The following is a 108,142-nucleotide window of genomic DNA, read 5'->3' on the forward strand; positions in this document are numbered from 1 at the left end:
CGGCTGGCTGCTTATTTCATTGTCTTCAACAAAACAAAATAAAGGTTAGAAAAATTCATGGTGAAGAGGCCTGTCAATAGTGCTGGCCTTGATGGTTAAGCATAGAACCTCCATGTTCAGAGATCAGATATTGCCCATGTCAGATGCCAGGAAAAAATCTCCAGCAATATTATCCATACTTGTTATGTTACATACAGAAGCTGACTATGATTTCATATTGATAAAGGAAACATACTTGGAGGCTGCCCATCCTCAGTACTTCATCTTGATAACACTTGGGTTGGATCTCACGCCCCGCTGCACTCCTGGAGCAGATTCTATTTCCAAATTATAATGCATTCGGTTCTGACGCAGCCTGGAGCCCAGAGTCATGCAGCTTTGCATCTCAATAGAACACTGTTCTCCTCCAACTCTCAATAATCCACTTCGTTTCATGTAGCTTGAGGAAATATAATGACACAGACCAGATGCACATGGGAGAACAGCTAGGAATCAGAATTGGAAGCCTTTAAAGAATTTTAGCAAAAGGAGTTAAAAAAAAATAAACCACACATTGGAGGGGAAAAGACAGGTAAGGCTAAACCAATTAAAATGGGCACAAAATTCCAAGCTCATGAAGATCAGATGCAGAGTCTTGTCTATGCATGCGATTAGGTGGCAAGAGACATAGGCGAGAGCCTCTTCCAGTGTAGCATTAACTCTAGAATATTGTTTCTCAAACTGTGGGTCAGGACTTACTAGGTGGGTTGTGAGTCAATTTCAAGTGGATCCCCAATCATTTCAATATTTTATTTTTAGTATATTAGACTTTATGCCAACTGGGTATGTGACTGCATTTGGGGAGATCTGCACTTTTAACAGGCTACAATGTTTCCCTGCTTGATGATGTCACTTCCAGCCATGACATCACTTCCAGGTTAATGACATCACTTCCAGCAGGTCCCGACAGATTATCATTCAAAATATTGGGGCCTGGGCTAAAAAGTTTGAGACCCACTGCGCTCTCTCTCTCTTCTAAATTTAGAAGCCCTCCTGAGTAAGGAACCAAAGGAGATGAGATGGAGAACGTACATTACATCTATAGTTTTGAACTTCATGTTTGTAGTAAAAAAAAAAGCAGCTGCAGGGGGACCAATCTGGATAAGGACCTTGGCATGGGAAAGGGGGAATTTGCTATGTCATTTTTTCAGCACTGCTATCTGCTCTTGAGGGGAAAATGTTCAGGTGCTCATGCTTTCCCCCCAGGGTAAACAGCAGCTGGACGGGGGGGGGGATTTTAACTGGAAAAGTGGTCTGGGTGCAAAGGTTAAACGCCATGTGATCCCCACTCCATGTGATCCCCAACTGAGATTAGGGCCTCCTGAACCTTCTATGTTATAAAAATGATTAGAAATGCAATGAGACATTTCTGGTTCATCTAGTTTGAAGCTCTCTGCCTGCTTCTGTGGTTGGAGCCAGGTACTATTTGTTTACCCCATTGTGGAAAGCAGTTTTGAAGACACTGCTCACAGTGTATATATGTGATTCACTTTTGCAAGTCAGAAACAAGCTGGGCAGAGTTTTGCACCATTTCAAAAATCTGCAAAACTTGCTTGATCAGAGGCAACACTGGGACAAGAGAACGAAGGCCATAAACGATGGGAATGACTCAAACCACTTCAAGAACCTCAGAGAAAAGCAAAGACTTTCTTCTTGAGGCTGGTTTCTGGGCTGTGAACTGTTGCTGCTTTGTATACTCTGTTGCCAAACATTTTCCTTCTGCTTTTAATGCTGCTGTGTCTTATCTAATAAGTTGGATCATATGTTGTCTTCAATGGCTCACTGGAAACGGTGGCAGATACCTGTTAAAGCCAAAATCAATGTGGTTTTATTGTAGGACTTAATACTGTGAAAGAGGAAACGCACACGTCTGCATAGGCTGGGTCAAGTAATTAAGAATAGAAATCCAAGGACCAATTCTTGTCAGTGTAAGACTATGTGCAACCTATTCACCAGCTGCCTTTGCTCTCATTGGCTTCTGGGTAAAAGCAGCAGCAGCCAAGTGAGAAAGAGATGGCTGGAGATAGATCTGAGCACCCGCTACCCTGGAAGTAAACAAGCGCTGCTGCCATGGGTAGTGGAAGAAATAACAGTCTAAATTTCATCATTTGCCTGGATAGGCAGCGGTGGAGAACTGGTCTGGTCCTTGTCTTCCTTGCATGGAAGAATGCAGGTTGACACAGCCTCTCACAGATTTGGTAGATACTGTTACAGCTGGAGTACTGCATATCTGTTTGATATCAATTTACTTGTGTTGGCTTCCCCCAAGGAATTGTGATACATGAGGATGCAGAGAAGTCTGTTACTGATCTTGACCCTCTTTCTGTACAGAACTACAGTTCCCAGAGGACCCTAATAACTAAGAACAGTTTAAAGTCTACAGTACAGATAGAGCTGTAAAATAAGAGCTCAAATGCCAGAAATCATGCAATAAGGATCATACATCAACTTTTTTTAGGATTAGTCAGTTAGAAAGCCTCTGAAAAATGGGGATTTGTCAACAGGCATCACCTTAGCAGCACTAAATTTCTATGTAATTGCAAATCACGTTGGAAAACCGAATGCCAGTGCAAGGAGCAGTCATTTCTTTGAATCATAATTGTGCTTAAACTGGCAAAGATGGGAAGTGTGAAAATCTGACCTGTAAAAGTCAGCCAGAAGATTGAGTAAACTTTACTCTGTTTACCCTTTAATTCCATTTTCAACCAAAGAAACAACGGTGAGTATAGCAGCATTGTGAGGGATGTTTGTGGATGGCAGTTGGCAGAGCACATTCAAAAGGAAGACAGAACATGAGTGGCAACCAAACATTATAGATCAAGTATACTGAAATTGAACCAGAAATAGCCAGTTTATTTTTTGTGGCATAAACCGAACTCTTCCTGGTGGTGACTTGTGATTTGTGCTAGTCTAATTCAAGGTTACAGTGTTCTGTGCACTTAGGCATCTAGTCATGTTGGCCACATGACCACGGAAAGTATCTACAGACAAACACTGGCTCTTCAGATTAGAAATGGAGATGAGCACTGCTCCCAGAGTCTGACATGGCTAGGCTTAATGCGGGGGGGGGGGGGGAACAACTTTCACCTTTACTAATCCAAGGGTATGATGTTGAGACGAGTAGATGAGTCTCTGATAGAAGTAACTAGTTTTCGCCTTTGCTCAGAAGAGACAGTTAACCACATCAGGGCTGCCTAGTGCTCTAATGCAGGAGCCACCAAAACCCAGCCCACGGACCAGATTAGGCACTCTAAGAAAAGCCTTCCAGGTGTGGTGGCGGAAAAGCCTTACCATTTCACATTGCACCCTCCTATCTTCACAGTCAAACTTTGCAGAGTCACGCAGTGCAGCCACTTCTGTCACACATCACCCAAGAAGGCTCTGCACCCCAATTTCCAGCAGGGGAGGGGCGGCAGCTGCAGCATATGACTCTTTGCAAAGATCAGCTCTTTGCAAAGAAAGATAGGAAGCTGCAATGTGGAATGGTAAGGCCTTGCCACCGCAGTGCATGGAAAGCTTTTCTTGGAGAGGAGCGGTTCACAATTTGGAGACCACTGCTCTAATGCCAGTACACCTGCAAGAGCAGACCTTCTTCCAGAATGAATGTGTTCATCTCCTTCAGGAACAGTGCAAAATAGCCAAGGATTACTCCATAAAAAGTAGAGACGAAGGCTGCAATCGTAACCACACTTTTCTGAGAGTAAGCCCCATTGAACAAAATAGGACTTACTTCTGAGTAGACTTGGTTAGGATTGTTCCCTAAATTGTTGGGCGGAAGTATTCCACCATGTAGCCTGGGCAAGGTCTACCCAAGAATAAAATTTTGGTAACAGAAGTAGAACAACAAAGGCAAGAGAAGAAAAGAGACAATTTGTGTTCCGTTCTGTTGCCATGATCTTGTGTGCGAGATATAGATATGAGAGCTGGTTCTCACAGGTGCATGTGCTTCTCTATACTTAAAATGGCAGCTCAGTATAGACCAATCCAAAGTGTTGGTACTAAGTTTTACAACCCCAAATGGTTTGCAGTATATGCCAACCCAGGCACTGAAGACTTCAGGGTAGGTCCTGACCTGTGTTCTAACAGAGAGGAGGGGAGGGGGCATTTCAGAAAAGGCCTTCTCAATAATGGCATTAGGGCCACAGAACAACTTGCTCTGGGAAATCTAGTTGCTCCTCCTCTTCTCTCCCTCCTTAATATAGAACATGGAACAAAATGTCCTTCCAACAGGTTTGGCTTGAGATATGGCTTTTAGTTTTTTGTTGCTCCTGGGGTTCTCTTTGAGTCTCTGTCTTGTTTAGCTAACCTTAGATTGTTTCTGTTGTGCTTGAGGCTGGCTATTCTAGAGATTCCATTCCTGTGACAGTAAGACAAGATACACCTTTTTATATGACTAGTGGACAGACCACCTTGGAAAAAGCATCATGTCTGAGGCAATGAAAAGGTTTTCTCTGGGGTGCTTGATCTACTGTACAATTGCTTAATTAATACCCTCATGAACTAGCCTTCCATGATTATGCTATGATGGGAAAAAACTAGGGAACAGGGTATTTCTAAACCAGTCTCTTCCCCACCTCATTGCGATTTGTCCAGTTGGTTTCTCCAATAGCCCTGTATTGTTCTTCATGCATCTGTACTACTTAAACATTTTCTCAGCACATCTATTCACTCCATGATATTAGGGTGTTGCCAAGATTGTCTTGGAGCTGCTGTGTGTATGAAGTCAGTTGCTTCCAGATAGCACAGATAAGTGCACAGAATTCCATGGTGTACTGATTCTGTAAGGAATGACTGTGAAGCATATGCTAAGATTTAAAGTTTGTACCATTTTTCCCCTCCCCCTTCCCCTCAGTTGCATTTTGCAATGCTGGAGTTTCTATATTGAACTGCTACTTTTAAAAAAAACAGGCATCTAGCTCTACGGAATGGAGAGAACAACAAAAGAGCAATGCATTTGAATAATACACTGACCAGAGAGCAAAATTAGCAGCTTTTCAACCACTCCATCCACCCCTTGCCCCATCTCTTAATTTTATTATTAGGTTAAGTTGCTTGATGGAAATTTGAGGTAGGTAAATTTAAGGCTCCTCAGCTCCAATCCAATACACACTTAGAATGGGTTGGTTAGCTGAAACCCTTGTCTGGTAAGAGAAACCAAGAAGTTTGATTTTTTTAAAAAATTATAACACTGAGCATTTATATGGCACTTTAGATTATTCAAAGTGCTTCATATATCATGTAATCCTTACATCATCTCTATAAGGCAAGAAAGCAGTAGCCTTCCCATACTGCAAATGGGGGGGTGAAAGAGAGAGGGCACAGTGAGCAAGTGAGTCCATGGCCACGGTGAGATTTTAAATGGGAAGTTCTCAACTCATACCATTAGTCACTACATCACACCATTTTGTCTCAACCTGCGACCTTCTGACTCTGAGCCCCAAGTCCCTTGCATGGGTCCAACAGCTGACTGTCTAAGCCATGGAAAGCACTGACACACAAGACACCATGCAGTTTGGCTCCCCACCCCCAATATTTATAAATTCAGCATTGCCACCACTTGTACACAGCATATTGGGCAGCAGCATTAGCATTTCAGATCCTGCATTAACCTCTTCCTATAATGGGCCAAGACACTAGGTCTCTGTTTTACTCTGTCTTATCTATGATGTAGGGCTTGTCATTTCTTGCGAAGCCAGGCAGAATCACAGCCTTCCTCTTCTTCCGGTGAAGACTAGGACCTCAGAGTAGTTCACACTACTATCAAGACAGTGAGTGCCTGGGTATAGGATGGTGTTTCTCAGGTCACCCCACTGGGGAGGGCAAACCCAGTCAAGGTCTAAAATGTGTAAGACAGGAATGCTTCTTGGTGGCTGTAGCTGAGTAGAGAAAATGGCTTAAGATAGGGCAGCCAGTTCAGCCCTTAGGCCAGGCACTCAAAATGGCTAGAGAGACTGAGCCTTGAAGAGTCCTTGCTTTGTTTGCCTTTAGTCCTATGGTACATGAAGCATATGCTGACCATACACCAGTTAGTCCTGAGGTTCTTTGTACGTTTCTTTTGATGCTATTAATACAAGTCATATATTACAGCAGTACGTGGACATCAGCTGTAGCTTCCAGCAGTGATTACAACAACATGCCTGGTTTCCCTTCTCCATGGAGTTTGCCATTCAATTCTGCCTGCATGCTGCCTTTAGGTCAAGATCTTGGCAAAGTTACAGTAAGCAGAGCCCTCCTAGTGCCAGGCAGCTACAGAAATCCCTTGCAGTGAAGCAGTGCCCCTTTCCAGAAAAGGCTGAAGACATTCATGCACAGTGAGGGAGATGGTAGATGACGTCTGCAAGGCAGGGGGTGGCTGGGAGGGGCACAGGAGATCAGATTATCCATGGGAGGAGAAAATTGGCCGGCTGATGTTGCTGTTTGTCGTCATTGCGGCAAGCTCCCATCTGCAAAGACAATGGATTAGGCTGAAGCACAGGTATAACAAAACTGTAGCCAAGATTGTCTAGTTGCAAACTTCAACTGACAGTTTTCAACTCTGAAGGAGGACAGGAAAAGGCCATAACTCAGTGGCACTTAACAATTTGGTCTGGGAACATGCCATTGCTCCTCACTGTGACTTCTACTGTGTAGATGTACCTACAATGTTGGGTTTCCAAAAGAAATTTGCAAGTAAGTCTACCATACTGGTAAGCCTGCCCTACGCATACAATCTGTACAAATATGTATAGATGTGCAAAATTAAGATGTTTCAAAGTGCTTCCTTTTGTTGGAAGCTCAGCGGTCACAGACATGGAGTGTCTGCGTACGGACAAAAAGCTTACCTGATGTCATGAGGGAGGACTGACTGGTCCAGATTGTACTGGATCACTGCCAGTTTACACAGTGTTTTTAAGCTGGGGCCTGAAGAAAGAGAAGCATACAATCCAATAAGACAACTTTTCTGGGAAGAAATCCACAAGAAGCTATAAAAGGCAAACTGACTGCATTGCAATTGATAGTTTCTACAGAGGTCCAAGGAGTCCAGAAGGCTACAGCCATTTCAAACACATTTTAACAAAGAATGGACTGTATCCAAAGTAAGCCATGCCTAACTTGTCCCATTAATGTCAATGTGCCTTATTCATGACTAACTTCCTTTGGATCTAAAGTAGCCAAAATAGGAGAGTCAATCGAGAAGGCACTACTGAGAAATGACAACATAAGAAAATGTTCACCTACTGAAGTCCAAGATGTATAGGTCTGAATGATCCATCAGGTCGAATTCATCTCCCATACCTTCCTCTGGGGATGGGCTGTGGAAACCAAGGAGAAAGCCATTAGTCACAGAAATCTGTCTCAAATTTCAGATTCTGAGCAAACTTTGACCTTTATATGCCACTTTCCTGGATTCAATATTGCCCAACAGCATGTGGTTGCTAATAACAGTGGACTCCCTTTTGCTCTGCTGTTACTGCCAGCCATCCCAGAATTGCTCATTTGCTGTTCCTATCCCTATACACTCAAGGAGTCCTGCCTTGATTCATGTTCAGCATTAACACATATTCCTTTAAACTGCTGGATCATTTCTTGGAAATATCATTTGAAATGTCCATTCTATTTTCCGCAATGCTCCCTATAAAAATTACTAGGTGGAGTCCGGTGTGGGGGGCAGGTCTGGAGCGCTCAGTAATGACATCATCATCTTTGAGCTGTGGAGTGCTGTGAAGGAAGTTGTGCAGGGCTCTGATTCTAGCTGTGCAGCCACACAACTTAGAAGAGAGTCAAATTGGAAGGTGAAGTTCTTGTGCAACTTCCTTCTGTACAACCATCCAGATAAAATGAAATAAAATATATTCAGAAACAATCTCCTTGTAAGAGTTGTGGGAACAAAATAACTTTCTAGTTTGGAAAAAAAAATTATGAGGGATTTTGCACAAGTGTCTTTTTCTGCAGCTTCAGCTATGGCCCTTAGGGCCAAGACAAGTTCTTTCCCGTAGCCTACAATGCCATCTTAGGGTGGGTGGGGTTTTTTGCCCCAATTCATCTGGGACAGAAGTGACTGTCAGGGAAGGTATACAGAAAAGCATGCTCAGTTTAGTTTTTTCATAGTGAATGGGTAGGCTGTGCTCATACTTACAGTTGGACTGATCATCATGTTTGGGGTTGGGAAGAGACCTGCCTGCTTCCCACCCACTCCCACTGGGAAAGGACAGCATACAGTAGTTATGGTTTGCAAGTAATGTTCCTGGGAACTCTGCTGTGTCCAGTAGCTCATTGGGGTTCCTCAGGAATGGCAAATTTATCTGAAGCTGAAAGACAGCTTGTCCAACACTACCCACTTTTGGTTGCCTTTTGCAGGTTGAACTAGGAAACATGGGATGGAAATTATTAGAATGAACAAACAAACAAGCCCTCTCCTGCAATAAAGAACTAAATGTATTCTAAGATGCACTCTCAGTTGACAAAGCATGACCGTGAAGCCCAAGAGGCTTGACCAGTGCCCCTTTGTGAACCTCCTGGAACATACCTCAGAATCCTCTCTAATGCACAAGGATTCCATGGCAGATGTTCCAGTGCAGAAAGGGTTCCTTGTAGATAGAAAGCTTCAGAGTCACTGACAGCCCAATCCTAACCAAATTCCCAGCACCAATTCAGCTGTGGCAATGGGGTGCATGCTGTATCCAGTTGTGGCAGGGCAGTCATGAAGGCCTCCTCAAGGTAAGGGAACATTTGTTCACCTTATGCTGCATCAGTCCTGGAAAGTTGGTTAGGAATGAACTGTGAGTTGCATCAGTTTACCCTCAGATTCTCTAGCAGCCAAGTCTTCTTTCCAGTGCTTCCAACCTCTACCATCCTGCATTGGACATCCAAACTATAAAATTGGACTGGATAGTCCACACAACTGCCTAATATTGAACTGCCACCTCTGTTTCTGCTCTCAGAATACATGCTTTGTTGACATCAACTGTATACTAGCCTTGTAATTCCCTGCAGCCCAATATGTGCTCTGTTCAAAGACAGGCATACTTGACTTTGTCTCTCCTCATATTCCCCCCTTCATCAACGTTGCCATTCAGAGCCCGACCATCAAGGCAAAAAGACTTGCCTTAAGTCAGGGGTCTCCAAACTTTTTGGCCAGAGGGCCGCGTGAAATATCTGGCGCAGTGCTGAGGGCAGGAAAAAAATTTAAATATAAAATTTAAATAGAGATGGAACTTAGATGCATGAATAAATGAATGAGTGGGCTCATTCACTCAGCCTCTCCGGCACTCAGAACGCCCTCCAGATGCAATCAGAACTCAGCTCTGATCATGTTCAGTCGAGTGGGCCAGAGGCTTTCAGGGGACAAGAGGCTTGCTGTGGGTCGCATCTGGGGTTTGGAGACCCCTGCCTTAAGTCATCTCTTCTGTACCAGGCTTAACTCTTGAACAGGTGTGTTGCATTTCTAAGTGGAAGCAAAGTAATGCCAAGAATAGGCAAGGGTAAGGAGATCTTTCAGCCACAGACTGAGAAAGGAGAAACCTGAGCTTGTAAGCAAAAGGATACTTTGGTGTTAGCCCAGAACTGTTTGTACAAGCATCTGCCTAGTTGCTCGGTTTTCTCCAGCCTCTCTCCTTTGCTAGCAAACAAACAAGGCTCCTTGTGCTGCCCCACAACAGGCAGGGCCGGATGTTCTGGCACCATCTGGAGATTTCATTATCACAGAAGGTCACTGAGACCCTAGCAGGCAGCCAACTTTGGAGCAAGGGATGGGGGCAGAATCGGATTTAAGCCTGGTATCAGATCACTCTACAACATCAATGATGTTGGAGCTCTCCTCGGAAGTTCAAAGGGTTCCTTCTTGTTAGTGAAATTGGTCTATATAAAAAAAAGAAACACCCAAATCAAGTTTAGAAACAAAGACAGGAATTGTGTAAGGCAGATTCTTTAAACAGATGCATTTTAAAGAGTTAAGCAATTGAGAGAAACACCATTTCATTCAAGGAATCAACGCTTTTCCTGTTGGGCCATAGCAAATTAAAACCCATAGCAAAGTTGGGCCATAGCAAAGAAAAACCCATGATGAGTTATATTTATGGCTTGTCAATCCATGTGGCTTTAGAAAAAGCACATTACTGATTCTAAGTAGCTATGTGAGTATCTGCCCTGTGAAAGTCTCACTATTACCTCTAATATTTGGAGATAGTACAGGAAACTGAAGTGATTTTTTTAAATTAAAAATCAAATTTTTTTTTCATTAAAATATAGCTTTGACTATTCCCCTTGTCTATTCCCATTCCCCTCTGGAATGCCAGAGTCCCAGGTTTCAGGCATCTTTTGCTGCACACAGTTGCATGTTTTACAAAAAAGCACTCCCATAGATTCTGAGTTTGTTACCATGGTGCGAGTGTCTTCACACTTCTCTGGTTTTTAAAGTAATGCCATGGATATGCCCCCAATATATAACATTTGCTGCTATTTAAAAAATATTTTTGACTTGCCTTTCTGCAGTTTGTGTTCAATGTGGTTTATGGGACACATTTTTAAAGTATACCCTTTTTTAATAATTACACAATTGATGAAATTAGCAATCCATGTGCCTGGCTGCTAGATGGTGCCAACTTTATTATGGTCCTGGCTTTTCAGGAGGGGACAGTTTGTGCACCTCTGGCCCCAGCATCACTTATTCAGAATAAAGGGGAATAAAGCTCCTGGGAATATAAAATTCTGCTGGTGATCTCTGGTTTACTGTTTCTAGATAATTATTCTATCCAACACTGGGTCAACTAAGGGGCCTTGAGAGTATGTCACTATAGCTGTTGACAAGACAAACAGTGCACTGTTCAATTTTACTCTTTAGCTCCTGTCTTTCTGGCAGATTTTGAATGCAAAACATCGCTCTGGTGTCCAATTCATTATTACCTTGGCATCTTCAGCAACCAGCAGATGTGTTAGCCTTATTTATATATGCCTTAATTGATACATTCAGTAAATCCAATAAAGTTAGAAAGGGGATTCACGTTATCCTGGACCCTCAGGAATCAGTCTCCAAAGAATGAGGTCTTACCGCCCCTTCAATCAACAGCCATTAACTAAATCAAGGAAGGGTATAAGGTGGAAAGGAACATTATTACATGCATGAACAAGATGATGGCCGCAAGATAATATGATGGAGAAACTAAGCACTGGGGCAGGTTTAAATAATAAGCAAATTGGACGGAAAAAAGGAGAACGGGTAAAAAAAATCAGCAAGAATATAAAAACAAAGCTCATAGCACTTGAGAAATAGAACTTGAACTAAATTAGAGTGGTTCAGTACATGACGGACTCTAAGGGTGCCAACCTGCTCCTTGCTTGTTCATATGACAGCGTTCAAGTGCATGGCCAGCCTGCCTATTTGGATAGCCTGCCCTGGCTATCATCAAACACACAAACCCTTACTATAGTGGAGACTCCTGAAGTAAGTCAAAGGGCAGATGTGCACTCCAGGATCAAAAGCCTACATTCAGACTTAGGGTGGGTGCATACGGACGTTTTCCTACTGCACTATTCCTGCAGCTCCACCCTGGCAGAGACAGCACCTGTTGATGAGGGGTGCTGTCTATCTGCACTTGAGAGAACACTTTCAAACACCACCTCAATGGTACAGTTTCCCAGCCAGGATAATCTAATCGTATTTTACATCCAAGTGGCAGGAAGCCTTAATGCATTCCTTATCTGGGGAAGGGAGGCCATGTCTACAGCATTACAGACAAGTCTTAAGGGCTATGAGACATTAAGAGTTCAAGGCCAACAAGGCCAGACATCAGGGTGAATGGCTCTCATGAAGGGATATCTTGGGGCACCTCTGCTGTTATCAACCAGGCACTGGGCCAGCCAAGCTGGTGGGGACAGCTGACTACTCCACGTTGTCTGATCTAAGTGGCAGTTTATGCTGCCTATAAGGTTATCTATACATTTTGCTCAACTGAAATTTGGTGGTAGTGGACACAACAGCTAGAGAAGGCAGCTGCAAGGCAGCAAAATCTCTCAGGAATCTCCAGACAGCAAGAGCCAAATCAGTTCAATTAATCTGAATCCAAACCAAAATTTATTTGCAAGCTATCACTGCATATTCTAGGCAAAAACAGCAACAACAACAAAACATGCCACAATGCATTCCGAGGCCCCTGAAAGCCAGGAAATAGAGGGCTTAAGGCCATTCAATCACATTCACAACTCCTGTGGGAAGGATCAAATAGACAATAATACAGTTCTTCTAGCAGCCTGCATCCGTCAACACCACACAGTACATGTGCATTACAAGCCTATTTTGCTGAAGTACTACTAAGCTCTATTTAATATTACATATGATGCATCATGGCTACCTTGGGACTGAGCTTCTTTTGTATACATCTTATTTGGCTGCTTATGACATAAATGTAATGCTTACACAGGATCAATTCTAACAAAAGTACTTCAACTCATTTCAAAATCTGATATGCAATTGCAGCTAGCTTCAAAAACACAAGCAGTAAAAACCAAACATAAGCAGTATGAGATTGGGCTGCTTTCTCAGGAGAGCGAAGAGTGGCAGAGGATCAGCTCCTTCAGAATAGGAACTATTTTGGGACTTCTTTAGGCAGCAACTTGACGGAGGCAAAGCTTTCGATTGGAAGCCCTATCTACACAAGTATAATTCTATATGAAACCGGCATAGAGACTGACAAGGCACATGGAAGAAGCATTTATGGAGTCTGCAGTGCACCAAGGGCTCAGATTTGGGGTCCAAGGAAAAACTGTGGGAATGCCCTTGTGCCCACTGGACTGTGTGCTGTGCTTTGACAGGACGCACAGCTGAATCAATGCCATGGAGCTATAAAGACAAGAACTGGGGTTTTCCCCCCTACAGAGCCGAAGGTGGTATGGTTGAAAAATAGTTTCCCACTATGCATACATCCATTCATTATCAGGACAGATAAGAATGTTTTGCAGGCTTTTGGAATATTCTAGAATAGAACAAAAGAAAATGGGTGGTTATATCATGGGGAACGTTGTCTCTACCATACCACTTTCATCTCTCTTAAAAACTAAAGTCTGTTTGGTCACAAACTGCAGACTAAAATATATGCGAAATCAGGGTGGTAAGGGCTCCTGTGGGTCTGAGTAACAGACAGATGAGATTTGGCTCTCCCGATTGTAGCCTCCTGCTCTACTTTTACAGTGGATTCAGAGGCTGGCTGGCTGGTATTCTCCCATGAACATTCTCTCTAATCCCCTGCCCTGTGCTGAAATTTTATCTCCCACACCCCACCCCCTCGCCACTTCCTGGTGACCTGTCACCTTCGGGACAATACAAGTTGCAGGAACCTCTTCATTTATAATGACTTCCTGGAAAAATGTCTTATCAAGCCAGCCAACTCCAAAGCATACCTGATAACTCCTCAGAGGAAGTGAACCAAGCTGCTACCCCTATCCCCTTCTCCCCCCACTGCTGGCTCTTTTAGCCTCCTCCTCCCCACCCTGGTCCCAGCAAAAGATGTGGAAAAGCTGTAGGGTGCAATGAAAGTGGTCTCAAAAAAATCACACACAATAACAGGCACTTCTAGAACTACAATCCAAAACTCTAAATCTAATTGTAGAACACCCCCCCCCCCCAAAGCAGATCTGAATGTCACAATATTCCATCCCATGAAGATAGCAAAGCATTTTTAAGATACAGAGACTTAATTTAACTATCCCCTACACTGGATTACTTTTGTGCTATAAGAAGGTACATATCAATGAGGGGAAGGACAGACACTTAATGAACTCACTCCAACACAACTAGAGGGATGGTGTGTGGGATAAATCTGCTGCTCAGCAGAACTTTGTTTGGGAAGAGGTTGTGGTTGGGTTTTGCTTTGTGAATTTCTCAGGGTGTGACAATCTGCAATTTACCTAACCGACTGGCATGCTTCTTGCGGCCTGTTGGATTACATGAGGCAGCAAGCAAGCAAGAGTGCATGAATGGCATGGTGGACAGAAGTAGCATGTGAAAGGCTGTTGTTCAGGAGAGGTGTTTGACGATGACCTTCTTGTTCTTTCCAGTCCTAAGAGTTCAACAAGCTGATACAAGCTCAGATCGTCAACCTAGATATTCTGTCTCCAAATGTGGACTTTGTAATAGTGCTACAGAGGGAGGAATCAACCAATCGAGGGGAATGATAGCAGTCTGCTCTGCAGGCATGTGAGGCAGCAACCTTGCTAAAAGCTAAGGCAAGACTGAGTCTGGCCAGCACCTGGATAGGGAACCACCTGGGAACCCCGTGTATACCACACCTTGATTCAATATGTCAGGCAGGCAGGATAGCCCAAACACAGAATCTTTCCTATTGGCTGCTGCTAATGTTCTTCTGCATCTTTTTACGTTGTAAGCCCCTTTGGGATAGAGAGCCATTTAATTATTTGATTTTGTCTGTAAACCACTTTATGAACTTTTGTTGAAAAGTTGTGTATATAAATAATAATAATTTACATTAAATGTATTTATTAGATTTGTATTACGCCTTTCTCCCTGAAGGGCACCCAAGGCAGCTAACAATCAAATTTAAAATACGAACAAAGTAAAATACAAATAAACATTAAAAATAAAAAACAAAGCAAGATAGAATACATATCAGCAGCAGATTAAAAGCATGCAGTAAAAGACGTAATTTATAAAAGCAGCCCTTATAAGGCCTCAAAGTCTTTCCTGAATAAAAAAGTCTTCAAGCCCCACTGGAAAGTTAATAATGAGGAAGTTGCCCTCAATTTCAAGGGGAGGGAATTCCATAGTGCAGGTGCCACCACCGAAAAGGCCCTGTTTCTGGCCGCCATCCCCTTCACCACTTTCAATGATGGCAAAACCAACAGGGCCCCTTCTGATGACCTCAGAGAACGGACCAGACTATATAGAAGAAAGCGGTCTCTTAAAAACGCTGGTCCAAAGCCATTTAGGGCTTTAAAGGTCATAACCAGCACCTAGAATTCAGCCTGGAAATGAATGGACAGCCAATGCAGTCGCCGGAGCAGCGGCGTGACAGAGTCAAACCATCGACCTCCAGCAACTACATGAGCCGCCGCATTCTGCACTAGTTGTAGCTTCCGGACAGTCTTCAGGGGCAGCCCCACGTAGAGCACGTTACAATAATCTAATCTTGATGTCACCATGGCATGGACCACCGTGGCCAGATCCATCCAAGACAGGTATGGCTGCAGCTGGTGCACCAGCTGAAGCTGGGCAAAGGCATTCCTGGCCACAGCTGACACCTGGACACCCAGCAGGAGATGTGAGTCCAGGAGAACCCCCAAGCTGCAAACCTGCTCTTTCAGGGGAAGTGCAACCCCATTCAGAGCAAGGCGATAGTCTAACACCTGCATCATGGATTTCTGCACCAGGAGGACCTCTGTCTTGTCTGGATTTAATATCAGCTTGTTTGCCCTCATCCAGATTCCAGTTGCCTCCAGGCAACGCTCCAGAACAGAGACAGCCACCCTGGAGTCAGGTGGAAAGGAGAGATACAGCTGAGTGTCATCTGCATACTGATGACACACAATTCCAAATCCCCAGATGACCTCTCCCAGCAGTTTCATGTAGATATTAAACAACATGGGGGAGAATATAGAACCCTGCGGCACCGCACACCTCAAGGGCCAGGGTGCTGAACAGGAGTCCCTCATAACCACCATTTGGGATCTGTCGGCCAAGAAGGACCAGAACCACTGTAAAACAGTGCCCCAAATCCCCACCTTGGCCAACCATCCCAGAAGGACACCATGGTCAATGGTGTCAAAAGCTGCTGAGAGGTCCAAAAGGACTAGCAAGGATGAACTCTCTCCATCCAGCCCTCGGCGAAGGTCATCCACCAAGGTGACCAAGGCCGCCTCTGTCCCACAGTCAGGCCTGAAGCCAGATTGAAAGGGATCTAGATAATCCACCTCATCCAGGATCTTCTGGAGCTGAGACACCACCACCCGCTTGATCACTTTGCCCAGAAATGGGAGGTTCAAGACTGGCCGATAATTATCCAATATAGAGGGGTCCAGAGAGGGCTTTTTCAGGAGAGGGTGAACCACTGCTTGCTTTAATGCCAGAGCCAACACCCCTCACTCAAAGATGAATTTACTACCCTCTCTGTCCATTCGGCCAGTCCCTCCCAGGCAGATCTAATCAGCCATGTTGGGCACGGATCCAGCAGGCAGACGGACAGCCTCACACTCCAAAGGATCCTGTCTACATCCTCAGGTTCTACAAGCTGAAAAGAATCCCACAAAACAGAACTGACAGGTGCCACGGGGACATCACTAGACATTGTTAACATGGAGTCCAAGTCATGGCAAATCTGAGCAATTTTATTCCCAAAATGCCTGGCAAACATGTCATAGCGGACTTCCGTGTGTTCCTGCTGATTAGTTGGCGGGGTCTGATGGAGAAGACCCTGTACAACACGGAACAGTCCCGCAGGTTGGCTCTGTGCAGATGCGATGGTGGCAGAGAAGAAGGAATGCTTCGCTGCCATCATCGCCACACAGTAGGCCCTATAGTGGGCCCTAGCCTGTGTTCAGTCGAAATTGTCACAAGTCTTTCTCCCCTGTCGCTCAAGACTTCTATCCTGCCGCTTCATCATCCACATGGTAAATGGTAACATAGTTTGGCCATCAACCCCATGGACTTTCAGGTCTTAAGACACCTCATCTACTTAATGATTACTTACAGCTAAGACAGACAATTGTTTATAGTAAACTGATGTCTGTTGGGGGGTGAGATTCTTTTGGCACTTTTTGGATATTTGTTCATCAAGCTCATGAATGGCGTCATCGAATCTCTGCATTCTCTATGAATCTCTATGTATAGAATGAGTCACAGTGGGTATGCTAACAAATTTTGCAAAGTTTTTGCAAGTTGCTTCACAAGCTTTGAAACTTCAGCTTGAAGCAAACATTAATGCAGGCAAACAATCTAGTACTTAGACCAGTGGTTCACAAACTTCTTAGCACCAGGACCCACTTTTTAAAATGACACACTATTGGGACCCACCTAGCATTACGAGACTTTAAAGTTTCACAAGCTGCTCAAGCCTCTGGAGAAAGCCATTCTCCTTTTAGCAATGGTAGTGGGCGAAGTCTTCTGGAGCATTTGTTGAGCTCCATGTTCATTGGACTGGAACTATTCTGGTAGCCTTGCGTCCCTTTTTGCCTGGCCTTGGATAGGAGCTGGGGCACATCTGCATACTCGAGTAAGTGTACACATGTGGCTCAGTTTCGCTTTCCATAAGGCTCAATACATTTTCCTTGTCAGCTTGGAGGGGGACGACTTCCTTCTCAAGTGTTTTTTTGGGTCTGTGTTCATTGGATAGGGACCATTTTGGTGGTGTTGCATTCCTCTCAGTTACCCTTTGAAGTGAATTGAGACATGGTTGCCTACTTGTGAGTAAACATGCACATGGGGCTCAGTTTCACTTTCTATAGGGCTCAATGCATTTTTCTTGTCAGTTTCATGACCCACCAACAATCAGGTTGTGACTCACTGGTAGGTTGCAACTCACAGTTGGGGGAAACACTGGCTTAGCCCATTAACAAAACAAACACAGGTTTTGTACTAATACACTCAGAGAGTCATGTTTGGATCCATTGAGTTTATGCTGAATGACAAATCTGAATTTGATATGACGCAACATGTGGAATGGTCCCAAACTAACCACTGTGAATGACCACATGGAGTTTCACAAGGTACTATCATAAAAACTGAAGTATAAACAGGTAAGAAAATAATTTCAAAGATCGGTTTTTAAGCAGTCTATATTCTTCATTCATAGATTTGCATGGGTCACATATGGTCATCATCATCATCAACTTTTGTTCCAGAAAAACCTCCAAACAGCAAAAGTTTGTTACTTTTGGGCACTTCCTTGCTTTTTGCAGCTGGTAAGTATCTGGACCACTTCCTTCTGACCTGCATCCTGCTGGGGTCAGCACTTGTGTCTGACAAGTCAGTCCCTAACTTGAGGACCTCTCTAAGTCAGTATACACTTCAGCCAAATGCTTTTATGAAGATTACAGAGGTAATTCTGTCTTTTCTCTAGCTAAGCAGTCGATTCTATCGCTGTCAGGAGCAACAGTCTGCTTCCTGCTTCTGTCTACCTTTCTGAACAACCCAGTTATGGTCCTACCAATGTACATTTGTTTCTTCATTTACAGCCACAATACGTGATTCTAGGGGAAATACCATTCCCCTGCACTGTAATCCCAATTCCTGCGATCTGGAACAAGGGCAGCAACAAGGTCAGCAACTGTGCCACTATTTTTCTTTTATATATATTCTACAGCAGGAAAGTAGACAAGAGAACTATGGTCATGATTCTGCTTCAGTCAGATGAACTGCCACCATTCACAATAGGAGGATATCCCCTGCCACACATCGCAGGGTACATCTAACCATGAAGTAAAAGTGAGAATGTCACTCTCTCTCTCTCTCTCTTCTCCCCCACCTCTGGTCTGAGGGAATGTTCTTTGAAGGAGCTCACCAGAAGAAAGAGGTGAATGTCAACACAGGAAGCAGACATTGCCCCATGGAAGAGATACAGATGTCCAGTGTTTATGAGATAAAAAGACCCTTAGTCTTTGTTTTCTGCAAGGAAACGCTGCCATTCTTTCCACAACCTTTATTTTCATGGCATATTCGTGTTTTGCAATTGTGCTGCAAGACCATATTTTTTTTCCAGGTATTATCTTAGAATTTGTCTGGATTTGAATGATGTATGTAAGAGGTAAGTTTCAAAGTCAAATGAATAAGTGTTTAAAATCCCAATTGTGATTGCCCTGTTAAACCTCACAGCATCTTCCTAAAAGTCACAACTTAAGAAAAAAGAACTTTCTTGCCTCTCTGAGATATGATGAATTTTGCTTCTGTGGAATTTAAGGATTAGGAGATCAACTGAAGATAACATCCACAAGGTCGCCAGTTCGAGGCCATCGGCACCGTGCGACCTTGAAGCAGCTAACAAGCTGAAGCCGAGCTATTCCATCTGCTCTGAGCGTGGAAGGATGGAGGCCAGAATGTGAAGCCAGATCGGAATGAAACACCTTGAATGTAGTGATTCTTGAAAGAAAGAATCTTCTTTCAAATTGTAAAAATCCCTATTTAATAAGGGATTTAAATAAAGCCTGCCTATGTAAACCGCCTTGAATAAAGTCTTGAATAAAGACCAAGCAAGGCGGTATATAAATACCTGTTGTTAACTGACCAATCCATGAGGACATACACACAATAACCTCTCAAAGTGCATAGCTGCTAAAATGTTCTCATTTTATTTATATTCCACCTGTCCCATTATGGAAATCAAGGCACTTCACATGGGGTTCTGAGGCAGTACTCATCCAGGTACTGAACAGATCCAGACCTGCTTAGCTTCAGCAAGGTGGTTGTATCATGTGTTATGGGACCATTCTCATTTTATCATTTCTATATATCTTCATTGTACATAGGATCCAAGAATTAGGTATTCATTTCACAGAAGAATCCACAGCTCTAAATTTTGAAAACAGGTACTGAGAATTCAGTAGATCAGAAAAACACACCAGTATTGACCTAGAACTATTGTTTCTGGAGAGCTAAGAAAGTTTAATGAAATCCACATGCAAGACAAGTTTTGTTTTTAAAGGGCAATAGGAACATACGACACTGCCTTATTCAGAGTCAGACCACAGGTTCAGCTAGCACAGTTTTGTCTACGCTGACTCGTAGTGGCTCTCTGGAGTTTCAGACTGGGAGATGCCAGGACTAAACCTGTGATCTTCTGCATACAAAGCATATAATCTACCACTCAGTGTAGCCTTGATCAATGAATAGTTTAGGTGGAAGAAAATAATGATGGTCTCATTGACCACAGAAGGTTACAAATGTCAAATTCAACTGAACGACATTTTTAAAAAAGCTAACCAGAATTGGACAGACAATCTGGAAGAAACAGTTCCTGTACACTGGGACACAGCTCAGGAGGCCCTACAATTCTGGGCACTGACTTCTGCTAAAGTGAGAGCCTTCCCATATAATTTTAAAAGCTATAGTCTTAAAACACTAATGTTAGTCTGATTTGATAGCAGTAGGGCAAGATCCAGTCCTGAAGTTATAGCTTGGTTTTGCTCTAGGGCACAGTTGCACCCATATACACCACTTTCTCCCAACCTCCCACACACACGCACAAACTGGGGCAACACATAGGAAAGGAGATGCACTCTGTACATTGATTTCTAAGAACTTAAGCAGCATAGGAAGAGACTGCACATGTCCCTATAGAATAAAATGAAACATTCACAATGTTCACAAAATGGCACGATCACCAGGGGATGAAGTATGTGTATGTTCTGATGCTCATTGCCTGTGACATTTAGGAATTATCCAATAGGTTATCAGTGACACTTGTACACCCACCTTCCCTACAGCATTACTCACCATAATTGATATGCTTAGCAACTCCTGCAACATTAGAGAAGAGACTAGGGTAATGAAGCCGAACAGCAGTCCAGGAGATTGGCTTACAGGAAAGATCCAAGGACTGAAAACCAATCCCACACACCAGAGAGAAACATGCTGAACACAGTCAATAGAATGGTCTAGGGGTGGGTGGGCCTGTGGGTTGGGCTTGCTTCTGATGCCGAAAAGAACCTTCAGTGTGGCTTAAGAATTATCACACATCTAAGACGTTAATTTGCAAATCCACAGGAGTAGGAAGACCATCATCACTATGAGACGCCACTCACCTGGTGCCTCCAAAGAGAATGATCTTGTCTCCTACGCTACAGCAGCACTGCCTGCGACGAGGACATGGCCCTTTCCCTTTGGGATCGATTTTCTTCCATGTAAAAGAAACTGAAAAGGTATATACCATTAAAGCTACATATTTCAAAAGGTTCCTGGTACAAACGAATAATGCCCCATGGACAAGTTGTAGGGAGTTTATAAAAGCTATGCTCCTGAAGGAATGCAGGTGGCCAGACCTTCTGTATCTTCCTTCTTTTATAGCACAGTTATGTCATACTAAGTATGTCTACTCAAAATAAGTCTTGTTATTGTCATAGGACTTACTCCTAGGAAAGTGTATACAGGCCTGCAGACTTATTTATTCTCTTCTCAACCAGATAAAAGCATGGCCCTTACTCAGTCAGGATGCCATGTGAGCTAGTATTTTATAACGCAGGGGAACTATTTTACAGGAAGCTGGATTTCACACTCTTATAGGAACAGAACTTAGCACATGGATGTTCAGTACAGACGTGTGAGGATTTGTGCTTTCTACTGAGAGAGATGTTTGCAGCTTCAAATATCATGATCTCTTAAAAACAGAAATTCTTGTTTGCACTTTAGAGCAGTGATTTTCAACCTTTTTCGTCTCATGGCACACTGTCAAGGTACTAAAATTGTCAAGGCATACCAGCAGTTTTTGACAATTGACAAGGCACACCATGCTGTTGGTGGAGGGCTCATATCCCCCAATGGTCCTATTAATAAATGACCCTCCACCAAACTCCTGTGGCACACCTGGGGACCATTCATGGCACACCAGTGTGCCACGGCACAGTGGTTGAAAATGGCTGCTCTAGAGGTTTTATCCCCAATGGAGCAAAAACATCCTTGACAGACACAAAAACCTGCAAACAGCTCACTGGAACACCTGCTAGGAGTGTAAAAGTTCTCACACACACACAGTATAGATGCAAAACTCATATCCAACCCTATAGGGGGTTAAAAGCCAATCTCCTGTCCAGCACCTAAGAAGACAATGACCGATTTCACACCTTCAAGTCTCAGAAGAAGATGAGAAGCAATAGGATGCTATTTTACATCAAGGCATAGGCTCCTCAAACAAAGGGAGCCTTCAACAGAATAAAGATATCACAATTCAAAATTTCCAACTGATTTAGTTCTAACTTCATTACAAAATGAATCTTTGTTGCACAGGGAAAACATGGAAGAGCAATTGCTTTGAAGGGCAAATGAAGGGAAGAATATGACTAGAGAACTCAGAATAAGAAGCCACACAGCATCCTTTTTGAAGTCATTCTTCAGAAATGCACTAAACTTGCTCTTTTAAAAAGTGTACGGTGGATATGGATGCACTGCCATCTGTTGGTAATTAGATGAAGTGCAAAAGCGTATTCTGCCACCCATCCCTTTGGAGAGTTGAGACGTGCAAATTAGTTACATTACTGTAACACAGGCAGGAGAAAAGAGTTCCACTTCCTGGAGTATACCACGACAAACCTCCCCTAGAAATTTCATATTATGATCCGAAGGATGGCAACCTTATCGGGAACCAGCCAGTGTCAGGGGCACTAGTATAACCTAAGCAATTGTGTTCAGAAAACAAAACAAAAACAAAAAACAGTGAAATCAAAATACTGAAAACTGTAGCATTAGCAGTTACCATATTTGTTCTTGCCATATCTTTGGGAGAGTACAGTTTTCTGCAGCTGGCAAAGTGCAGTAATGTGCACTGCCTCCTTGAGCCCAGCCAACCTGTAGCAGGTGGGCAGAGGGGAAAGAATGCAGATACTGTATCTGGTAGAGTTCATCTCTCTCCTTTCTGTTGCTGTTTTCTCAGAGTGCTGTTCCAATGTGGTAATGGAGCCCTCTAGAAAAAGCAGAATGGGGGCTCTACGTATGTACAGAGCACAAGGGTGCTTTGAAATTCTCTCTCATTCATTATTTAAACTCAGCCCAGTGGGACTGAAAGGCAACCTTGAGAGGTGTTTTATTCCAACTGCACCATAGGCAGATGCTGCTGAAGCACAGTCTTTGTTTAGTGAGTCTCTGACTAAGCAGAGTTGGAGCTATATCTCCAAGGACCATCCAATACTTAAATCCACTAAATCTCATTGAAGGGCCAAGTGCTTCTTTCAATATTAAAGGGGAGGATAAAAAAGAGGCATCTGTTTTTATCACAGAGGCCTCTGGCACATCCTCTCCTTTTACACTTGGAGGATTCTTCACTCTGAGTGGCAAGACCTTCTCTGACCAACATGCACAGGAAGGTGGTCAAGGCTGGAGGGGGAGGTAGTGTAACCCAGGCAATTTGGCAAGAGGTGATCCAGTCTCTCCAGGCTGAAGCAGCTAGCCATTCCTGCATTAACCACTGAAATATTATCTAATTAACACAAAAGCTATAAACAGATCTCCTGAATAAGGCCAGAATTCTCTGTACCTCTCTTCCAAGCAGTTTTAGGTGACAACCGTGTTGCACAACCACACTATCCAAATGGAACAACAACAAAAAATGCACTATGTATGTAAGTCTCTGTATGAATAGACTTCATATGCGAGGAGGGCACAACCCACAAAGCAACTGCATAGTGTTGCACTGTCACCTTCTGGCCTCCACAATTCTGACAACACAAGAACATAAGAACATAAGAACAGCCCCACTGGATCAGGCCATAGGCCCATCTAGTCCAGCTTCCTGTATCTCACAGCGGCCCACCAAATGCCCCAGGGAGCACACCAGACAACAAGAGACCTCATCCTGGCGCCCTCCCTTGCATCTGGCATTCTGACATAACCCATTTCTAAAATCAGGAGGTTGCGCATACACATCATGGCTTGTAACCCATAATGGATTTTTCCTCCAGAAACTTGTCCAATCTCCTTTTAAAGGCGTCTAGGCTAGACGCCAGCACCACATCCTGTGGCAAGGAGTTCCACAGACCGACCACACGCTTAGTAAAGAAATATTTTCTTTTGTCTGTCCTAACCCGCCCAACACTCAATTTTAGTGGATGTCCCCTGGGGCTGGTATTACGTGAGAGTGTAAAGAGCATCTCCCTATCCACTCTGTCCATCCCCTGCATAATTTTGTATGTCTCAATCATGTCCCCCCTCAGGTGTCTCTTTTCTAGGCTGAAGAGGCCCAAACGCCGTAGCCTTTCCTCATAAGGAAGGTGCCCCAGCCCCGTAATCATCTTAGTCGCTCTCTTTTGCACCTTCTCCATTTCCACTATGTCTTTTTTGAGATGTGGCGACCAGAACTGGACACAATACTCCAGGTGTGGCCTTACCATAGATTTATACAACGGCATTATAATACTAGCCGTTTTGTTCTCAATACCCTTCCTAATGATCCCAAGCATAGAATTGGCCTTCTTCACTGCCGCCGCACATTGGGTCGACACTTTCATTGAGCTGTCCACCACCACCCAAGATCTCTCTCCTGATCTGTCACAGACAGCTCAGAACCCATCAGCCTATATCTAAAGTTTTGATTTTTTGCCCCAATGTGCATGACTTTACACTTACTGACATTGAAGCGCATCTGCCATTTTGCTGCCCATTCTGCCAGTCTGGAGAGATCCTTCTGGAGCTCCTCACAATCACTTCTGGTCTTCACCACTCGGAAAAGTTTGGTGTCGTCTGCAAACTTAGCCACTTCACTGCTCAACTCTGTCTCCAGGTAATTTATGAAGAGGTTGAAAAGCACCGGTCCCAGGACAGATCCTTGGGGCACACCGCTTTTCACCTCTCTCCATTGTGAAAATTGCCCATTGACACCCACTCTCTGCTTCCTGGCCTCCAACCAGTTCTCAATCCATGAAAGGACCTGTCCTCTAATTCCCTGACTGTGGAGTTTTTTCAGCAGCCTTTGGTGAGGGACCGTGTCAAATGCCTTCTGAAAGTCCAGATATATAATGTCCACGGGTTCTCCCACATCCACATGCCTGTTGACCTTTTCAAAGAATTCTATAAGGTTCGTGAGGAAAGACTTACCCTTACAGAAGCCATGCTGACTCTCCCTCAGCAAGGCCTGTTCATCTATGTGTTTTGAGATCCTATCTTTGATGAGGCATTCCACCATCTTAGGCTGACCGGCCTATAGTTTCCCGGGTCTCCCCTCTTTCCCTTTTTAAAGATAGGCGTGACATTTGCTATCCTCCAATCTTCTGGCACCGTGGCCACTTTGAGGGACAAGTTGCACATCTTAGTCAAGAGATCAGCAACTTCATTCTTCAATTCCTTAATAACTCTTGGGTGGATGCCATCAGGGCCTGGTGACTTATTGATCTTTAATTTATCAATGAGGTCTGAAACATCTTCTCTTTTAACCTCTATCTGACTTAATTCAGGTGTCAGAGAGTTGCTTCACCTACCCCTGCCTCTCCTCCACCCCCACAATCAGCAGCACCACAAGGGAGAGCACTTGCTTCCTTGCCTGCCTGCCTGGATGGACACTATGCTGGGAGAGTGCGGGAGAGGACTTATTCGAGTGGGTGCAAAACAAGGAATGAGGATGCAAGCTGTGGGGTGGCTGTTTCACCCAGTCAGGGCCCGGTGACTTATCAGGGCCCGGTGACTTATTGATCTTTAATTTATCAATGAGGTCTGAAACATCTTCTCTTTTAACCTCTATCTGACTTAACTCCTCGGTCAGGAGGGGCCGTTCGGGCAGCGGTATCTGCCCGAGGTCTTCTGCCGTGAAGACAGATGCAAAGAACTCATTTAATTTCTCTGCCATCTCTAAGTCTCCTTTTACCTCCCCTTTCCCTCCCTCACCATCCAGAGGGCCAACCACTTCTCTGGCGGGTTTCCTGCTTCTAACACATATGATGAAGCTTTTATTATTCCCCTTAATGTTGCTGGCCATGTGTTCCTCATAATCTCGCTTGGCCTCCCGTATCACCTTCTTACATTTCTTTTGCCACAGTTTATGTTCCTTTTTATTCTCCTCATTAGGGCAAGACTTCCATTTACGGAAGGAAGCTTCCTTGCCCTTCACAGCCTCTCTAACTTGGCTGGTTAGCCATGCGGGCACCCTCCTGGATTTAGTGGAACCCTTCTTTCTTTGCGGTATACACCTCTGCTGGGCCTCTATTACTGTTGTTTTAAGCAGCGTCCATGCACTCTGGAGAGATTGGACTCTTTTTACCCTCCCTTTCAACCTCCTTCTAACCAGCCTCCTCATTTGGGGGAAGTCTGCCCGTCGGAAGTCAAGGGTTTTGTTAGAGATTTGCCTGGTATTCTTCCCCCAACGTGCACGTCAAAACGGATCGCAGCATGATCACTGTTCCCCAATGGCTCAGTAACGTTTACATCTCTAACCAGGTCCTGCATATCGCACAATATTAAATCTAGAGTCACCTGTCCTCTGGTGGGCTCCGTGACTAGCTGCTCTAAGCCACAGTCATTTAGCACGTCAAGAAATCCGGTTTCCTTATCGTGACCAGAACACAAATTGACCCAGTCAATATGAGGATCATTGAAGTCCTCCATGATTACAACCCTGTCCCTCCTTGTCACCTCCCTGATCTGTTTCCTCATTTCAAGGTCCCCATCCGATTTCTGGTCTGGAGGACGATAGCACGCCCCCAGTATTACATCGCTGCACAAGCCTGGTAATTTAACCCAGAGATTCTAAGGTGGAGTCAGACCCACCTTCAATCTCTACTTTGCTGGATTCTATCCCTTCCTTAACATAAACGGCCACCCCACCTCCAACACGCCCCTGCCTGTCCCTCCTGTAGAGTTTATAGCCTGGGATTGCAGTATCCCACTGATTCTCCGCATTCCACCAGGTTTCCGTTATGCCCACTATGTCAATGTTTTCCCTTGTCACCAGACATTCTAGTTCTCCCACCTTTGCTCGTAGACTTCGGGCATTCGCATAAAAGCATTTGTACATGGAATGCCCTAGGATGGGCTGCTTATTCGCTCCTTTGTCCCCGCATCCTCTCATTGTGCCAAACCGTCTTTCACATCCCATCACGCTACCTTTCCCAGTTTCTTCTCCTACTCTGCCTTTGTCTTGTTGTTCTCTAACCTCCCCATCCTCATCCCATAGGGATGAGGAGTCCCGAACCGGATGCCCCTCGGCTCCTGTCGGCCTTCCCCCAGGGAACAGTTTAAAAGCTGCTCTGCCACCTTTTCAATGTTATGCACCAGCAGTCTGGTTCCATTCTGGTTCAAGTGGAGCCCGTCCCTCTTGTACAGGCCCCACTTGTCCCAAAATGTTCCCCAGTGCCTAACGAATCTAAACCCCTCCTCCCTATACCACCGTCTCATCCACGCATTGAGACCCCTGATCTCCGCCTGCCTAGCTGGCCCTGCGCGTGGAACAGGTAGCACTTCAGAGAACGCTACCTTTGAGGTCCTGGCTTTCAGCTTCCTGCCTAAAAGCCTAAATTTGGCCTCCAGGACCTCCCAGCTACACTTGCCCACGTCGTTGGTGCCGACATGCACCACAGCCGCTACCTCTCCCCCACCACTGTCTACTAGCCTGTCTAGACAAGAAGTGATGTCCGCAACCTTCGCACCAGGCAGGCAAGTCACAACCCTCAGGCACAGATGACAGAACCCCCCCACAGGTTGGGCAATCTAACACTGCTGTTGCTAGTGCAGAATCCACAAGAACCCCCAACCAGAAGCCATCAGCTCAGGGTGCCCTGCTAGATTTTCATCTATTTTGGACCTGTCTAATCCCTGACCTCCCCCCTTCAGAGGCTTGGAATGTCTCTGCATCCTGAGGAGAACTGCTGAAAAACCTGAGTATAAATGGTCACTATTCTTTCTTCGGCATACATTTTCCCCCCAAGGGCATATCCTACTTCTGGTACTCAAAGAAATCTGACCCTGAATCAGCTTGTTGTATCTGAAGATTGTCAGACTCCGAGCAGGAAATTCAAACACAGAAAGTGGTCCCAAATGACCAATCCCTTAGAGAAAACTGGGTTTATACCAACTCGCTATAAAAATCCAAAAACCCCTGAGGGAAATTGGATGCTCAGCATGGGTTTTGCCCGTTCCCTCAGTTGCTGTGGGGTAGCTGGACCAGAAGTCTCAATCACATGAGTAAACTGAATTAGCAGCCATATCCAGCTTAGTTGTGTGAGGGTTAATTTATTTTCAGTTTGCTTTGTGATCTCCTTGCTGTTAAATCTTTGCACACATCTACACTTTCATTTTGCAAAGAGATCTTTTCTTCCTGCTCTCCTGCAATTTCAAAGCTTTGTAACCCCTTTCAATAACCTCCTTATATTTTTACTGATTCTTCTCCTTGGTTCAGTCAGGAGAGACTGGAATTGCCAGGTCTCTCCAAAAACCCATGTTCCACTGTTTACTGTCAGGTTGTAAAGGAAATCCTTAGTATTTGAGACTCCTTGTCCACCTGGGAGAGGGGTTTTCCAAGACAGTTTCCCTCTGTCCGGAATCTCTTGTTTTGGATTTTAGAAGAAACTTTATTTTCTCCCCAGTTTACCCAGTAAAGGGAGACTGCAATCTAGATACTAACCTCCTGGTTTTCCTTACATAGGTCCTGGTCAATCTCAAGCACCCTGGAATTGTTGCACAATCTGTATGTCACATGGTGCCTCAAAGGCCAAGATATGCTCATGCCTGTCTGCAGATTGTGCTGGCATTTTCACCATCAGTAGAAGCAACCAATATGGTGGTGTGGATCAAGGATCAAATATTAATCAGTATGATGTTAATGTGACTGACTTTACTGGTATTACTGATGGAATCTCTGTACACATTTTATAAAAGCATGTGTCTGGGCACCTGTGCATCACACAGACAAAACATGAAGGAACTTTTGGGGGATAGAAGAAAAGTTCTCACTGCATAATCATTGCTCTGATCACAACTGGGATTCTTAAAGGTTCCTGCAATACCAATAATAGGAAGGAAGTTTTAGTCACATTACCTGGATCAAATTTCCAAAGATCATGAAAATGTCTGTTCAAGCGAGCATTGTAGCCACCAAATATATACAACTCCCCATTGTAGCCGACTGTAAAGGACAGAGCAGAGATTTGTCGGGACATTCAAAATGTAACTCAATTCATATCAATTTCCCCATAGTAGCAGGTACAACTAAAATGGTCTCGTATCATTCCCCTTCTCATGTCACAATTAGAACTAAAGTCGCCCATTTGATTCAGATTAGAAACCATTTCAGATACAGAAGAAAAGGGAGCAGGAATCATAACCTTGTCTTTATCTCTTGCCTATAATTGATCTTGGGCATCTCTCCATGTGGTAGACTGATTTCAGATAAGATATGGTATGCAAGCCAATTTAACACTTCCCGATTCTCATAATCAACATGGGACTTTCTCCCAAAGCACACACCAGTGTGTGCCTTTTGAAGACTTTTGCCTGGCCTGCTCGAAAGAACATTCTCCCTCTTCTATGGAGTGTTATGGTGACTTACATGCTGAATGGCTCCTCCTGCCTTGGGGGAGGAGTGGGGTGGGGGGAGAGTCCAGCCAAGAGTTAGTGTCTGTGTCAAATACTTTAATTCGGTTACAGTAGATCTCATTGTTGGAGTGGAATGGCCCAAAGCGATCTGCTCTTCCCCCAAACACATACATCTTTGTCCCAATTATTGTGGCTGAGTGAAAGTCTCTCCAACGAGCTGGTGTGCCCTGAAATAAGAGACTCCTGTTAACTATGTCAAAATGAAATGGAAGTTACTTTAGAGGTGAGAGATGAGGAAGGGAATGTGGTTTGGGAGGTCACAATTTTGTTGGCCTTAACTAAGGAAGGCAAAAGTCAAAGAAGGGTCATGCATAGGCCACAACACTCTTACTGACCTTAGTAGAGATCAGACTCCACATCATGCTGCTAGTATCCAGTTTGTGGATGTCATTTGAAAAACAATCAGCCTGAAAGACAGAACAGTTGTGAAACTACTGGGCATGCCAGAACTCAAACTGAACCTTGGATTCCTCATTCTTCAGAGATGAAAACTCTGCAATATTTAATTCTTCAGGATTTCCCTGTGGAGTTCAAAAATATTCAAGGAACTGAAAATGGTGGCTCAGAAAGCAAAGCAGCTGTTCAGTAGTACTTACGTCGATGCACACCATCCAAATCCCACACTGAATACAGAATTATGGGTCTCAAGGGTTTTTCTACAGTACCTGCCATCATAAAACATCTCCACTTTACAGAGCCGGAAAGGAAGTAACAAGATTAAAAGTCATCATTTGCAGTAATAGCTGCTGGTTCTGACTACCTGGCTGGAGATGGCAAGGATTGGCCTTTTCCCCCTCCCTTTTTAGAGAAGGAAGTGTTGAACATAAATAGCTCTCGTTAGCTTCAGCTGGAGTTGTTAAACAGTCATGAAGGAAGGCAAGAAGAGCCTCAAGCTAAATATTCTAAGTGGAATGCATATTTATTAGCAGCCTAGGAGAGATCCATTTTTGGCTGGCCTTGCCAAAGGTATGTAATCCTCGAACAACTTCTAAGTTGCTGACAAGTGTCAAGGTAACTTCAGTGTCTCGTGTCACTGACTCCAATTAATGCTGCAAGGGGAGGGGGCTGCAGATTCACTGAAAACCATCTTATTCATCACTTGACCCAATTACTGGAAAAAAAAAGTGAGTTCCAACCAACAGTGTGCTGGACAAGTGTTCAAATTAGCTGTAGACTCACTAGATGCCTTTTGGTCACTATCTGTTCCAAGTGCCTCAGTTCCACAGCTGGAAAATACCAATGATGATCTACTTTAGAGTCACTGTAAGAATGAGCAAGGATGGAAAGTATTTTGCACCTCTTTACATATAATGCTATGATTGCCTTGAGTAGCTGTGAAATAGCTCTCTCTCCCCCAATCTGTTTTTAAAGACAACACTGTACAGATAACTAGCAGGGCCAGGGTTGAATTAATCCGCTTCCACTGTAAATTAACATTTATTTGCCCTCCTGATTCAACCTAGATCTTAAGGCAGCTTTGGCATTATGCTGTGTGCTCACAGAGTCCATGACATCTATAGTGTCTAGCAGAGGAGGAGGAGAAAGTGGCTTCAAAGGACAGTGCTTGCCAGAAAGCTTGACAATAAAGGCAATGATGCCTGAAATGTCAATAGACAAACACAAGAGGATTTTTTTAGCTTACAAATAAAAGGCACAACAATTTGCTCCATGGGGGGGGGGGGGAGGCCAGATGCACCCAGACATATTAGTTATATGTCTGAAATATGCCTTCCTGTATCTTAGCTCTGCATTATTAAATGAAAATATGCCAGCCTCTTTTCCTTCCAAGGTAATTTAATAGTGCAGAGGAAGGAAGCAGTCTAAGGACTGCCAACTTGACAGCATGTGCCACAACTGGAAATGCACACCATCACTAAAGTTACATTAACAAACAAGTTTGGCCAACCATGAAAATTCTTGCAGCTGCTGTACTCAAATGTAAAGGATTTTCACAAGATTGTTTCAGAGGAACATTTTGGCTAAGACTATCCATTTGCCCAGCCTGGATATCCTACTTGAAACAGGCCACAATTCGAAGACCAGTGTGACCAGAGCTGCACACCAAGAGTGCTTCTGACTTGTGTTTTTCAAAACAGGAACCTCCCACAGCTGAAGGTCAAACGATCTTAAAACCCAGAAGAGTTTCAACAGCAGTCTACAACATAGCACAAGGGTTTGCTGATCCTTGTCAAAAGTGCAAACGTTCCATCGGACATGACTGAAGTAGCTTGCTGGATTGTGCCTACATTGCTTTCCTTTTAATAAAGGAGTAGGCTTATTGTCTTCTTAAACTCCTTTTTCTTCATTCCAAGCCTGACTCTCAGGAAGATGAAAAGTGTTAGAAGCAAGTTAGAGGCTTAGGCTGAGGTATACACTGACAGTACGATCTTATGCACTTGAGACTAAGCCTATTCAATTTGGTGAGGCTTACCTCTGAGTACATGCATTAAAGAAAGCTGCATAGCTAGAGCACTACAACCAGTGTTAAAAGTCTGGCACTATATTGGGGTGCAAAAACATTCAACAACAGAACAGCTTCAGTAAACTTAGCAGATCAATATACATAACTTTGCAACTGGGGAACCACAGCCACACAGTAATTTCTTAGAACAAGTTCACTCCAAGCAGCATTGCCAAGCACATTCACACAAAGATAGAAGAGATCTTAAGATAACTTACCAGTTGCTCATACCCTCCAAAGATATACATGCTCCTTCCCAAGACACAGGCCGAATGTCCATCCCTTGCTCCTGGAACCATTCCAGAAACTTTTGGTGTGAACCATTTGTGTGTACCTAATATTTAAAAGATGGTCAAGAAGAAGAGATGACTCATTACTAACAGAGAGTGGCATGCTCAGGAATGAGTGACAAAAGGCACTTATGCCCTCCTTTTTCCCTTGGGGGGGTAATCATTCTATAAATATACAACGCATACCATTCCTTGTCAGGAAGCAATTACCTCCTGATGCTGTTCCATACAAGATACAAGGAAGAGCAGATGCCTGGAAGTTCCCTCACAGCTTCTAAAAGCTCTCCAAAGCCACCTGTTGCATCCTCACAAGGAGGACCTATGTTCTTTCACTATGTCCCCACTGTGTATTGTTACTGCACAGCTATGCTGGAAGAAGTGCTTACTACCTTTCAGAAATGGACTGAACAGCAGGAAATTGCCACACTCCGTGAAGAGCGCTCTTCGTGTGGAACATTCATCCAGCAATGAAAAGCACTGCAAAGCTTAAGCCTACACCTGTCCTGGAAGCCCAAAGGGGAGAACAAGAGAAACACAGATTAGCCTTGGTACAGCAGGAGATCCTTTAAGCACACTTGGCAATCAGCTGTAGCGCTTATTCCAGGAAACAAACATAGAGCAGCCTTTTCAAAATCATCGCCGCACCACCGGCCTCTCATAACCTGGCTTCCATCCATAGCCATCCACCCAGACTCTAACTGGAGCTGTAACTTCAGCCCACTGCAAGGTCAATATAAGCTCTGCTGAGATGATTAGCACAGAGAGAGAGAGAGCCTTGCTCCTAATGGGATGCTTGCCATTCTCAGATTCCTAAATCCAGTCGAGTGTTATCCCTAAAGACCTTGGCCAAGAGCAACACATGAAACGAGAGACTAAAGCAGGCTGTGACACCTAATCTAGAGGACACTTGCCAGCCAGCAAAAGGACAATGCCATGTGGAACAGCCTCAGGGCTTTGTCTAGCCTGAAGTGACTCATGCAAGAGGGCTTCCACCTTTTCCCTTGAGAGAGGGAGGATTAGCAATGCTTGCTTTCCAGGGACAGTGGGGAACAACACAGGCAAGTGCGTGCAAGGATTCTGGAGAGCCCACAGTGCCTGAGCAACTCACTCCTCCCTTAAACAGGCAGAAAAATGAAATCAGATGGGCAGCTGTGAGATGCAAAAATAGACCTGAGAATTCTATAGATATCTCATTTTGCTGCTTACAACAAACTCCAAGTCACTGGGAGAGCAAGTGTCTGCTAAAGAAACAAACCACAAGACCCAAGAGGCTTATTCCATCTTCCAGGGCATGTGTAGTCTTACCAAATACTGATTCTCTCACCCTTTTCCTTGTTATGACTAGTTTACAAAGACTGTTTTCGCTGAAGTCCCATGCATAAAACTGAAACATGGCAAAGGTCTTCACATACTCCTTACCAGTGGCGTCACTGGGATTCGCGTCACCCGGTGCAGGAGGCCTGCATGTCACCCCATGCAGTGGGCGGGGCAACGCCCCAGGTGGTGGGCGTGGTGATGTACCATCACCCCACCCCCACTGGTTTTTTGGCTGTACCTTTTGTTAGAACACAGATATTTCAATGTGGTTTGTTTCATTACATTCTGCATGAAATTACGCATTGATTGATATAACATGATGGTGTTATTCCTCCAAACTCTGATTTTAGTGATTTTGAAAACTTGTAGAGTCTCACACACACACACCCCCATGTCAACTTACTAACATCTTGTTGTAGCAGTTCTCAAACTTTTAGCATTGGGACCCACTTTTTAGAATGACAATCTGTCCAGGACCCATTGGAAGTGATGTCATGGCAAGCAAATTAAAATAAATAATTATAAATAAATTAAAATAAAAGAAATAATTAAATAAGGGGGAGCCAGTCCTGTTCCACCAAGTCAATCTACTCTGAAGTAAGTCCCACAGTGGTCAATGGGGCTTACTCTCAGGAAAGTGTGGGTAGGATTGCAGCCTGTGAGCCCAAGCCTATGCATGTCTACTCTGAAGTAAGTCCCATAGTGGTCAGTGGAGCTTACTCTGTAGTCTGCCTGCAATAACAACCCCCCAAAAAGAATCAGTGAGATTTCCAGCCCACCCCAGTGCCCAGTTTAAAGTTCTTCTATTTCAGGAACATCAAGATAAAGACACTCTTGGCTTTGCAAGTGCAAAATAGAAAACATGCCCCATGCCAGTTCAAACCTCTTTTTTTGTCCTTTTTAGTGGGGGGGGGGGGGGAAGGCTGCCTTCTGGAGCATTTGTTGCACTCCAGCTCCATTGGATCGGGACCATTCTGGTGTTCTCGCATTCCCCTTTGCCTGGTCTGACCACCAACCAAGGCACGCCTGCCTATTCGCAAGTAAACGCAACCATGAGGCTGCTTCGCTTTCCATAGGGCTCAATAGACTGCAGCTGGGAGGGAGGGACCTCCTTCTCCCTTTTGTGTTTTTGGGGGCTGCATTCATTGGATCAGGACCATTGGAGTCCTTTCAGCCTGTCCTTTCCCTAAGGCAAGTTTGCCTACTCGTGAGTAGACGCGGCCATGTGGTTTCACTGCAGGCTCAATAGACTCGCAGCTGGGAAGGAGGGACCTTCTCGGGTGTTTTTGGGGGGCTGCATTCATTGGATCAGGACCATTCAGGTGTCATTGGATTCCTCTCAGCCTGCCCTTTCCGACGGACTATGGCAAGTATGCCTACCCGAGAGTAAACGTGCGATACGGCTCACTTTCACTTTCCAGAGGGCTCCATGCATCTTTTCTATCCTTTTTTTGGCCATAACATTTGAAGGAAAGGAGATATTTCAATTCTGTTTTTTGCATTGCATTCCGCTGGACATTCCGCATCCAACAGTGTATGGCATGACAGTGTAGCTCCTAACGCCACAATTTTAGCACGTCACCCCCCCCGGCGCGTCACCCGGTGTGGCCCGCACCCTCCAGCGACGCCACTGCTCCTTAGTAAAATGAAACGGACATATTGACCCATGTGGTGTTCTTATAAGCAGATACATACAATAAACCCTTGCCTTATTATGACCAGATATGGCCCTGACTTGAAAAATACAGCATTTAGTATAGACACAAGCCATGCATTTTTAAATATACAATTTATGCAACAGCACTCTCCTGAAGTCATTCTCACCATCGGATTGCTTGACATTAACTTCCAATATTACTTTTCAAGTGCCTGGACTCATTCTGGGAAACACAACCGTTTTCCAGGGAAGATGCACATTTTCTGGTTTCTAAGATGTTGCCAAACACGCAGGTTCCCCACCCAGCCTATGTTGCACGCACATTTTTGTCTTCAAAAAACTATGTCACCTTGTGATAGAAAAACCTATTCAGTTGGTGGCAGACAACATAGCCAAACCGGAAGCTTTTCTCACCCTTCTAACCCTGGTATCCACTCTCCTGTCATATGTCAGTAACAACGAACAGAATGCTGCCAGTCCCACTCAAATACTACAATAATGTTTTACACTATTTAAGCTTTGAGTCAATTCTTGAAGCCTTTGCATATTACTGAGAATTTGCCCCACATGTTTCATAATTTCATTATTTTCTTTTTCCCTAGTAATCATACAACTATCTTTAATAAACAGATATATTTCCATGGCTTGATGGAATACAGACATTGCAAAATATAGGTTGCTTGGAAAAAAATAATGACTTTATGCCTGAAGTATAAAATATAACGTTGTGCATCGTTTTCTTCTGTCTCTCTAGTCTTATTTCAACTCACTTCTCTTGGCAATCCATACCCTCTTCCCAATAGTACGGCAAGGCTGTCCTGTGCACAGTCCATAGTACAAGTACATGGACTCCTTAAAACACCAGTCATGACTGGTTGTGCAATATTTATTTTAAAATCATTTCTATTTTGCCTGGCTTGTCTATCAAGGCACCTCCAGACAGTTAACAGGAAAAAACAAAACAAAAACAACTGAAACAAAAACAAATTTAAAAGGAAGTACAGTAAGCCCTTGGTATCCACAATGAATTTGTTCCAGGATACCCCTCCCCAGTGGATTCCAAATTGTGTGGATAACGGAATCAGTGGGGGGGGGGGCGGCAGGCAGAAAAACCAGAAATGCATTTCAGAAGCCTCCTGGAAGCACTCTGAAGCATGGGGAGGCCACATGCTATATCCATGCCTCAGAAGGCCTCCTGGACAAAACTGGAAGGAACTTCCAGTTGCACCTGGGAGATCTGCAAGGCCCTCCAGCCATGGGCTTAGCACCAGTGCTGAATCAAATCCATGGAAGCCAAACCCATTGATGAGGAGGACCCACAGTATAAGACAAAACCAAAACACCACAACTGAAAAGTTACTTCAATCACCACTGCCACAATTACGCCCCTCCAAAAGCTGAACAGAAAAGACCGGTCTTAATATGCCTCCTTACAGAGCATAGGGTGAGAAGGCAACTAAGCCTTCAGAGGGGGGGGAGGCATTGCACAAGGCCAGTGCCACCACCAAGAAGGCCTTGATCCCAGGGGATGCCTCCTATGCCTCTGAAGGCAAGGGTACCCAGAGAAAGGCTTTATATGATGGTCCATGTGTATGACAAAGTGTGGAAGGAAATGTCTTTAAGGTATTCAAGTCCCAAACTGTTTAAGGTCTAAATAATTTGGGACTTGGGTATCAAGGATACCTTGTCCTTTAAACTTTAGAACTGTAAAGGACACAATGAACCCTTTCAATTAAGCCAGGAAACAAAGTCCCATATAAATACTCATCTGTCTTAAAAATAATAATTTTAGTGAATAATCAAACCTCATCATCGAGGTTATAACCCTCTGGAGTAGGCATATCACAGCTGCTGTTTCCAGTTTAGACACAGATGCAGACTCCAATTTTTGTTTAGAATACGCAGAAGTATGCAACAGCAAGAATTGCAGGGCAGAAAATTAACACTTACTGACGTCAAAGGCATATAATACATTGCAGGCTCCCTCGGTGTCATTGCGACCTCCCCAGATGTAGATGGTGTCATCAATGACAACTGCAGAGTGCCCATATCTCATATAGGGAACTTCCCTCACATGGTCCCTGTTGTTTGTCCACACTGGCGGCAGCTTGGTCCACCGCAGAGACACTAGAAGAAAACAGTACCGAGAACTACTTGAATGCTGTGCTTATGAAGCAGGGAGAAACTAATTGACACAACCATGTCAGCTGCTCTGATCAACAAGCCATAGAAGTTTTTTAATTCTCTTATATAAAATCTCTATCTGTATACTGGTAGCAAATAAACAAATGAAAAACATACCAAACTCAGAAAAAAAATGCACGACCTAAATACGAGATACAGAAGCAGAACAATGAAAAGGAGTTTAAAAAATGTCACTGGATCACTGAGAAAATGTACAAGATGCTTGCTGAGATCCATTTGCATTTAGCAAAAATGTACAGGCATCTCTCGATGTGTGGGTTAAGTTCTTGGAAGTCAGCATATATATTAAAAATGCATAAAATAACCCATTTCTTCCCAAGGTGAAAAAATTAGCACACAGTGGCTTTCCTTTGATATTTGTAACAGGGAGGAAACTATGCGATTTAAACCTTTCCTGAAAACTTTAACTTCATCAGAACACCTGGAACAAAATGTTGCATGTACGCAACCATGGGCAAAGAAGGGGTTGTAAAAGAAGGGGCTACTTTCCAAGGGCGGAAATAATGTGCAAGCCTTTGGTTTTCAGTACATTTCTTTGTTAGGGGACATGAACTGAGCTTCCTATGCCTACAGAAAAGATTTGGCAGCATCAGGAACATCTGGAACAAAATGTAGCATTTCTAAAATCAAAGGGTGAATAGGTAGCCAAAACAGAGGGTTCTACAACTAGAAGCATAGGGTACAAATTGTTATTTAATAAACACTTTATTATTAATGAAGTAACTTATTTCGTTTGTAACAGATAACAATACCCATCGGGCAACCCTTCAGTTCTCAGCATGTGAACCTCTATCGCTTTTGACAGACATAACTTTATTACTGTGAATGAAACTCTTCAAAGCAGTTAGGATGCAAATGTAGATTGCATTTTTTACAAAGATAAACAGTTTGTGATTTGCAATGTCTGCATCTTCTCTCATTGTTTCCTCTTCTTCTGATTAGATAGCCCTGATCATCAAAGCAAATGCTAGCTGACAGAGATTCTCTGTGAGGAGGCCTCCCCTTTGACACAGAGGCAGTGGGTCACTCTTCTATATTGTTGACCTCCAAATCCTTCAGCATTAATGCCATGGAAACCTCAGACTTGTAATCTAACTGTGATATGTTGGACTTGGTTACCATGCGGAAGATTTTCCAGAAATTTACCAGTGTGCTTTCCAGTTTGTTTATAAATAATGGCCACCATGACTTTTTTCCTTGTACGCCTATGTGGTAATTTGCGACAGCACTATCTTGAAGGTCCACCTCACACCTGCGTTGATTGTAGTGCTGTATCACACATGGCTGGGGCAGCATGTCATATGTTTTTTTTCTTTCAGTTGTACTGCTTGGGATGTCCTTTTGGTTCAAGTCCAATAAAGTTCAAGATCACTGTGATCACTGCGCTATCTTTCCATCTAACAATGTAAATGTCTCTGTTGGTGTCAAAGGTGTAGTCTGATTCTTCTTTTGCAGATTTTTTCATTTGTTTAGCTTTCTGCAGTACACTGCAGTCCATGAGGCAACTGTCTCTAGTGGTTCCTGGGGTGTAAAACTTCTTAGACAACTGAGCCATGAGACTGTAACTAGAGAAGAAGTTGTCAAAACCAATTTCATGATTTTTCAGTTCTGCAGATTGCTTTATTTCTGTCTGCAAGGTGCATTAAGAGTTTCAACTGCAGGACATATCACTTTTTAAAAACAGATAATATAAGTCTCTCAGACTCCCAAAAAATCAGAAAAATTTATTCCAATAAAGAGGCCATGAGAATAGTATATAAACACAACTATGCAACCATACTAAAGTGCAAGCTGTTCAATGGCGTTCTACTCAAACACTCATCTTACCAGCATTAAATACGTGAACGTCGATCTGTCGCATAGTCTCATAGTCTTCACCCGAGCAGTAGCCACCAAAAGAGTAGACTTTGTGTCCAACAGCCACAGCAGCGTGGTTTACTCTCCGGGGCCCACCTTCTAAGTGCACTGTCCACCGTAACATTCCCTTTTATGAGTGTTTAGTCCCCTCCAAACTGGGGGGTGGGAGCACTAGAGCCTCATGCCGACAGGGCTACCAACCATGTTGGTTTGTAGCCACGGAGTTCTGCAACAGACAAAAATACAAGAGTTCAAAAAACATCCTGTGAGGCCTTGTGCACAAGGACTCTTGGTCTTCCCCTATTCAACAGTACTCCCAGAATGGAAGAAGATTTAACAGTCAAATTCCTCCCCTTGGAACTAAGAATGGCTCCCTCCTTGGAGACCTCTCAGCGGGGCCTCAATACATTTTTATTCAGGATGGTGTTTGATAGCTGACATGATGTACTGGTGCTTTAATCAAATTAACTAACTGTTTGTGATTCACTGGGGCTTGTCATGTTTTATTATTATTGTTTTTAATTCTGCAAAACTCCTTGATTGCCCATCAAGAAAGGCAGGGCATTAATTATTTAAAATAAATAAATAATTTCCTTATTCTCTTAAAATCCAGAGTTCTGATGTCAGGTTCTTTTTGAAACACAAGTAAGAGAAAAGCAGGTTGGCTGTGAAAGGTTTTTCAAAAGTCAGTCCCTGGGAGAAAATCAGTGGTTAGAGATTTAAACCCACACACATCTCTCCAGTTGCATGTCCAAAATAGAAAGAAACCTGTCTTCAGCTTCGTGATGACTGGAGTGGGAGTTCTCCAAGCCCTGTCTGAAGGCTTAGTGTCAAGTTGGAATCTTTAAGCATTTAAAGATAACTTTCTCCCTGGGTATTTGAGCTATGTAGGTATCTAAGAGACAATGAACAGAATATTGATTCTGTTCACAGTCTGCTTAAATGTTCTGTTTCTGCCCCAAAGAACAAACTCAGTACTAGTCCAGTCAGTTATTAAATCCCCACTGGATAAATGTTTAGCATTTTGAAAGAAAAATGAAACTTTTTCCTGTAAGAACATTGGCTTTTTTCCACAGGGCAAGAGAAATCCATTTTTCCTTTCCTCATGACATCAGCCAACAATAGTTTAAGGACCCAATGCTATCCAACTTTCCATTACTGATGGAGACGTACCAACAGGAGATGTACTGCATCCTGTGGTGGTGGGGAGGGCCTCTGTTCCTCCTTAGGGAATGTTTGTTCCCTTACCTTGGTGCTGCATTGTGGCTGCACTGGTGCTAGAAAGTTGGATAGGTCTGGGCCCTAAGTTAGCCAGGTTTTGAGAATCAACCACGAGAAGATAGTAAAACCTTCTGCTTGAAAACATGTCTCTAAAATTCTCACTTAATACACAGATCAGATGTTAAAATCCAAATGCTTTCTCTGTAGTTGACAAACTACAATACAGTATATGTACCCATAAACGTTAACACAAGAAAACCCAGGTTTCAAATATACAGTATATTGGAAACATATAAGAGATCTATAGATGCTGAAAGTATACCAAAATCCTGACAAAATCTATTAGAAAGAAAACAAAATAGCACAAAGGATAAAATGTCTACAAATACATATAATTTTTTTAGAGAGAGAATGATATTTGCTCAAAGTATAAAGTTGCGGTACAGTATCGGAGGCCACGGGGAAAAGCTTGTTCCAGAGACCTGCATGCACAAGCCACTTCCAAACAATGAAAAAAAACATTTACTCCCTAAGCATTCTATAAATGTCACAACATAGGAAATAATGAGGAAGATTTCAATTTCCTATGAGCCGCCTGTATATAAACAGAGGCTGAATGTGGAGTTTCATAAAGGAGCTGGCTAAAAAGAAGTTCAAGTTAAAAAGCATATATCCTTCAGTAATGTTGTCCTTTAAAGTGGCTGAAGCATGCATACGAATAACTCACAGAGTACTTTTTAAAGTCATCCGACTAGACACAGTTGGGTATTTCTGTATGGAGAGATATCAGAAACACTCTTCAAAAATGTTAGATGCTTGTGAAAGGGGTGCATGCTGTGGCCAGACACCTTTAGAATTACAGAGGATGACGCTACTGCAACTCAAGAATCAGACTGAACATACAAGGCCAGTCTAGAGATTGTTAGTCCTATACCACGTATCACTCAGTTATGCGTAAATGCAGACATTTACTAATGATCTCCCTGTGATGGGCCTACAACATACGGGGCTGGCAAACCCACGCGATTTTACCCCACATTTGCACCAAACCAAGGAAACCAGAATTCTTCTTATTTTATGGGTGAATGCTACAGGTGACTAGTTCCCCACATGGCCAGATGGCCTTGTTATTAAGTTACTACTTAGCAAAGGTTTTTTGTTTTTTTAATCCATACTGACTTGTAGTTTCAAAAAGATTCATTTTACAGCTTGGCAGTGATTGATTCAATTGCAATTATATTTTGACCTATTTTGCACTGTTACATTCAACAGTGTGGCAACACTGAGTCAGTAGCTAAACAACTCCTAGTTCCTAACTTTTCCTCATAGTTAGGCCTGCTGACATCAACCACTGCTCCTTTGCTTTCTTTTCTTTCCAACAAATTCACATCCAGAAAGGCTAGGAACCAAACACAAAATTACATAAGTGGGCCTACAGACAACTTAAAACTACCATTTAGGCCACACTGTTAAAGCGACTATGAGCATTTAATACTGTATTTACTTAACATCAGCAATATGCTTCATGCAGAGTTCCAAGTTGTCACAGCAACTCTGCCAACAGCGAATAGAATGACCCTACCTTTTCGAAAGTTTAACTTTAAACACACCCAATCTTCAAGGGTCTCGTAGGATAGTAACATAGATCTACCTCATTAAAAAGCAATAAAACCAGGTAAAAATCTGTATTGAAATCATACCTTTTCCTTTCAACATAACAAAAAAAAGACTTAAAATGCTTCTAAAAGATACCTCTGAAGATTATCTGGATTCATTTCAATCCATGCCTCAAGTCTGGGTTTAGCAGTGAAGCTGGTTTGGTTACCCTGATAGCTGACCTATGCCAGGAGAAAGGAAGGGAAGTATGACCCTGCCAGTTGATTCTCCTGAACCTTTCAGTTGCTTTCAACATCACTGATCACGGATGGCAACCTCTAAATAGGCTGCTGGGGTTGGGAATGGGGGGAGGGGTTTTCTATATTTCTATGCTTCCTTGCCTTTCTTAACAGTTCTAGAAGTTGTTGCTGTAAACCAGGGGTGTCCAAACATTTTGGCAGGAGGGCCACATCATCTCTCTCTGACTCTGTGTCAGGGGCCGGGGAAAAAATGAATTAAATTACATTTCAAATTTGAATAAATTTACATAAATGAATTTTATTAGAGATGGAACTTATATGAATGAATGAAGGTCTTGCAGTAGCTCAAGGCCTATAAAAGGCCTTGCATAAAGCAAAGTTAGCCTTTCCTTCGCTGCCACTGCAGCATCACAGATGTGAAACAGCAAGTAGTGGAGGGGGCCCTCATCCCACAGCTCAGGCGAGAGGTTGAACAGTTGTCCTCATGCTGAGAGCAGTTGAGTTGGGCCAGCACGGGCTCCAGCAAGTCTCCGGAGGGCCAGATTGGGAGCCCCTGAGGGCAGCAAGTGGCCCCCAGGCCAGGGTTTGGGCACCCCTGCAGTGTAAACTATTGCTCTTCGGCTCTATCCCACAGCAATTATTCCACAGTGTACCATAAGGTTTGATTCCCCCTCTGCTGTTGAACATCTACATAAAACTGCGGAATGAAGTTGCCTGAAGATTAGGAGAGGTTTGTCAGCAATATGCAGACAACACTACACTCTAGTTCTTCTTTGCAACAGTTTCTGGTGTGGCTATGGGAGTTCTACACTGATGAGGGCAAATAAACGGAAACTCAATCCAGACAAGACAGCTGATGGGTGGCTTTCCAGACTTGGAAGGTGATGTTCAGCTGCTTTTGAATAGGGAGTGTGCTCCCCCTTAAAGATCAGGTTCATAGCCTGGGAGTGCTGTTAGACCTAACTCTATCTGTGGAAGCCCAGATGACTTTTGTAACTCAAAGCACCTTTCACCAGTTATAGCTGGTGTACTATTAAACCTGGTAATGATTATCCTGGTCACAATTATCCATAATCTAGTAACATCCCATTTGGATTGCGGCAACATGTATATGGGACTGCCCTTGAAGACAAATCTGACATTTTAGAGTTCTCTAGCTGCCAAATTCTGTACTAACTGAAGTTGGTCAAATGGTCTGGCTGATCTTGTGACAACTGCACGAACTGCTAGTCTGTTTCTAGTCACAATGCAAATTGCTGGTTCTTATCTTTAAATCTGTAGATGGTTTTGGACCTGGGTATCTGAAGGACTGCTTTGTTCCACATGAACCTGCCTGGGCTTTATGATAATCCTCAGAGGCCCCTCTACAAGCTCCCCCAGCTTCTGAAGTGAGGCTGATGATGAGGGCGAAGGGGCCTTCGCTAATGTGGCACCTGGTTGTGCAGTGCTTTTCAGGAAGGTTTCTCTAGTGCCAACTGAGATGCCCTTTCAGTATCAGGTAAAACTTTTTAAATTCACCTGGGTCTTTTAAGGTTAATGTTTTAGAACTGCTTTATGTTTTATCTGCTTTAAAGTGTGCTAATGCTGCTCTCTCCTTTTTGCTGGTTATGTTATTTATCTTTTTAATCTGAGAGCCAGAATTTTAGGACTGAAGAGTACTACATTTCTGTGCATTCCTTTAATAAATAAAAAAGGTCCTCAATGGTAGTCATCCACAATTTGTTTTTACCTTTACTTGACCTATACCTTTACTTGCTCTCAGGTTTAATTGATCTTAACCAGAAAGCAGCATTATGTGTTTTTATTTCATTATCACTAAAAAACCCACCTGCACCCACAATCTATAATAATATCAAGCATATTTAGGTTCAATTTCACCAGAACTCGATTATCATCAAGATCCATTAGGCTTGCCTGCCACCTCCTGCTGGACAGCGAAGTCCCTTGTTAGTTCAAGTAGACAAAGGAAATGCCAAGAAGAGAACAAGAATCTGAACGGCAAGGAGTCCATAAAGGTGGGCTAGCATCATTCTTCAAAGGAGCACAACATGTTCATAGCCCATGAAGACACTACCACATATTGCTAATTAGAAGGGAATCACTTTAGGAGTTCATAGCACACAAGAATTCAAAATATTGTCTTGAATCACTGGGTGGTTTCCTCAGAAATCTAACCAGTAAAAGGGGGGGGGAGCCCTCACCATCACAAACATACCCACCATTCACATTAATCGGCACCCCGTGATCAGGTTGAAAGGGTGGGGCACAAATATTTTAAATAAATAAATAATCTGCAACACTTAAAAGATATTTTAGAGCAGACATTCAGCAATTTTACCAACACGTATAAAAATAACAGAAGTTATAGCTTTAAAATGGACAGCAAATGCAGCCCAAGAAGATCAATCAAAATAATGAGCAGAACTAACATAAAATGTGATTAAAGACATTTCAGATGAACCTTCAGCCTTTGAGATAAGATAGAAAAGAAATCTAAGTAACAGTAATGACTATCTGAATGAGGAAGTGTTCAACCTTATATCCATTCCATGTCAGAATTGACCTTATAGTCAGTTAATTTAGCTCTATTCTTGAAGTAGCAGCACAAAGTTCTGAATTCCAACAAGAATATGATTGCATGAGTCAAATTCTTTTCACACATCACAGAAGAGCCCAGGAAGAACCAACATGATCCTCATACCCTTATTAACCCATAGCAGGAGCTCTGCTTTATTTATCTATCAAAGCTCTATTTCCCTAAACAGTAGAACAATCTTGCATCTCTACCACTTCTGAAGTATATGCAAAAGACACAAATCCCTACCATGCTGCTGTCTCAGTCCTTCAGGGTACAGAGGCTGTGGTTACAGCCACAAGGTTTAGCAACACTTAAAAATAGCTCCAGCCAGTGTAAAACAGTCCATATAGACTGTTCTATTTCAGGCACATCTCAACTCACTGTTACATCCAGCAGAACAACAATCCAGCTCCTTGTTTGACTCCTGACACTTACTCATTCCTTTGACTATTTATTGCAAGGTAGCAGGAAATGAGAGTTGGTGTCCGGCAGAACGTAGTGCAGCTATGCTATGACCTGAGTCACACCGCTGCTAAAGTAAGGCCACAAACTTGGGAAATCTTTAAGATCTGCAAGACACACAACTTGAAGAGCCAGAAATTCAAGGTCTATTCTCACACTGTCATGTCCATATTCAAAAGGATTCCTGAAGGTCACTTCCATAACTCCACATGTGCGTAAATCCACTGAGTAAGAACAGTACTTGTAACTTGCCTTTCCTCTAATCCAGGGGTCTTCAAACCCCAGCCCGGGGGCCAGATGTGGCCTGCGGCAAGCCTCTATCCAGCCCCAGCCAGACTCTTGTCCCCTGAAAGCCTCTGGTCCACTCAACTGAACATGACCAGAGCTGTGCTCTGGTTGTGTCTGGAGGGTGTTCTGAGGGGCAGAGAAGTTCAATGAATGAATTATTCACTCATCTAAGTTCCATCTCTTATTTATTTATTTAAATTTTATATTTAAATTTTTTCCCGGCCCTCAACACCACGCTAGATATTTGATGCGGCCCTCTGGCCAAAGGTTTGGAGACCCCTGCTCTAATCCAAATTCCAAAAAACATATCCGTTCACAAAAAATCCTTCAGTACTTTAAAAATACAAAAAATGCTACAGAAATATGTAATTTCAGTGGCAAGTATGCTGTAGAAGAGCACCTGTGGAATTCTGGACAAAATCCCATGGATCAAGCTCAGGGGAAAGTGTTCTGGTGCGGGACAGAAGCTGAACTTGCACATGGTGTGTGTACAAGTCACATCCCCCCTATATGCAAGGATATGCATAACTCTTAAGACTGGTTCATTCTTGCATCAATCATGAGCCACTGCTTCTCATTTTTAAAGAATAAAAAAAAGCTTTTTAAAAATAATGCACAGAAACAAGATGCATTTACAGGTTTGCCACTAACATTTAATACATTCAGGACAGACTTAAGAGAAGATTACTGAAAAACTGTACTACTGATTAACCCTGGGAGTTCTGATCTCCAAGAGACAGGTTCTCCTAAGACTGAATATGCTAATCAAAGTAACTCCAAGTTCCCAGAAGAAAAACATTATCCCCCACTCTTAAACTGGAAGTCCACAAGGTTGACTGTAATCAGAGAGAACTTGCAGTGGAAATAAGAAAAGTATCTTATAAGAACAGCAGGTAATGATGCATCATGGTGGTTCAACTGCAGTCCCATGAATCCTGCAGTCAGAAACCATTGCATCCACATTACATGGCTTAAACTTCCCACTTTCTGCTATTGACCACTGTGCAAGAGGCCAAAGTAGTTATGTAACATCTTTAGCTACCTATTCTCCTACCCATTCACTTCTCCTTTGCCACTGGTTAGGACAGGAGAAGCTTTTCCGATATCGAGCAACACACCTCAAATGTTCTTGAATTAATCCTTTCTAATTCGATGTCACCTCTTTAGCAAGATGAATGACTGAAGTAACATTACAGCAACGAATGGAGATTGTATGCACCTACTAATAGGAAACCCAGCTGTAAAGAGACAGTCTAGAGAAAAGGTCACACATTTCATCACTTATGTAAGTCAACAAGCTACTCTGCTAAAATCAGAAGAAACCAACTTCCACATTAAGCTACATTTACATACCACGCTTCTAGATCCAGACCTATCTGCTGCCCACCTCTCAAAATTAATTTTGCTCATTAGCTGTCAGACCAGTGCCCATTCTCCCCAACCACTTGACACATCAAGATTTTATCTCTTTTTGGCCTCTGCTTCATTCTTCTCTACACTATGTGGGAGCCATTCTGACATCAGAGGGAAGCAAACCAATCGGTTCAGAATTCCAAAGACAAAGAAGTGATCCAGATAACACTGATAATAGATTAACTTTTTATTAGAGAATTACTACTGTGTGTGGTAAGCAAACTCTTTGGAAACTTCAGCTGCCTCAGAATATGGTGGAAAGATTACTGACTAGAACCGGCTACTAAGAACATATCCAAGTATTAAGACACAGTGACTGGCTTCCAATTAATTTCTGGGTACAATTCAAGATGATGGTTTCAACTTTTAAAGGAAGGAGGAAGTGCCTCTCTGCTATAAGACTCAAGATCTGCATTGGCATGTCCCCCTTGGGCTCTGCAAGGTGGGGTAGGCTCCTCAGGGATCATAAACAGCCTGTTCACTACTGCCATAGTTAATGAGGCAGCAACTGGGAGGCACAGGTGGATAGCATGAGGACAAAAGCTCAAGGACAATGAGCAGCATGTACCAGCAATGATGCAAACAGGCATGGGATGCGAGTGTGGCTAGATGGGTGGGCTGGTGTAAGACAACCTGTGTCACATGCAAGCCAAATTACTGCCCCATGTGGAGCTCTCTCTGACTGATTCTTGGGCTACAGCAGGGCTGTCCAAACATTTTTGCATGAGGGCCACATTATCCCTCTGACACTGTGCTGGGGGCCGGGGGGGAAGAATTAATTTACATTTAAAATTTGTACAAATTTACATAAATGAATTTGTTAGAGATGGAACTTATATGAATGAATGAAGGTCTTGCAGTAGCTCAAGGCCTATAAAAGACCTTGCATAAAGCAAGGCCAGCCTTTCCTTTGCTGCCACTGCTGCATCACAGATGTGAAACAGCAAGTAGTGGAGGGAGCCCTCATCCCACAGCTCAGGTGAGAGGTCAAACAGTCATCCTCATGCTGAGAGCAGTTGCGTTGGGCCAGCACGGGCTCCAGCAAGTCTCCAGAGGGCCAGCTCATTGGAGACTGGGGGCTCTCCGAGGGCCGGATTGGGAGCCCCCAAGGGCCACAAGTGGCCCCCGGGCCGGGGTTTGGGCACCCCTGGTCTACAGTATAACCACCAGGTGTGCCTGTTTGTGACTTCTACAATCCCATTTTAGCAAGAAAGTAGGGTTCAGGTTTGAGCACATTACCTCCCCTGCATAAGACCTGTATTCTTCTACCATGTTAGCCCTTCGCTGGCAGGCTCCTGGTATATATGACTGGCTGACTGGGTAGTGCTGAGGATGCTAAAACCCCCATGATGAGCTATTTGTATGTCTTCCACTGTGGTTAGAGAGCTGTCCTATAGACTTGTCAGTGAGGTTTCAAGACCTGCATCTTCTCTCTTTATCTCTTCTCTCTTTTAGCTATGGGTAGGATATCCATGTAAAAAATTATCTTGGCTTTGGTTATAGTACTCCTGCTGGCTAGGTTTGAATTCGGCTTGCCTAGTTCCCAGTCTGAGTGTAGTAAGCTACCAACCTTCCTCTTTGCATGAATGCAGTTGGGGTTTCACTTGTGGCTTGTCCCAGTTCTTCCCCTGGCAAAAATGTTATTACCAGCAGATGAATTCCCCCCACATGGGAACTTGAATCTTTGCCCTGGGAGGTTTGTGAATTTGTTCTGGGCCTGTCTTCTCCCAAGGGAGCTATCTTCCTTCCCTTTGGTCTGCTGCAATTGAAAAGGTATTTCTTGGCAGTGCACCTCCATACAAGTGTCATAAGAGGATTTGAGTTCTGAATGCTGGGATTCCTGGTTGCTCTGTTTTTGTCCCCTTGTGACTAGTGTCACAGAAGCTCCTGCAATAGGGCATGCTGGTGACATCCTTGTGTCAGGTTATATGTAGTGTATGCTGATGTCATGGGGTTGGATCTCTGTTGCTATGCATTGACTGGCTCCTTCCACATGAAGATGTCAACGTGTCACCCCATGATTCAAACATCCTAAAGCGTTGCCTTAAGTGCTGCAGGAGCAGCTGACAGGTCTCCTGGGAGTTCTGAAGCTCTTTGCTCTTCCCCTTTTGTGCTGGACTAGCATATGATATACTTAAGCCAGTATAGCTAGACAGGTGTTTTAACAAGTACAGCATAAGACTGCACTGGTAGATCTGTATACAGGACACTTATTTAGTCATTTAATTACTTCTCCTAGAAGCTGCTACAGAGAACATTATCTGCTGTACAAATCGGATGAAAATATTTTCTTTCCACCCAATAACATTCTGCTGCAGCATAGATCCTTTCTATTGACTATTTAACTAGAAGACCCAAATGCCATGATTCCATCTAAAAGCCCCAACCAGTTCTATGAAGTCACCTCCAAATAAGATCCCAGAAATCTGAGGAATGTGCATTAGATACATGTCTCGAACCAAACTTACTATAAACAGAAGTCACAAAGTGAGCCAAAAATTTCATGACTTCCACAGTCATCTGAACAGCAAAGAGAGGAAACTGCTACACTCAAATAGTAAGGGCAGCTCTCACTTCTGATAAACACCTGTTCCACCTCAATACACCTTTCACCTTCAAAAACATTCACAAATCTTGAACTCACTACTACTCTCAAAACAGTTCCACAGAAAAACTGAACCAGATAATGGTGCTGTATGAGCTTCACACGACAGCCTCAGGAACAAGATCTAGCGGAAGGATGTAGAGTCTTGACCCAGAAAGAAAGTTTGAATATTTAGGGTTGTTCTGAAGGGATTCTCCCTGAACTATACTGGTGGAAACTCTAGCCTAGTCATCTACAAAGAGGTCCAAACTAAGTAACTGACACATATCATTTAAAGCTCTTACACTAAAATATAACAAATATATTTAAAATATATTTCAATAGAAGGCTATAAGTTTAAAGTTATATATTTTAGGCCAGAGAAGGCCAGTTGTAGAGAGAGCTCCAAGGTTGCTTGACTCAAGAGCAAGCAGGAACAAATGGAAGGAAATCATGAATTCATAAGCAGAAGAAAATGTCAACTATGATTGCCTTTCCAAAAATGCAAATAACTAGCTTATTGTTACACTATTTTAATTCTTAGGGCAGTTTTGTCTGTGATTCCAGTATGATCAATGCACTCTATTCTGAATTATCAATATCAAACATGCTTAATATTAAGATTGTAGGGTACTTTTTTCCTCCGTCAAAAACTGATCATGTAAATTCACTCTGCACAATGTGCAGGACAAAAACGCCTTTCAGAAGGCGTTTGACACAGTCCCTCACCAAAGGCTACTGAAAAAACTCCACAATCAGGGAATTAGAGGACAGGTCCTCTCGTGGATTGAGAACTGGTTGGAGGCCAGGAAGCAGAGAGTGGGTGTCAATGGGCAATTTTCACAATGGAGAGAGGTGAAAAGCGGTGTGCCCCAAGGATCTGTCCTGGGACCGGTGCTATTCAACCTCTTCATAAATGACCTGGAGACAGGGTTGAGCAGTGAAGTGGCTAAGTTTGCAGACGACACCAAACTTTTCCGAGTGGTAAAGACCAGAAGTGATTGTGAGGAGCTCCAGAAGGATCTCTCCAGACTGGCAGAATGGGCAGCAAAATGGCAGATGCGCTTCAATGTCAGTAAGTGTAAAGTCATGCACATTGGGGCAAAAAATCAAAACTTTAGATATAGGCTGATGGGTTCTGAGCTGTCTGTGACAGATCAGGAGAGAGATCTTGGGGTGGTGGTGGACAGGTCGATGAAAGTGTCGACCCAATGTGCGGCGGCAGTGAAGAAGGCCAATTCTATGCTTGGGATCATTAGGAAGGGTATTGAGAACAAAACGGCTAGTATTATAATGCCATTGTACAAATCTATGGTAAGGCCACACCTGGAGTATTGTGTCCAGTTCTGGTCGCCGCATCTCAAAAAAGACATAGTGGAAATGGAAAAGGTGCAAAAGAGAGCGACTAAGATGATTACGGGGCTGGGGCACCTTCCTTATGAGGAAAGGCTACGGCGTTTGGGCCTCTTCAGCCTAGAAAAGAGACGCTTGAGGGGGGACATGATTGAGACATACAAAATTATGCAGGGGATGGACAGAGTGGATAGGGAGATGCTCTTTACACTCTCACATAATACCAGAACCAGGGGACATGCACTAAAATTGAGTGTTGGGCGGGTTAGGACAGACAAAAGAAAATATTTCTTTACTCAGCGTGTGGTCGGTCTGTGGAACTCCTTGCCACAGGATGTGGTGCTGGCGTCTGGCCTAGACACCTTTAAAAGGGGATTGGACAAGTTTCTGGAGGAAAAATCCATTATGGGGTACAAGCCATGATGTGTATGCGCAACCTCCTGATTTTAGGAATGGGTTAAGTCAGAATGCCAGATGTAGGGGAGGGCACCAGGATGAGGTCTCTTGTATCTGGTGTGCTCCCTGGGGCATTTGGTGGGCCGCTGTGAGATACAGGAAGCTGGACTAGATGGGCCCTTGGCCTGATCCAGTGGGGCTGTTCTTTTGTTCTTATGTTCTTATGCACAAACCAGATATACATGTGCCATAACCAACAGCCATACCAAACAGAAGCAAACTAAGTAGAATATATGAAAACAGCATGAAAGGTGAGTTAAAGTGCTCATATTTCAATATTCCACCAACAGTCCTTTTTCATGAAGAAAACTACTTTCCTCCCACTGACAGAGCAAGTTTGATAGAATGGTTAAAGTGTAATTCATGAGAACAGTCTAACCTTGTGTCTGATGACTGAAAAGCAGATGACTGAATTCAGGGACTGAATTCAGTTGGGACTTGCACCCAAATAAGTACAATTAGTATTGAAGCTTGACAGCATAATCCTATGTACAGTGTTCCTATGTACAATGGGCCTTACTCCCTGAGAAGTATGTTTAGGATTGCAGCCTAACATGGCAGAATTATTCTGTTCTAGGTTATTCTGTCTATGAGGACAAAAAAGAATAGGGGCACAATCCTAACCCACCGACATAAGGGCAATGCAGCTCCAAGTTAAGGGAACAAGCATTCCCTTACTTTGAGGAGGTCTCCGTGAATGATATCCAGCTGCAGGGTGCAGCACACATCCCATTGGCACCACTATGCCAGTTGTGGAAAATTGGTTAGGATTTGTGCCCAAATGTGTTAGTGTCTAACATCCCATTGGCACCGCTATGCCAGTTGTGGAAAATTGGTTAGGATTTGTGCCCAAATGTGTTAGCGTCTACATAATCCACATTAGCATCACCTTGAGTATGAGCCACAACAATTCACACTGGGAAGGGCAACAACTAGAAAAAGGAGCTCAGTGTTATGTGCATGTGTGGCAGTGCAGCTTAAGGGTTAATGTTAGATGTGATTATATTTACAAAGGGATGCGCATTCTTAAAAGGGCTTGAAATCATTATTCTCAAGCTTCATTTCCCCAGCAATAACACCTGTGTTTAAGTGGACCAGACATTTTCTTCTGTGGCATATTTGAAAAAAGTATATGGTACCATTTGGGGACATACAGCATTGATTCACACGTGCATATACACCACTTGATTTTTCTGAATTTGGTGACTGGTGGCTGAATGTGTAACTCCATTGTTTTGACATGGTGTGAAAACATCTATCTGTGTGGTATGTAATGGCCCATTCACCCTAGCTTGTAGTTCCTGGGGTAAAGGCACATAGCAAACTTGCAAGTTGATGGACCTTAAATTTCAGTTGCCATCACTGGGATCTGTTCTCAGTTTTGTCTTCTTCAATATACACATAAATATTCTTGCAAACACAAAAATGATCATTTCCCCTATCTTTTCAGGAAAGTTATAGTGTAGGATGAAGTGGCAATTCCAATCCATACCAGCAATTTAGAGTCAGAATCAATTAGAACCGAGAACAGAACTGTGTTCTTATACCCATGACAAACATATACACCAACTGGATAAAAGAGAGATTTGTAAAAGATAAAAACATACAAAGAGGATCCACTGATCCTCTCCCTTATCCCCATGGTCTATTCTAGATTGGAAATAAGATTCTTTTGCCTATATAAAATTCTATAAAATGCTATATGTGGTTACTAATAATTTGGGGCAAAGGGATGCAACTTCTGCGCACCGTGACAGAAACTCACAAAAGCAAGACCCTTAGAGAGAGAAATTGATCACATGATTTTTTTCTCACAAATATCCTAACACATTTTGCCAAAAGGCTTTCAAAGGGACTGCCACTCAGTGTTAAAATCCAGTTTCCTAAATTACGCAAAAAAAAAAGACATTATATGCTGAACTGAGAGAGGGAAGATTGTCCATTTGGGATTATGACAGACATACAAAAATAAGGAAATTGCATCAACTCATCACAGTTTCGGACCCCTCTGCACAGGTTTAAGGCAGGGAAGAAAAAAATCCCAGCCCCCTCGAAGCCCCCTAGCTCGGGACCCCGACTCTCCCATGTGAAACTACCAGGTCACACCCTCCATGGGTGTGTGAGCCATACCATGTGAGCCACACAATGGGGTACGAACCCTCACCAAGTGAACCACACCATATGAACCACACTATGGGGTGTGAACCCTCCCATGTGAACCTACCTGGTCACATCCTCCATAGGATGGTGAACAACAGCACAGGGTGTGAACGCTCATGTGAACCACACCATGGGGTGTAAACCCTCATGATGTGAGCCACACTATATGGACCACATTGTGGGGTGCGATGCCTTCCATGTCAAGCTACCAGGTTACACCCTCCATGGGTGTGCGAACCACACCACAGGGTGCAACCCCTCACTATGTGAACCACACCATGGGATACGAACCCTCATCAAGTGAACCACACCATGGGGTGTGAACCCTCCCATGTGAACCTACCTGGTCACATCCTCCATGGGATGGTGAACCACACCATAGGTGTGAACGCTCATCATGTGAGCCACACCATGGGGTGTAAACCCTCACGATGTGAACCACACCATATGAACCACACTATGGGGTGTGACCCCTCCTGGTCACACCCTCCATGGGGGCGCCTCCCCCCCCAGCCTCCACCCCACAGGAGCTATAACCGGGCCCGGTGGAAGAAGCATCCTCACAGCCCTCGAGCGACACCTCCTGCAACGGGCATCGCCTGGCGCCTCCAGCGCGGTCCTGGTCCTGCCCCCGCCCCGCAGCACAGCCCCAGCCGCCCCCGTCCGCAGGATCCCTTCAGAAGTGGCCAGACCTCGCTCAGCCCCTCTAGCGGCGTTACCTGCCCGGGCCCGGGGAAGCGGGGCTGGCCCGCGGCCCCGCAGGGTCACACCTGCCTTCAGCGCTAACGGCCCAGTCCGGCCCCAGCCGTCTCCCCGGCACCTGTCTCTCCCCTCCCACCCAGCCTCGACGCACAAGCGCCAACAAGACCCCGAGGGAGCTTGGGAGCTGTAGTCTTTACAGACGCCACAGCAATTGGCGCGCTTACCTAGAGGCTCTTCAGAAGAAGCCTCTCTGCGGGTGGCCAGGTGCGGTGGAGGGCGCAGTGCTTGTACCTTTAAGTACTGTATAGAAGAGGGAACTGGGGCAGGGGCAGCTCAGCATGGAAGGGTTTTTAAAAGCTGCCCCTGCCCCAATTCCCTCTTTTATACAGTGCTTAAAGGTATGGGCACCCTGTCCTGAAGTCCTTGAAGGCTGGATATAAATGCAGTACATAAACAGGAAAAAAACAGTACACTGGTCATTGGTGAACCTCTGAACATGTGCAAAGTTCCTTTCCTTCAGCAATGCTCCAAGCGAAGATGGTGGGGAGGGATTTACTTGTATGGGTGGTTCTCAGCTGGTACCGCCTAAGTTTCCCAAAGCAAAACAGAGCACCAGTGTTTTGCAGGGCCGTGCAGTGGGTGGGGAGGCAGGTGAGGCAGAGGCTCCCCACCAGAGTCCTTTGAAAAGCACCGCCGCCGTGTGAGGTGCCCAAGCTCTCACAACCAATGTGCAGTGCACTGAATATTCCTCTGAATACCAGTTAACATAAAAACATACGAAGAGCCCCGCTGGATCAGGTCAAAGGCCCGTCTAGTCCAGCTTCCTGTCTCTCACAATGGCCCACCAAATGCTTCACAGAGCACACAATACAACAATACAACAAGACACAACCTGCATCCTGATGCCCTCCCCTGCATCTGGCATTCTGAGGTAGCCTACTTCTAAAATCAGGAGCTTGCACATATCTATCATGACTTGTAACCAGTGATGGACTTTTTCTTCAGAAATTTATCCAAACCCCTCTTAAAGGTGTCTAGGTGAGATGCTATGACCACTTCCTGTGGCAAGGAGTTCCACAGACAAATTAAACGCTGGGTAAAGAAATATTTTCTTTTGTCTGTCCAAACTCTCCCAACACTCAGTTTTAGTGAATATCCCCTGGTTCTGGTGTTATGTGAGAGGGAAAAGAGCGTCTCTCTGTCCATTCTATCTATTCCCTGCATAATTTGTTATGTCTCAATCATGTTCCCCATCAGGTGCCTCTTTCCTAGACGGAAGAGCCCCAAACGCTGTAGGCTTTCCTCATAAGGAAGGTGCCCCAGCCCAGTAATCATCTTAGGGTGCAATCCTAACCCCTTACGTCAGTGCTGGAAAGCACTGCAATGCAGCTCTGAGACAAGGAAATAAACATTCCCTTACTTTGAGGAGGCCTCCTCCGCGAGTGACACCCAACTGCAGGATGCAGCACAAGTCCCAGTGCTGGATTGCACCCTTAGTCGCTCTCTTTTGCACCTTTTCCATTTCCACTATGTCCTTTTTGAGATGTGGTGACCAGAACTGGAGGCAATACTCTAGCTGTGGCCTTAGCATTGATTTGTACAACAGCATTATAATATTACCTGTCTTATTTCAATACCTTTTCTAATGATACCAAGCATAGAATTGGCCTTCTTCACTGCCGCTGCACATTGGGTCAACACTTTCATGGAGCTCTCCACCAGCACCCCAAGATCTCTCCCCTGATCTGCCACAGACAGCTCAGAACCCTTTAGCCCAGGGGTGTCAAACTAATTTCATAGGGAGGGCCAACTAGCATTCATGATTCCTGCTGAGAGCTGAAACTGATGTCATTAGGCAGGAAGTGATGACATTAAACAGGTCATAACCAAAAATAAGCACTTTTTCTCAGTTAGGAACCCATTAGTGCAAATGACAGAAGAGAAAATATGCAAGTCTTGATCATATTTCAAGATATGGGAGAGCCCAATTTTCATGTGGGCTGCTGTTTCAGCAGTAGCACTGCTCAGCAGCTGAGGGCTGGATGAAAAGCTTCTGCTGCTTTTCTGCTGGTTGTAAAGTGGGCTGCTTCTGGTTCCTAGGCCTTATGTTTGACACCACTGCTTTAGCCTATATTTTAATTCTTTGATTCTTTGTAAAGTTTTGATTCTTTTTCTTTGCCCTAATGTGCATGACTTCACATTTATGTACATTGAGATCCACCTGCCATTTTGCTGCCATTCTCCCCGCTGCAGTGGAGCAACACTGGCAGGAGAGAGGTATGCCTTTTCCTCCAGTTCCGGGCTTCCCAGAATCAGCTAATGGGTCAACAACAGCCCTCAGGTAGTTTTACAGCACAGTTCTATGCATGTCTACTTAGAAGTAAGGCTACAACCCTCTGCATGCTTTCCTGGGAGTCAGCCCCACTGAACTTAATCAGACTTACTTCTGAGTAAACACGCATAGGATTGGGCTGTAAGTCCCCATTGATTTCAATCAATGGCATTTACTCCCAGGTACGTGTGTATAGAATTGCAGCCTTATGCCATCATCCTATGCACAGACACTGATGTAGGAGTAAGTCCCATTAAACACAGTAGGACTTACTTGTGAGTAAACAAATAGATCTGCGCTTATCATATGCGTTTTGAGCATGAACTTTCACGCCTCCTTCCCATGCAAGGTAAATAGGAGTGGTGCTTTTCAATGTCATCTCATGGATCAAATGCGTGGGGGGGGGGGAAGATTATATAAACTCTATTTGGTGATCATTGTATAAAGTGAGAGATTCATTAATGAAAGATCGACAGCCCAAGCCTATGCCTGTCCACTCACAAGTCAGTCCCACTAGAGTCAGTGGGGCTTACTCCCAGGAAAGCGTGGCTAGGATTGGGCTGCGAGACGCTGATATTGAGAGGCCGGGGGGGGCGGGGGGGCGAGAAAGCGACGGGGAGAGGCAGCTGGGGGTTGTCATAGCTACGGGTCTTCCCGGCGCGTTCGGTTATGACGACATCACCGGGGGACACGGACGTCAGCTGCTTCCGGTGGGGAAGCGAGAGGGAGGGAGGCTTCTCCAGGTCTCTGAGCAGGAGAGTGAGTCGACCTCGGGGGGGGGGGGGGGCGGTGGCTGCTGGCGTTTGCCTTGGGGGGGGGAAGGCCACGCAGGTCTTGTTGCGGATGCCTGGCGTCCTGTCGCGTCTTCCAGGCGTCGTCCTTCTAAGAGCCCCGTCAAGCGGTGCGGTGTTGCTGAGGCAGTCGGGGCAGACACATATCATTGGTCTGCGGAACTCCCTGCCACAGGATGTGGTGGCGGCGCCTGCCTGGATGCCTTTTAGAGGGGACAGGACAGATTTTTGGAGGAGAGTCCATCGTGGGCTGCAGGCCGTGAGGGGCAGGGCAACCTCCTAACTTTAGAAGGGGGCCACGTCAGAATGCCTGATGCAGGGAGGGCGCCAGGATGCAGGTTTCTTGTCCTGTGTGCTCCTAGAGGCATCTGGTGGCCGCTGTGAGAGGCAGGAGGCTGGATGAGATGGGCCTTGGCCTGACCCATTTGGGCTTTTCTTATGTTGTCCCTGCATGATAGGAGGAGCAGCTGGCACTGAGGGTGGCTTCCAAAGGCCGCCTGTTGAGTCCATAACAGAGATGAGAGCTGAACCCCAGAACCTCCCCATGCAGGCTGCATTTCTAAACCAGGGAGAAAGCCCCACTGAGTAAAGTGCATTCATTTATGTGTAAACCATTGCTTCCCAAACATTTAGCACCAGGACCCACTTTCTAAAATGACACTCTAACTAGGACCCACCTAGCTTTACTAGACTTTTTAAAAAAGGGAATGTATAAAGATCCATCTTGTCCAGCTTCCTGTATCCCAGTGGCCCACCAGATGCCTCAGGGAGCACATAAGACCACAATTCTGGCTCAGACGCAGTAGCTCTGTTTGGTATTGGCAAAGGGAGGAAGTAGAAATGTAAGTTGTGGACAGGGCTGGCCTATTCACAAGGCCAACTGATGCAGCTGCTTCAGGCAACTGGATTGGTGGGGGAGGCTCATCTTTGTCTGCCTGCTGGCCTCTTCTGCTCCTCTCTCATCTTCCACTGCCTGGATTGGAAAAAGGAAGAAGAGGAAATGTTGAGAGGAGGAGTGTTCTGAAGTAGAGGAGAGTGGAAGGAGCAGAGGCTGGCACATCACAAAATAAGGGGGGCAATATTTGGCATGCCTCTTCACAAGGTCTTGGGCCAGCCCTGGTTGTAAAACCTCTGTGGGTAGAGATCTTTGAGATAAGACTATATTCACCAGTTTGTAGTTAACATACAGTTGGTGTTACCTGATGTGAGATGAATTGGTCATGTCTTGTCACCGTTATTCCAGCTGCATTGGTTGCCAGTTTGTTGCTGGGTACTGGCTATTGCCCTTAAAGGCCTGCACTTGAACTTAAGATAACTGGACAACTGGCTTTCACTGTGTAAATCTACTCATCCATAAGGTCAGGGAGAGAGGCTTTCTTTCCACTTCTCCTGCTGCCTTCTGGGGTTCACTTGGCAAGGGCATTCAAGGGGGCCATCTTGGTGGTGTCCCCCAAAATGTGGAATTCCAGGCAATACAGTTGCCTCCCTCTTGGCCAGTATTCTGTCAGAGGCCGAATACCTGGCTTTTTGCATAGGCTTTTCCTAAGGTTTGCTTGCGTTGTTTCTCCTTACAGCTTTGTTTGACGACTGCTGTTTTAATTGTATTTTTAATTTTGTAAGCTGCCTTGAGTTCCCTAGAAGGAAAAAGGTGGGGTGCTATTTTTTGTTAATGATAATATTGCCCAAGAGGTCAGATATCTGAGTATTAGACTAGTACTCTACTAACTAGAAAATTCTTGTCATTATGTTAGGAAAACTGTATGTTGGAGATATCTCAAGGTGTGTATGTGTCCTAGCTCTAGGACAATTACCACCCCCAGTTGGATTTTAGGCTAGTTTCATTGTGGTGGTAATCCAGGCTTTGCCACTTCAGACTGCAGTGGGGGCTCACATAATGGAATGATCCTCCATGCAAAAAGTACAAATAAAAAACTAGTATAAGGGAGAAGGTGGCACTGGTTTGCTACCTCAGTGAAAACTAGGCCACAGTTGATGGAGCTGCCGAAGAATGGAGGAGCTAGATGTTAAAGGCTTTGTTGAGATTTCATCTCCACCACATTATCCTCTAAGCAGTGTTTCTTAACAAGTAAAATGGGTACCACGGTGGTATTTGACGTTGTGTCTGGTGGTACATGCAGGACCCCGGGATGCATACTGCCTGGCAATGAGACCAGCAATGCAATATGACCAATGGCGGTAGGAGGTTCTGCTCAGCAGGCAGAGCTCTACAACTTGCATTTCCACACTTGAAAAAGCCCTCCTGTCCACCCTGAGCCTCTTACTAGTGTTTGTCACACGACATCTGGCCTTCCAACCCAGAAGTAACTGGTGATGATGTTACTTCCAGTAAGTACAGGCAGTAACAAGTGAAGTGGTATGGTGGAGGACAAACGTCGAGAAACGCTGCTGCAGTACAGCTCTTTAAACTCTCGTTCATAGGAGTGAGCGCAAGCCATTCAGTGTTATGGGCAAAGATGAAACAGATATACAGATCCAGCCTATTTATACACAGATTTTTTATGCAAGGATTTGACTCAATGGGAATGGCCCCTGCAAATGAGAAGGAATGTGCTGATCTCTGGAGAAGGGGAAAAATGCATCCTTTTAAAATCAGTTTAAAAAACTGAACAGTCCTTTAACAATAGCCTCCTTAATGAGAGAGAGAGAGGGCAGCTGGCTGACAATCCATCAATCCTTCTCTCTCCAGTGGATCCCTCCCTTCCCCCTGAGCATGTGAAAGAAAGGTGATCACTTTGCATTGGTGAAGGGAGGGGCTGAGTGAAGCTTTCTAAGCTCTTGGGAGGACTGGTTGATGTATTTTCTTAATGACTCTTATCTTGGAGTCAAAAGGTCAGCAAGGTTGTTTTTAAATCACTGGAGCAAAGAAACTGTTTTTTAAAGTGATTTGCTATAGTACATTTTTGCCATCCACATGAGTGCTTGGAACAGAACCCATGCGAATAGTCTCAACCTGCATTAAGGAATGCATTGACATAGGGGCCTAAATCTACACCTGATAATCCCAGTGCTTGGGCAAGTCTTGTCTCTTATCCTCCATCACAGGTTCATTTATTTGGCCATGGAATGTGTGGGCCATTCAGAGCTGTAACAAGCAGGGATGGGCTGCTTCAGAATTGTGAAATTAGCTTTAAACAAATGATGTGGGTGAGAGTGCCTAACTGTGTTGTTTTAACTAATGTCATTTTCATTGCATGCCCACCTAAATAGAAAAGTGATCTTAATAGGACTGATTTTTCCTGAAGGAGCTCCTATTCTTAGAAAAAGTGTCTCTCATCTAAGTTTGAGATGTCAAAGTCCACTCCTGTTTTGTTCCTCTCAGGATAGTTACCTTGGTCTCACTGACTTTCAAACCTCCCACCTCCCTGCCATGGAACTCTGTGCATTGCATAGGAATTTAGGGCATTTGGGGGCAAACTCATGCTTTGTGCTTGCACTGGCCATGACTGTTCAGCTTCACTATCACCTTGCATGAAACTGAACTACAAAACGGAACTACAAAAAACACCAAACACCCCTCTTCCTCTTGTTCTATGTTGCACAGGAAGAACAGTAAGCTGTTTTTCAGGGAGGCTTACCTGCTGTTACTGATTTTATTTAGGACAATGCCAAGATTCCCTGGAAGTGTAACCTGCCCTGAAACACATTTTAAAAACCACTGCCCTAGAAAATGTTCAACTAGTATTTCATGTCTGACACGGTGCTTATGGGCACAAAGTAAACAAACAATAATGGGAATCTATTAGGTATCAGGAAGGTCTGTTGTGTCTTAGACTATTCATTGGCTTTTATGTTCTTTTTCTAATCATGTTTCAAACATACATCTTGTTTTAATTGAAGTGTTCTGTCAAACAAGGTGTGGGGATTAAATTTCATCTTTTTGCTACAGATCCTAGTGCATGGCCTTGGAGCCAGTGACTGCACTGAGAATGGGTCCAGAGAGGCTCTGTCCAAATGAGCATGAAGAGCTGGGGCTGCAAGAAACATCTGATGGAACTCCTGATCCTGCTGGGGAATGGAGTAGTGAGGAACCAGAGGAAGAGGAGGAAGGTAGCAGTAATGGCTACTTGTATCAGCCACTGAACCAAGATCCAGACCAGGGACCAGTAGCAGTAGAAGAAACGGTACCCAGCACAGAGTCAGCCCTTGACATCAATGAGCGACTTCAGGTAGCAGTTTGTCTCTTACAGGAACATGCTCTGGGATTCCTCAGAAAATGAGGCTAGGGGAAGAATCTGGCACGAGCATGCCTTTGTCCTATGCTTAGTTAACACTTGTAATGGCTTTGTGCACTGCATGCAGGCAATGAGACTGCACCTGCCTGATCCACCTGTGGACAGCGATGAGGAGGAGGGTTCTGCAGCTCAGAGCAGTAGAAGCTCTATCCCTATGGATCCAGGTAATGGAATAAAATAGGAAATGACAATTTTTTTAGGACCTTGTAGTCTGTCAGGAAAAATCACTTGATTTAACTCAGCCCTTTAATGAGGCTGCTAAGCCCTGTCACATTGCAGCTGGGTACTGTATGCACTTATCGTTGCCACATTTAATGTTAGAGAACTTGTTTTGCCCTATCTCGGTTCTTCCATGGCAAATCCTACTTGAAGTGCTGGTGTGAGACAGTGATGTTGGGAATCTGGTGGTCAGCTCCTTAGTCACAGGCTTATAGTTTCATCTTGTTCCCCATATGGCATCTCATTGACATGAAATTTCTGTGAAAGCTTGTACAGGTGGTGCCTCCTTATCCATTCCTGGATGCCCCCAAGGATACTGAAAACCACAGATAATGTAATCTGCAGTTTTGGGGGCCCACTGGAGCTCCAAATGCAACTAGAGCTGTTCTGAGTCTTGGAGAAAGGCCATGCGCAGCTCAGAATGCTGCCAAGAATGTTGGGGGGATGGACGGGACATTTTCATGAAAACCAGAAGTCACCAAAAAAGGCTCCGAGCAGCATTGTGAGCCTCCTAGAGGCCATGTGCAGTGGTGTGTGGCCTCTCAAGGCTCAGAAACCTCCCAGACGTGACCGGAACAAGGTTCCGCTCATGCCTAGAAGGTCTTCAGTGGTGTGATCTGGGGGTTTGGCTTCTGTGGTGAGGCAAATCTGCTGGTGCCCAATGCGCCAATATAAAGATGCCCTGCCTGTATCGAGATCTTGGGTGCAGTTCCAGTATTGCTGATAGCACCAAACATACTTTTTTCCATCAGATCAGAGAGGCAGTGGAGGTGCTAAACTAGTGTCTCAGCGCAGTGATGGGCTTGATATAGACTAGCAAGCTGAAACAGAGGCAGAAGTGAGCTTGGTCAATTAGAAAGCTCATCTGGGATTAGATGAACAGTTTGGATGAAGTTGCACTCTCCTTGAAGAACTGGGCCTGCAGTTTTGCAGTCTGGACCCAGCCTTGTGACCAGGAGCACTTGCACAACTATTGCTTTTGTGTCAGCTGTGCTGCTTCCTGGAGAAGTTAGATCGGGCCAGTGTTGCATATGTCTTGGTTACATTCTAAATAGACCAGTGTAATACACTAAAATGTGGGCTGCTTTTGAAATTTGGTAGCTGTACCAGCTAGTAGATGCCTGTTTTTTGGAGCATATTACTTCATTACTTAGGCTTCAGCAGCTCCTGGTTTGTTTGTGCTCAGGTCAAAGTGCATGAAGACTGAGCATTGCATGAATACATGCTTCTCTGGAAGGATATCGTATCTAGTCCCAAGACTGTCTGTTTTCAGCAGTATCACTCATTTTCTTCAGTTTTTGTTTGATTTTTAGAACACGTGGAGTTGGTGAAAAGGACAATGGCTGGAATTAAGCTTCCCACACTGGGAATTCCTGCATGGGCCAATGAGATCTCGGATGATCAATGGCAAGATATGGTACAGCAAACACTGCAAGCCAGGCAGAGCCAGAGTGGGTCAAAGCCAGAGTGGAAATGAAGATGCTGAGACAGTACGGGATTTCCTGCCTAAACAAGATTGCTTTTTTCTTCTTCCCCTAAGCGTGAAGTACTATTCTTAAAATTATCCATCTCAGAACTGGTCCGATACTTACCTCTTCACCAGCGTTGAAACTCCATGATCATCTTGTTGGAAAAATCTGGCCCCAATTCATTTGTTTACTACCCAGTAGATCTGACTGGGAATTAATTGTTATGGTATCCATGGCTACTGGACTGTTTTCCTAGCCTTGAAAAAAGTCATCCCTTTGACATGCATGGTATAATCCTGTTGTCCTCACCCCCCCCAACTCCCATGTGGGCCAGAGAGCTAAACATGGCCATGAGGTGGAGTCCAGCATCTCATCTTTTCAAGAGATCCATTTTATTTAGTTCTGTACATACAGGGACATCTGTACAAAATCCAACACTGTCATACTATGTAATACTCTACTGCAAATAAAGTACACCATATGTACATATGAACTGTAAAGCAGCTTAATACTTGTGTCCAGGGAGTGAATGCATCACTTAGTTTTGCTTTTCCCTCTTGAGAGGGTCTATGTAAGAAGTGAAAGAGGCAGCTCCAACTCTGTCCATGTAAAAGGTAGAAAGATACAAGCAGAAATGGGGAGAGAAGCAAGTGAAATTTAAGTGGACCGGATTAAGGTAGACAGTGACCTGAAGCTGCATGCTAGAGGTGCTCATCTTGGCTTGAGGTGTTGAAGTCTTAGCCTGCCCCCCTTTGTCACACCTTCCCCACATGTTAGATACATAGGACACTGGAATGAATTGGCAGCAAACTAAACTTTAATGTTGGGTACCAAACATAATTTCCCTTACCCCAAAGAAGATTAGACAGAGGCTCTATTTACATCCAAGCCATACAGCATATGCTTAATTACAGCCCTGCCCCACCAGTGCAAAACTGTAACAGGCAGAGAAGTGCTGTGCTGCATACAGATGAAATGGAAAAGGGAGAGACCATCCTCCAGTTTTCATTTGCAGAGCCCATGGAAGAGCAAATCAGTGGACTGAATTGCACTTCAGAGTAGAGAAGCTCCAAGTCAACTTCATCCTTCCAGCAGATAAACCACAAAATAGTCAAATGTGGAGCTTATTCACTTAGGACTGGTCTGCTCTCTTCTACCACTGAATTCAGCAAGTATATGTTCAAAGTCAAACACTTTCTTACCCAGTGCCTCAGCTTACTCTAACTTCAACTGGCATGAGTTAAGAGGTTTAGCTGATCTCCCATTAACCCATGTCTGCCCAGCCCACAGGTGTACACATTTGATCCCTGTTACATATATGCAATGTTGGGCAGAAATGACTTAATGTCAGTACAAGCTGTTAACCAAGACAGAGCATCCTCTAAGACAGGTATTGAAAATACTTTGCAGCAGACAGTAATGGACTACAATTATCGGGTGAATGGGGCAGTACCAGTAAGCAAGTCTCACTAAACATGAGCAGCTCCTCTGCTTTATAAACTGTGATTTTATAGGTCAACGAAAGCAGTACTGTGGATCAGCTACTACTGTAAATAATTGGCAAATTCCCACTTATCAGATGTTAACTGCTCAGTTTTTCCTAAGAGTTGAAAAAGGCCACTGAACAGATGAAGGGGTGGGGGTGGAAGGGTCCAGACTACCTTCTGTGAGAAACAGATGTACCCAAAGAGTTAGGTTCCAGGGAACACAAAACAAAATGATTTTGTTGATCATGATGAACACACAGAAGAAATAAAATAAACATGGTAAGTAGACAAAGCAGAGAGCTGAACAAGGAAGAAATGTTATGTAGGGTGAAGGAAAAAAGACTTATACTCTGATCCTAACCATGTTTATGCTGGCATCCCACTTCCAGGTCAAGTGTACTTTTAGGGTTTGCAGACTTAATCATGTAAGATCTTAGGAGGGATCTGGGAAAAACCCAATAATCAGAATGCACAAAGCTAGGGTTTACATAGGCAGGAGGAGGAACTGGTTGGAAATGAAGGTAACTTTCTGTCACTTTCCATGGTTGTGAAATTCAGTTAGCAGCCTGAGAACAATGGCAGCACATTAAGCAAGTTCGACTATTACTATTAGGCCAGTATTAGCTTAAGAAAAGTAATTTAGTACTGTACTCTGAATCTGTGCACACCCTAAAAAGCAAGCTTCTGCTATATATCTTTTGGAATTTCAAGACAAGATAAAACTGGGGCCAGAACAGCTGAAATGAACCTGAGCACAATGAGACATAACCCATAGCAAACAAGAGGGTTATTCCCTAGTTAGTAAACAATAATCAAAGCTTCCTTTTTTGAAGTTCTTGTTTCCAATATGTAACACCACTTAAAGCACAAGCCTATGCATGTTTACTCAGAAGTAAGTCCCACTATGTTCAGTGAGGCTTACTGTCAGGTGAATGTGTATAGGATTGGAGCCTTACAAATGTTGTGAAAATGAACACACTTTCTCTTTTTAATAGGAAGATAGCTACCTAGCATTATTAGGCAATGCTACCTAAGTTTGGCTTCTATAGACTCTACAACCTAATAAACCATCTAAATTAATCTTCACCTTTGCTAACATAAAGACTACCTTTTGTTTTTAACAATTTCTGCTCTCTATCTGCAAGGGGCTTGCATACTTTTATGTATACTGGAGACAGAAACAGTAACAGATTGGATATTTTCTCTATTTTTAGAAAATATCACTTGTTTCCTTGTCCCAGTCTAGCCCTGACACATCTTGTAATCTGTCTGTCTGGCTGTGAGGGAGGCCAACCAACTCAAATCTGCAATACTCCCCTGCACTTTATCTTAAGAGTGTTAGAAGCTGCAGACTTTGGGGCTATAACACTGTGGCCCACTTTCCTCCCTTTTTGCTTGGCTGAACCTCTAGACAAATGAAGAATTTTGAAGAACTCAAAAGCTTGGTACAATTACCCCTGCTAACTGGGTAAAGAGGCACCTTTTAAAGTGGTATTCTCTTGTATTTAGGAGGGGAAAAGCAACTCTTCATTCCAGCATGGTGTATTTTCTAGACGGCTGTTGCTGGAGTCTCTTCTCCATCTGTTTTTAAACTGTGAGCTCTTTGGGGGCAGGGAATTATTGATTTGTTTTGCTATGTAAACCACTTTATGAACTAACTTTTGTTGAAAAGTGGTATATACAGAAAATATTTATTAATATAAAGGACTGTGTTTTGATTGGTCCTAATAAAAGATGATACCAGATTATGACATCTATTTTTTAAGTGTTCGTTCAGAATCCCCTCGGACCCAGTTTAGAAGGTAATGTATGAAAGGGGAGCTGGTATGAGTAAGAGAATGTGCTTAATAGTCACCCTTGGTCCAGTTCTAGTTGAGACAGCAGAGAGAAAGCCAGAGTCCAAGAGAGAGGCCAACCAGCTGATCAAGGCTCCTATACAACAGCTGAAGTATAGCAGTTAAGCATATAGATCAAGTAGAGCTAATTCATAGCTGAGAAGATGAAAGCTACCAAGGAGCTCAAAGCAATGGATCTAGAATGATGTATGGCTGCCATTGCACCACAGATATGGAGTGTTTTTGGGAGGAGGAAGAGTACAAATAAAACAAATTCTGTTAAGTTTGCCAGTTATTCTATTTGCATTCACAAGATTTAGGTCTTCCTTATGCGCACACACACCCACTCACGCCCCAGGGCCATACACAACAAAAAGTAAGAAGTCTCCTGTATGACACTGTTACCCTTTCTCATATAGACCAAAACAACCAATAGTTCTCCAATAGATTAGCCATTTATTCCAAGTGGAAAAAAACACATTGTTCCCAAACCTAGCTTGCTCCCAAAGGAACAAGCCTGCCTTGATTCTTATAGAATTGACTGCTTTTGAGCTGCTCAATCAGACTGACATATAGTTTCTGTTTTACAGACCACATGGGTGGGGATGGGAATGAAACATGAACAAGTGCTTGGAGGCTGTAGTGACTCAGTATTGTAGTGTATGACTGACAACTGGTTGAATTCTCAATACTTTGGTCCTGGGGTTCGAGTTGATTAGAACAGCAGAACGTGACATGATCCCTGCATGGAATGATACTCTCATGGATTGGCTAGGCTCCCTTCACACGTGCATACAAAACAGCTTTAAGAGGATAAAGCAGGAGAAGTGACAGTGTGGTGGGATATGAGGTACAATGTAAAATCAAATCTAACCTGAAAGAATGAGAATGGAGCGGAGGACAGGCACAGCTCACCATGTTCATTCCCTAGTTATACATTAGAACAAAGTGCATTTCTGTGTACCCTCCAGGGGCTCCCTAGCCCGTCAGAGTGCCTCCTGGCTTGAGGTGAGAAATTCTTCTGCTCTCTTGTGTGCTTCCAGGGCCTTTATGGTGTAGACATCCTGTGGAAGCTCCGACTTCCGACGCAGCAAAACCTTCTCCTTCTTCATGTCTTTCAGCATCTAGACACATATTCACAAGAAATTAGGGGACAGTTTCCGGGATAGGCAAAATGTTCCTTCTGGCGAAAGCCTCCTCTTTCTTGACTCAGGTATGCTACTGTAGATCATTGCAGAGTTTGAATTTAACCAAGACTGGCTCCAAATTTTACAGGTTCTAGGGTACCGTCATGCCAGTAGGCCCTCTCACTACCTGCTTGCTTGTCCCTTGGGTCAGATCCCAACCACAGGATGCTGACAAGCTGCCAATTCTTGAAATTTTCCCTCAGGTATACAGCTTTTCTTACAAGTCTCCTGCCGTCAATCAATACCATGCACACACAAGCTCTAATCCTCACACATCACAACACAGACTACACTGTGCCAAAATCAGAAACTGGGAACTAATGAAGTGAACACAATGCAGAACATACAAGAAAGTGAGACACAGACTACAAGGCAACACATATATGCAGCAAATCATAAAAGAAGTCAGCACTGTGAAGACAATCTAGAAAACATCCCATTTTACAGATAGGAAACACTGAGGCTAAGAAGTAAGCACAAAGGCCAGTCAGTGAATCTTGGTGAAGAAATCCAAGTACAAATACCCCTTTTTAAATATTTGTTTTCTATTCCAGTTTGGAGGACACAGGCTGACAGGCATGCTTCTCTTTTTCTTGCAGTCACACACACTCTCTCTCCTCCCCCATATACACAGAACAGAAAGGGAACCCTGCATCTGAACTGTACCATCATTATTTTCAGCTCAATTGCTGTGCTCCCTGCTTTCTGTCCAATCTCCTCCACTGCTCCGGATACAGGTCTGTGCATTGGACAGGACTTTGGGAGGACCCGATAGGGTTGGGATGCAAAAACCTCTGCAAGTACTTTCCAAATATGGGGTAGAAATTTGCAGGAGGGAGAAGAAAGGTATACAGCATGAGGGGTGAGGGCAGCAGGCATGGAGGGGAGCAGCTGCTGAATACAGAGAGGAGGCCATCTTTAAGTCAGGATAAGCAAAGCTGGGTGACATGGCTGCTTGTCTGAGGGAAGTACAGGCCCTGAGGCTCAGGGTAAATGCAACAGTGGCAGAACAGCAGCAATGGATGGTGAGCTCCCCACCAGCATATGAGCCCCAGCAGATGCCCAACCACAGGCATTGGGTGTGAATTTAATCACAGTGCATGAAATGTAAATATTGCAATTTGTTAGGCGCCACTGGCCCACAAAATAATTCAACTTGCACCATTCTGAGGAGGCGAAAAAAAGACCTCAGTGAAATATTAAACATGTGACTTGGTCATCATGGAAGTCATAGGCTGACTGAACTGTTGTACTCTGGTTCTCTTCCTGCCTTCCATGTCCATTCATGCAAAAAGGTTATTTGATGCAAAGCAAGTCTCTTTTGCACTTGTTTGTGGGAGTTCTTCTTTTTGTTTTGTACTATTCCGCATTTCACTAATACTTCAGTGAGTATCAGTGTCAGTATCAGACACTTTGTGCAATTTCACAGCTCTCAGACTTTTAAAAAAAATTTCTACCAAAGCACTCTATAATGGCAGCAAACAAGCAAAACCATCACTGACATGATGAGGGAATGAAAACTACACCTGTATGAAGGACAGTTTTTTGATATGGGATAAGCCCACTGCTGAGAAACACAAAATTCAGTAAAGGCTTACAATCCCGCAGCAGTTACACAAGTAGGTTGCCAGATACACAGGCAGCGCATGATATCTTGTGGACCAACATCATACACATCTGAGCTTCAATAAACAACAGTGTGTGGAAGATCTTCATTTGAGGCCAACATGTCCCCTTCTAAAGAATTATGCCAATTGGAACGTGGGAGTTTTTTCCCACCCACACGACTGCCCTTTCCCGCAACTGCAATTAACACCACTTAGCCTGCCTACAGAGACAAATGCCATGGTCCATATTTGTGATGAGCTTCCTTGTTCAGGAGGAATTTTAGCAGCTTAACCAAGAACCATGTGCTTTTAAACTACAGAAAGGCTCCTGATACATTTGGGGGTATATAGATGAGTCACCTGCACAGCCTCCGTTTCCATCGTTTTCTTCAGTAGTTGTATGTCCTCTGCAGTGGGGGTCTCCGTCTCCATGCAATAAACAGGAGGCAAAGGTGGGGGTGCGCAATACATGGGGTACTGGAGGAACACAGCACACAGAAAAATGGGAATGCAAGCTCAGCAACTCAAGTACTGGAACACCAAATGTTTAAACACAAATACATAGGTCCCAAGGCAAGTTCAATACAACACTGAAACCCCCCCTTGAAATTCAACATTCCTTATGTAAAACTACATTGAGCGTATCTGGGAAAAAGAAACTGATCTAGCCCAAAAGAGGCATTAAAGACTTTTTCCTCTTAATATATGTCACTTCATATGTCAAGTATTCTCTATAACAGTGTTTCTCACAATGTGGGTCGGGACCCACTAGGTGGGTCGCAAGACAATTTCAAGTGGGTCCCCATTCATTTCAATATTTTATTTTTAATACATTAGACTTGATGTTACCATGATATGTGACTGCATTTGAGGACATGTTATAGACCTGTACTTTTAACAAACTACTATGTATATTCTTTTAACAATGATAGTAAAGGAAACTTACTCCTGGGTAAGCGTGGGTAGGATTGCAGCCTAGGATAGTTAAAAATATTCCTGCTTGATGATGTCACTTCTGATCATGACATCACTTCTGGTGGGTCCCGACAGATTCTCATTCTGTCCCAGTGGGTCCCAGTGCTAAATGTGTGAGAACCACTGCTCTATAATAAAAGAACTTATTGTTCTGTCTTACTGTAACCCCCTCCCCCCTGCCATCCTTCTGTGGAGGGGGCTGATAATGCAAGGGTTTCACTGAAATGGGATTAAGGTGGGATAACAAAGTGAATAATGGAAAAAGCAAACACAGTATGTTCAAGGGACTGGACAGTTTGAATGACTTCAACATGGTGGGAACTCTCATTTAGCACAATAGCTACTTTATGTTAACTGCTGCATTAAGAAACAATGCCTGGTTCAGATGCAACTCTGAATGGTGTAGGTGACAGGGCTGAGATTCAGTGGTGGAGCACATGCTTTGCATGAAGAAAGTCTCAGGTTCAATTTCTGACGTTTCTAAGTACAACAGAGAAAAAATTTGTTCCTGGAACCCATGAAGAGCAACTGCCAGTCTGTGTTGACAATACTAATCTAATTGGACCAAGGGTCTGACTCTGCATAAGGCACATTTCTATGTTCCTAATGTTTCATTGTGTAGCAATATGATGTATATCAATAAACCATGGCAAGCCACGAGCCTGTATACTCCCTTCTGCCCTCTTGCTCTTCACATGCAAGAGGAAGAGACTGAAATTGTCTAGGAAAGCTTCCACTTTTACTTTTGAACAGACAGTTCCTCAAACCCAGGGAACTGTCCTAGTGAAAACAAATTAGGATCAAATTGCTTACTGAGGTTCATTTTGAAGCAGTGCTAAATTACAATTCACCAATATACCTGAACTATGGCCACTGAGTTGATAACCATTCAGTATTTTTTATTTATACTTCCAGAACATTTTGAGTTGAAGGAAAAGTAAATGAATAAAGGCATCAGAGAATTAGCACTGGGGGTTAGTGCAAATCCCCAATACCATCCAATATAGCTGTGCTCCTCAACCTCAACACTATTTCATTTCTATTTGGAGTCACAGCCAAATTCATCAGTCTTAAGCCATAACTGACCGGGGATCTACATGATCACTGCCATCTGTGGAGTAAAGTGCACCTTACAAGCAAAGAAGCTGCACACAGATTGGCACAGAGTCCCATTTAAAGCATTTTCTAAAAGATGTACTTTCTATATCTGGCCAACAATTCAGCATTTCCTTTCTGGCTCTCTCTGACAGTACAGAGAAGAAGGTGCCCTTTACATGATATTCAAGCTTTCTGTGAGCTATTCAAGGATAAGCAGCCACCAGATGGCTGAAGCAACACATAAAGGGCACAAAGAATTCCTCTGGGAACTCCAGAGATGTATATTCTATGAACCAATCATTCCATCTCTTTCAGGGGCTCAGTATAACATTACCAAGCTATGACACAAGTGCCTAACAACACTGAGAGCTGACTAGCACGGGAACTTTACTATGCTAAGAAGTACAGTAGGGAAAACTAAACCAAATTCCCAGTGTGTCTGTCTAAGCGAGTATCTTAAAGAGGTACATTTGCTGAAGAGGTATCACACAGAGAAGTACCCATTTATTTGACACTTTGCAATCTCCACTTTCTACAGATGGGAACATGGCTGATGACAGTTCATCTAGGGCAGGGGTGCCCAAATGAGGGCTCCCTCCATTGCTTGCTGTTTCATGTCAGTGATATAGCAGTGGCAGCAAAGGAAAAGCCGGCATTGCTTTGGGCAAGGTCTTTTATAGGCCATGAGATATTGCAAGATCTTCATTCATTCATAAAAGTTCCATCCCTAATGTATTCATTTATGTAAATTTATTCAAATTTGAAATGTAAATTAACTATTTTTTCCCCCCAACAAAGTGTCAGAGAGATTATGTGGCCCTCCTGCCAAAAAGTTTGGACACCCCTGATCTAAGGCCATGCTATGAAGGCATGGCTGTGCAGGGATTTAAACAAGTCTTAATTAACCGCAACCAATGGACCAAACGCAGCAGACTCATTGTCCATTGATTTAAAGAAGCAGAAATGTGGCTGTGCTCTTAAAACACCTATCAACTGTTGATAGTAACCATTACCTGAGGATTTTGGCGGGCTAGTTCCTCAATCTTGTGCCACATCTCTTCTCGCTCCTTCAGCTTGAACCGCCCTCTGAAGATGAGAAGGAATTTATTTTTTGTTTTTATTTAACACCCACTGTATTTCTAGAACTGAGGCTAAGTTACAGCACTGTAAAAAAACAAATCCTGAAAAAAAACACAACCCACTAATGCAGTGGTTCTCAAACTTTTCCGACTCACGCCTCACCTGATCCTTGTGGCCATTGGCCACGGCTCCCCATTACAACACCTCACCTCAGTTACCCCCAAAATGGGGGTGAAGGTGTTATAATTATACACTAGAAACAGCTGCCAGCACTCTATGGCTGCAATCCTAACCACACTTACCTGAGAGTAAGCCCCACTGAACAAAATAGGACTTACTTCTGAGTAGACCTGGTTAGGATTGTGCCCTGAGTTTGTTAGCAGCACACCTGGAGGCTTTGGGAAAGGGAGGGGGGAAGTGGTGAATTTTCTGGGGGAGGGGAAGACTTTGTTTTGTGTGTATCTGCTAATTGCAAACTGATACCTAGAGACTGTTTGGCTGCAATCCTAAGCTCACTCTCCTGGGAGTAAGTCCCATTGAACACAATAGGACTTACTTCTGAGTAGACCTAGCTAGGATTGTGCCTTTTGTCTTACAATAGCAGCCAACAGAGTACCCCCGCCCAAAAGGAGGCAAGAGGAAAAAGGGGAATCACTAAAAAGGATTTTTATTTTTAATCAATTTTTGGAGACAAAGCCATCAAGAGTGGCTTTTTTTCCTTTTTGAAGGGGGAGGAAAAAGAGAAAGGTGAAGATCCTTGGTTAAGCTGACAGACACCAAGCCTATGTAAGTCTACTCAGAAGTAAGTCCCATTTGAGTCAATGGGGCTTACTCCCAGGAAAGTGTGGAAAGGATTGCAGCCACACAGAGCAAGATTACAACTCACCCCAAAGTAGATGGGGGCTGCTCACACACATACACCCAACATGCAGATGCCACCCCATTCCCCCTAAGCAAGATGGAGGAATGCAGCCTGAGGCATTTGGACACCTCCCACCAAGGGCAGGCTGGCTCCCTCCTTCGCTGAACTTACTTTTCCCTCCCAGTTTGAAGCCTGCCCTGTGTCCTGTGCTGATGAGATGCAACACCTCCGCACTCTTCTCCTCTCCTCCAGCCTTGACCAATCCCAGGATGCCCAGGGCGAGGGGCACACTGGGAAATGTAGTCCCTGGGGCTAGGTTCCACATGGAGAGAGCTCCATGATGAGATGCAGCACCTCTGCTGATGCCCAGCCAGACTTCTCTCCCACCTCCCCCCACCATGTTTCACATGCCCTCCCCACCTCATGCTGCCCCACTCACCTCTTTTACAGCTAAAGAAAAGCAGTAAGTCAGCAGGCAGCAGGTGCAGCTGAGCAGAGCAGAGCTCTCAGAATCAGCTGCAGCCACCTCTCTCCCCAGATGCCTCACAATGCCCCTATTGGCTAGCCACGCCTCCCTAGGGAGGCAGGACACACAGATTGAATACCTCAGCACTAATGTCACAACTTAAAGAGATATTGACAGGATTCAGATCTAAACTCTTCTCTTTCTTTGACCTTTTCAAGGAAAGGAATTATTCAAACACTTCACCAATGAATTTCACACAACAATGTCCTTTCCTACTTTAGATTTCTGAAGGGCGACAGTTATTCCCACTCTCTTAGTTTCTCCCACAACAGCTCTCACATCTGATAGGTCAGCCAATCGCCTTAACTCATGCTCCCCTCACATAGGAGACATAACAATCCCCTAATCCAGTGTTTCCCAAACTGTGGATCACAACCCACTGGTGGATCATGACCAAATGTGCAGTAGGTTGTGACACAAATGGGAAGTCACTTCCGTGGGGCTTTCTGGAGCTTGTGGAGGTCAATAGAGTGGATCGCTGACCCAGCATGACCCAAAAGCAGCCTCCAAGAGCTCCCAATAAGGCACTGCAGCACTATAGGGAGCCTCACATAACCCATCGCAAAGGACAAGGGGGGGCTGCGGTGCTAAAAAGTTTGGGACTGTTGCTCTAATGGCTTCCTTAATTGCCTAATGATTCATTGTTCCTGTAGCTCTCCACCATGCCCTGTTAGAATTTCTCGGTCAGTTTGGGCTTCTGGCTTTTTATTTTGCTCCTGCTATTTCAATTTCCCCATTTAGATTAATGTGGGATAAGATGCATTTTTTCTGAAGGGCTCTGGCACAGTTTCATCTTTGTTGATGCCCCCCCCCCCCACTTTGATAATACATTCCTCAATAAGAATACCTACTTCTGCTTCTCCGCCTTATAGTGCTGTGTGCAGTCATCAAACAGCTTTTGATTCATCTCCATGAACAGCTTCAGTGCATTATAAATCAATCCATGGATTGTCCTGAAATGAAAAGAACGGAGGAGAATGGATTAAACCAACTCCAGTGTAGATTTAATGACCAGCATCAGAAGTCTCAGAACCTAGCATGAAAAAAACAAGAAAAGTTTCAAAATCCAGAATAAAATATACCTATTAAAGAAAAAAGATAAATCTCTTTTATGATCCAATTGAAAGAGTAAGCTGAAAGGGCTGCAACCTGCTTAAGTTTTGCCACATGTGTTTGTGTATTTTCTACTATGTAAAAGCATACAAGCAACCCCGCTGGATCAGATCGGCTTGTTTCTTCCATGGCCAACCAGATGACCCCAGCAAGCCCACACGGAGGATTTTAAGGAAACTGCCTTCTTCTGCTTTTGCTTTCCAACAACTAGCATTCAGAGGCATACCAATTATGAACACAGGGATTATGTATCAGACACCATGACTAGTCAATGGCTTTATTAAAAGGGAATTAGACACGTTCATGCTTAGGTACCACTAAGCTAGCAGCCATTTCCACATCATATAGCAGCAAATTCCATAGGGATAGAATTTACATACATTTATAAATGTTAATTTACATTTATTGTGTAAAGAAGTGTTTTCTTTTGTCTGTCCAGAAACTGCTGCTTGCACATCATCATCAGAGACTCTTTTTCTGTCCATGTCAAATGAATAAGAGCACCAACACAACACGGCACTGTATCTGCACAGTATCAACAACACACGCTGGTAGAGTAAAACCTCAGCCCTCCCATCTGTACATTCACTTATGCTTTGCACATACAGAAGGGACCTACTTGTTCCAATGACTCTTGGAATTCTTGTAGAGTGCTGGGAACATGATGGGGAGAATTTTGGCTGCATTGTCGCTGATCAAACTCATGATGTATTCATTGTTCCAATAATATAATGCCCTCTCTGCTACCTGTATAAATACAAGGAAATAGACTTAAAGAAAGAGAGCTTAAAGGGGAACAGGTTTGAGGTAAGGGTTGCTATACACTGCGAGCAGCATGTGAACTTGATGGTTCAGGTTTCTGAACCTCTACAATATCTAGCTCTACAATCCAGCTTCTAGGGAGCAGAGACAGCATCACCAAGACCACCTTCCACATCAGGCTTAAAGGATCAGAACCATCAGAGGACAAAGTCCTCCACCTCCACTGAGAATGGGAGTTAACATAAAAGAATAGCATGATCCCCAGAATTAAAAGCTACCAATGCCTCATGCAGAGACAAGGAAGCACTATCCCATCAAGTTCAAGGGAAACCAAAGCAGTATCTGTCCCACAACCAGGTAAAAAAACAGACTGAAATGGATCAAGGTTGGATGTTTGTCCAGGGATGTCTGAAGTGGCTCTACATCACACGCTCTGCCACCTTTCCAAAGAAAGGAATTGACCTTGGGTCTAGAAGATAGCCAGATTCTCCTTGTACAATGACTTCTTGACAGCTGCTTTACAGCCTTATTTTTTTCTTCAAGTTTATGATGATCCCCTTCCTTAGATAGTATCTTGGTCAGAAAAGTGTAATTGGTAAATCCATTGGCTACCACATTCACTGCATATTTTAAGTGTCAGCATGCTTGGGAGCTTTGGCATTTCACCTGCCAACAGGGTGTAAAGCTACTGCTACTTTCCCCAAGTCTTCAACCCACCTGAAAGTGTGGGCTGGACACACACTTAGCTAGCTGCCTGAAGAGAGGTTCCATAACCTTCACAAACTCCGAAGGCTCAATGACATCCAATATTTCTTCCAGCTCATTCAGAAACATAACCTCCTTGGGACTGTGCGTTTTTGGCCAGAACTTCAGCAAGCCCATGATCACCTGAACAGACAAAGAAAGCAATTTACACATATCAGAGAAATGAACAGTGAAAGAGTCCAGTATCTTAAAGCGTGAAAAAATCTTACTAAAAGAACGATTACCTATCTCAGGTAGCACTGTATACAAGGTATTTGTGGACCATTTCTAATAAGGGTAAAAAAAAAATGACCAACAGATGCTCCTCTGCTTTTAAAGTAAGGCAAGTAATTAAACAACTTCACCTCCTCCCAGGTCACTGCTCCCTCCATTTTTAAAAATAGTTCTTGCTTCCTTTCTTGCTATATTTAATAATACATAATAGGCATTATAGTCACATATCTATGCCTCTGTTCCTCCAAGGAGCTTAGGGTGGCATATGGTGTTTTTCTCCATCCTATTAACAACCCTGTGAGGCAGGTTAGGCTGAATGAATGACAATAAGATTTATGGCTAAGAGGAAATCTGAACTAAGTGTTCCAAGTCGCAGCCCAGCACTCTAAACACTACCTCACATTGGCTCTCTGGTATAACTTGGTTAACTGGTTCTCTGGTTCTCCAGTATAACATTTTATAAAGTAGCATTTTATAAAGTATGTTCTATATACTATCACTGTAATCCCTACAACGTACATTGGTATTATAAACACAACCCCAATACAGATGGATGGATGTGGCTAATGCGACAGCTGGCCTACAGATTCCTAGGGGGCTGGGTGAGTTTGCACCAGCCCAGACAAGCTGGTGCAGAGGGTGGCGGGAGGGCAGAATGAAGGAAGGGAGGGGTGATTTTGCACAGGGGATGGTGGAAAGTAGATCAGGTCCAGGAGGAGAGTGGAATCAGCAACAGTTCACACTGTGTCTTAACCCAACTCCCGGGACCAGCAGTTTATGTGGGCTGCTCGGATTTGCGCCAGCAATTTTACTGGCGCAGATCCGAGTAACCTCATAGGAATGGCTACAGTGTTACTTGAAAAAATATCCTCTTACCCTGAGTTGCCCTCCAGCCAACTCCTAACCTGCACTGGATTCAGCGTAGGCCACTTGGACTGCCTGTTCCAGCACAGGTTAGGATTGGGAGGCCTGTTTTCTAAGATTGTGAGCTTAGTCTCTCTCAAAAGTTGCCCAGAGCATGTTCAGTTCACAATGAACTCCACAATGAACCAATGGCTAAAGTAGAGGGAACAACCAAGTCCTGATATCACATAACAGATATAAATTTGCAGAACCAAATGCTAGTTAATTATTCATTAATGATTAATCCATTTGAAACTATTCTCATAGATTCTGCAGCTTGATCCATGTACCTCATGGTGAGGTTGCTGCCTAGCCAAGTAAATCCTCTTGGACAGTTTGTACTCAAACTTTACAGCCCTCTTCAGGCACAGAATGGAAGAAAGAGTTGCGACGTCAGCCTTTGCAACTTGCAGGAAGTATGAAGACTAGAGATTGGTCAACTTGGTATAATACTAGGAGTCTTCCATTGTTGCCAAATCAACAGTATTTTTATAGCAGAGGGTATTTCAGTATTTCTCTAGCATCTCTAGCTCAAGTCAAATCTCAGAAATGCTGAGCTGGATAGCATACCCTCCATGCCAAGATTTGGGTAATCACCCACAGGCCCAGCCTGGCCTTGATACATTCATCTTCCTAGCATGATCATGATAAATTTGCCCCTAAACTAACGACACATGATAATAACAACTCCATTTGTTTGCAGACCTAATCTCAGTGTTACATGGTCACACTTACCGGTTCAGTCAGGCTGCTATCTTTCTCCAAGAACTGCACAACACAATACGCCAGCTGCATAAAGAACATAGCATGGTGAGAACTTCAGGTATTGACATCTTGGAACTACAAAAACATGGAAATGACACTGACTGAACTTGGGAACTTCAAAAACATGTGCTCTACCACTGAGTTATAGCCCCTCTGCATAAGAATCCGCCTGGCCACTCTGCCTGGTGTAAAGCGGAATGCTGGACTAGATGGGCTTTGGTCTGATCCAGAAGGGTTCTCCTGGATCACACTGGCTGAGTGGGCAAGTTAACAAAGAGACATGGGAGATAGTGCTGGGGACAGTGGAAAATTAATAGCATAAAGTTCTAACTGGACTCTACATCAAAAATCCAGAATTCTTAGAAACTACACTTCCAGGAGTAGAGTCAGATACAGTAGGACAAGTCTGTCTATTGTTTCATGATACACACAATCGGCCTGCCAAGTTAATTGAGTAACTTCCTACCTGTGGGTGGTAGACACTCAGCGATTTCACCTTGTGTAACGGTAGCAAGACCCGGATGAGAAACATCTTGTGCTCTTCCTTCAGGGGCAAAGCAAATCCATTGATTATACTGAGGAGAAAGAAGAGAACTGTAAACATCCAGGGCTTACACATTTGTGCATTCAAAACTGTTCCCAGACTCACTGTACTATTCCCACATCACCAGGAAACCCTACAGGAAACATCTGCAGTGCCCCAAGCTTCGCAGTTCCAAGAAAGCATGCTATGAAGACTCCTGACAACATGAAGAAATAGAAATCTCTCATAGCTGCCTGGGCAATAATCACCTTTTTTCCATCAAGAAGTCTCCTACCAAACAGCAACATAATAACTAACAGAGAAAATTGCTCTTACCTCCCTAAAATCTCTAGGAGCTCAGCAATTCCATTATGGTGCTCTGTCTCATAGATAAACCTGAGCAAAGAGAAGTCAATGTCAAGCACAGAATGAAACTATCAAGAAGATGGTTCATGAATCGAGAGGCTGTAATATGCTCTGGATCAAAAAAATGTCCACATTCTGTTTAAGGGAATTGCAATTCTGCCAAAGGAAGCACACTTGCGAATAGTAGCTTCTGCTTCCAAATTGGGGTAAACAATGAATGTTTCTGACAAGGAATTCAGTTACTAAGAGAAAACACAGTGACTGAGGGCAAAAGCAGCATGTGAAATGCCCTCCAATGGAGGCAAACCATTGGCCCACCTCACCCAGTATTGTCTTAAACCGATGGACAGCAGCTCTCCAAGTTTTCAGACACTGGATGCTTCCATCCCTGCTATCCAAGATCTTTTTAAGCAAGAGATGTCAGGGACTAGACCTGGGACCTTTTGCATGCAAAATTTGTGCTCTACCATTCAGGTACACTCCCACACCTATTCCTTAATGAACATTCAGGAGCCAAGGGCAAAGGAGGGGAACTGTGCTAGGCCTAAATTGTTAGGATACCTGATTCTGATTTTTATATTGGCTACTGCCATTCAAACTTCTCTCTGCACTGACATGAACTCTTAAGCAGATGCCATATGGATGAAACAATTTGCAGCTAATTCCACATTTTACCCTGCAAGGTGTGCAGGCAAATATGGGGAATCACACATTTGTCCACACTGCCCGATTCAATGACTTTTCAGGAACAGGGATGTAAGATTATAAGGGGGAGCAGGGTGGGGGAGAAGAGAGACAACTCTTATTCCCTTGTCCAAATCCACCTCACAATACTGGATCCCAAATGAAAAGGTATAAATCAGTGGTACTCAAACTGAGGTGATGCAATGCCCCAGCCTGAAGACCCTGGCCTCTTTCCCCTTAAGGGGCTGGGGCAGGCAGGGAGGAGGCAGCCACACAATCACTTTCACTTTTGATGAGCTGAGGAGCCCTGCAGATGCTCGTGCAGGACTCCCTGCACCCCCAGCACCCCCAACAACCTGCTGCGGGGACTGGTGAGTGCATCCCAGTCCCTGCAGCACTCTTGAGCCTTCCCGCTCCCCTCCCGCCCCCGCCAGGACTTACTGCATTGCAAACTCTCCTAGAGAGTTTGAAAACCGCTGGTATAAATACAGGGGTCTTAACCTTGCTCCTTAAAATATCTTTATACTTCATTTATCTGACACCATGAGGTCAAATTAATAGCTTGGCTAGCTCAGTATTTCATATTTCTGTATTGTCACATTGTAGCTCTGTTAAATAAACCACAGAGGATACCAGACTATAGTTTGTTGCTGACTTTTAGCTGCAGTTTTGGAACCACCACACCTCAGGGAAGGTGCAACCAGGGATGCGTCCACCACTGTCTCTGCCATGATGCATGGGGGGGAGCCCCTTAGCACACGCCTCATGCAGTCTCTGTAAATAAAACAGGAAGTTCCACACTTCCAAATTTGCAAACACCTGCAGGAGGAGAATGGTAAGGAGACAGATGATTGGGTGTCCAGCTAAGTAGATCAATGTGGCTCACATCTGTGGTAAGCTGGAAGGAGACAGTGGCAGATTTGGTGTAGAGGGCACCCTGAATCTGCCACTCCCTCACCATCTATTGCTGACACAAGTCACATCAGGTCACCTCATGGTCATGTGGCAGTGACACACCTTAAGATCATATTTCCCAATTTTCTTAATTAATAGCCATACATCAGATGACCTCTCATCTGTTCATCTAAAGTTGGGAGTTATAAAGCTAAACTGGATGCAAAGAAAATCTTGAGTATAGCCCCCCCATATGCAAAAACTCCCAAAAGATTAACTGCTACAAATAACCAGCACTAACCTGTAAAATATGTTGTTTATTTGCCGTCTTATATATGCTCGGAGGCCCAAGAACTTCCCATAAATCCTATGCAAAATGGTCTTCAGAAAGTCTCGCTCTCTGGGATCTTCACTGTCAAACAGGTCCAACAGCTATGGAAGGAGGTCAAGGTCCCACCATGAACACAATTTGCAGGTAGCTTTTTGCACCACTATAATGCTACTGCTGACTGGGTCCCACAGCATGGTCCAAGGGCACATGATTCTGCTGGAGTTAAGCAGAGCTAGATTTGGTCAGTGCCTGGATGGATAATCCTCTGGGAACCCAGGTACACAACATTGAGTTCAATGATGGAAGGAAAGCAGAATATAACAGTAATAAATAAGGAATTAAGCCTGTGTTGGTCTCACACTTGCATGGCCCTGTGTTGACAAACTGGAGACCAATATCATTTGGATATGCTGATTCTCACTGAGGGTAAAGCTCATAACTGTGTGACTTGGGAGTCTTCACTGAATACTCCACAAGCCTGTGATTGTTTTGGATACCTGTGGTCATTTAACCTAGAAATCCATATAGAGCCAGAATTGGAGAATGACTAACCCAAATGTGGTTTTATTTTGTCTTGCCATTTCAGTCTGAGAATTATCACACTGACCTGGTTTCAGCAGGACAAACCAAGTTTTAATCCATCTAAAGCCAGTCAGCTTTCTAGTATTTGATTTTTCAAATAAAACCCCAACCACACACTTGCTCCCCCAATAAATTATATTTTATTAACTAGCTATCCAGTCACAGGCACAACACTAAACATCCTATATGACAAAATTTAAAGTTGATATTCAGTCAGAGAAAAATAAAACCAAAACAGAAGTAAATGACCCATAAGTCTTAGGGTGGCTATTACTGGTAAAACAAAGTGGTAGTAAAAAAAATGCTACAATCAAGAAGCCAACTGCAAGGACATTTTCTTAAGATGTCCCTCTCCCCCCTCCAGCTCCAACGGGTTCTCTTATGGAGTTCTGGACCTGCTATCCTGTGCTCTCATCCATAATAAGCATCTCCTCTTTCAACTGGTGCAAAGTGAAGTAGGGTTACTCATACACTCACTTAGGGCCCAATCCTATCCAACTTCCCAGCACTGATGCAGCCATGCCAGTGGGGTGTGCACTGCATCCTGCGGTGGCAGGGGGCAACCACAGAGGCCTCCTCAAGCTAAGGGAACTTTTGTTCCCTTACTTGGGGCTGCATTGCAATTGCGTTAGCATTGAAAAGTTGGATAGGATTGGACCCTTAATTTTTTAAGGACATAGGAGCCAAAACATGCTGGAAAGAAACAGCAATGACTTACTGACAATACAAACTTCTGGTCAATATATTTCTTGGCTACATTTGGTTGGAAGTCTGGAGACTCCAGGAATCTCAGAAAGAATTCATACACCAGCTAAAAAGGGAAAGACAGAAAAAGAATTACTTACAAAAAGACTGGTATTTTCTATTGCTACCAAAGCAGTAGGTATACAGTTGCTAATCATTTGAAAAGTCAATCTTACCAGACACATAAATAAGAGGGAAGGCTGAGCTCGGGGGAGGGGGGCTCATAATCCAATAGCACAATCTTGGCTCCAAAACAGAAATCCTAGACCATAATTATGTGCATAAAGCACATAATTATTGGCTCCAAATAAGGCAGGCAAGCTGTCTTGGGAGTCTTTCTGTAACTGAAAATGGGGATATAATTGCCTAGAAATAAATTAATAAATGGCAATCTACAAACCCATGCTATTTCCTTTTATGCAACACTTACAGTGCAGTCCTAAGCAGGTTGATTCAAACATAAGTCCCACTGAAATCAACTGGGCTTACTCTCAAATAAGTGTGCTGAGAAGGGCAGCCTTGAATTATTTTAAGCCTTTCTGTATTATTTTAAACCTTTCTGCTCTTTAAAAGCACTCAAGGCAACATATAAAAAAGTGAAAAATACACCAAAAAACTCAGCCACTACCAACAATATATAGCAATGAAAGTGAAAGACCCACAATATTTCAAAAGTAGAGCATAAAACTACCATCAGATACTTAGAAGGTGGTAGTTAGAAGCATTTAGAAAATTTGAAAAATATTCCCAGAATTATCCTTTTTGTAATTTTTACAATTGGGTGGCTTCAGTATGACAGTTCTTCCAATGGATAAAGGAGATGACAAAATGGGATATGTGACAGAATGGGGATAAGATCATTATTGGAGCGGTGAAAAAGAAAAAGAAAAAAGATAGCTATGTAGTATCAAAGAGATATGAGTGCTGATGGGCATAGGAAAGAGGAACCAAAATGCTGTATCTTGAGAAAGCTTTTATCTTTCTTTTCCCAGCCAGCAGGAGAACAGACACATCACAGAGTATGTGAGGAAGAAATTGGCAGAAGCAGTTCACAGGGGCCCAATTCAATGCTTAGAAACCTGTATCATACTACTTGAGAGCAACAAATTCTACAGGGAATAACAGGTAACCCCTGCTAATTGGGTAAGAGGCACTTTTTCAAGTGGGTGCTCCTTTTTTAGCAGGGGGAGAGTAATTGGCCCACCTCACCCCAGCACTGTCTGTTCTAGTGGTTGTCTGCTGGTATTCATTTGCATCTTTTTAGATTGTGAGCCCTTTTGGGACAGGGAGCCATTTAGTTATTTGATTTGTCTCTGTAAACCGCTTTGTGAACTGTTAGCTGAAAAGCAGTATATATATACTGTTAATAATAATTAATAATAATAGCTTAAGAACATAAGTATAGCTCTGTAACATTTCCCCAAATGTAGTCACATACCATGGTAGCATCAAGTCTAATATATTAAAAATAAAATATTGAAATGAATGGGGACCCACCTGAAATGGGCTTGCGACCCACCTAGTGAGTCCCAACCCACAGTTTGAGAAACACTATTCTAAGCAGAAGTTCGTGTAGTTAACCCATTGATAATTTTTTAGCCTCCCTTTCTATGGAGCCACTTGAATAGAGGTAGGAGATGGTGATATACCATCATGGTGATGCCTCTCTCCCTTTAACCTAAGTGAAAGCAACTTGGGTTTTTGTTTTGTTTTAAAGCTCCAAACCTCTGTAAACCTTTGAAGCTCTGCAAAGGTTACTTGATGAAGTATCCAAAAACCTCTATCTTCTTTTGATTACAATCTAGAAATAGGTTACATTTTGCTTACAATTAGAAATAGGAGGATAAATAGGTTGTAGATTCTGTATTTTCTCCCCTTTACCTGGAGGTGCGGCCAAGCAGCTTCTAATGTAGGTTCATCTTCCTCAGGGTCAAACTCTGCTCCTGTTGGATTGGATGATGGAGGAAGCGTCCGGAAGAGATTCACTGAAAACTATTACAAGGCAATAATAATCATGTATTCAGCATGATTTAGTTATTTTCCATGTTCCTATTCAAGTTATTGTTTGTAAAATTTCTTTTAAAAGATCAAAATTAAAGTTTTTTTTTAAGAAATAAATGTTTCCTCTTGTTACATAATCACCACTGTAAACATTTTACATTTGTTATTACTCTGCATTAACTGTATCCAAACCATTTGAAGTGTCTGAACCAGTTACCAAGCCACTGATTAAGGTTAGTATCTGAACTGCAACTGAACCAAAAAGTTTAAAAATACTGATGAATCTGGAGCAGACGCAAACTCCAAATGCTTAATAATGCAACTGGGTGCCTTTTTATTGAGAGGACACCAAAAGTTTGTTAACTGTGCCCACAAATACTGCCCATCCCCCCCATCCCCCCCCTTGAGAAGTCAAGAAAAATCAAGACCTAGGAAAACCCAAATCCCTACAGGTCCAATGCAACAAGTATTCCTTAACTGCTTCACATTCAATCACAATTCCGTGTCCACATCTCATGCTATTAATATCTACTGCTTTCAGCCTATCAATAGTCTACTCATGCTGTCAGGCCAGCTAATGTTTATCCAAGATGCTAACCTTCACCAGATACCCAACACCATTCTGCGATTGTACTATTTGTTTAATGGACACACAGACCGTGCATTTCTAGCTGCTTTGAGATCTGCAGCAGAAACATGACACATGACACATGCTGATCTTACCATGATAACAGCTTCAGGATAAATGGCCTCTGTGACGACATCCCGATTGTGTGTGATGTACTCCACCATTTCATTGAGACCTGCTCGCTTTACCTCTTTGAACTTCAAGTCACTGAGCGGGTCAGAGACAAAGTCAAAGAGGACACAGCATTGTCGCAACTTCTGTATGAAGAGCTCTTCCCGTTCGTGAGGTGGTGCATCTAAGAAGACGGCAAAAGGCCTTTTTAAAAATTTATATCATACTTTATCACCATACCTCAAGGCAGCTAATGATAAAACAATTTCATACATACTGTTACATTTCAGTCTCCTTAATACAGTTCAAGAACTGGCCAACTGGGACAGATGAAAGCCCCATTTAGCCTAATATTCCATTCCCAACAGCAACCAGCCAAGTGGCCTCCTCTTAATTCTTCCATCTATGCCATGTGTTCTTCTGTGCCTTGAACAATCTTTTCCATTCTCTGCCAATTGGTTTCCCTCTCCTTCAAATCCTTCCGCCAGAGAAGAAATTATTAAACCCCACTCAGCTTTACTGAAATGTGAGATGCAACAGAGCATTCAATCAGTTATTTAATTTTATTTGTCTTAATCTGCCCCTAAATATTCTGGCCACATGCTCTTGAGCAATTTTCATTCATTTCAATGAGCCTTATGTGCTCTTTCTCCTTACTGTGGTGCAATTTTGGCAATGCGGTGTAGGGTCCCTGTGCAGTGTAGAAAAGAAAAAGAAAAATAGTATGAAGAGTAAGGCAGGATTTGGACAACACTAAATTAAATCTGCCCAATTCATTATCAAAGACACCAAACTACAAAGTTTTAAACAAGTCACTTTCTAGAGATTTCTTGCAAATGCAACCAGGTATCCCTTTTTTTGGCTGTTACGATAATTCTTTACTTATAAACAATTTTTAAAGGCTATATAATTTCAGGTTTGAATTTGAGGGAAAAGGCTTTGGGTTCTTAGAATGAAGGATCACCTGGCAACTTATAGCAAAGATACATCAGATCTGTTAAGTGGTAACACAACCCCAATTTTCTTGAAGGAAAGAGCTTGGAGGCCTTCATATAACATCCAAATCAGTGCTGCAGAACTTGCCATCTCCGGAAGAAATACAGCTAATTCAGAATTTTCAGCAGAGGGCTCACCCAACACAGGCAACCCAAACCTATGTTAGACTGGGCTGTTGGCTGTAGAGCTTTTTGACAGCAATATGGCTGCCAATGTAGGGCAGACAATGAGGTCTCTTGCATTTCTTTCCCCCTCCAAATGACATCTCATTAGGAATATTAACTATCCAAAAAAGATTGAGAAGTGATGCTTCCTCACACTTAGCACTGCTTTACCCTTCTGCACAGCAGGCACTTCAGTCAGCGCTACAACCTGCTGAATCAACTCCCTTTTTGCCTGTAGAAACCTTCCAGTAGGGCACACAGATGAACTAGCCCCTGCTCGCTACCTCAAAAGCCCCTAAACCTGCTCTTACCTTTAAGGGCAGGGAGCTTTTGAAGTTCCCGGTTTTTGCTCAAGTTGAAACGAGAGGAGCTCTGCCGTCGCTCCTTCTTCACAATCTGGGGTCCCCCTGAATACTTGATCTTATTCAACTGTGTTGGTGGAGGAGTACTGTTGCTGGGTCGCTTATTTGAGGTCTGCTGTTGTTGCTGTTGCTGCTGCTGAACCTACAGAGAAAAACACACACACACAAAACACTTTAAAAATTCAGATCTAGGTTTTATCATGCTGGAGTCAAGTATGCTGCTTACTGCAGATGAGGAAAAACCCATATATGGAAATCATATCATAGCAATTTCCAGAATGTTTACTTATGGGACCCACGGATGGACTTTGGTTGCCTCAATACCCATCTGCACCCCTCAACCTTAATTAAATTTCCCTGGATGGACAAAATGGAAAGTCCTAACACAGCATCTGTGAAGCACTATCATATATATATTGTCACTTTTGATCCCTCTCATCACTGGTGTGCACATTTCTGCTACAATCCAATCTGTTATCCCTGCATGACATTGTATCTTCTATTTGGAATACGACTGTGGCTCTGCTTCATCATCAAGACCCCAAACAGCCCAAGTCCAGCAGACATCCCTTCCCTTAAGAGTTCATAATATAGATGCCCATCACTGTTATCTTAAACTGGAACCTTTGGGATTTGTTGCTTCTGTTCCAGTTTTGTTCTCTGGTTTGTTCATAAACTCTATTTAGGACAAGTTGGGATTTGCTGGATTTGGACACTGCAGTAAGTCCTGCCTTTTTCTAAAACAAAGACAGGAAGTAGAAAACTTCCTTCCCTTGTGCGCAAACAGGAGGGTGCAGCATGTTCACAAACTTCAAGCTCACATCACAAAAAGCCACCTGAACCACAGGTCACCTGAACCATGTAATCACATGCAACGGGTCACCTGAACCATGTAATTCACCTGAACCATGGGTCACCTGAACCATGTAAACCATGTAATGTCGGCAACATCTGCCGACAGCATGATGCTCTTGCAACAGTTTACTAGAGAGCTAATAAGTTCTCTGTTATGTGCAGATGTGGGTATTTCTACAAGTTTGATTATCTGCACAACGTCCTGAATTCTTGCACTTCTGAGAAGTGCATTTGATGAAAAATGGGAACACAAATCATGGAAGGAAATTCTTGGGAAAGCATGGCTTGACATTTGAGCCTCTAAACTTATAAGTGCATTGGTTCAAATTTAAGAAAGCTCACTTTTAAGGTGGTACTTGAGCCCATGCAGGCTGCACCATGTTTCTCATTTCATTATGCAACATTTGTTGAAGGGATCACTACCAGAAGGAATCATATTTCCCATATGGTGGTGACATGCCAAGACTAAAAATCAGAATTAACCAGGAAAACCAGTTTGGCAATTCAGAGAAACCAAGGTTTGCCTTTACATCTGAACCAACTCTCAGTGGTGACAAAGCACTGAAACATTTTCTTCATGGAAAGTTCATCCAGAAATAATAAGCTTCTGCAGAGAAAAGGAAACTGCTGAACTTCTTCACTACTTGGTTTTCTTTTGTTTCCTTCATGGGCTTGCACAGAGGCACGACTACCCAATTCTGCTCTTTTTGTTTAAACGCCAAACCTTTTGGTCAGAGGGCTGCATCCAATATCTGGCACGGTGTTGAGGGCCAGAAAAAAAAATTTTTTTTTAATATAAAATTTAAATAACCACATTAGAGGAAACTTAGATGAATGAATAAATGAATGAATGGACTCCAAATTCCAGAATTTCTCCAAGCACTAACACACACCAAAGAAATAAAGTACATACTCAAATGGACACTCATTCCCCCATCTCCCAAGCATCTTAAATATAAAGGAGTAAATACCTCAGAACCAGCACATAACAGAAAACACCCAGAGAGTGTTCTGAGGGCCAGGGAGGCCCCCCCGACCCACAGAAAGCCTTCTAAAACCTTCAGAGGGCACAATACGTTACTCCTGGTTTTTCAGGAAAAGCAGGAAGTGATGTTTTTAGGCTTTTAGAAGGCGTTCTGAGGGCCCCCAGAACATCCTACAGACACCACCAGAGCACAACTCCTGTTGTGTTTGGCCAAGTGGACAAGTGGCTCTCAGGCGACCAGAGGCTGAACAGAGACTCACCGCAGGCCACATCCAGGCTGAGGTATGGAGACTCCTGGTTTACACTGATCATTTAGAAGCTGCCCTAGTGATTGACTGTTTAGCTATTCTTTCATCCTGAGGTATATATTGCAATCCTAAAACATAATTGTTAAATGCTTTTTTCTTTTAAATGCAATGTTCTATTTTTCATTTACTCAGTCTGCCTCATGACAATGCTATGATCTTTCTGCTTTGTAAGCAAACATTTTGGCTAATACAAAAATGTATTAAGCCATTTCTGTCCAATGTTGCATATACGCAACAGGGACCAAATGTGTACACCTGTGGGCTGAGCAAAAATAAATAATTTTTTAAAGCCAGCAATAACTTCACCATTCATGAAGAACTGATGGTAATCATTGGGGTTAAGGACTGCTTCACACAAGCATGTTTCGCAATCACTTGATTGCATCAGTTGATTACTTGCTTGCATGGGTGAATCAGCCCATACTAGATTGATTCCTGTGGGTGCATATCATTCAGTGTCAATGCAAACAATACTGTTTAATGAAGGCAATTGACACTCTTGGCTCAGAGTCAGTCAACCAGCAATAAGAAACCAAGTGAGAAAATACACACAAGTGACCCAGCCATCTGAATTCATGCTTGCTACTTGTTAAAAGGTAAGAAGTGGCTACCTTAGAGGATATGTTTCATGTGTTCAGGAGGCAGAGGGAAAGAGGCATGGTCTGGTGGTTGAGTTGAAGGCTGCCCGAAGAATGCCAAGCTAGAGAGTCCTGGTTGAAAATTGGATGGGAGACCAGAAAACAGCTAACAAAGCTGTCGGCCAGGAGGGGTTGCTGCTGTGACCTATGACTATGAGAGGGTGGCGGACTTGAATGTGATGCCATAAGAATACGGAGGAGTGTGGACAGTAAACATCTCAGAAAGATTAACAGCTTGGTTGACCTGAAGCAGCTCCTGATGGAAGCTCGGAAGGCATACCCAGACCCCAGATATGACAACCACACCATGAAGGATTCCATCTGGAAGTGAAAGATTCTACGAGTGTTTGTAGAACAATTATTGTAAAAACTCATTTGAAGTGAAAGATGTATTTAGTATAGCCTGCCTATGTGAACAGCCTTGAGCGTGTTCACACAATGTGTTGAGAGAGTCAGCAAAAAAGGCAGCATACAAATGCTGCTATTATTATTATTATTATGTTCAGACAGCAGGTGATCTCAAACACTGTCAAGCCTCTGAATGGACAAGAGCACAAGAAACGCCAGAGTAAGACATTTTTGCAGAGAATCTACAAAGCATTCCCAATTGTATAAAAGCAGCCTGGAGGTGGGCTAACAGACTCTAAATGCACTGTAGATGCAACAGCTGATAGCTCCAAGCTATTTGCTCAAGCAGCCCCTCACACTTTGTTCTCCTAGGAGAGACTAGACTCATCTTCTAGTCCTCTATATTTTATCAAAGCCCACTCTTGCTTCTGAAGACCTGAAATGCAAGGCCTCAGTGTCGGCCCAAGCTCTTAAGTCATTTTTTTCCATACTGCTGTCTTCTGTTTCAGCATTATATAAAGTTTGCTCTTATTTTCCTTGTGGTCAACTCACCTTGGCTCTAAAAACAAATCAGGACTTTCCTGGTGTTCATCCACCCAGAAGCCACTGAGAGAAAAATATAGAATTGGAAAAAGCAGCGACAGTACAGACATTGACAAGTACCACCCCAGCTCTGAAAATCTCTTCCTTTAAGATTTTGAGCCAAAAGATTCACTGCTTTGGAAGGGAACTTAAGAGGGGAGCACTATGGGCTTTCATAATAATAACTAATAAAGATTTTACTAATGAGCAAAGAAGGGGGGGTGTTGGAAAAGGAAACATAGCTGCTGGGAAACAAAAGATTTGTGATAATCCAATGCAGCAGTACAGGTAATGCCAACAAGAACAAAACGTAGACAAAATAAAACAGGAGTGTAACTAGGGACATCTATGCAGAAATGGGCGTGCCCATACACACAGGATTGCACTTTCAGAAGCCTGACAAATAAGAAAGCAAAGGAGATTAAACTGGTAATGGTATAAACAAACATATCAAAGAAAGGTCTGGGATTTTCTAGGACACATAGAAATCCCAGATGAAAAACTAGCTCAGAAACCAAGCAGAATGCCAGCACTGGGCCATTCCTGAATGCAGCCCTCATTCTGCAACACAAGTGACGGAGGCTGGCAGAACGTCCACTGGATTCACTCCAGTCACTTGGAATTCATTTCTTGCCTTGCAAACCCAATCCTTAGCAACTCACAGGTCAATTCAAAGCACTCTAATAAAGGCACTCCAAAAAGAGAGAACTCTCTCCATGGGCCTGTGCCCTCCTTGACAGAAAAAGTATTCTAAGGACCATGTGACTTGTCAAGGCAGAAAGTAGGGAAGAGGTGAGGGAGAAGTGGAGTGGAGAGTAGCTAGAAGAAGAAAATGGGGGAGGCGTACAGAAGCCCCAGGCCAGAAAAATACTGTGGGAAGCTATGGGATCAAACAATGCTTTCCAAAGACATCTGAAATAGATGGCATGTGCCCCCCTTTTCCTGCCCAACACTTGCTCCCCGCCCCTCTTACAAGGGCCAAGGGGAATCCTGCCAGCTCTCCACGCCACCTACTGCATATTAACAGGATCCAGCCACAGTCACTTCATTGCAAGTCTGAAGAGGATCTGTGCCATTTTTCCAACTCAGCCTTTCCAGAAGCTTTCGCTCAGTGTATTAAACTGGGGGGGGGGGAGTGCACATATTAACCTGTCAGTTGGAGTATTTAAAAAAGCAAACAAAAAAAAGCCAACACCACAACACACCACACACACAAATCCACCACAAAGCTGTGGGTCCACTGGAGAACTTCTGGTAAAAATCACACAATGAAAACAATCCATTTGTACAAGTATGATAAAGCAAAGGGCTAAGTTTTAGCAGCTTGCCATAAACTCAGCAGATTTCAGTGCAAACAAAAAGCATTTCTAAAAGTTCGGGCATCTAACTTGCGATTAAGACAAAGCTCATTGGTTAAACAATCTCAGTCTCACTCGATTTGGGGGGTAAGGGGAAACAGAAGTGATTCTCTTTGTGATTCAATATGATGAAGCAAACCACACATAACTTGAGTTTTAAAGTTACCATATGGCTTCTTCATGCAATACAATTTTGCATCATTCATCCCAAGAAAAGCTGTAGAGGGAAAGGGGAGGATGATGGATGCAAACTGGAAGGGACTGACTATTCTATTAAAGTGGCAACAGCGAAGTCACTAGTTGATGTTCTAGGGTAGAATATTGATGGGAAGACTTTCCTGAAGTCTTACAGGAACAACTGCATTTTTTATTTTTTACTACCGCACCCCCCCCAACCTTACATAAGAACATAAGAACATAAGAACAGCCCCACTGGATCAGGCCATAGGCCCATCTAGTCCAGCTTCCTGTATCTCACAGCGGCCCACCAAATGCCCCAGGGAGCACACCAGATAACAAGACACCTCATCCTGGTGCCCTCCCCTGCATCTGGCATTCTGACATAACCCATTCCTAAAATCAGGAGGTTGCGCATACACATCATGGCTTGTACCCCATAATGGATTTTTCCTCCAGAAACTCGTCCAATCCCCTTTTAAAGGCGTCTAGGCTAGACGCCAGCACCACATCCTGTGGCAAGGAGTTCCACAGACCGACCACGCGCTGAGTAAAGAAATATTTTCTTTTGTCTGTCCTAACCCGCCCAACACTCAATTTTAGTGGATGTCCCCTGGTTCTGGTATTATGTGAGAGTGTAAAGAGCATCTCCCTATCCACTCTGTCCATCCCCTGCATAATTTTGTATGTCTCAATCATGTCCCCCCTCAAGCGTCTCTTTTCTAGGCTGAAGAGGCCCAAACGCCGTAGCCTTTCCTCATAAGGAAGGTGCCCCAGCCCCGTAATCATCTTAGTCGCTCTCTTTTGCACCTTTTCCATTTCCACTATGTCTTTTTTGAGATGCGGCGACCAGAACTGGACACAATACTCCAGGTGTGGCCTTACCATAGATTTGTACAATGGCATTATAATACTAACTGTTTTGTTCTCAATACCCTTCCTAATGATCCCAAGCATAGAATTGGCCTTCTTCACTGCCGCCGCACATTGGGTCGACACTTTCATCGACCTGTCCACCACCACCCCAAGATCTCTCTCCTGATCTGTCACAGACAGCTCAGAACCCATCAGCCTATATCTAAAGTTTTGATTTTTTGCCCCAATGTGCATGACTTTACACTTACCGACATTGAAGCGCATCTGCCATTTTGCTGCCCATTCTGCCAGTCTGGAGAGATCCTTCTGGAGCTCCTCACAATCACTTCTGGTCTTTACCACTCGGAAAAGTTTGGTGTCATCTGCAAACTTAGCCACTTCACTGCTCAACCCTGTCTCCAGGTCATTTATGAAGAGGTTGAAAAGCACCGGTCCCAGGACAGATCCTTGGGGCACACCGCTTTTCACCTCTCTCCATTGTGAAAATTGCCCATTGACACCCACTCTCTGCTTCCTGGCCTCCAACCAGTTCTCAATCCAGGAGAGGACCTGTCCTCTAATTCCCTGACTGTGGAGTTTTTTCAGTAGCCTTTGGTGAGGGACCGTGTCAAACGCCTTCTGAAAGTCCAGATATATAATGTCCACGGGTTCTCCCGCATCCACATGCCTGTTGACCTTTTCAAAGAATTCTATAAGGTTTGTGAGGCAAGACTTACCCTTACAGAAGCCATGCTGACTCTCCCTCAGCAAGGCCTGTTCGTCTATGTGTTTTGAGATCCTATCTTTGATGAGGCATTCCACCATCTTACCCGGTATAGATGTTAGGCTGACCGGCCTATAGTTTCCCGGGTCCCCCCTCTTTCCCTTTTTAAAAATAGGCGTGACATTTGCTATCCTCCAATCTTCTGGCACCGTGGCCGTTTTGAGGGACAAGTTGCATACCTTAGTCAAGAGATCTGCAACTTCATTCTTCAATTCCTTAATAACCCTTGGGTGTATGCCATCAGGGCCCGGTGACTTATTGATCTTTAATTTATCAATGAGGTCTGAAACATCTTCTCTTTTAACCTCTATCTGACTTAACTCCTCGGTTAGGAGGGGCCGTTCGGGCAGCGGTATCTGCCCGAGGTCTTCTGCCGTGAAGACAGATGCAAAGAACTCATTTAATTTCTCTGCCATCTCTAAGTCTCCTTTTATCTCCCCTTTCCCTCCCTCACCATCCAGAGGGCCAACCGCTTCTCTGGCGGGTTTCCTGCTTCTAACATATTTGAAGAAGCTTTTATTATTCCCCTTAATGTTGCTGGCCATGCGTTCCTCATAGTCTCGCTTGGCCTCCCCTATCACCTTCTTACATTTCTTTTGCCACAGTTTATGTTCCTTTTTATTCTCTTCATTAGGGCAAGACTTCCATTTACGGAACCTTCTGCCAGCTGGAGCAAGATGCAAAGGGCCCCCAGACCAAACGTTGAGTCTAGACATTTGTTTTTAGTACCTGATTTCTCTCCCCCACCCCCGGGGCCTCCATACTTGCTTTCTCCATTTCAGCAACCTAATTTGGGAGTGGGTAAGGCTTGCAGGGTCCCTTAGTCCTCATCTATGGGAAAGAACTGGTGAAACCATATCTACCAATATCTTGTGGATTGAGCCAAGCTTCACAGTCAGCAGCCCCATGCAATGAAAGTGCTGCTGGATGGAACAATTTCAGAATGCATGCAGTACAGGAATAACCTAATTATCCATAGATTTTTCAAGGGAGGATGAGAAGGGCCCTTTAATTTAGAGGAAAAAAAGTCATTTAACAATAGCTTTGTTAATTCTAGAGAGGGCAGCTGGCTGACAATCCATCAATCATTCTCTCTCTAAGCACTTAGAACAGCTTCAACTCCAAAGCAAGTGACCCCTCCCTTCCCCCCCAGAACATGAAAGAAAGATAATCACTTTGCATTCTTTCCCAGGGCTTCACTCTGGGTGAAGGGAGAGGTCCTTGGCTCTGAGTGAAGCCTTTCTAAGCACCTGGAGAGAGACTGATTGATGGATTCTCTGCTTAATAGTCTCTGTCTTACATCACAAAGGTAAGCAAGGATGTTTTTAAATCACCTAGCAAAGGGACATTGTTTTTTAAATGGATTTGCTTTAATGCAATTTTTTCCATCCAAGTTCTTAGGAACTGAACCCTTACAAATACTGAGACAAACTGTATGTATCAAACATTTGAATGATTCCCTCCTACCTCTGTAAAAAGTAATGGACTGTCAAGACTGCAATTGGAATGAGAAAACTAAGGTGACATCTCAACATGAGCATACAGTTGGTCCAGATGTATATCACTTTGTTCTAAAAAAGTTGAGATTCCTCCTCTAATCCTTTGCATTTTCCAAAATTTCATTCTCCCTTCTAATGGCCTTAAAACGCACAGACTTGCTATCATCATCACTTCTCAGGTTGCCTTTGCTACATTGAGGTCTTCCTGTTCAACATTCTCCTTTGCACTCCCCCCCCCCCCCCACAAAAGCCAATAAGTAAAAAGCTGACAAGGCTCTGGTCAACACAGACCCTTGGGGAGGCGGATTCTAGCCTAGCCTTTTCCCAGACACCCTAATTACACAAGTGCAGGGCATACAATCATTATTTTGCAGTCTCAAGTGGCACACTTCCGTTGTAGCTGTCACCATTCCTGTAGGACTACCAATTGTCTTTTTGGCCTCTTGGACACAAACTGCTGGTCTCCCTTGCTTGACTCCTTTGCCAAAGAGTGGCTCTGCCTGCTCACTGTTCCTGGCTTGGACTCTTTTTGGGAGTCAGACAAGCCTATGAAACAAGTAAACATGTTTATTCCAATGGCAATGCAATACAGTTATCACAAAGCATTTCAAACATGTACCCTTTTGGCAAAGGGCTGCCAAGGCTCAAAAGCCATCAGGATAATTCATTCCAACAATAGTGAAATAAACCACTTTTGTATATGTTTTGGGATCCCACTACATTTTTTCCACCCATTTACAAGTTAAGAACAGGGCTGCACTATTTGCCTGACAGCTTCAGGCGATTGGAAAAGTCTCCTGCCTGTTAACACTAAAAGTCACCTCCAGTTCAAGGAGACTGAACTGAGCTTAAAAATGGACCAATGGTTTTATAGAATAAGCTCACTTCATATGGGATTAGGTTTGAAAGAGAACAACTTCCTGGTATAGTACAATGACTAGGAGACTGAGTCGCAAATCAGGACTTCTTGGGTTTGAATCTCACTTCTGCCACAAATGCACTCAGTGGCCCTGGCAAGCCACTCCCACTCAGCCTCAGCTGCAATATTATTATTATTAATTATTAACAGTATTTATATACCGCTTTCAACTAAAAGTTCACAAAGCGGTTTATGGGGATAGTACAACTAACCTGAACACCTGAAGGCACTATACAAATGTTAGCATTTCTCAGTTAAGTGAACTCATAAACAGAATTGCCAGAATGCTGCAATTCCTATGGAACACAAAAAACCTGCAGGACATGGTAAGCCAGGGAAAGTTTGACTTCCATTTTAAGAGGAGAGCAGGTTTCTAGGCCTTATAGTTATGAACTGTGTGAGCAATGCCTGCTGAAATGTACCTGGAGAAGTTTGCTCAAGAAGCACTCCAGTGACTTGGGGGGGGGGGGGATCCAGGCAACTGTGCCCTGTATTACCCCACATCTCATGATTACCAAAACCAAAATATATTATGCAGAATAAAAGGTCACAGAATAACTTACACCACTAAGAAAATTATGCAAATATGATCAATTTGCACTATCTATACAGGTTACAGAACTGAGCTTTTCTCAGTGCAAAATTTTTAAGGTTTTTTTTTTTAAAGCACTCTACCTAGCTACTATAAGAAGGTGATGAGCTACATGCTTTCTCATTCCCAATGTGAGAAAACATTAGCTCACCTACAGCAGGATTTTTTCACATCTCAAATCCCCAACCTTATCCCTATGTAATGGCCTTCACTCAGGAAGTGACTGAAGGCAAAATGTGTTGGAGGATAGTTTAGAAAACCTGAAATCAGATTTGTCTAAGAGGGACACACCCTGTCAGCTTGAACAGTCAGACTGTACTTGCTGGAGTTCATGGGTGTGGCTTCCACAAGCACATAAGATTTGCAAGGCTGTACTGTACCCTCACCTGATGCAGATCTGATACGAAAGAGGAGCTGCAAAAATACTGTACCTCAAATGAGGAAAGGAGTGGCAAAGGATTCTTCAGTAATGATACTGCTCCAGGCCTCATACACATTACAGCACAACTGCACCAGTTTGCCAACTGGATCCTGCAGGTTCGTTAAAAGTCACAGCTAACTTATGACTCATATCGTACAGGTCTGGCTGTACATAGCTGTTATAATAATTTACCAATTTGCGCCTGAGTGGCAGTTCCTTCAATGAAATGCTTTGTGCTGGGCATAGGCTCTCTCCTATGCTTTTGGCAAACTTCACTTACGCTTTACTTATGAGAATTTCTGCCACGGAGAACTGTTTCTACTCCAATTTATAATAAGAATTCAATTAAGAAGGTATCAAAACCCGAAACAGACAGGGGGAAGGCTTTCCTCCTCTCCACAAAGACAAAGTAACAGAGATTGGAGAGAAAGAATATGATTGCATTGCAGGAAGACTTCTATCTATTAAGGGCTTGCGCACACATTATATTTTAAAACTAGATAGCTGTGGGAACTACTGAGTTTATCTCCATGTAGTTGCAAGTCTGTTCTTCAGTGGTAGGTTAAGGTAATTTGTTGACAGGGAATGACTACAAGCTACTTCTCACACAACTGGAACAGATGGCAGTTCCTCAGCTTCTTTAGCCATTCTCTGTTTTAATTATGGTTTAGCCCACGTTAGCAAGATGATCTATTTGCATTTTTTCTTCCATGGTCTCTCCAGTGTGAGAATAAAGCTGGAAAAATCTCATACCTAAAAATGCACAAACATGCACACCACCAACACCCAATTTCTGCCCAGAGTTGCTGCCTAAAAACATCTATGTTTGCTCCTAAATAACCCAATAAATCAAAAATATTTTTTCAACCCTGCCTGAGAGGCTAAAAATTTACTAGCCAATGCCCACATTTTTCCATGAAAATGGCTGCAGCATAGCAACACTTTCCTAGCTGAAATTAACATGCAGCCCAAACTTGGCTTAGAGTCTCTTAGTTTGCTTACAGGATACTCATAATTGATTAGCACATTTATAGGTGTCACACACACAACTGTTTTCAGAAAGTGCCCTAGTGTTATTTTTAGACTGACGAATGAAAAAAAAAAACACCCAACAACTGAGTGATTTTTGGTTTCTTCAAAAGCAAAAGTTGTGCTAATGCGTCAAGAGTGTAAATTATCACAGTTGAGAAACATTTAATCAGTAAGAAAGAAGTAGTTCTGTAAACCTGCTACAACAAAAATGATGAAACATTTTGGGGACTAACAGAATTATTTGTGACCTAGCACCATAAGTTACCATTTTGTCTCCTGCATGTATATAGGCAATCTCTCTACTAATTAAGGATAACATTCCATGCATCCTGAGTTGGAATCTTTAAAAAATGCTTCTGCCAGAATAAATCTGTCAGCCTTTAAGTTGCCACAAGTTCCTTTTATTGTTTTTGAATGTCACCCTGGAAGGCATCAAATTTAGCTGTATAATGACGAAATCCATCATGTACAGTACTTGATAAAGTGGGCTCCAGTCCATGAAATATTGTGCCACAATAAAGGCTCAAACCTATGTATACTTACCTGGGAGTAAGTTCCACTGAACTCAGCATTTCCAACTAGACATGAATAGGATTGTGCCGTAAATCTATCAGACTTTAAGCTGCCACAAGACTGAGAGTGCGCTTCCACCCAAGAGTCCTAGCCAGCACTTGCCCACCCCTTCACTTTACTACCACCACATACATCCTATAGTTGAGATCCACAAAAGAATAGAGCATGCTTCTTTTTCACAAGATTCCTTGCTGATCTGATCAACAGTCATGAAGCGATCTGACTGTGACAAAGCAGAAACCTAGGCCTATGACTCAAGATGGGAAGAACTCACCACCTGCACTGTTAAGCAAGAAAATGAGGCTCTTCCAGCAAACGGGGACACACTTGGCCAACTCCTCCCTGGATATAGGAGTCCACTATGCTCAGCAATGCAGAGACCCAATTCTACCTTCAAATTATATTCCAGGGGTGCCCATATCCACAGATCCTGTATCCATGGATTTAATCTTATCTGCAAATCGAGTCCGTGGAGCCTCCCTGCATACAAACCCAGTGTGCACCCCCTCCGAAGGCGAGCTCTGCTCCCCTCACCTCCGTAGGATTCTCCGAGTCCTCTGAGACACAGATGTCTGTCTGCAGCCTCTGCCAGGCTCAGACTGAGTCTTCAAACAAAAAGAAGTCACTTTTTGTTTTTTCATAAACTGGAATGATGTTTTTAATGTTTAATAAGGCATTAGGAAGCCCGGGGCAGCCCTCAGAGGCTTAGAAAGCAGTCTGAGCCCGGCAGAGGCTATGGTCAGACATTTGCAGCTTCTGCTGGGCTCAGAGAAACCTCCAGAGGTGAAGGGAGCAGAGCTCCGCTCACTTCCGGACAACGGGGAGGGTGTTCACCAGCATCTGCAGTTAACCACTGGGGGTTCCAGAACAGAACCCCCGCAGATACATGCCTGTACCAGGGAAACCCCCAACAGTTTTAATGTATCACTATCTCTTCTAATATCTACAGTAGTGCATTCTTATTAAATGCTACTGACAAAAAGGCATAACTTCAAAATTCATAACAACCTTAACATCAGCCACAAAGCAGGTCTCATGCATGCTCAGGACTGGAAAAATATTTCCAAATCTCAGGCACCAATCACTATGTTCCCTGACTGCATCATCAAAATGTTTAGATGCCTGCTGAGCAGAGAACTGTAAGAAAATTTCAAATTCCTAGATCCCACCATTAGGTTTCTAAAAGTTCAGGCAACAAGCCCAGTCCTTCTCTAGAAAGGCCTTTAAATGGTTCTCCATTGCTTCACAGCCATGGTTCTTATCCTTCTTTGGGTCATGGAATCCTGTCTGAAAATTTGATGAAAGGACAAACACACAAATTTGTGCACCCAGTCCATGGGCCACCTGAATCCTCTAGGAGACTGGTGGGTTGCAACCCACCGGGGGAGCTGGAAGCAGGGCATTTCCCCTTAAGGGGAGTGGCCCTGCAGGGATGGCTGCAGCCACCACACCGCCGTGGTGACCAAGGGGCTTTTTCACTTACTTGGGGGGGCACTTACTTCATTGAAAACTGGAAGTGGGTTCCAATAGGAAATGAGTGCTGTCTAGAGCAGCAAGGAGGCCCACAGAGGGGGCTGCAAGCCTCTTGCACCCTGCCAAAGTCCAGCACTGCCCCACAGGTAAGTGAAAAAGCTCCCTGGGTGCTGTGGCGCCATTGCCACCCCCTCCCTGCCCCCACAAAGACTTACCTGGTTCCCAACTTCCCTGTAGGAATTTGGGAACCACTGCTCTAGGACTTCATGGACTCCAGGTTAAGAACCTCTGCTTTACAGTGAACACTTAGCAACTTCAAATTAAGAAAAGTACTAATTTCTCTAAGGTTACATTTGCAGTGCCTAAGGGAAGCAATTGTCAAGGAAAACAATCACAGGGACTAAAACCTTATCAAGAAGAATTAACAAGGAATAAAATCCCACTACCACACAGGCTTCCTTATCGTTCAGGCTAAAGTTTTGTATCGTGGGAAGAATCAGCGTAAGAGTTGCCATCACATCAGGAATGCTGTAGTACAGTTAACCTTTTAACATAAACAAGATTTTTTTTAACAAGAGAAAATTTTATTGTTCCTTTCTGCACATAAAAATACCAGTGTTACTTTGAGCTTCAGAAAAATAAACAAACCTTGTCATTTGTGTGGACTCGGAAACAATTTGCCACTTATCACACTTCTTTGGCATAGATGAAACCATGAATTCTGCCTTTGAAACAAAGCATCCTTCAACTTCTCTGGCATCAACACTATGTGCCAAAACAACCGTTTGGCAACTCCTATCTTCCCAAGTCATGCATCTGCTACTCTTTTGTGTTTAGTTCTTGCCTTCTATCCCCAATAAGGTTCTTCTTTTTTAAAAATCTTAAGTAACACATCTTATAGTTCAATACAATGAGGTTGAGCAGTGCAGTTCAGGGTACCATACAAATTACCAATTGCAGTGCAAGGTTATAATTAATAACTTTAATAGTTGTCATGAGGAAAAGGCAGGATCAGCATTATTTAAATAAATAAAAAAACAGGGCATTTACAGGTCCAAAATGCTTCATATATTACCTTGTTGCAAACCTTATAGCAATCCTGTAAGACAGATAAATGCTATTATCCCCATACCACAAATAGAAGAGATAGTTGGGAGAGTGGCTTGCTTACAGTCACCAAGGAAGTTTTATGAAATTTTGATTGGGAACTTTTTGATTTGTAGTTCAGACACTCAGCTATCATGCCACATGCTAAAGAAGTACATACTATGCAACTCATAACTTTTTAAGTTCTTTGGAACTTGTGTTTCTACCAGTTACTTCCATTCTTCCTTTACTGATCCCTTTTCTCCTTTACCATCCCCCTGCAGAAACTTCTCATCTCTCCTACCTGCAGCCCATCACCACACAGTGTCAGAAGTCTAATTTTCAATGAACATCTCCTAAGTACTATTGTGAGCTGGAACCTAGGATGGTCTCTCTTTGCACCCTCCACATCTAGCGGTCTAGATTCAGACTGTCACTCTCTATGCCTGTCCCTATATGCTAGCAGAGATCTTAAAATACCTTAAGCCAGTGGTATTCAAACTGGGCCATAGCGACGCCCCAGCCTGAGGGTCCTGGTCCCTTTCCCCTTCAGGGGCGGGGGCAGCCAGGAGGCAGGGAGGAGGCATCGGCGCGATCCCCAGGATTGTGCTGCTCAGGGGGGCTGCAGGGGCTTGGTGCACTTGCCCAAGCCCCCTGCAGCTCCCCGGGGGTGCGGGGAGCCCTGCGCGACCTTCGGCAGGGCTCCCCAGGTCAGGGAAGGTGACAGCAAAGCGATTGCGCCCCACTAAACCGGAAGTGGTGCGCAATCGCCCCACTTCCCCTTTTGACTAGCCTGCAGGGACTGGGGTGCACCCTCCAGTGCCTGCAGCAGCCGTCCCTGGCTGCAGGGAGCAGGACGCAAGCGCCTGCAGGGCTCCTTGGGTCAGGGAAAGTGACCTCCACAAAACGGGAAGCAAAGCGCGATCACCCCACTCTCACTTCCCTGACCCAGGGAGCCCTGCAGGCATTTGTGCCCGGCTCCCCACAGCCAGGGACGGATGCTGCAGGGACTGGAGGGTGCACCCCAGTCCCTGCAGCCCGGACAAAAGGGGAAGTGGAGCGATCGCGCACCACTTCCGGTTTAGTGGGGCGCGATCACTCCGCTGTCACCTTCCCTGACCTGGGGAGCCCTGCCGAAGGTCGCGCAGGGCTCCCCGCACCCCCGGGGGGCTGCAGGGGGCTTGGGCAAGTGCACCAAGCCCCCTGCAGCCCCCTGAGCAGCGTGATCCTGGGGATCACGCCGCTGCCTCTCCCCGCCTCCGCAAAGACTGACTTCGGGATTCAAATTCCCTGCGAGTTTGAAAACCGCGGCCTTAAGTCATGTTTCTTTTCAGTTTTGAATCTACCGGCTGGGTTCATACGCCTAAGAGAGAAAGATTTCTTCAGAGCAATGCACAGGCAAGATACAGCTGCTTCCTATGCTAAGACACATGCAATCTGAGCAATTTTAAACACTTTCAAGATCTGTAGTTTTCTACCAAATCGAGTTTGATTTAACTAAGTCAACTAGTATGCAATACACACTATACACGACTGCTTATTTCACATAATAAATGTCCTACCTCTTCTGAATTTTCTGTATTGCCATCTTTCCCACTACTGCTGCCACTGCTGCTGCTGGCTTTTGTAGTGCTTTTAGTAGACTTTGGGGGCTCCTGGAGGGGAAAAAAAACAACCAGAACAGAAAAAGCATATTCAGATGCACTGCTCCACTAAAGGCTCAATACGGTTCATGACACTGTAAGAAGAGCATCATGAAAATGAAATGCCAGTAACTAAAAAGGAGACAGTATCCCACAAACTTCTATACCATGTTCCACAAGCTGGTGCCCAAGAGACTCACTCTTCCTGGAACAAGAGAAAGGTCTGTATACAGCAGCACACTGATCATCATCTAAGCACTCCTCTGGACAATCAACTAACTCTCTTTCCTGCAGACGGGGCACCTGATCCTCTAAGCCCCTCCTCTTCCACCCCCTGGGTGGGGAAAGCTGTCTGCTGGTCTCTATTTCAGTGTTTCTCAAACTGTGGGTCAGGACCCACTAGGTGGGTTCCCATTCATTTCAATATTTTGTTTTTAATCTGTTAGACTTGATGCTCCCTTGGTATGTAACTGCATTTGGAGAAATGTTATAGACCTGTACTTTTAACAATGATAGCAAATGGGACTTACTCTTGGGTAAGTGCAGATAAGATTGCTGCCTAGGATTGTGAAAAATTTTCCTGCCTGATGATGTCACTTCAGGTCATGACATTACTTCTGGTGGGTCCTGACCGATTCTCATTCTAAAAAGTGGGTCCCAGTACTAAATTTGTGAGAACCACTACTCTATTCTAATCTCAACAAACAGGCTGCAGAGTCATTGAATTTCTGCTCCTGCTCACTACAGAAGAAAGGGCCTTTCTGCCCCCAAAAGTAAAGACTAAAAAACTTATTTTGGTAAGAGATCTGCAGATACAGCAGCTAGGAGAGGTGCACCTAGTTAGAATATGGAGGATGCAAAAAAGTAAAGTCTTGCATCAGTAAAAAGGAACATCAATTGGGCAGCAGATAAATGCTAAAACATTACTAACACACGCACACAAATTCATTCAGCTGACTGCACAGACCTACATTAACGATGTGTGTTTTAAAAGGAAAATAAGAACTAGCTTTTGGAATGCTTTCCTGCCTGCTCATCTGTGGGTGATTCTTACCTAGGAGAGATAACCAAGAAAATGGCTATTAGATGCTTGTATAGAGAAAGAAAAAGGGGGGGGGATCTGGCTGCATACCTGAGGCAGAAATTCTGTATTGTAGCTGTGGAAAGCATGGTACACTAAACTTTTTGTCTTTACTTTGCAGGAGAATTAGGTTGTGCCAAAAGTGTCTGGCATATATCTATTCAGGAACTGTGTGACAATGATACAATTTATGCACAATCTATGCATGTCTATTTAGAAGTCAGTCACAATGTATTCAATGGGGCTTACTTTTACAAAAGTGTTTCTAGACATTCATATGGAGCAAGTCTTGTTCAACTAAGTAGAGCTTGCTTCTGAACAGACATCCATAAGATGGCACTGTTATACTGTCACACACATAGGATGCATAGATAGGTGTGTGTGTGTGTGTTGTGAGATATCATACAGAGAAAGGTTCCATGTATACAGGGTGCACCTTCAGACCCATGTTTGTCTACGAGTGCTGATCACATAGGTTGTGTGCTTCCATGGTATCTTTTACACAGGTGAAGACTGGAATTTATACAGTAGACTACACATGCTCCACTCATATACTGCCTATACTCACAAAGCCAATGAACCTCACAGAGGTCTCTCCCTCTGCAACTGATCCATGCATTTCTGCTATGCTGCGTAAGTGTATGCACGTGTTTACTACACAGAGGCACTGTGTGTTTTATATTGTTACACATATAACATGCATTACTTCTGGGATATTCTATACATTGTGTTATGCCTGCACTCTGAACATATGTATTTCTGTACTTTTTGCATACTTATGCAGCATCCATTAGCTCTGTCTTCAACCATACCCATACAAATTGCATGTATAATGTCTTCTCTGAATGAGCATGCTACAATGATCTTGCTGGAGATTCTGCATGCACAACTACTTCTACAGAGGGTTCACTGTGTCCCAGAGCACATATCCTCCCCCAGCAAGGTGTCTGTACTGCCCTCTGCAGTGTTCTCCATACTTGTACACACAAGCTCTGTGCATCTCCTAGCGACACACCAGCTCGATGCCCCTCAGAAAATACCACACTTAACTTTTTCCCAACATTCTCACTCACACAGGGCCATTATCCCTCCTACATCCCATTCAGGTTTTGAACTGTCACAGCAATGCCCTCCTACATACACAGAGGTATTGCATCTCCCTAGTTCCTAGCAGGTGTCAGCACTTTTTGCTTAGCAGTGGCTGTGTTGGGTACATAGCTTTGCCTTGATTTGCCCCATTGAGTTATGCATGGTGTGAGCTACCAAGAATGGAAGCAAAGAATCCAGCGTCCATCCCACAACTTTACATCCAAGTCCAATGTGCAACATTCAGGGCAATCTCTCCTAAGCCTACCCAAGCTTCATACAGATGTGTCTAAAACCTATGTGATCTTCTCTCTATGCATATACAGACACGTGAAAATGTGCATATTATACCAGTCTACGTTGGAGAAGGAGCTGGGAGAGGCAGACTAATCTATGTTAAGCGCAGAGAGAAGATGCAGAACCTTCTATACCTGTGTGTATATCACACCCTCCATCAGCCCAGTTGAAGTGTGTGCATTCTTTTTCCTTCCTTCCGGCATTGTCTTCCTGTACATCCTACCACATCACTCTCTGCAACCGACCCTCCCTTTCCTACAATGTGCAGGGGGATTGCCTATGCAGTGGTCCTTTCTCTCCCCCCCCCTCTCTGTGCCTAGGCACACTGCACAACCCGGCCTGGTGGTGCTGCAACCACACAAGATCCTACGCTTTCCTCCTCCCCCCCTCCCATGCCAGTTGTAGGTGTACGCGACGTCCTCTCTTCCTAGTGCGCAACCAGGTCACTGGAGCTCTAGGTGTGAGAATTCCCCCCCCCCCCGGCTGTGGGCAGGGCAGCATTTCGCCTCGGCCACAAAGGTGGCACTCTCGGAAGATGTGTGTATTGTCTGTGCGTGAGCAAGCAAGCGCCTCCTGTGTTGTGTTGTGTGTGTTGCAAATTCCCCCAAGCAGGGCTGTGCTTGTGTGTTGCAAATTCCCCCATGCAGGGGTTTGTGTGTGCGCGCTGCAAATTCCCCCAAGCAGGGGGGTGGGGTGGGGGTGTGTGTGCTGCAAATTCCCCCAAGCAGGGGTGTGTGTGTGTTTGTGTGTTGCAAATTCCCCCATGCAGGGGTGTGTGTGTTGCACTGCCTGGTCCGCTTCCTGAACTGAATACGGATCGCTCCACGATCAGCGGCCCTCGCAAGGCCACCTGCAAAGCAACTGCTGCATCCCCGCCTGCTGCACCCGCCCCACCGGCCTGCGGCCTCGGCCCCTGCCGCGCGGCTGGGGAGGCTCCTCTCCCGGCGGAGGCCCAGTTCCGCCAAGCCCGGCGAGCTCCGCTCCGCTCCGGGGCCGAGGCTGGCGGCGGCGCGCCCGCTGGGCCCTCACCTTCTCTTTCTTCAGCTTGTAGGGCATCCCGGCTCCGAGAGTGGCTCCCTCGGCCTCTCCCGCCCGGCCTCCTCGCTCGGCTCTCCTCGTCGCCCCCGCCTCCCTCTGCGCTGGGGCGGCTCGGCCCCCATTGGGCCCGGTTCCCCAAACCTGCCTGGCAACCGCCTCGCTCCCCTCGCCTCATTGGTCGGTGCCAGCGGAGCCGAATTTACCCATTGGCCGAGGCCGCCGCGGTTTGTGGAGGGACGGCAGAGGCCCCTCCTGGAGGAGGGAGGCGGGCGGTGCAGAGCTCTTGGTGGGTCGGGGAGATGCAAGCAGAGGTGCGGCTTTGCTGGCTGGCTGGGTCGCTGCAGTGGGGCAACCTGTGCACTCCCTTGGTGGAGTAAGGAGCCACCCATGCCGTGCTGTGCCATGCCAAGCATGCCACCCAATGCCCCGCAGGCCTCTCTGTGCCACTGTCAGGGAGAAGCATCCACAGCACAGACAAGCCCACAGTGACACTCACACCAGGCTGCTCCAAAGACTGCACTGCATTGCAGCCAAGACCTTTTTTTCCTTGCAACCATGTCACCCATGAAAACATTTTAGTCACCAGGGTGTGATGGTTTCATTCAATGCTCCCTTCGGTGCAACAAGGTTTCTTCTTCTTCTGACCACACTGTCAGGAGATGGCCTCCTCAAGCAATAGGCACAAACAGGCCTGGTGTTGGGGTGGGGGGAAAAACAGACCACCATCCTCCAGCCAAGCTTGGAAACCCACTGATTTCACTGGGAAAGCCTTCTCAGCGAAATCAGCAAGGCTACAATCCGATCCACACTCTCCTGGGAGTAAGCCCCATTGATTATAATGGGACTTACTTCTGAGTAGACATGCATAGGCTTGGGCTCAGCCTTTAAAACTGGTTAACTTGGTGGTATTCTCAGGGCAATGTGGCCTGGGCTGTGACAATAGGCACCTGTCTTGTCAAATCCACTCTCTAGAGTGGCCATTTTCAACCACGGTGCCGTGGCACATGGGTGTGCTGTGAATGGTTGCTGTGAATGTGAAAGGTGTGCCATGAGAATTTGGGAGAGGGTCATTTATTAGTAGGGGGATACGAGCAAGGCAGTTGTGCCTTGTCAATTGTCAAAAATCTGATGCCTTGACCAATTTAGTGCCTTCCCAAAGTGCCATGAGATTAAACAGGTTGAAAATCACTGCTCTAGAGGGCTTATGTCCATTGCAAACTAATTAGCCTCCCTTCCCTCCCAACTTTGCCCTAGTTCTAAGGTAGAAAGTACCACTAGATGCCACCACCACAGTGGCTTGCCTGTTTGAACTGCAGAGGTCCTCCTTCCTCTCTGCTCCGGTCAGCAGCTTCTCCAGCAACAGCAGCCCCTTCACTCTGAGCAGCTCCTGGGCTGAGAACCACACAACAGTCTCCTGCAGCTTCCAGTATTCTCCATGCAGTTAGACAGTCAGTTCATTAGTCAGTCCTCTTTCTCCAAGGTTTCCTCCTTCAACTACCTACAAACTCTCTGTCTCCAGGTCTACTACCCACAAACTCTCAGTCTTTTGTCCCTGAGAGCCCTGTTGCCTTCAAGTGGCTGCAGCTGTACAGCACATTCACTGTATGTTAAGGCCCTGGTTTTAACTCCATGCTTCCCACACCTGTCAGAGCCACTGTTGACACCACACTATCTCCTCAAGAATCTTCCAGGATTCCAATACAGTACCACTCTGGGGGAGGGGCACACTGGGGCAGCAAGCAAGTGGATCTCCCACTGCTGCAGCCAGCATCTGGCAGCCTGGGA

General features: G+C 44.1%; 3 protein-coding genes across 5 annotated transcripts; 1 reads left to right on the forward strand and 2 right to left on the reverse strand.

Annotated features, from left to right (window-relative positions):
- Window positions 1–2,871: 2,871 nt before the first annotated feature.
- KLHDC3 (kelch domain containing 3) lies at window positions 2,872–54,222 on the reverse strand. 2 transcript variants are annotated; one of them, XM_066624920.1, is made up of 11 exons: window positions 54,117–54,222; window positions 38,997–39,252; window positions 36,915–37,091; window positions 31,919–32,034; window positions 29,575–29,646; window positions 29,193–29,406; window positions 28,683–28,769; window positions 20,758–20,866; window positions 7,258–7,331; window positions 6,861–6,939; window positions 2,872–6,482 (listed from the first exon to the last, which is right to left on the reverse strand). In XM_066624920.1, the coding sequence occupies exons 2-11, from the start codon at window positions 39,148–39,150 to the stop codon at window positions 6,416–6,418; spliced, it is 1,149 nt and encodes a 382-aa protein (XP_066481017.1). In that variant the 5' UTR covers window positions 39,151–39,252; window positions 54,117–54,222; the 3' UTR covers window positions 2,872–6,415. The 2 variants fall into 2 exon arrangements, with proteins under 2 accessions (XP_066481017.1, XP_066481025.1); XM_066624928.1 differs by lacking the exon at window positions 54,117–54,222 and adding an exon at window positions 44,928–45,004.
- A 6,913-nt stretch (window positions 54,223–61,135) lies between these two features.
- Window positions 61,136–63,656, forward strand: MEA1 (male-enhanced antigen 1). The gene is made up of 3 exons (XM_066625015.1): window positions 61,136–61,409; window positions 61,543–61,639; window positions 63,008–63,656. The coding sequence occupies exons 1-3, from the start codon at window positions 61,140–61,142 to the stop codon at window positions 63,169–63,171; spliced, it is 531 nt and encodes a 176-aa protein (XP_066481112.1). The 5' UTR covers window positions 61,136–61,139; the 3' UTR covers window positions 63,172–63,656.
- Window positions 63,534–106,438, reverse strand: PPP2R5D (protein phosphatase 2 regulatory subunit B'delta). Of its 2 annotated transcripts, XM_066624981.1 has the most exons (16): window positions 106,349–106,438; window positions 102,775–102,867; window positions 86,677–86,869; window positions 85,190–85,389; window positions 84,347–84,457; window positions 82,440–82,532; window positions 81,110–81,240; window positions 79,201–79,260; window positions 78,808–78,916; window positions 78,312–78,365; window positions 76,413–76,583; window positions 75,553–75,680; window positions 74,672–74,773; window positions 72,366–72,438; window positions 69,640–69,756; window positions 63,534–67,609 (listed from the first exon to the last, which is right to left on the reverse strand). In XM_066624981.1, exons 1-16 carry the CDS (start codon window positions 106,373–106,375, stop codon window positions 67,472–67,474), a joined length of 1,800 nt encoding a protein of 599 aa, XP_066481078.1. In that variant the 5' UTR covers window positions 106,376–106,438; the 3' UTR covers window positions 63,534–67,471. The 2 variants fall into 2 exon arrangements, with proteins under 2 accessions (XP_066481078.1, XP_066481087.1); XM_066624990.1 differs by lacking the exons at window positions 63,534–67,609; window positions 69,640–69,756 and adding an exon at window positions 70,255–70,734.
- Window positions 106,439–108,142: the final 1,704 nt, after the last annotated feature.

The sequence above is a fragment of the Tiliqua scincoides genome, chromosome 1 (genome assembly GCF_035046505.1).
Source record: "Tiliqua scincoides isolate rTilSci1 chromosome 1, rTilSci1.hap2, whole genome shotgun sequence".
NCBI lineage: Eukaryota > Metazoa > Chordata > Lepidosauria > Squamata > Scincidae > Tiliqua > Tiliqua scincoides.

Coding starts and splice junctions, on each gene's coding strand:
- PPP2R5D (XM_066624981.1), bottom strand. CDS start 106,375: ATGCCCTACAAGCTGAAGAAAGAGAAG. Junction 82,533..84,346: donor CTGCTTGGCCGCACCTCCAG/GTAAAGGGGAGA, acceptor TTCCCTTTTTAG/CTGGTGTATGAATTCTTTCT. Junction 72,439..74,671: donor TATAAGGCGGAGAAGCAGAA/GTAGGTATTCTT, acceptor TCTCATCTTCAG/AGGGCGGTTCAAGCTGAAGG.
- KLHDC3 (XM_066624920.1), bottom strand. CDS start 39,150: ATGTTACGGTGGACAGTGCACTTAGAAGGTGGGCCCCGGAGAGTAAAC. Junction 28,770..29,192: donor CAGGAGGAGCCATTCAGCAT/GTAAGTCACCAT, acceptor TGTCCTTTACAG/TCGGCTACAATGGGGAGTTG. Junction 20,867..28,682: donor TCTTTGGAAATTTGATCCAG/GTAATGTGACTA, acceptor ATACCTTTTCAG/TTTCTTTTACATGGAAGAAA.
- MEA1 (XM_066625015.1), top strand. CDS start 61,140: ATGGCCTTGGAGCCAGTGACTGCACTGAGAATGGGTCCAGAGAGGCTC. Junction 61,410..61,542: donor ACATCAATGAGCGACTTCAG/GTAGCAGTTTGT, acceptor CACTGCATGCAG/GCAATGAGACTGCACCTGCC. Junction 61,640..63,007: donor CTCTATCCCTATGGATCCAG/GTAATGGAATAA, acceptor TTTGATTTTTAG/AACACGTGGAGTTGGTGAAA.